The 132,715-nt window shown below is 43.3% G+C and overlaps 2 protein-coding genes across 5 annotated transcripts in view; both read right to left on the bottom strand.

The window, feature by feature from the left end:
• zdhhc13 (zinc finger DHHC-type palmitoyltransferase 13) overlaps positions 1 to 7,846 on the bottom strand; it is a 13,098-nt gene extending 5,252 nt beyond the window's left edge. The window contains exons 1-11 of one of the 3 annotated variants that reach the window (XM_068571710.1): positions 7,799 to 7,846; positions 6,332 to 6,537; positions 4,407 to 4,529; positions 3,742 to 3,819; positions 3,226 to 3,370; positions 3,056 to 3,120; positions 2,614 to 2,776; positions 1,160 to 1,285; positions 939 to 1,072; positions 746 to 846; positions 39 to 163 (exon numbers count right to left, since the gene is read on the bottom strand). In XM_068571710.1, coding sequence (XP_068427811.1) covers positions 39 to 163; positions 746 to 846; positions 939 to 1,072; positions 1,160 to 1,285; positions 2,614 to 2,776; positions 3,056 to 3,120; positions 3,226 to 3,370; positions 3,742 to 3,819; positions 4,407 to 4,529; positions 6,332 to 6,537; positions 7,799 to 7,822 — 1,290 coding nt within the window. In that variant the 5' untranslated portion in view covers positions 7,823 to 7,846. Of the gene's footprint in view, positions 1 to 38; positions 164 to 745; positions 847 to 938; positions 1,073 to 1,159; positions 1,286 to 2,613; positions 2,777 to 3,055; positions 3,121 to 3,225; positions 3,371 to 3,741; positions 3,820 to 4,406; positions 4,530 to 6,258; positions 6,311 to 6,331; positions 6,538 to 7,798 lie in introns of those variants that run through there. The other 2 variants (XM_068571718.1, XM_068571723.1) reach the window with 2 other exon arrangements.
• A 27,608-nt stretch (positions 7,847 to 35,454) lies between these two features.
• On the bottom strand, positions 35,455 to 94,896 carry mpped2a (metallophosphoesterase domain containing 2a). Of its 2 annotated transcripts, none has more exons than XM_068571686.1 (7): positions 94,394 to 94,896; positions 91,713 to 91,994; positions 73,930 to 74,111; positions 69,136 to 69,361; positions 39,007 to 39,122; positions 37,351 to 37,464; positions 35,455 to 37,219 (listed from the first exon to the last, which is right to left on the bottom strand). In XM_068571686.1, exons 2-7 carry the CDS (start codon positions 91,823 to 91,825, stop codon positions 37,101 to 37,103), a joined length of 870 nt encoding a protein of 289 aa, XP_068427787.1. In that variant the 5' UTR covers positions 91,826 to 91,994; positions 94,394 to 94,896; the 3' UTR covers positions 35,455 to 37,100. The 2 variants fall into 2 exon arrangements, with proteins under 2 accessions (XP_068427787.1, XP_068427798.1); XM_068571697.1 differs by lacking the exon at positions 94,394 to 94,896 and adding an exon at positions 92,864 to 94,354.
• Between the last annotated feature and the right edge of the window lie 37,819 nt (positions 94,897 to 132,715).

The raw sequence follows: 132,715 nt of genomic DNA, 5'->3' as shown, positions 1-132,715 counted from the left end.
TTTTTCAATGTCCAGCTTTTGAAGTGTCTCGCTCTCACCATTTTCTTTTCTTCTTCGGTGGCCTTGACGAAGCCGGGGTCGGTCCTGCAGGTGCGGAGGTAAAAGTAGAGCAGAGCAGTGGCATTCAGAGTGAACAGGACCTGGACTGTGGCGCTGGGCTCATGTGGGGGGTCAAAGGTTAAGAAACACTTCATCAATAACGTCTTTTCAATCACTTCTTAAAACCTATTTTATAGAATTGCTTTTAAGTGACGTCATCCTTTTATGTTTGAAGCTATTAACCACAGTCGATGTTGAGAATCTTTTTTTTTTAATATAAAGGTTATAGAATACTGTGAATATTGTTTAATTTCTGACCACGGTCACTCGTTTTGGGACGAGAGAACGAAAGAGAGAAAGTTTTTCTAAAACCTTCATGCCAATAAAACCACATTGAAATGAACTCTTTTGAATGAGATGAGCTAGAGAAAGAAGGTAAATGTTAACACTAATCCCAGTGAATGCTTCACTGCACTAGTTTAAATCCAACATGTCTTTGTTAACTTCCTGTTCTCACTACTAATACAAAGAAAGAAAAAACATGTTTACAGTGTAAAATACTATGTACTAACTTCACACTCACAGGTCTTTTCTTTGCCCTCATCTGATGCATTTGTAACCATTAAAATCCTCTCGAGGTAAGAAGAACGCCCACCCCACGACAAAACAAGTTTTAAATTTGTTGTTTTCTTCCAAGAAAGGATATCTGGCAGGAACCAGAAGAACCAGGTGAAGAGCATCCAGAACACTGAAGCCATGAGAGCTGAAGCTGGGAGGAGAGTCTGGAAGGCTGGGCTCGGGAAGTTCCTGTTTGTCGACACAAACACGTTTTATTCCATGACCAACGACGTGTGCGACATCTCCTTTCAGAGAACAGCTCAGTGGAAACGTTTCCTCACCTGGAGGCCAGATTGACCACACCTATCACACACGCCAGCAGGATCCCTTTGAGCAACCACGACTCCGACTTCAGATCGACGATGGCGCCCACGCTGCCAAACATGGCGGTGCTGAGCAAAAACTGCAGAAAGACCTGGAAAAACACAAACATGTTCAGGTTATTTTTATTATATTAATGCTATTTGAGGTGCTGTGTGTGCGGTCTTTAGTCCGTGCGTACCCTGTATCTGTTGAAGAGCCGCAGGCAGCGCGAGTTGGAGCGAATCCTCTCCTGTTTGACGTGGTTGAGCATGCGGCTGAGCAGCGGGCTGTGCACCTGGTGGGCTAAGTCGATGGGCGTGTGACCCTGAGGAGGAAGCATTACACACACACACCATGAAGACTTGAAGGCGTCGTTACCGACTCTATTGAAAATGTTAGCCGTTTACAATAGTGCTGCTTCTAAATGCACCGTTCAGGCTGCGAGTAACTAAACTGCTGCATCCAAGATGGCTCCTGTTTCAGTGCCACGCCCCTTTTCAGTGTTTTAAGTTTAAGTCCATGTCACTCATTTTAAGTTGCACTGAGACTCAAGATCAGCTCCAAACTAGTAGTGATTCCATTGGTCCCCAACCACCGGCCCGCAGAGAAAGAATGAAAAAAAAAAAAAAAAAAAAAAAATCAAGGTCAGAAAAAAGTTTTATTTTGAAAAAAGACCGGAGACATCCGTCTGCGTGTAACGTCAGCCGTAACCTCTTGACACGTTACGCAATAGTTACCCCAAAAATGTCTGTTTCAACTTGGTGTTCTGGATTAAAATCAAGGCAGAGCATCCTTGAGATCACCAAAAAAAAGCTCTGGAAACCCTGCCTCCATTTTCAACATCCTGTCTTTGTGAAGCGGGTTTAAATTAGGCAGTAGACCGAACATAAAGGTCTAATTTACGGAGTTAACGGGACATAAACACAGAGATGGAAGCGGCTCAAGGGCTCCCACTAATTCGGCGTAATGGTGAGTTGTATCTTCATGCAGTCACCGTGACATCACCCATTGGTTTGCAACCAGTGAGCAAAAGTGACCATATTTGGACTGCGGGCCATCGACATAGAGATGTGCTTATGGTACGGTAGCGACCTGTCAATCACAAGGTCGCCACGCCCTAAAGTATACCCTGCGTTATGGTGTATTTTACTCTAAACGAGGTCATAATGTTCTAAATCAACATCACAGCTCAACAAGCTGTGTGGGAGAAGACCATAAACTTATGTTCACAATGTTTACTGAGGTAATAAATCAAGTGAGAAGTGGGGTCATATTTCATAGACTTTGATATGATCAGAATGCACAGAGAATGCAAGTTCAAGGCCCTCGAGAATTGGCTTCACTTTTCAGAAACGGAGGTTGCCACCTGAGCGATACGTCTTAAACTCAAGATTTACGGGACTTGGCAGATGGGTGTGCAAACAGCCTCTGCAAAGACTTCATTCTACACAGATCATGTCAAACATCTAAGTGAAGTAAGAATAAGTCAAACGCATTGAGTGGAGAGGGTCCTTAAGTTTCTATTTTGGGTCTTTCACATCAATTGTCAAAAGGAACACAAATGCTTTTAATATCATTAGTCCAGTATTTAAAGAAAATAAAAAGACAAAGAATCCTCATAAACAGCGGACTGAAACCTGCACTGTGACTCACGTTGAGGTTTTCTGCGTCCACGCTGGCGCCGGCCTCCAGCAAGATGTGGGCAGCGTCTACGTTTCCTGCCAGCACGGCGCAGTGCAGCGGGGTGTTCCTGTTCACTTTGTCCACCGCGTTCACAGAAGCGTTATTTTTGATTAAGAAATTTGTGGGTTCAGGCCTGAGACGGAAGAACAAATTGTGAGGTTTATTGTTTAATAGATGAACCAAAACAAACAGTATATGCATCATGTGTTTCAGGCAGCTTTTCTCACACATCTTTGAATATTTTTTCCTAAGTTTAGATTTACACCACATGATGTAAACATGTGGGCAGACAACATGTGCAGGATACTTTTCAGATTTAAACCTGCAATACTGCAAAAGTGATCACAAGGCCTGACCTGCATTCACTGTGAAACCAGTTAAAGCCGATCTGGAAAAGATTAGGATCGCTCACCCAATAATCTTCTGGGCCGCTAACATCAGCGGCGTCTGTCCGTTGCAGTCTGGTCCATCGACTTCCTGCGGGAAAATGAGAGGATTATCATGAAAAATGTACTTGCAGCAAGTGATCAAGACCTCTAAAACAGTGTAGACAACAAAAACAACGTGTGCTTGGAGTCAGACCTGTTCCTTAGCCATGAGATAAGCTGCTATGGCCATGTGCTGGAAGAGGATGGCGAGATGGAGAGCGCGGTAACCTTCTCCGTCTGCGACGGAGGGATCCGCTCCGTATCTCATCAGCTGGATCACCATGGGGAGGTGGCCCTGCCTCATCATTCACAAAGCAAAACGGACAGATTTCATATAGAGGAAGCACTGAACTAACAAAAGACTCAAAACAATTCAACATGTCACCTTGAAGGAAGCACTTGTTGTACAGTTTTGTGTTTCTTTTAACTACACACTAGCAAATTAAAATGAATGAGAAGTGTGAATGCTGGGACTAAAGTAAAGTTGTGATCTGTTCAACGTGTTTAATTTACATTCTAACAAAGCAGATACAACCAGATACCGTCTCATTGATGATGTTTGGATGATGCAGCCTGAAGATGTTTTTAACATTTCTATTTCAATATTTCTTTTGACAAATAAATTCCCAAAAAATAACCAGGATTGAATAAAATCTCGTCATGCAGTCACCTTATGGCCCAGTGAAGAGGAGTTGAGTTCAGGTCTCCTCCCAGCTGGTCTACTATCGACCCTTTGGAAATATAATACCTGTCAGGGAAGACACAGAGAGAAATGTAATATCAAAACAAATATCTGTGTCAGCCGTTCAGAACATTTTGTGTTGGGAGCTTGTTGTATTTCAGCCTCTATTTATTTTCTGGTACGTTTCTTATTGCTTCAAAGCTCCGTGCTTCATGTCGGATGTTTCCAACTATGAGAAACAAAACACGTAAAGTCCCTGAGGAAGGACCGACTGACGGCCCTGAAGCTGTTTAATATGATGTTCAACAGACAACACCAATCCATTCACTTTACTGTGTGAACAAAGTCATTCTAATGGAAACGTTATGATAATTAGATTTTGATATTGATGTGAAAACCAATATCACACTAAATACATCATTTCAATGCATTTTTAATCAAATGGCTCTGTATGTCTCAACAAAAAGCATCTTATTTAACGGAGTATGCTGTATAGAGTTTTGTGCCTTTACAGCATTTCACTCAAACTAAACTGGCTACTACTCCACAGATCAGCCTGTGTGTTAGAAGAACTGTGGTGAGTGACCTGCAGTGGAAAGCTTCTATGTTTACACGATATCAATGATGATTTTAATGTTATCTGCAGGTCTTACTTGGCCACCTCTAAGCGGTTGTTGATGGCCGCCCAGTGGAGCAGAGTGACGTTCTCTTTGTCCGGATGCCTGACGTCGTATCCGGCTTCCACCAGCTCCTTGCAGCGCTCAAGGATACCAAACCTGAGAGGATCACAGAGAGAAAACCCTGAATAACCACAATGCAGTTACGACAAGTTCATACTGATATCTCTATGTGACTCGCATAAGAAAACAAGACCACGAGCAGAAAGTTGTCTTATTTTTGACCCCAAAACATGCGGGCCAGAAGAGCTAATGTTTACGTTTTTTAAGACGTATATTATGATTGTGGCTTGAACTGAGGCAGGATCAGCAAAGAGAATAAGAAAATAATTGAGCGAAGACCAAAAATAAGCCAAAATGGACGAACAGACAGATCGACAGAGCGTGAGGCGAAAACAAAAGTCAACTTTGGTCGCCGGTCATTCAACAGATCTTGAATTCTCTTTCTTCCGCAACACTGTTCTGTAATTAGTGAAATATGTCTATTTCATTCATGAAATATAAATTGCGAGCTATGGTGTTACATCAATATATGAATGTTCGCCACGTTGGTGGCAAAAACATGTATTTTGCTTTAACATCGCCATGTTACAGTTATTAATAATACAGAGCAACATTATCACATTGCCACGCAAAGCTGCAAACAGCTGTAATTTTATTGAATTATTAGAAATAACTTTGCTTCTACAAGGTCTTTGAAGTTGCTTAAATCATAATAACTACAAGAATAAAGCTCATTAAAACACAGAACCCTAAAAGAAAAGAACAAAACTTCTGTTCAGACATTTTCAACTGAAAGCCACTCGATAAGAAGATTTACTTAATTTAGTCGGTTTCAGACTGTGTGAAAAGAATTTGGAGTGTGAATAACCTGACAGGCAGGGAGGTGAATAGTGCAATAGGAGTGGCTCTGCATATTTATTTCTTTTCTTCTCAAGTCTTAAAAGAAGTGTGACCTTCGTTCTGCTGCACCCCAACTCACTTATCAGTTAGCAAAAGCAGCTAACACTTCAGTTTCCTGAAAGTCCTGCTGAGTGCTAATCTCTCCACACCGAGAGCTTTGCGCTGCCTTTACTCCAACCGATTCATTTTCTCAACTGCTTTAAAACTGGACACAAGAAACTGGAATCATCATCGGTCTCACTGCTAAATAAAACACAGATCTCTGAGAGCTTGTGTGTGTTCCTTTAGTTGTGTTGCATATGCAAATACATCAATCAAATATTTGTCAGAGCCGGATATTCATCGTGAAGAAGCTAGGCGTGTTCTTTTTTCTGCGTTTCAGAGTTTGAATATATTTGAATCTTAAATCTTCCTTAAGAATGATCATAATCGTGTGTGTGTTTTCCCCATTGTGAAAACACTGTATAGGCCTCAGTTGGAAAAATACATAAAAGTAGTATTTTTCTGGACATGTACAGACAAAACAGCAATGAACACAGGGACTAACATATGAGAAGTTAGGTTCAACTCCAAATGATATCTTGTGTTTTGAGTAATAATATCAACACTAAATGTTTGAGGCCAAATAAACAAGTTGATCCTGAACATTGACTCAGAATATTACCTCACAACCTTTGAGAGAAAGGAAGTGCATGCTTGATGCAACAACCATCAAGTCATTGGTTGAACAACAAATATAAATACAAGGATATTAGAAAAAGTCCCTTTTTTATTGTTATCATATAAATCAAAAACTAAAATCGGGAAAGTCTAGTTTGGGCAATCATTTCCAATAAAATATCTAAAAAGAGATCTGATGAATGAAGAAACAAGCAAACAGGCGAGCTGTCCAAAACTAAATTATTTTAAATCTGTGCTTATATACCTTCTTTTGCAAATCTGGCATCGCATCATTTGAAGTCCACGTTAAATTGTCCACTATCTGTCCCTCCACTTACTGTGTTGCCTTCACTATGTCCCAACTGCTGCTGTCATCCATGTGCGACCGTCTCTTCGGCTGCTGACTGATGTCCATCCCCGGTTCCGCGCCTTTGGCGAACTGTCCGTGAGAAGCTGACGCGAAGGGCGGCGCCGCTCTCGGCCCGTGACTGTGGGAGTGACCAGCGTGTCCGTGTTGACAGCCGTCGTGCATGTGGCCGTGACCCTGCAACACGTGTGCACAATGAGAACACACCGATTTAGTCAAAAAAGTGGTCTCAAACAATGAAATGGCGGAGGACCACGGCTTCCTCGATTCAGGCCGATGACACAATCGGACTCATGAGGCCTCAAAGGCAGGTTGAAGTTTCTATTTGTTAAGGGTTGCTGTGTACAATTGGTTAAATCAAGTTAAATATTGAACATCTACAGACTAAACATAATCAATAAATCATAAATATAACGTTTGTTACCATCTGTAGATAACTAAATATACTGCGATAGACAATGTAATCTATTTTGCTCACCTCCCAAAGAGCTGACCGGAATAAACATTTATATTATTTTGGGAGCTTCAAATAGAGCATGAGACGAACATGGGGACTATAATGGTTGTGTTGCTCTGTCTGAACTTTTTTTTTTTTTTACAGCCCCGGATGTTTTATTGGGTTAAATTAATATTGTGGGTTGGACATCTCCTTTACCACAGCCAGCAGCCTGGTTAATCATCTCCATCGAGGCTCGAGGTTATCTTTATAGTACTACAAGCGGAAATGTGTCCTGCAGCCAGGGTTCGTGCATCATCTGGGACGCATATACCCGGAAGTTAAGTCCGCCTGAACGTTGTGCTCATCGTCATATTGTGACAGGCTGCTGCCACGATCCTGACAGATGCTACTTCACATATGGCGGACACAAACCACTCAGTGAACATGTGGAACCAACACATGTTGTTGGTTTAAATGAGGACTATCACACACACACACACACACACACACACACACACACACACACACACAAAAAGCCCAGAGCTAAGCGGGTTGAGAGAGGATTACAATTTCGTGATGATAAGATAAGCAACGTCGCAAAGAAATGGGGAAAAGCGTCGTGTCACCTAGACGTCTCCTCACGTGGACGTCTGTGCATCAATAACTCGGATGAAATGAGCTAAATCCGGCCGTTGGGGTTGAGGAGAGATGTGGCAGCTCGCTGCTGCTCGACGTCAGGTGACCTAGCTGCTGACGGACTGACTGACAGTATCTGTGCGCGCGGACAGGTTATTCGGCGTCACGGCAACTTACCGACCGAGAGAGCTACGTTTCGCGGTCCAACGGAAAAGCTAGCTAGAAATACGAACAACCTGCGGAGACACCGGCGACGTTATTTGACAAATTGCACGAGTCGGGTGTCCGCCAGGTGAGCGTGGGGGGAAATAACGCAGGTGACGTTACGAGACAGCAGGTAAAAAAGACGTGAAGACGACTCACATTCTCGTCTTCGTTCCAGTCCATCTTGTGAAGAAGGAACGAAGCGAAAGTTCCTGGCGCCGCCGGACGGGACAGAATCAACGCACAACTTCCGGAGGTTTTCTTTTTTCAAAATAAAAGTCGTGAGGATACTGATACGGGGAAATAGCTGATAGTGAAAAATGCAGAAAGGCAAATTAATGCATTTTTTTAGAAGCTTATTCAAACGCAATATAAATGACAACGTATCTGTTAACTGGGATTATGTTCAATATGGCTTTTGTGCCCCTTCATCCTTCATGTGTATATAATATTACAGACGAGGGCTACCACTACTAATTATATTATATAGTTCTCTGGTTTACACTGTTTATATACACTACACCCCGAAATCGTTATCTAATGTTTAATTAAACCATAATCCAGTTCACGCACCGTAAACAATGAGCTTTCGAGCTCCTGGAGTTGTAAATTACTTGACATTTTATTTTGAAGGCAAGGGCGTTGAACGGGAAAACTTTTTTCTGGTCATTTTTATTTACTTGATGCATTTTTCTTTCACTCTTTCGCCTTCTTCCTGGAAGTGCAATAATCATTTTTATTGCGCTATTGTTTTTCCCGCGCCTACAGGCTTTTTCGGTTTCGGTCTGCATTATTCAACAGTGAAAATCATTATTTAATGCTTTGGTGTCCCAATTGGAGTGAACAGAACAACAAAACAATCAAAGTTTTATTAGAATAAACACAACATGATAAATGAGGAAAACGAGGCATTATATTATAAAAGCACCAGAGACATGTTGGATTTAAAACAAACCAGTCTACGAATAAATGCTCTCTCAAAATATATGTCCTTTGGGAAAATATGTTTTGGTATCTTAAGTGAAAATCAATTTCACTTTTTGTTTAGAAGATACCCATGTCCCCCTTTTTTTTTAATGCAAGAGTATATCCTCTGTTGAACTTAAAACTCAGACATTAGGGTTGTAACACAATATTCCCCAATATTGTATATCTGTTGTGTTTTTATTGTGTGCAGCTGACTCATGGCTTATACTTAGACTCTCGGGTTTGTTGTGAGGCAATACATTACTTCATGAGCAGACGTTTAATCCAAACCTTCTACTTCAGCATGCTAACATGAGCCTAAAACAAAAAGATGAATAGAAAAACATGAAAACAATTGTAGTTTTCATGTTATTGTTTCATTATCAATAATTCAAATGTTGCAACAAATGAATGCCCACCCATCTTGGCTATTTCATCATATATGCCAAATACTCTCTTTTATGAGGCTGAGATATATAGTGCCACTGTTCAAACTTAAAACACAACCTTTTGTGTGTGTGTGTGTGTGTGTGTGTGTGTGTGTGTGTGTGTGTGTGTGTGTGTGTGTGTGTGTGTGTGTGTGTGTGTGTCTGTGATACAGTTTACTTCCCAAATAACCAAACTAATATGGTATAAAAATAAACAAACTTCAATCAGGCCTTGCACTACCAGATGAACACCAGCAGATGGCGACGTCGTCCAGCTTCATAACTTCATAATGTTCTGGTGTCAATGCACAGAATGTTCTCTGGTCTGTCTTCTACACAGACCCGATCTTTGGCTTTATTCATCCTTCTGCGGTGCAACAAATAAATAATGCCTTCAGACCTGCTTGAGATATATAATCCATCCTAGTGAATTGCCCTCACTGTCGCATGGCGATGAAAATTTGGTCTGCATTGGGTTTGACAACCGGTTTTAAGACAATTGCTATGCTTGTGCCTTGAAATCAAACAATAAACTTTAAAAAAAAAAAAAAAATTGTAAGCTTTGTCGTTGAACATGTAAAAAAAACAAAAATTGTCTCAAAGATAGATGTGCGAACAGGAACATGTGAAACACCTCCAGTTCCTTTTCCGAGGAGATGTTCACAGTGTGACAGCCCTGGTTTAATGATGAATAAGGAATGTGAATAGATATATTCATGAAATTGAACGTACTGTACCTTCTTATTTGATCATCCACTTGACAAGTTCAGATTCATCCTGAGGGATCAAACTGCCGACCTTTCGTTCACAAGTTTGAACAGTTTGAAATCCCAAATTACAGAAGTTGGAAGAGACGAACCAAGTAATCCTGATTGATATTGAAAAATCAATCACGTGTACAAAGTACACACTGAACACGTATTTGTAATGTGAGTAATAACCCCGATAAGATTTCTTTGGGAGTGATTCCTTGTGAGATTGTGCTCGTTGTTACCTGATAACGTCCATTTTGGCTTTTTGAAAGGGACTTAATGAGTTAGTGATTGATTGTTAGGTCAATACAACTCTTTTTAAGTCTCCTGAGTACTGATCTTGATAAAACAAAAAACTACTTTATTTTTAATTACAGTGATGCCAACACATTAATGTGTTATTTTCATTGGGTTTTGTTTCACTCTAATGGAAAAAAAAACCATCAAATTTTGACACTTAAATTCTATTTTCCTGCTGATCTGTGCTACTCTGATTATATTTGTGCTTCCTTCATTTGTGAGTAATTACAGGAAAGTTGATTTAAAATGAATTTAATTTGATTTTAAACATGAAACCTACGAGTCACCAGCTTGAGTGCATGTGCCAAGCAGAAGTAATTGAGCTGTCAAGAAGGAAGTCATAACAGTGAAGAGGACTAAGGGTCAAGATAACTACCGTTTGCACGAGGAGATGGAAAACTAGAAAAAAGGAATTGCAGTATTTCGATGAAAGGAAAATGAAGAATCGCAGCTTGTCAGCAACGCATACATGGCCTTCGTCTCTGGTAGGAGTCCATATACTCTTCAACGAGCCGCTGTGGTCGTTAAACACAGAGTGATTAAGGAAGCGGGGCGTCCAATGAAAACACGTAGAGGATGTGTGTTTCAGGCCTGATAGAGCAGCAGAGGGGAGCCGTAAGAGTGGACTTTGCTCCCATTAAAGCCTTTGAGGAATCTAATAATGCGTTGGTATTTGTGCTGTTTTGGGCCTTTTTAAATAATCGTCTGAAACCCTTTCAGAGTCCCCTTGAGAAAACCTCTTATTTCTCCTGCAGCAGGGCCCGACAGGCCCCCCTCCGCCGTCCTCCTTCTGGTTCTCCTGTGAGCCTCCAGCCGCGAGGTGTCGGTGTTCCTGAGCAATTCTCAAACAGTCTCTGGGACTCGCACCTCTTCACACTGAGCAGACGGGTCTCTACATCTAATAATGTCAGCGTAACCATCACAAGTCACTGATAAAAGACAAATCCCCGTATTACAAACTGTTCCACAACTTGTCACAGGAAAGGAGACATGTTGAATTCCTCATTTAAGTTCGTTGAAGACCAAAACGCTTCCGGTTTAAAGCGCCATTCATTGGTATATTTCAATTTGTGTCAAATCCCATGAAACTATTATACGATTCGTTGTGTTTCTTCTCATCTACAGAGGAAGCGGGTCCTCTTGGTGGAGCCCGTGTTTCTACGGTAGCCCAGAATGGACAAACCAAACACGAGCCTTTCATATTTCGAGGTTACCCGAAGGCCGCCAAATAGTTTTTCAGACACGCTTGTTAAACTACGCGAAGCGACAAGACGCCGTCTGACTTTGGTTTGCCCCTAAACGATGTCATTGTGGTAAAGATTGAAGCGAACGGCGTCTTCCCAGTTTTGCACTCGGCGGCTCACATTACCACAGTCTTTTAGAGGCGGGGTTAGAGGTGGGATTCAGTTGTTTGTGATCTGTAACCTCAGATGCCACCACATCCTATACTCTGGCTCTTTGAGCGATAGTCCTTCTGGGTCACCACTTCTACTCTTTCCATACCAGCAAAGTTCAGAAAAAGAAGAGACGCAAGCTGAAAACACAACACATGGTCAACTAACAACTCCGCAGCAAACGCAACGAAGCATTAGCAATAGAAACAATGAGCTAAAAGGGGCTAAAGCGCCGCGTAGAGCCGAGGAACAGCACAGTGTGGTTTCCCCTTTCAAGACGAAAATTAAAGCCGTTTGTCATTTTTTCCAGAAGGATCAGCGTTACTCGAGAACACATCTCATCCTGAACCCGACGCCAAACTGTTTCGTCGTAATGAGAATAAATAAGCCATTAATATGCGGAGCCACCTGCGGCGTGTTCACGCCGAGCGCTGCTCAGGCTCTCCGGAGATACGCACAGATATGAAAGTGAGAAGACCCCAGCCGATGGAAGTTAATTATACTGCAGCGTGCGGTGGCCGGTGGGACCGAACAATGGACTCTCTGCTGGTCGCTTCATAAAACAAAAGGAGAAAAATGTGAGACATTATTTAGTCGTTTGAGAATACGAGATGACGGAAGAGGATTAGAACTCAGAGTTTTATCGGGATGAGTCGCTGAAGTTGATCCCATCTTATCTTTAAGGGGAAAATACATCTATTAGTTGTTGATGAAATGAAGAGAAATAGAGAAACAAGTCAGCTCCACCAGATTGTTTATGTTCACGACTGGAGAGTATGTACACACTTATTTTATTTTTTATTCCATCTGTATATTTAACATTCTTCTTACTATTTAATTTGTTTAATTTCGCTTTATTACTGTTCTACTGTTTATTTTATATTACTTCATCTTTATTTACTATGAGCAAGACCGCTGTAATCCGGTAATTTCCCCCACTGAGGGACTAATAAAGGATTATCTTATATCATCTTATCTTATAGAAAAGACTTTTGATGAGCGTCTTTCAGTTTTATAGAAAGTGGCAATTTAAGTGGAAGACTGGTCGTACTGAGGAAGTCCTCACTTCACACACACACACACACACATCTTCAAATACACCTTCTAAATACTTTACACATCCGCCAACTAACACTAACACACAATTACGACCATTGCATCCGTCCAACATCTCCCACGTAATCAGACTAACACGGCATAAGCAGATGGAGTCAGCCTCAACACGAGCAGTAAGATACTGTAGATGTTTGTCTCTCACCCGTCTCCCCCTCCCCTCTTCTGGGAGTTCAACGGCTGGGTCACGGTTTGCATTTGAACCCGAGAGGACCAGTGGTATTCAGGGGTCAAAGGTCGGCCCCCGATCACTGCCGCCAATAAGAGCGAGGGTCGCAAACCCCCGGAAAAAAAAACCCTCTCCCCCTCCTGCTTGACCTCTTTAGCACCCCTGCATGGCAATACCGACAGAGGGTTTGAAATGAGTCTGTCTTAGAAGACAGTTAAGAGGCACACGCAGAAGTAAATCAGTGTGAATATGGGACAGTTATGTCTGTGTGGAGTGGAATATGTACAAGGCGGGAGTCAATAGATGAAGCCAGGAAAACGGGACACTTAAGAGTGACACTGGGTGGAAAGACATTCAGAGGGTGTCGGTCAGAGTTCAGGGCACACAAGAGCTTCGTTTCGCTGTTTCGCTCTGGGAGTTCAGGGACGGAGTCAAGCAGGAACATTACACCAAGGGCACGATGAGATGGGGCGTTTATAAGAGAGGTCCATGCACTCACCTCCGACACACAACCAGCAGACGTGCATGTGAAATACTGTCGCTGTGTATCAGAGGTTCAAAGTTCCCCTCTTGGCTCTGAAAGTTTGGAAAAACAAACTCACCACAAGTTCAATTTGAATCATATCTCTTGAAGCGAGAAGGAGATTGATCACTTGGAATTGTCGATGTTCAAATGTCTTTTTTTTCTTCTTCTTCTCCTCCTCGTCCACATTGGATTCATCAAACTCCATCTGCTGATGAAGCTCATGTGATATAATCAGAGCAGCTGCTAAATAGACCCGACGCTGAGATTATTTCTCAACCAACGACTGTGTTTAGCCGCTTCCCCTCCAAAAAAATATTTGCATTCTGAAAGATATTTGGTGATCGTCGTGCCATCTGTGAGAGAAACAAACAAACAAAAGGAAAACATAATAAATGTGTGAACTCATCGAGGATTTCTTTACTCTCCCCCTCCGCTAATGAGGTTATTTTTGAGAAACCTTTTTTCGTCGGTTTGTCTCTCTGGCAGCAGGATACGCTTCAAACATCTGAAATTTCCAGGAATTTTTTTTTTTTGGCAGGCAGATCGGACTCCTGCCAGCAAACAAGTGATTTGATATTTGGACGTGTGATTTCTTCCGTGATTACGAAAAGTAACACGATAGAGACTTGATTGCAACTCCCGGGAGGAAGCCGGCAGATTTTGAGCAATTCATTTAATCTTAAAATTAAAGTGAGAGGCTTGACGCCTGCGTGTGTGCGTGTGTGTGTGTGTGTGTGTGTGTGTGTGTGTGTGCGCGTGTGTGTGTGTGTCGCAGGAAGCCGAAGTGGGTGGATGGTTTATCCTCATCAAGGTCTTTCTTTCAATGACGTTTGCGATACATATTTAAATACTGTGAATGAAAAGACCTTCAGAAGCAAATCTTTTACTCTCAAACTTCTGACTTTTCGGGGGAACGAGGGAACCGATCTACTATCTAAACAGGAAGTCGTCCCGCGCTGAAAGGTTTTTCACAAACACTCGTCTGAGAGCTTCAAAAACTCCTCCCTGCCTCGCTTTATGAACATCTCACCTCTGTGATTACATTTTTTCGATTTAGTCGGGGAAATCAATGAGCGTTAATGGCTTTAACCTGGATCCACCTCATCATGTCCTTCATTAAAGAGAGAAAGCGCCCCCATTACTTCTCACAGCCAGAGTGTGTCTCCGTGCGCTCGGTTTGATTCGCGTGAGAGTGTGTTTGCATGTGGCTGTGAAAGCGGTTGCTTCTGAGGGGAGGGGTTTTTTTTTTGTGTTGGTTTCAGCTTTGCCAGTGGACGGCCTCTCTGTAGCAGTGCCAGGGCCGGACCGAAGAAAGGGAGGGGGGCGGGGATGGTGGAGGAGGGGAAGGGGGCGAGTTGGCGAGGGACGGACATCAAAAACAACAAAGGGCAGCAGGGGCGATAATCCCACCTAATGCCCCCTGTCTGCCCCGTGTCTGCTGTGGCTCTCTGGAGGGTGGCAGATTGAGTGCGCTCATGCGAAAGGTCACTTGGCCGATCAAGTGCTCCTCTCGGGGTCGGGGGGGTCAGGACGGGCCGCTCTGGGACTCCGCGTTGGCTCAGAGCGGCAGCAGCGGCGGCGGCGGCGGCAGCGGCGGCGGCGGCAGCGGCGGCGGCAGCGGGCATGCATTATGTAACAGGCCCCGGTGCTGTCTGGACGGTAAGCGTTCGCAAGACTGGGACGCTCTCCGAGACGGGTGAGTCACGGGTGAAGCTGTAGTCCAGTTCGCGGAACGATTGACCCCCTAAGCTTGCGGCGTTCTGTGTCTCCACACATGTCTCCCTTTACCTGCAGCCATCTTACTCTCACGTGAGTGCCACGGGGCCATCCCCCTGACGGTCTTTATGGGGTCCTGGAGAAGCCGAATGCACATTATTTGTCACAGGGGTGAGTGCACGGCAGCAAGGGATACAGGACCCCAATGCAGACAGGAACGTGGATTTAGTAATGACAGAAAGTGAGGGACACAAGCTTTCTGGCATTGGTAGAAAAGCTACATGAAAGTAGCAGAGGTCACGAATAAAATGGGAATGGGGCCAAGGAAAAAAGGAGCAGATGGACAGAAACAGATTCTGGTTGGGTTCAGGTACAAGTTCAGGGTTCAGGATTTAGGAACAGATGACTCTGAAGCAAAGGCACGAAACAGACATAAGAAACGACATGTAAGATGACGTGATGCACAATTATTTGTCTATGAATAGCCTTTGTGGCAAACAAAAGGAATATACATTTGTTCAAGGCAAAGCCCATATTATGTAAAACACAAGACATGTGCTTTTTCTTCACGGTTCCTCCAGCGGGCCCAGAACCACGGCTTGGGCCTCCAGCAGCGAGGCGACGCTCCCACTGCAGGACGAGGGGGAAACCTGCATGATTTCATCTGATTCGACCCGTCGGTATCAATAGCAATTAGAGAGAAATAGATAATCTCCTCGCTAATGGTCTCCTTTCCTTATGTGGGTCATGTAGAGGGATCAGTTTTACATTGAGACGCTTTCATAACCAAACATAAGCTCCTTATTATGACTTCTGAAACAATTCGACAAACCAAACTTCTAGGAAAGAAAAAATATTTTCGGAAAATATAGTCAAATTGCATTGTAAAAAATGCCCATGAAATTTGCTGTGTTTGTGAGCAGTAACCTACCGTAATTTTCCAATAAAATACTGTGTATTCATTCAAATATATATTACAGTAGTCAAAGCTTTACTGTAAAAAATATATATATATATATATATATATATATATATATATATATATATATATATATATATATATATATAAACACACAGTGGTGCTGTGGGAAAATCACAGTAACCAAAAATCTACTGTAAAAAATCATCGCACCCAAAAAAGTACTGTAGAAAATGACAGTAACTAATAATCTACTGTTATATACTGTGTTTTTTTTGTTTTTTTACAGTAAGTTACTTGGTTACTTGTCAATGGTTTCCAGTTAATAACTGTCAATTTCACAGTGCGTTTTTTACAGTGTGGATAAAAAAAAAAAGACAATCAAACAACAACAGCACGGCTCTTTAAAAAGAAAAAAACACACCAAAAAACAGACAGATTTCTAACAGCGTCAGGATATGTGAAAGGAAACTTGACGGTTTGCAGCAACACGACCATTGACACATTAATGTGTTGATGAATAGCTCATATCGAGCCCAGAAGACATGAACCCACTCAGCAAAGTAATGATGCCCCATTATCTCGTGATGCAGCCACAGATACTGCGTCTTCCACGCAAAACTGTTATCACGTCCTCGTCTACACCACTGCATTTACATATATATATATTTTAAAAAACAAAACCTTTTTACGGGGTGTGTAAACTCAGCTGCAGCACGGCCGACGTACGAAGCGAGCTTCGAGGGGCTTTGAACGCCTTCTGCGAGATAAAGGAATTTTTAGCTGAGGGATCTGACTGAAGGGTTGGCAACTGTCTTCACTGGACGCCGTTCAAGTTGTGTTTAATCTGCTCGTGTGAACTCCGTGTCCGCGGCCATCTGCTGCTCACAGACACAAAAGCCGGCGCGCCATCGCAGTTCAGTGAATTATTCACAATTCTCACATCAATACCGGTTATTTCATGGAATGCGTGCGTATTCCCTCGCCGACGACAAACATGGAAGCGTTCTTTTGGGAACTAAAGGGGGGAAAAGGGGGGAAGAAAAGTGGGCCAACACTTTCCGTTGGAGTCGCAATGCAGAGAAAACACACGCTTTCATGAACGAGAGCCTTTAACCTCCTTCTGTTGATCACAGTTGTGTTCACATGACGTGGTAGGTGTGTTTGATATCATTTAGATTGAGGCACAGTTGAGGCACCTGTTCGGTTAAGGTGGAACTTTAAAGCAGTTTACAGGTAAACATGAGGACTTGAAATACTTTTATGAATGTCATGAGGCTTTCGTGTACTCTACATGTACAAAATAATCCATCAGTTTTATCATATGAGTCTCTAATTGCGATGTCTCTTGTGTGCACTTTAACTCCCCCACTGCTGGATTTATGAAGGAATATCTAATCTACTCTAATAGTCCGATTCCATCTCACAATCGAAAGGGAAGTCATGGACCAGCGTGATAACGAAGCACACATGAAAGTCTGTTGATAAACTGTTATTAAAGCCACTGTGAGGAACTTTCATGTTGGTTTTTAGCGCCCCCTGTGGATGAAAGTGGAAGTCGGTTCTGGGTCTAACCGTTCTGAAGGCGGAGCTTAATAAGGAGTTTCACCAGAATCGGACCCGGTGACAGGCATTAAGAATAACTATATAGGAATAATCTCGCAGAAGATCTCACATAAAGGCTTCAGTATTACGTTGAGACTGTTAATCCCAGTTAAATGCTCCTTGTAGGAACTTTAATTTGTGTTTTATTCATGCTGCTGCTAATGTGACAGGACAAAAATGAACAGGCTGCTTTCCTCCCTCTGCTAACTCTTGCTAATGAGAATGTATGTCGTTGTTTTTTTTTGTACGTTAACTTAATGAAATGCTAAAAAAATAAGCAGTTTAGTCCTGTTAACTCCTCATTAAATATTCATATATTCTGCATAAGGTATCAAACACAGCTCTGGTGTGGTGGTGCGGGAGGGGGAGGTGGGGGCTGCAGGAGAAGTGAGTGACCTTGTGTGATGAGGTGAGGCGGCGGCGAGTCGGGGGAGCTGTAGATTCTCACTCTGGCCCGCGACTCTGTGACTTTGGGTCGTAACTCCGGAAAAAACAGGAGAGAACACATCGAGCGCCGCGTGTCCTTGATCGGTTTAGCTCATCCCCACAGCGAGGCGCGGCGACCGGCACGCCGCCGCCGTTTCGCGGCACTTTATGGCGGATCGAAGCTGCTCAAGTTTAATGTGTTTGTGGCTGTCGCGGCTCTGATAAAGGGTGCGATACATAACACGGGAGTAATAGAAGGGGACAAGCCAATCAATAGCGGGGAGAGGCCGCTTGACCCGCGTTTTAAAAAACGACACAATTTTCAGCCGAGTGTCTCTGGCCCTGACGGGACGTGTGCAAAAATAACCGGCGTGGGGAAGAGGGCCTCCATGGATTTTAAGGGTCCTTTATACTCGGGTTTTACTCAGAGACGCAAGCACGCAAGACCCACAAGGGCCCCCTTGCGTCGTCCCGTCGGCCATCTTGACTATCCGACAAAGCTACGCGAGCCGTTCGCAGCCCGCAAGACTGTGATTGGTCTGCTCACCGCGTCCTTTCTGAGTCTCGGATTTCACGGCTTCATAGCATATTACCGCCATTTTTAAAAGTCGTAGCAGAAACACGAACAATGGATCCCGTTGAAGGACGTTTGGCTGAAGAGGTCCTGCAAATATGAGCGTTTATAAAACCCGTCTGACGGAGTATAAGGACACGCAGGTGGACTCTAAACGCTCGTTGCGCCGCCTACTGTTCTGGCGGAAGGAAAGGGCGGGAACCATAAACCAACACGAGTCCGCGGCTAGCCGCAGATGCAGTTGCAAGAGTGTATATCGCACTTTATGTGTGTGTGTGTGTGTGTGTGTGTGTGTGTGTGTGTGTGTGTGTGTGAAATCTCCATTTCAGGTTCAACCTCGAAAAGGCCAAACTGGCAGTAAAAGTCTTGTAAGTAAAGACTGGGGCTTCACCTGTGAAAAGAGCCTTTTGTGGAGGCAGCCTCCTGTTTCCTGGCAGATAAAGCACGTCTTGCTTTACCGGGGAGATAACACCGTGCATACGCTCTCACACGGCTCCTTTCACTCACACCTTCGCTTTCCTCTTTACCTTTCTCTGCCTCCCCGCCTCTCCTCTTCATTCCTAGATCTATTTCTGTAATTCCCTCTCGCTAAAAAGCGCTCCCCTGCGTCCTGGTTGCATATTTTTTTCTTCGCTGTGTTTGCTCGGGTTTTCTTTTCTCTCTCATCTCCAGTATTTTCTCACCAGCTGCTCCACACCGGCGTTGTCGGTTATAATGTGTGTGTGTGTGTGTGTTGTCTCTCCTGAAGTGGCCTGTCCTGGAGATTACTCTGCCCTCTGTCAGGGTGCAGCCTCTAGGATTAGACCGCTAACCCCATGGGTCGAGTGTGTGTGTGTGTGTGTGTGTGTGTGTGTGTGTGTGTGTGTGTGGGTGTGTTTGCCTGTGTGCGTCCAGATAAATGCCACAGATGAAGTTGCCTGCTGTTGTTCAACTCGCTGAGTGAAATATGATTATTTCTAGAAGTTTCTTTTTGCCGTCGACATCTAAAAAAACACTACCGGACTTGATAAATGAAAAGCAGATTGAAACTAAGAATAGTTTGAAGAAACACAGGATTCCTACTTATGTTTTTACACAGTAACATCTGGCCGTGTTTAGTGGGAAAGGTCACAGTCGCCATTCATTCCCAGGATTCATGACATTTATCAGCTGCAGCTCCGATCGGTGATGGAAACGCGACACCCGGGTTGATGCTATGAGACTTGAGTTGAAGTTAATTTATAATAAAAACAATCAACAGGGATTTGCAAAGTTTTTGTTTACGAATAAAACCTTAATTCACCGAATTAGATGTTAAGAAACACTTTGATTATCTGCTCAAAGCTCCAGACACATTGTGATTCGACCTCGCTAAGACACTTCAATACAACTCCACAGAAGCAAAAACCCTCTATTTTCATCTCTCCATACTCTTCCAACGATCAACTGGCTCTGGTCGGAGCGTTTACAGGAAAGACTGAATGCAAACATACATTTTTAAAAGTACACTAATCTCGCGCGTCAGGGATGTTGAAGGTGACTCACCAGAAAGAAAATAGAGGAAGAAAACACAGGGTACGATCGTCTGCGGACCGTTTCTAGCGTGGTTCCTCGCCTGTGTGTGTGTGTGTTTTAGTATTGCTGGAAGAAAAGTATGTGACCAGCGAGCTAAACTGAGAATAACGTGAGCTGAACAAACCCTTTTGTCATTAAACTGTGTTTCTTTTCATCCGTATAACTCTCAACAGGAACAGCAGCTTAAGACGTGAACTGAGAAGCTAACTGATGCTACTTAGACGTGGATACAGTGGTTGCCCTTGCGCATATATATAGTTTTTTTCGTGTCTTGTTGAAAAAAAAACATCGTCAAATCCATCCAATTACAGAATAATGGCAGCAGAAAAAAACAATGTGTCCTTGAGACATTTGTGCAACCTCATGTCATTTTACGCTTGCAGGGTGAAGAGTCTCATAACTGAGATGATTTGTTTCATCCCTGCATCCTCCCCTCTTCCATCTTTTTTAACAATACTGCAGTGCAACAATAAATAAAAAAGACAGAACGGGGCAAAAATGCCCCCCAAAAACCATCCCTCCTGGAGAATACAAGCATGAGTTATCGCTGAGCCGTCGTGCAGCATGTGTAGAATTTTATCATCTAGTAATCAGGTAAACCATATTGGTCTCTGGTCTCCTTCTAATTCAAGAGAGGCAGAGACAACAAGCGCGACATGGCAGCCATAATAAATCCTCCTGAGCCGCAGCCACATTTACTATCGAGAGCGTTTGCTAAGAAATATCCTGAAGTGTCACAGACTTCCTCCTGATATGTGAAGCAGCAGCTCTTCCCTTTTTTTTGCATAATCATCCAGAAGGATCCCTCTGATCCTGCTCTTCCTCCTGCTTTGTGTTCAGTACAGATTAAAAAGGGGAAATCAATATGCTTTTTACCTGGATTCACCTCATGCTACACCGTCTGGTGTTTTAAACATGGACTTTGGAAAACTTCTCCATTTTGAGAATATTTTCCGCTCCGATAATTTAGGAAAGAGGAATAAAAAGCTAATCATTGCATCATCAAGATTATATATGATATGATTTGAGCCATTTTGACCCTCTAAAGGATTCAAAGATGGTTCCTTTCTTTCCTTTTCAGGCAGTTCGTCTGTTACACGACAAACAGAATGAAGATCTGTTTTCTTAAGCGTTCGACCTTTTCTGCTCGTGACGTAACGTCAGTATTTTCCATATTTCCCTCCAAGAGTATGAATATTCTCTGCTTGCAAGTGAACCCGGGTTTCTGGGTCATTGATGAAATCATCTTAGGGCATTTATTCACGTACCGCAGAATTATTTATGTTTTTCCTTTTTTTTTGGAAACACCGCCAAAACAAACGCAAGATATTTCTCAAATGTGAAAACGTGCTTCGTCTGAGGAGAAAAGTACAGGAGGACGCAGGGGGACATGTCCGATAAAAATAAAAGCAGCATCAGAGCACAACATTGATTGGACAAACAAGAGGCATTGATTAGAAAATCCACTATTAATGACTTTGCTCAGCACAGTACACAATGTTATTGCTGCAGAATTACAAGAGGAATCAGATCAGGCAAAAGCAAACAGCTTGCTTTGAGTGACTTTCAATGTCAATAAATAAATATATATATATATGTGATGAAATATATAGGGGACCAATCCTTCGGTCACAGCATCGCTTACGTGTTTGTGCATATAAGATAGGCGCTGAGGAGAATCACAGGCCTGTATGTAAATACATTTTAGTGTCCATGCAGATACTGCCCGCTTCCTGGTGTGTGATGTTGTGATGGGGGAGGGAGAGAGGGCGAAGTGTGAAGGTGGTATTGGTGGTAGCGGAGGTGGAGGGGGGCGGTTGGAGAAGCTCATTCATCAAGTCATTACGGGAGGTGGCTCCTGTGGTATTTCAACCTGTCCATCAGTGGAGGAGGAGGAGGCGGATGGGGAGGAGGAGGAGGAGGATGGGGAGAGATTCCCAGAGGAGGACCAGAGCTCGGTCGTCCTTCCTCCATCTTTCTCCCCCCCCCCTCACTTACTTTGCTCCCACTCCTTTCCCTCCTCCCCCCCTCTGGACGTCCCTGCCCTTCTTCTCCTCTGACAGCTCACCTTCTGACTGCTATTACTCCCCCTTCTTCCTCTCCTCCATCACAATGTCTTCCACTTTATCTGCCCCCTCTTCTCTCTCTCTCTCTCTCTCTCTCTCTCTCTCTCTCTCTCTCTCTCTCTCTCTCCATCCTCCCTCCACATTCTCAGTACTTCCCTCGCTCTCTTCCTCTTTTTTTTTTTACATTTCTCTCGGGAGGCCGCCCTTGACTCTCAGATGTCCCTCGCATGCCAAAAATTACTATTGACATTTCAATTCAGTGGTTTTTTTCTCCCCCTCTCTCGCTGCTCTCGGCTGATGCCTTATAGCAGGAGGACATTTACATGTCAATGGGCCAGACAAAAGAGAGGCAGAGTGTGCCGACTCCCGTGTCCTTAACACAGTGGCTGTAAAACTGAATTTGTGGCTTCTGTGGTGACGGAGAAGCTTTGTGAGCCGCACATTTTGATTACTGAAAGGATTATTAACATATAAAAGCGTTAAACTGTCCAACAATGCCACAGCACTTTACCAATGATGAAGGTCCATCAATATTTTCTAATGAATATTCACTGTGGCGATGCAAAATGGGCTATAATGCCAGTTAGCCACAATTAGCGAAAACCTCAATGGTGTTTATAAGCCAGTGGCCGGCTGCGTAGGTGAGAATGTAAGCAGGGTTTGAACCCTCCAGCCATGAGTCACATCCAGGAGCCATTTACAAGCTCTGGGATCATTTTCATGTTTTAGACTTTGAACAGAAGTGAGTGAAGCGTCCGCGTGCGTCTGTTAGCGCATTAGCAGTGGCGCTAGCAGCAACGGTTCTTTGCGCGCGTCTCCGCTACGACGCGCGATTTCTGCACGTCACCACCTCAATGTGCAGGCTCGCCCCAAAAGACCGGTCGGTGCTGAATGAACACTGGTACACTGCGGTAGTCCAACATGTTATATATTGCCAACAATGGTCGATTGCCTTCAGTGTCTAGTTGAGTCTCTCGGGCAGGTTGTGCACTTTGTGTTGACGGGTGGGAAGTCAGTGAGGGATCGTGATCATCGGTGTCGCCACACCGGTGATTTCTACGAGGTTGGTTGGGGCATCGCGGGTTACTGCCACGTCCTCCTGGTCAAACTCACAGCTGGAGACATCTTTTATGTTAGTCTGCGGCCCGCCACAAGACCACAGACTGCAGCAACGAGGATCACAGTGGAGAGGGATTCAACTATTCCAAATTGGAGATAAAATAAATGACATTCAGTTACATTTACAGCATGTATAATGAAAGAAAAAACAACATGGAGCTGAATGAAATCCACCCTACCGGAGGGGACGCAGCATATGGGTGATGTGGGGCAAGACGGGAGATTAAAGCTATTGATTGCTGGATGAAGAATGAAGATGAGGCGGGGGTGGCGAGCTGTGTTCCTGCAGCTTAAACACGAGAGGGGTTGTTGTGCTTCTGGCCTCATGATGTGTGACCTCAATTGGTTGCATATAGCGTCTTTCTTTACCATATAACCCGAAATGGGCGGTGTTGAAGCATGCAATATAGCGTGTGTTTGCCTGTCGTAAATTTCCTTCGCGAGAGGGTTTTTCAGACATGCATCTTCATTTCTGAAGCCCTGTAACGTACCGCCACCTGACTCCGAAGGCGGCGGGGGCTCTTGCCTTCCCGAGATTATCATAAAGGAGACGCATTGCATATGTAAATGTGCTGTTTGGGAGAGAGCTGGCTGCTGCTCAAGTGAGAGAAAAAATAAATAAAAAAAACACCCCTCAGCATTGATCTGCCCTTCTGCATTTAGTCTGGGTTAAGTGTTCAGCTTCCATTTGGACCAAATTCATGCAGGGGTTTGTATAATTATGCCATAGTCAATCCCCATTACTCCTTAGCACTATCGAGCAGCTGCTTACTTTAATAAAAGCACATGTCCAATTCAGGGAGAGGAGCTGCTGCGTATATATATTTTGTGTTTGCCAGTGTGCGTGCATATTCTTGCGTTTGCGCATCATTTTAATCAATACACACAGGAAGGAGGCATTAAAGCAACTAACCAGTTGCAGGCGGTAGAAACAGCAAGCAGGCCTCATGCACCAAATGTTCTGTCAACTCCACAATCCTTTCAATCAGTGCAACAAACAACTCTTTCAACATTTGTCTCTTTCTCCCCCAGGACACGAATCCTCTTCTCTGTCTGCTTACTGGAGACCATCAATCTGTAGCCTCTCCCTGTTGCCCTTCTTTCATCATTTCAGGTTTTTTTTTTCCCTAGCAATGAGAGCTTTCAAGCCTGACCTTTGTGCCCTTGGAAAGGACCGCTGCGGGTAACAAAGACTGCCAACCAATCAGAGATCGAGCTGAGTGGCCTTGGGTATGTGAGCCACATTCTTAATGACATAGAAAAGCCTGAAATGGATTTTTTTTTTGGGTAGCTTGTGATCAGAGGAGGCTGGTCAATAGAGGCGGAGGAGGTCGCCCTTCTATCTTTGAGAGGCAAGAGGGGGATCAAAATGTAAAAACAACGACTGGTTGAAATAAGCCAATACAACATTTGAATTATTCACAACATTAAAAAAAAACTGTTTTCTCTCTTCTTTGTAAATAAATGTATTACTGAATCTTGGATTAAAGTGCATCAACAGCTACACCTGTAGGACAGGCGACAACAAATGGTGGTGTGGGGCAAAGGAGGACGCGCTCCTGTGGTCCTCCTTCAGGGCGAAAGACCTCTTCTAGCAAGTCGATGTTAATGTTAACACCAACAATCAAATTATCACAAAAAATTACATTTTATTTAAGCCTTTCCAACAGTCTCTTTTTAGATTTACGTTATTATTATTACAATTTTTTTTATAATCAAGCATTAGCTAGGCAGATGCGTTAGCCAAAGCAACAGTTAGCTTATTGTAGCACCACTGAAGCTAACAGTGGGAATGGGTTCGTATTGAAGGCAGGACGCTCTGCTGCAGCCTCCTCATGTGTACTCACATGCAAGTATCCCTCATAACTGAGTGTGAAAATTCATTTTACATCGTAAACAACAACGTCTTCAGCTTCTGGTAGATGTTACGAACGGCTACTTATGTTTGGACTTGCTGTTTTTTTTGCTCTGGGTAGCTTGCTAACCATTCTCGTTTGACCATACCAGTAAAATACATGTTCAAATCAAAGCCTTTGCGCATGGTATCTATCATTTATTTAAGTCTACAGCAAGCGTGAGTAGGCTGGCTGCTTCTAGCTTTGTGCTAAGCTAAGCTAACTTATTATCGTGGTGTCAAGAAAGTGAATAAACTGGATGGTTGTAAGGCAGCAGGTTGAAGGAGCCACATTCAGAGAGTCCAGGCAGACGGGGACAGGTATATATAACAGTTTATAGAACAAATGAAGACACAGGTTTAGATACAAATTGCTAGCAAGCCATGCACAATACAACAATGACAATCTGGCAGGGAGTAAGTGGCAATAGGCTGGTTTTATATCGCAGGATGAGGGAAAGTGGAAACAGGTGAGCAGTGAGGAGTCAGGTGACTGAGAAAGGTGGGAAAGAGTATGGACAAAATAAATACAATTAAAACAACGGAGACATACATTTCAACACACTATAAATGTAGCCATCTAGTGATGTAATATCCCTGGTTTAGATTCAGTGTGTGGATGAAGTTTTAAACACCTTATGCTGATGAGAAAAGTGAGAGAATTTGAATGTTTCATACGTGGGAATAGGCCGGGACGTCCTTCCTCCCCATCTGCCACTGGAGACAAAACCTCAACCGATGGCATCACTTTGGAGGAAAAGTGCAGCGCCGCTTGTCCCGGGCCTCCATCCTGCTGCTCCTCCCCTTATCTCCCACGACGCGCTCATTCATCAGAGGTCCGCTGTCGCCCACAGAGGTTTAAACTGCATATTAGGCAAGATGAAGATAAATAGGAGCCCATGTCTCCCAGGTGAACAGTATTTGTCATTATGAAGTCGACATAATAAATCAATACCATCCGTCATCTGTGTGATGTTATCGTGTTATCACGTTAGCTCGGAGGAGTTTATCGTTTCCTCATCAGGAGAGGGAACTTTACCTCCCCTAAAGTCAGATTATTGCCACCGGAACCAGACAAATTATCTGTTGTGCACAGAAATATGAAGGCTGTAGTCGTGTTGGAAGTATTGATTTGAATGTGAAAGGTATATAGGCCGAGTAGAAAGAGCAATTATCTCAGGGATGTGTGAACTCTTGTGTCGGAAGAGCAGGAATCTGAGAGAAAAACGGAGGAAACACAACTCAAAATCACATTTTTTTTAGCACGTGGTCAACTTGAAAATCCCACCAATCACATTTGATTGGTTCTTCGGGGTCAGCAGGAGCTTCTCAACCTCTGAATCAGGAGCAAGTAGAGCAAATACTTCACCTCCTCGTATCCATTTTTTTTATTCTTAACCCGATCCCCTTTGTTTCACAGCTAATTAGTGAGTCGCGTAGCAACAAGAACAATGACGAACGCTTCTTCAACCCTTCAAGCTCGCGCTCTCTCTGCTGCCCGTGAACCTAACGTTGAGCTTGGTGAACGAGGCTCATTCTCCTCATCGCACCCCTTCGGCTTCATGAAATATGTGATAAATGTTGCCCGCATTCGTACAGATCAACTCGGCTCCTGAATCTCTCCTCATCTATTTTATTCCTGACATCCTCTGCGGCGCCATAATTACTAGAGATTTAATTAGTCAGAGAACAAAGACAACTTGACCTTCTCTGCCGGTTCAGGAGAGTTGTGTACATCACACAGACAGTAAGCAGATGCTTAATATTTCCCCCCTCAGCTTGGTGTTTTTCCCCCCAAATAAACTAACAAGCTTAAAGCTTCAGTGTGTGATTTAGTGGCATCTAGTGGTGAGGGTGCAGATTGCAACCGACTGAATACCCCTCCGCTAACTCCTCCCTTTCGTGTCCTTTCCGAGAACTATAGTGGCCTTCAGGTGACGTAAAAAAGGTATATATATGTATATATAGATTCTTCAAAATGAAACACACTGGGCCTTCAAGTGCCGGTTCATTATTACTTCCCAGTGGTGTTCCTTATGGTGTCAAATCTGAACAATTAAACATAAAGGAGTAATGGCATGGGACCAATATGTACATGGAGTCTGGTGGTTGACAAAAGAGCAGACGGCATCAGATCCCCATCAAAAAGGGTCGTCTGGCGGCAAGGACAGCGGTGGAAATATTCTATAGCGTACGTGGTGGTTGAAAATATATTTTTTCTGCTGCTCTGGATCATCTTATTTTTTGTCACTGGGTGCGTTTTCTAACGCTCCCTCTGCCCTTTAATAATTCTAATAATAAAACTTAACGTTGGAGTTAGTTGCCACGTTCGCGGCAGCAAAAGTTTGTTGCGCACCTACGTTTTCAATGAGACAGGGATACCCTTGTCATCTCTCTGGCGCTCACAAAGACAGTAATTACACAGAAGGTCATTCAATTACAGGAGGCCGTGCACCTACACGCCTCGTCACAACAACAAAAAAAGAATCGTGGATAATTAAATGATTTCAAACTCGAGGCCACAGCACCGAGACACAGAGGTGGCTCCAGGTGGGAGCCAACCTTCAGCTGGATACTCTGATCAGCACCTAAGAGACACAACACACACACACACACACACACGAAAAAAGCAATTAGTAGACTTTTCAAACTTTCAGAAAAAAATGTGCCGTTCATTTTATACCAGCGACATCATCTAGAAAGCTGTTGGCGCTGCAGTTGGATGAATACGATCACGCTCATCGTAGATTACACAACTACTCAAACAGGAATTTAAAACAGTCCTAAAAAACTTGATTGTCCAGTCAAATGTCTGAGCGGACTACTTGTTCTGGGTCCTTTTTGGTTGTTCATGTGCTTTTATTTTGACATGCGCTATGAAACAGGGACAGGAAGTTAGCAACATGTGCTAGTTTTAAAGAGATGGTCTCTGAAAATCATCCGCTGCCATCCATCGTGCGTTTACGCCTCTGAAAGTGTAGTCTGTAAGTATTTGTTTAAGCATAGACTACAGAATAGTATTTTAGTGATATCGAAGTATATTTGTAAGGGTAATTGTGTATCTGTAGCTAGTTGTCGTTATGCTATAAATTTGACTGCTACAGAAGCGTAAGAGCTAAATAAAGTTCAATCTGTACGGTCTAATTCATAAACATCTTGCTCATTGTGTTCTTCTGTTTGTTTTTATTCTCATTTGAAGCGTGTGCGTCGGTGCTGCACAATAAAGCAGCTCGGAGGCTACTTCCTGACTCCCGTATTCATTTAAATGGAGTTTGGCTTCCTGCTGAATTGTGTACCAAGTTACACACACAAGGAGAGCAGCACACAACTCTACAGGTCTTTCAGGTGCTTGTAAAACATTTTCTTTACTCGTAGATATTATTTTGTATGCTAAGTCCGGCCGCTACTCTTGTCGAGGAGCCCACACTGTCACTAACTGCACTTCCTGAACAAATATTAGCTCATTAAAAAAAAGAAGCGATTCCAGAGAAAAAGCAGACAGAAAGTGTCTAGACGTGTGTGCGTTTGAAAGATGTTTCCAGGATGTCAAACATCACCTGGTGATCGAGACAATGAACAGAAGGATCAACACATTTCCTGTGAAGCCGGGTCGGCCTTCATTCACTGTTGCAACCATTGAAAAACAAAAGCAACGCGCGTGTTCACTCATTTATCCATTCTCACTCGGCACTTAGCTCAGAAGGCCATGTTGTTATGAAAATACTTGAGAAATGAAAAATGTAACTCATTTGTCAAAGTCAAAGTCGGTTTTATTGTCAATTTTTCATCTGTGCAAACATACAGAAGATTGAAAGTATGTTTATCTTTTGTCCAACATGAAGTGAATAATAATAAAGTGCAAAATTCACTACGTTTAAGTAGTACTTTCATACAAATTATTTATTCCATCTGTATATTTAATATTCTTTTTTTTATTGTTAATATTCTTTTCTTATTTACTTGTGAGCAGTGCTGCTGTAATCCTGTAATTTCCCCACTGGTGGACTAATAAAGGATTATCTTTAGCAGTGGGAATCACCAGAGGTCCCACTAAACGATATTGTCACAATACTTAACTCCCGATACGATATTATCACGATACTGCGATACATTGAGTATCGCGATTTATTAACTTTTTTTCAACCGCAATTTGTCCCCAAAGGAAAACTTTGTCAACAAAAAATAAATTCATTTTATTATTCTCGGACCAAAAACTTTTTCGAATTGATTAAATAAAAGATCAATACTTGGCTTCAATGTATCGATACAATATCGGCACGCAAAATATCGCGATACTATACTGTATTGATTTTTTCCTGCACCCCTTATTATCTTATCTTAAAACAGTTTAAAAGTAAAAAAAAATACATATAAACAACATAAATTAGGAAACTATGAAAGACTTTGCTTGCTTACTTCTGGCTTTCACTCCGCCACGGGCTGCAGGGCCGAGGACGCTCGCCGCCCGCCGTCCGGCGGTCTTTGATTACACTCGAGTTAAGTTGCAGGTTTTGACATCGTCACACTTTGACCTCAAAGCTCACACGAAGAGATAGATGATTTAATCCTCGCTCTGTCTCCAATCTCAAAGACGCGAGCATAAACATCGACTGATGCACTCGCACACGTCAAAATCTCACATATACCACTTCTTCGCGCGCGCGGGACAAGGTTAAGTCCGTTAGCATTGTCGCGCGCATCTTTTCGAGTCCTGCTTCGCATTGACGCCGCGAAGCGAAGCGCTACCCAAGAGAAACCTCCTCCTTCACCCTTGTGGAGATTTCACATGCTTTCACTGGTCAGAGGTATTCAAATCCTCTCCGCGTGGTGGAAAATGGGAGAGCGGCTGGGTAAACAACTGTGACACCGAGGTTATCAGACTCAATTAAGCCTCCGCCGGCGAGAGAGAAGCAGATCTTTTGTCATGCGAAGGCAGAGGGGCCGAGGGCGAGGCGGCGTCTCCTGTCGAGTGGCTGCTGTTAACTCCCAGGGCAAACACAATTGACACCGTGTGCCAGCTATAACAGCTGTAGTGCGTCGGAGTGAGCCTGAGAGCACATATATGTGTGTGTGTGTGTGTGTGTGTGTGTGTGCCAGGGGTTTGCGTCATCGGGGTATAAGAAGAAACACTGGCGCCAACTGACTGTTTCACAGGATTAAAGGAAAAATCCTCCTCTTACGCTGCTGGCTCTCATCAATTTTTCATTTTATTTGCAGCAAAGAAATGCCGCGTGGGGCCCAGGAATTAAGTTGTGTTTACTTTGCTTTTATGTGATGGCTGCGTTGCGCCACAATTTAATAATAAGTGTTTTTTTTTTCCTTGATTTAAACTCACAATGATGGAGGAAGTACAATACTCCATAACAAGTAAGCTCTGCGTTTAAAATGCAGCGCAGACAAAGAGCAGACTAACAAAACATTAAGTACACATAGAGGAATAAGAAGTATTACATGGAAATATGTTAAATACCTCATAATTGTAGTTAAATACAGTAGTTTACTAAACTGCTTTTCACCCAGATGGAATAAAGAACGTGTATAAAAGTACTTAAATGTAGTGGATATTGCACCAGTATAAAAGTATTTAAACATACTTAACTATAACAAAACAGATTAAAAATTAGCAGTAAAAAAGAATATTAATATCCAGATGTAATAAAGAATGTGTATAAAAGTTCCTAAACATACTTAAACGTAGTTTATTCATTTATTGCCATAACATTGTCGCAAAAACACATCGGGCCTCATGAAAGAGCATTTTTGTATTCGTATCTTAACTTTAAAGTACTTTTCGTGTGTACCAGGTCAGATTCAGCAAACGCTCCTGACTTCCTGTAACCAGCGTAAACATGATGGCACCTGTGTGAAAATGAGCATAAGCATAATGAATCCCCCCTCATGATACCATATAAGGGCAACGCTTCCTGCCCCACATGTCCTCTCCTGCATTTGGGAATCCTTAACGGGAAATCTGTAGTTTTTAGCATCAGCAGCAGAATTCAGTCATTTGGCCGTGTGAGATGTTCATAATGATATTGCAGTTTTATTCAATACCAAGAGCCATTTTAAATGAATGGTGACATTGTTAGGCTTCATCAATACATTCAGAATGAAATTAGCATCACTTTGCAGGGTTTTCAAACCCAAAAAAATCACCTCAAAGTTATGAAACACATTCCATAAGTGAGAAAGTCATTTGGTGTACGTGAATGCAGATTTGCTGCGTGGTGCCGCGGTCGGCCTCCTCGGGCTCCTCCTGCTGCACCCATGCAGACATGATGCTCCCCCATATGGCAGACAGCGTCTCCTGCTGAGCGACTCCTTCGCTCCTATTAACACACACCGTGTAATAAAGGGCTGGATTGAATTAATCAGCTTGAAGACATTAATCAGACATTAATGAAGTATTGACCTCTGCACCGCGCGGCTGTTCGCTGCCTGTTTAGGTTTAGACTCGCATCGACCCGCCGCTTAGTGATCCCGGAAGGGTTTCCTCGTCGTCTTTACCCGCTTTTCACTAAATCTGAAGCTGCTGCGTTTCATCTAAAACGAACGTTTTCTGTCGGTGGGGGCTGAACCTCCGGGTGATTGGCAGGTGGCAGTCAGGTGACTCGGAACAGGTGTACAAGTCCGATAGCGTCCGGTGGACACGGGGAGACGAACGGCAACGACCAGGGGAAGTGGAAACCGTGGCAAAAGAGGAGGGGCTGGAAAGGAAGCGTGTGGAAAAAGACGATTAATTCAGTATTTCGCTTCCGACATTAATGATTTATTAGCGATTAGCTGTCACAAAATGTCTTTGCATCCATGTTAATGACATCAGCTACTATTTAAGTCCTTCACATGTAAAACAAATTCTGTAGAATCTGGAAGAATAAAAGGCAAACCCCGCCCTAATTATCTTGTAAATAAACATATTAATGGCGGCCAGTATTTAAAAACCGTCGGAGGAAAAGCTACACCGACGTCTTCGATTGTCCAGCTCTTGATTAGTGAATAATGGGACGACGCTGCCCCAACACCTGTAATTACGTTAATTTTACTCAACTCCACACAAACTAATCAATGAGCGGCGGCAAGAAAAGAAGGGAGACGCCAGAGTGAAGATCAGGAAGGAGGTAAATTATACACCATTAGACAAATGTGGCTTTTGTCTCTGCGGCGATGTGAAAAGGCAGCGCAGGGTACTAATCATCTCCCGTCATTCAGCCGATCCACTCGTGATAATCACGTATTGTTAGCGGTGTCGGAGGGTCAGCTCTCCTCCACTTCAATCAGCTCTCGGAGATTCCTTAAAAGCGCAGGACGTAAAGAGGAACGACGGCGTCGGGTCCGCTCCGCTGGGGAAATAATCAGGAAAAGTTCTTCAATCCGCTCAATGAACTTTTCATTGAATTGGATTAAGTTTGACTTTATAGGGTCGGGCTACATGACGAGTTGTGTGTTCACATTTCTAAAGAGAAAAACACTAAACACCAAAGTGTCCATGTGGATTTCATGAAAGCTCTGAGGCCCGTAAATTAACTCCCGAATGATGTAAACTGTCACTATGCAATATTTACTATAAAAAGATGTTAAGTAAGGCCACACGGGAGAGATGAGCGCATGGAAATCATGAGCCTGCATGACTCCGATTTAGAGTATTATTTCATACCAACTGCACTCGGGCCAAATGAGCTCCAGATTACAATAATACCACTGGCGAGCAATTAGGTCCATATAAACACTGCATGCAGAGGGGCTGGCATCAGAGTGAGACACACACACACACACACACACACACACACAGAGGTTGATATGGTGCTGAGGCAGCCTTCACCGTGTCCTGCCCCGTATCCATCAGCAGCAGATGAAGGCTAACCTGACAAACACCCAACAACACCGGCAGCAGCAGCAGCAGCTGCCCGGGCAAGGATAATTAATACAGCCAGCAATTTGGCAGAGCTATAAACGTCCCGACGCTGAGACATGAAAGGCTGACGGGTGGAGAGAGACTACCACCAACAGAGAGGGACTTTTACAAATGATATTGTTTTGTCCTCACAAAAGAAGCCCGCGACAACATAAACACCTTTTACTGCGTCGCCGGGAGGAAATGTGATGGAGGAAGAGTTGATCTCCTGCATTGCTTCTATAGTTTACATTAAATGATGGTAATATCACCTAAATACAGGTAAAAACATATTAATCAACACATAATAAGCGTCAATACGGTATATACTTAAAGTAAAAGTACTCACTGGGCAGAACATTTAATATTCCTGGATTCTAAATACTGACACGTTAGGTAAACGCATTTAAAATAAAAAGTTTTCATACTCTGCCTCGTAATAATACATCATATTTCATCATTATATTCAAATTTTGCAATAATAATCATAAACGGCAAATGAAGTAATGCCTTAAAATATCCATAGAGGCTCTGGAATATAAGTACAGAGTAGCATGAAATAGAAGTACTCAAGTGAAGTACACATAATGTATTTACTTTAGCACAGTACTTGAGTAAATAGCTCCTTCCCACTGTAACTAGCACGCTAATACGAATCAATTAGTATCAATCAATTAGCATGTTGACATGCAGTGCGCTTGTTAGCATGTTAGCACTCCAGTGGTGAGCATGTGCCGTTGCTAACGTAGCGTGTTAGCGCGTGAGTGGGTCTAAATTCATAATTGATATTCAAAGGAGCGCCGCGGCGGCACGGAGACGTAGCGCGCGCGGCATTAAAGAACCCGTATGCGTCCGCACCGAGAGGCTGGTCCAGATCTCCTCCCGCTCATCTGTGGCCTATGTTAATATGATTAGACTGGATTATGGTAATGTGCAGAGAGGGGATGGGAGGGAGAGGGGGAGGGGTGGAGGGGGGTCTGGTGGGTGCGGGTCGACGCTTAGCTGCTCTCGTTTCGGGGAATAGTTAATTGGTTGGGTTGCTTTGATGTTGTAGCGAGGGAGGGAGGGGGGGGGGGGTTGGTGGGAGAGCCCCCCCCCCCCCCCCCCCCCCCTCCCGCGACTCAAGCCCATTTTATTTTTGGCCTACGAAGGATCTGATGTGCTGGTGTTGGGAGGAGGAATGAAACCCGATGAGACCGGCGAGAAAGGATGCAGACCAGGAGCCAAAGATGTTGTGAATATACAGATATATATATATATATATATATAGATGAGGATATAGATGAGGATGAATGAGGAGAAGCACAAGGCACGTTTCCTTTCATTTTCTCCCGCTGAGTGAAGCATGTCGAGTCATCTCTTGATCTGCTTAAGGTCCTTTTAAATGTCGTAGCTACAGTAAAATGTAAGTTATAATTGATCGGCACTGGAGCGCATCGTCTCTGCTCTTCAGACATATGAACCCCGTCAGGTGTGTTCTTGTTTTGGGCAGTGAGAAGAAGACCTCCAGCTCATCCCCTGCAGGTAAGCTAACAGCGTGGAGCAGGTGATGTAAACAGCAGCCTTCCACAACCGAACCACCGTCTGAGCTGCCGTTCTTACGCCGTCATTTTCAAATCGTTTGGGATAAACAGCTCACAGCTGGAGAGGTCAACTGTGTGCGAAAAGTTTTACATCTAACGGTTTTGATTTACGGGGTCGCAGCGGGGGAAGAGCTGCCGCTGCCGCCGCCTTTATATTCATCCGTGGGTCAAGACTTTTAAGCATGTTGCTCTCGTGGCCTCGGCACAATGAGGACCAGCAGGTGTTCTGCCTGTAGAGGTGCAGCACCTGCAGCGGTCGCGGCCCGCGCACACGAGAATACATTTATATACTTTTTGTAGACATATGGCTCTCATAAGTAGGCCGTGTCTGCGCGCAGCAGCTGCGTCCGCCCCAAACTACGACCGCCGTCATCAATATTTACACGGCGTGCAAAAATGTTGCTGATTTCAAAGAAGCAACACGGTCACGATAACTTTATATTACGCTTTGCAGTTTGCAGAGAAAAGCTGGAACGCACGTTTGTGTGTTGGAGTTGGACTTGGAAGACATTTGAAATAATTAAAAAACATATCTGGAAGTGGGAATGAACTTTTTTGACTTGATTGACAAAATGTTGCATGGTTGTTTTGGTTTATTATTATTATTATTATTATTATTATTATTATTATTATATCTTTTCTTTATCTTGCTTTATTTTGTGTGTGTTTTCTTTTTCTGTGGCCCTTTTGGCCAGATGCATGGTTTGTTTTTTTGTATTTTTCTTACCATTTGAGTGATGTATTTTGTCTGTAGGAGAAATAACTAAATAAAACATCAAGTGTAAAAAAAAAAGAAGAATTAAAAACCAAGACCGATAAGTAAAAATCTTGCAATTTTATTTGCATATAAAGGCAGCTAAATATATCACAATGAACTGAAAAGAGAGAACTAACATTTCCATGAAGAGGGATACAATCAGAGAAAGAGCGAGAGAGGAACAGAGCACGGAAAGAGCATTTACAGCGGCGAAGTTGAGACAACTATTGGCAACGTTTTTTTTTTTTGTGCTAGCAAGATTGCATTTACACACAGTGCAAAATTAGAAAAAAAAGCAATAAAACACAAATACTATCAGAGTTACACTTTTAAAGGACAACTTTACCAGGTTGAGGCAGCGCTGGGTGCAACCAGCTCCTGTTGGATTGTGACAAGTTTTTCCTCTCTCATCCGATACAAAAAAACATGAAAGAAACGTATGAGGAGCTTCTGATGGGAGCGTTAATAAAGAAACATGTCAATCATACAGGCGCATACAGGAAAAAGAAAATGCACCAGATTCTTTTTTTTTTTGTCTTCGTCAAACACGACTTTTAGTACAGATGTTTTACAACATGAATATATAATATATATATATTTTTTTATACATACATTTTCCAAATTAGGTCGTAAATCCGTAGGGGATGTTAAAAAGTTAATTTTTCGGGCTGTAATTTGATAGCTTTCTGTCCCGGCGTTAGTCAGGTGTTGTTTTGCGGGGTAATAAATAAGGACTTTTTTCTCTGAGCTCGCAGAGAGAGGGGCTCTAGCTGAGAACATTAAAGCTAGTTTAAGGCAGCGTCCCAGTCAGCCGTTAAGAAAAGAGGAACTGACGAGAAAGAAAAAGAGACCTAAACACAAAATATCAGATGGTACAACATAAAACAATGGCATCCATTGTCCGGCCAATGCAAACCAAACACAAAGAAATTGTACAAATTCACAAAGCATCATTTATCTTACAGTTCTGACCAATATTTATCAAGAGCAAGATTGTTTAACCACAAAATCCCTCTGAAAAAGGAGAATACCGGCGTCACAACGGGGTTTTTGAAGCAAACGTGACGTTCTGAAGTACGGAAGGTCGGACGAGACGAGAGCGTAAATATTCCTCATGTTTTCATTTATTGCGATCACGAAATTGCAATTTTTAATTTAAAAAACGAATGAACAGGTTACGTCATGTTACATTTTCCTGAAACCGAACTAACAGATTGATTTGTGATAAAAGAAAAATAATTAAAAAAACCTGCATTATGGAAACTTATTTTGGAGGGGATTACTTCCTGGTTGAGGTTTCCATTTCTTCCCGTAGACATCGAGTTGACTGGATGTAAAAATGCTGAAAATTGGACAAACTTTTCTTTATGGAAGATACTGCTTCGGAGTGAACGAGACTGTGTCGAGGAAAACTAAAATTTGAGCGGGAAACGCAGCGTTGTGAGCACAACTAGAACCAAATTCAATAAAAAACACCGGTATTCTCCTTTCACCCTCCCCCCCCACCCCTTCGTCTCCAAATCTTCCCAATCTCAACGACAGCTCAGAGAAGACCAAAAGTTTGCAAAGAAACACTTAGAACTTTTATTTTTTTTGTCCTTTTTTTTCCTTTTTTTACTCGACATATTTATAGAAAAGAAAAAGTAGTTTTTTATGGTTCCTCCCCTCCTCCTCCCCTCCCTCCCTCCCCCCTCCCCTGGCCTCTGGTCTCAGGAGCTGGAGGGGTTGGGCAGGTCGAACACGATGGGGGGGTTGGTGGGCTGGAAGCTGACGGTGCAGGTCGACGCGTTGATGAACGACGTGTAGCCGTCCGTCATGATCCCGTAGCCTGAGGAAGAGGAGGAGCAAACGTCAGCGACAGGGAAACTATTCGTTCACTTCAAACTTTCTAGGTGTGGAGCTCAGACCCTTCTGACCTCTGACCCCCCCCCCCCTGCCCCCTTTCCCCGCCCTCAGTACCTTCGTGAATGCCTCCGAAGGCGTGGAGTTTGGGCCGCACCCTCTTCTGCACCGTGTTGAGCAGCTCCACGCAGCCGACCCGCTGCAGCTCCTTCGGTACCCAGTCTCTGAAACCTACACAGACGAACACATGGCTCGTTTAAAAAAAAGAAAGAAATAAAGCCCAGACCACCCAGACCCGCTGCGGTTTGTACATTTCATGAAGTTCCTCCATCACGCCTGAGCAACAGCGGCGATGGATGAACAGAACTGCAATGAATGAGCGTCAGAATGAAGCGGCGGCAGTGAGCGGCAGCACCTGCAATAAAAGGTGTCTGAAATGCACTTTTGACGCCTTCGTCGGCAATTCAGATTCAAAATTCCTGTTTGAAAGTATTCATCTTGAAGTCAAGGTTTTGATTCCTGTCATTTGGTTTTTCGTTCATGCTGCCATACATTAGTCCAAGATGCTGAAGTAGTTTTCCTGATCCGACCACTTCCACACAGGGTTAGTCCTGTAAAGTGGCAACAATAATTAAATATACACGTTTATACACACGAGTTAGTGTTCGACCGAACGACTGAGAAGATCTTTTGTCCCGGCAGCAGTTAGATTTTGTAATGAACACCTTTAGTTGTGGTTTTTAGATTTAAATTCAGCATCTTTCTACGTCGGTTATGTGTCTTGTTTCATGGCATTTTTTGGCGTTTGTTCTCGTAATGTGTTTGTTGTCTGTCATGCACTGTGGACCTTGTCTGTTGTCGTCTGTATGAGTCTGTTGTTGTCTATGGTGACATATGAGTTTCACCACTGGGGATTAATAAAGTTTTCTTTCTATTCATCCATCCATCCATCAAGGACCAGCATTCCCTCTCCATCACACAAGATCAGGGATAACAATTGGTTAAAAAAAAAAAAAGTCTCCAAAACGTGTAGTTCTTACATGTTAGCACCTTTTTCTAGATAAAAACCAGCTCACTTTCATAATGTGAAAACCTCACAGTCTTCTCTTCAGAAGTGAACAGCAATCTAAACATATTCTGGGTGATGAACATTTCTTCCACAGTTGTTTAACCCTACTTTCCATTTTTTGAGAGCCACCCTACAGTTTCAACCTCCTCTCCTCTCCTCTCCTCTCTTCTCTTCTCCTCTCCTCTCCTCTCTTCTCCTCTCTCTACAATCGTTTGCAGCGTCTGTCACACTGGTGCAAAATCGAGTTTCCATGCAATCAACTGGCCTCAGCGGCGGCAGCAGCAGCAGCGGTAGCAGCAGCGGCGGCAGTGGCAGCAGCAACAGCAGCGCTCCGTAGGCGAGAGGAAAGGAAATCACTCAATAAAACCAGATGGAGGGCGCAAAAGGGAAAAAAAAACAACTGGGGGAAAAAAACAACTCGAAGGAAAACTGAATCACTCCGTAGTGAAAACCAAACAATATGTATTTTATTTTTTCAGGCAGTCAAACACAAATATTGAATCAGACTGTGTTGGAGGGGAGTTTCTCTACAGATACTGGTGGAGTTACACACACACTCGCACACACACACACACACACACACACACACACACCGCCTGCTGCGCCGCCTCCTGTGACTCGCTAACAGATTCCCGCATAACGAGGGACAACCTCATTAGATATGGTGATGAGGGCCCGGGCTGTGATTGGTTAATTGGACTCACCGAGCGGCGGTCCGTGGGTCATCAGGATGTCGATGCCTTCGGGGACGAGGTTCCATTTATCCAGCAGAGACTGACCCCGAGGCAGGTTGAACCCCCAGCCGTTAAACCACGGGGTCCTGCGGAGACGAGAGAGGGAGAGAGGGCGAGAGAGGGAGAGAGAGAGAGAGAGAGAGAGAGAGAGAGAGAGAGGCCGCATTAATGTCGTGATTACGTCGTGAAGCTAAATTGATTTTCTGGAAGCAAAATGCATCACTGAGTTCATGCAGCTTTTCTTCAGCAGGACATTTCTTATGAAAAAAGCTGCAGAGATGCTTTTACTGCTTTTTTTTTATCCGGCTTCTGTTTGCTGTAAAAACTGTTCATTAAGAGAATTTAAATATTTAGATGATGATGCGTGTTCAGGAAGCAACAAGGCTGCTGCTCTGCCAGGTGTTTGTGTCCCAAACCCACACAGAGGGAAAAACAGAATTACAGGTTATATTTATGCTTTATTACCTCAAATGAGAGGTAACACAAACGTTAACAATTCAAACTTTGCTGTTGAACGTTTGAGGTTTATGTTGCGAGGCCGCTGCAGGAAGTCGGCTTGTGTAGCCGTGACGGATCACAGGAGAAAAAAACAGATCAGAATATATAAATACTTTTGGATTGATCCGGTTTATTGATCCCAGCATGCTCGTGTGTAAAGTCCCGCTCACTGCCTATAATTTGTGGCCATTTTGTGTGTGACATTTGAGTCCGTAGATGTGTGTTTCCATGTGGGTCTCTCTCTCTCTCTCTCGCTCCAGCTTTTATTTGACAGTCATTTTGCATATGGTTGTTTTTCTTAAAGCAATACCGTCAGTAGGAGGATGTCAATACTGTGTTTCTGTAATTGATCGTGCAGCACAGAGAGCTGGATGCTGAAATGACAATCACAAACAAACATTCTGTTCTTGAGCAATAGGATGTAATCAACACAATTTTATATCCATGGAACCTAAAAACACTGATAATGCATGCAGGATGCATGTAAAGAAAATGTATAAAAGCACATGCATTTGCAGTCCGCCGCTGTACTCTTGCAGGTTACCCGCAGCATGTGGTGAACACGAACGAAACGAGCACCTGCGATTGGTCGGACCGCTGACCCGTGAACAGGAAGGCCGCTTCGAAATCAAAAGAGTCACCATCGAGTCTAACGACTGCCTTCCAGAGGCCTTCGAAAACTAATTAAAATAAGTAAATTTCCAAGCAGCGGGGAGCCAACATCACGTTGTCCCCCCCCCCCCCCCTCAGCCCCTCTGCTACACGGGCTGCAGATTGATTGACAGCAGCCGGTGCCACCTCCGGCAGCCTGGATGGGAGTCTGCAGCTTCAGGGTGACAGGCAGCATCTCAGCCTTCCCCCGGCAGACACAAAGAAAAAGCAGGGAGAAGGGATGGATGGATGGATGAAGGGAAGGGGGGGGAAACAGATGAAGAAATAAAGCGAACCGTGCAGAGAGGTTAGCCGTGGCAGCGCGGGCGGGGGGGAAAAACCCGAGAGGAGAAAAAAGAAATGGAGTCGAGGCCGGTTGATAAATTGAGCCTTCATTTATCACAATAGTTGTAATGGCAGAAGAAGGCTGACAACAGAGGGAAAGGAAGACAGATCATCGCACATAATACTTCAGTATACAAGATGACTTACTGCGAAAAAGGAACATCTTTTTAAAAACTTTCATTTGGACTTTTTTTTGGCGGCACAGAGCAGCAGAAGAGTCGCTGATGAAAAGGTGATTTTGGGCCGGGTTCGCTCTCTCGTTACTTTGAGACGGCAAGAGTCCAGTTAAGCGCACGGTGCCGCGTATTGTATTTGACCGAGGGGGGAAATCAGGTTTCCTCGAACATCAATAGGCTTCGTTACAGTGAGGGATGGAAGCTCCAGCGCTAATCAATACTTAGTGTTGCACAGGAGGGCCGAGAGCCGATTAAGAACACCCTACCAAGCGCAAAAAAGAAACGGCGTGCTGAGAGTAATGAGCATTACAATGCTGGTCCGGTTTGGGAGCGCTGCGGCGTGTTTGTGCACTCCGTCAAAGCGGCGGCGGCGGCGGCCGAACGCCGAGGCTCTCTTTGATCCGCTCCGCTCGGTCGCCGCCTCGTTCGCTCGCTCGGTGGAGAGCTGAGAAATGAGGTTAAAAATGAAATGTGAGGAGCGCGCGGAGGGGAGTGAAGGCCACAGACTCCGCTGATTAATTAGAACTAATCACACAAATCGGAGCTAATGGAAGTCTAATGGATTTACTGGGGAGACTCGCCACTTCACGGATAGAAAATGCGGCGGCGGCGGCGGTCGAGAAACTTAAGAAAGCGGTGAATCAGAGCAGGCTCGACCGGGTCGGTCGGCTGCACACAGAAAGCGCCGGGCAGGGGGAGGGAGGGGGGGAGGATTCGTCTGCTTCTGGTTTTTGACTAATGGCAACGAGGCAAAACTTTGAAAAATGGCCAAACGCATTTATTTCCCCCAACGATTCAGAAAAATAAATCGTGGTTTCAGGCAGCGAAAAAACAAATAAATAGCCGGGGTTGGCTGATTATCGCTCCGTGTTTCACACGTTTTCTCCCGCATAAACACATTCATCTGGAGGATGAAACGCCCCCACCTCTCGACATGAGCCGTGGATCCGCAGCCAACCAAAAGGTCCTGACTGAATGCAGAGCGAGGCGCTGCGGCTCGACGCCACAATGGCCCCATTGTCGGCTGTCTGCCCGTGAAATATACCTTCCATGCAAGTGCATTTGTTAACCTCCGCCAAGATTAATGACGATCCCGGTCACATAAAGGAGACACTGTTTCCTGTGTGGCACAGGTTTTATTATACTGTACCGCTGTGTGCGTGTCTGTGTGTGCGTGTCTGTGTGTGTGTGTGTGTGTGTGTGTGTCTAAAGTGCACGTCCACCAGCATCTGAGTAGGATGAGTGTTGATCAGTCTGTTCTCAGAGTATGTATGAATGCATGTATGTATAGAAACCAGCGTGTGTGTGTGTGTGTGTGTGTGTGTGTGTGTGTGTGTGCCTACAGTGCACGTCCACCAGCATCTGAGTAGGATGTGAGTGTTGATCAGTCTGTTCTCAGAGTATGAATGTATGTATGTATGTAAACCAGCGTGTGTGTGTGTGTGTGTGTGTATGTGTGTGTGTGTGTGTGTTTGTGTGTTGTAATCAGACTACATTCGGAGCACAGTCTCGCCTTGACACTCGCCATCTGGAGAGCGTCGTCGTGGCAACAAAGGAGAAGCGTCTGGAGGCGGGCGCAGCGGGAAGTAAAACACCGTCGGGGGAAAACAGAAGTAAGAGAAACGGAGAGCAGACAGAAAGGACGAAGGAGGCGACGGCCGGAGAGAGCGAAAATAGAAAATAGAAAGGTTGAAAAGTAAAAAAACAAGGCGAGACGAGGAACGACGAGGGCGTCGCGCGGTCGCGGTGCGATTGGGGCGATGGCATCGACGTTTAAAAACACGTCGTCGAAAACCTGAACGAAACACGAGAAACACTCAAAATCCAGCGGCGAGGCCCAAAACTAGACGAAGCCGGGCATCAAAAGGACAAACAGACGGGTCCATTTAACAACCCGCCCCTCCTCTTCCTCCCCTCATACACAAAACAAAGAAAGGAATTAAACTGTGGAAACAGGTTAAACAAATCTGCAGCGCGGGCCGCCCCGCCGAGGTGAAGCAGACTGAAGCCTTTTAGCCCTCGTGTGCAGAACGTCGATATTCAATTAGGCCGGCTGACATCATTAGGACGCCGGCGTCTCTCTGGGCGTGACACCGCTTCTTAACCCCTCTCCCCCCCAAGAACTACCCTCTCTGGGTCCCTAGACACGCAGCTATGATACCCCCCTAATACCACACACACACACACACACACACACACACACACACACGCACACAAACACACACACACACACACACACACGCAGGATCATTTGAACGATCGTCTTCCGGCCGACTGCATCAGCGGTTTCTCTGACGTTTGTGTGTCACGGACCCTGAAATCCTCTTGGAGCCTCCTGGAAAGGGGCAGCGGGGTAATTAAATATATGTGTTGTTGTCGTGTTGAGCATTGTAATTGCACCGATATGACGATAAACACGTTATTGCTTTACCAGGTGAAGCCCACTTTATGGAGCAAACCGATGAATCAATGAAACCATAAAATAATCTGCAGGTTCATCGATTACTTATTGGCTGACTTACTGTTGATTCTCTTCATATTGATCATACACACATAAGCAGAAAGTTTTTTAATGATTTAAACTGTTTACAGGAGCGCAAAGTCCTTCACAGACCCTGCCTTTGAATTGGACTCCAGATTGATGCATTTAACCTTAAAAAAAAGGAAAACATTTCTCATTTATCTTTGTCATTGTCTGGCGGAGACGTCTTTATTCATAATGCACGAAAAGAATTATCGCATTGTCATTTTTTTTTGCCTATTTCGTGACTAAACAAGTGATGTTCATGTCATATTTTGTCATATATGTCACGTTTTGGGGCAAGTCTAGACTGCCATTCATGAGCTGCTCGCCTCAGTTTCATCTCCTCTTGGATATTTCCTGATAAATTAAACAACAGTAGTGATCATTGGTTTTTGTTTGAGGCCTCTCGGGGCTCCAGACTTCTGTTCTCTCCTCCTAACCCGCCGTTTGTTCACCGACTTGTATTCCTCTCTTTTTGCTCAACAAGCTCAGGTCAACACCTCTCCTTTACCTTGTTTCTGCACCTGAACACACAAACACAGACACACACACACACACACACAGGTACCTTCATTTACCCCGCGCAGAGCACACTGTTTACCAAACAGACTCTCGGCCTCCTCCGGTTGCGCCTCACTCAACGGACACCTGATGCCCCCGCAGTGCAGACGACAAACACTCAAGCTGGACAGATGAGGCGCGTACTGTCCGTGTGTGTAACGTCATCACCTGTTGAAGACCCCGACTGGATTACGTGGGAGGAAGAGTTCCCCGTCACGCGTCGTCACAAGCTTTAAAGTCTAATAACGTCCTCCAAAAAACGTCCCGACATGTCCGACTGCACCCGCTGCCCGTGTTAAAGACTGAATATGTTGAAGATCAAGTTACTTCATGTTCACCAAGGTCAAGATCAACAGCCTTTAAAGTCTTTCCAGTTGGTGCTGAGGATATGAGATACGATCATCTGCCCACTGGATCCAACAATTTCCTGTGTACAAGTAAAAATAAATAAAAAAAATGAAGGATTCGTCTTGTAGGAAGTTAATAACGAGAGATTTCAAGGGAATCCTTCAGCTTCTTCTGAACTTTCCAAATGTCATCGAATCAAACTCATCAAGTGTTCATGGTGAATCCAGATCTTTTTTTTTTTCTCCATTGGATCCGGCAACATTTTTGGCCGCTCGTCTAAAAAAATAAATCTCAAGAGTGCATCATCGTTATCCTTCTTCGTGTTTTGCATTCAGAGGCTTTGGATCTTTTTCTGAGCTAATACACCAAATTCTCCAAAATTCATGAGGAGGAAAAAAAAAAAAAAAAAGGCTTTGATCGTCTGAGCGCTCGTGGTCCTGCTCTGCTGGACGAAGATCTGAGCGATGAAGACGCCGAACGAATTGTTATTATCGAGTGGAACGATGTCCAGATCCACAACATCTATTTGGTTTGGCTTTAATTATAAAATAAATAAGTGAAAGATGGCTACTCCTCACACAAGAGGAATCCACTTGTTCCTATGAGCTCATTCGGTCTGCAGGAGAATAGTACAATAACACACACGCACGCACGCACGCACGCACGCACGCACGCACGCACGCACGCACGCACGCACGCACGCACGCACGCACGCACGCACGCACGCACGCACGCACGCACGCACGCACGCACGCACGCACGCACGCACGCACGCACGCACGCACGCACGCACGCACGCACGCACGCACGCACGCACGCACGCACACCTGCAGGGCGAGACAGAGCATCGTGTATGTGTTCTTGGTCGTGTTAAGAGTTGAGATTCGATCGAAACATGTCTCAGGTAAAGTATGAGCCTCCACCTATATCCTGCTGCATTCTGGGATATCGGCTGCGGTGCTGGACACACGGGCGGGGCGAACAAGCTGCACCGTGACCAGCACAGAGATAACAGGAGAGAGAGAGAGAGAGAGATGAAAGAGTGTGTGTGTGTGTGTGTGTGTGTGCAGGTCCAGCGATCCATCGTGTCTGACCTCTGAGTCAGAGCGGCCCCAGGGTCAGCGGGGGGAGGGGCCTAATTGATCAACCTGTCAGAACCAATGAGGAGGGCCATGTTAATGGGACTTTTATAAGCCCCGCGGGACGCACCACCTGACACTCAGCGCTGTATGAGTATGTGCAAAGCAGAAAGTACGCCCCGTGTGTGAGTGTGTGTGTGTGTGTGTGTGTGTGTGTGTGTGTGTGTGTGTGTGTAATCCCAGAGCCCAGGTAGCCTTATTAAAAGGAGCCAAGTGGAGACTCTGGGCTGGGTTTTGACAAATGGCCTCTCAACACCAAGGCCACCTTTGCAAACTTTGGGGACGAGGTAGAAGGCGAAGTCGCAAAGGGTGAAGGAGCCGTGTACGCACGGGTGTGTGTGTTTGTGTGCTCCGCTCGGCCCCGGCACTAATAACCTGTGCCTAGTGACTGATGGAGTGTGGAATGGATTAATCTTGCTGCAGTCATGCTGCCAAACTCAGAGGCGCTGAGGGTTAGCCACCAGACTTAGCCCGCTTAGGAAAGGCTACAACCATGGGGACGGGTTGGTTCACACACACACAAACACACACACACACACACACACACACACACCCCTAGGGTTTGTGTCCACACTGAGATGCAGCCAGCTGCAGTTTGACCTGCAGGCCGCTAATGTAAAACAACCGCTGCATCAGCCAGCAGACGCTTCGCGGCAAACACAGCTGCTCCGGACGACCCGGCGGCTTCCAGCGATCCACCACATGCAGGTCTGAGTGCACGGGAAGACGGAGAGAGAGATAGGAGAGGAAGAAAGGGGGGGAAAATATATATTATAGCTGGAAGAGGGAAGGGCAAGTGGCCAACATTGTAGTAGGAAATCAAATGAGAGCGGGGATGTTCAGAGTGTATCCTCTGCCATCATTATATCTAAGAGACTTCCTTTTTTTCAACAACCCCCACCCCTTCTTCTTCTTCTTCTCCCTTCAACACACTCCCTCCCTCTCTCTCTCTCTCTCTCTGGCTCTGGACGCCGGATTAGCACCGACATCAAAGTCGTCTCGAGCTACAGTAACCCAAACTGCCCGTCTGGAAGTGTTACTCGGCGTTGCATGCATCGGCCCCGCGTCCCGCCACGCACCGAGGCCGATTCATATTGACCGAGTGTAAAAACATATTCAACCACAAGATGCTGACATTGTGAGTGTCTGCAGCCCAGTGAGGGAGTTCACCGTGTGGAGGAATAGGAATAATTTGAAAATCCACCGTTTGTTGTGGAGAACAGCTTTTAGCACCTGAAGCTAGGGCAGGTTTTTTAAAATATTTTTTTTGATATGCCAGATAGACTCCGGTGCCACGACAGCAACTACTTCACACTGACATTCAAGACATGCGGGTGCAAAGCTGCAGGTGTGGTTCGGGAGGTGCTTATGGGAACACGGATGTGTCTACATGCCAACATGGAATCCAAACACTTTGAAATATGGATATGGATCGTCTTGGAGGCCAGGCGGGCCTTAAGAAACTGGAGACCAGACTAATAGCGAGAGAGGGGGTCCTATTCAGAGAAGCCTGTATGGGGGCAGGGGGCCGAGACCCATTCAACCTGCCCCGAGACGTAGGGGACAAGGGTCCCATTACCCTCCTCCAGCCTCGACCTCCGTGAACTTGATCCCGGGGAACAATGTAAGAGGGGGGAGGGGTGGTAGTGGGGGAGTGAATGGAGGCAGGTGGGGGGATAATATCTCTGGGAAATGAGCAAGCTTTCCTCGGTGACAATAACGGACAGGAACTGTTTCGTTTTTCCCAGCTCCGCTCCCAAAGACCGGGGCTGAAACACAGGACGAGGTGATCTGAAAGAGTGAACGCACTCCATTACACAGGTGCGTCTCTTCAGGCTGTTTTGTTACAAAGAGGTCCCCTCTTACCGCTTTTGTTCCTCGGCACAAAGACTAAAAGCTGCAGGTCTGCAAGTTAATTGAAAAAAAATAAAATATAACCTTTACTTTTTTTTCTTTCTTTTTTTTTTTACACATCTCAAAACTTTCATTTATGACACAAAACCGAGAGCAGAAAAGATGGGAAATGATTTTTTTTTTAAAAAGGACTATTGTGTGTTTTGGCCTCTGCTAGTCAGACTGAAGGTCTGCTGCTCTTCAGGCTGGAAGGACAACACAAATACAAAATGCTTTGACATTAACTCAAGAGGCGACGTTAGAAGCTGGTGCGTTCAGAGAATCTTTGTTACTTGTTTTTTGTTGTTGTCACCATGTCGCCTTTGTCACGTTAGCCTTCCTTCCCTGATATTAATAGACCACTTTAACGAAAATTCAATATATTCATTTCCACACAGTCTTCTTCCTTGTTAACACATTGCGCCTACATTACCCACAATTCATCGCCGTCACCAACAGTTCAGTCAGAGATCCGCTGTGGAATTGGCGGAAATTGGTTGTGCCCCTAAACTTCGATTTGGATTCGGAGGACAACGTTTTGGCGGTGCGACAGGTGATCGGGACCTTTGGGGGCCGATCACGAGGGGCCCCCATTTGAAGCCATTTCTCCGCTCCTGTCAATAACAAATTCTGCTCATCTCCTCTTTGTTTGCACATCAAAACAGATTTCAATGTCCCTGAGAAATTGCAGACAAATATCTGTTCGAGGGAGCTTTAAAAGAAACGCTCAATATTTTTGGCATCAGTGATCTCTGTGACTTCAGGCTGTATCTCACGCTCGCCTGCTTGGTTTCTACCGAGTAGTTTAGAGATTCATTAGCAGCGAGATTCTGCAATACTGCTGGACAAAAGATCCCGCAAGCCGGCTTTTGCTTTTTTCACACTGAACCAAACAGCGGCGGTATGATGCTGCACCGGCGTGTGATTTTGGATTAAAGAGCTGGCGAGAAAGCAGGCAAAGGACTTCTACTAAAAACGTTTAAATTCAGAATGGATGTGTCACCTGATCAGCTTTTCAAGTCCACCTTTAAAGGACCACTGACCAAACTATTTAGCACGCATAGCGACTGATAACAATCGATCTGAGCAGCTTTACTAAGAAGGAAGAAATCCAAACTCAAGTTTGACTTCATCATGAACGCAGTCAAGAGGAGAGAGGGTCAAGCGTAGCATCTTGTGGGAAGAATTATTAAACCATACACAGTATAGTAGACTTAATGTATCCCACAATGTGATATTAAAGTATTGAACAGATATTGGTCAATAACGAGCCCAATGCGACAATCCTCCTCCAAGAGACGACGTGAAAACGAGCAATCCAACAATCATCGCGCCACCTAAATGTTAACTCTGAACACAGTGCTGGCTGCTAATTTAAGATTTCATATGAATAAAAAACACATTCATTTTAAAAGTTTCCATGCTATTAAAGATTAAAAAGTTACAAAGACACTTAATGCCTCCGACATCGGCCTGAGCCGGCACTCAACGCGCAATTACGTTCCATTAGTTACAAGAATGGTCTTATTACATGAATACTTTATAACATGAAGGTGCTCTGGTTTGTTTCTCCTCACAGCTTGTCTACTAGTTTTTTCCTCCCTGTGTCACATTAAGATGCACAGGAAACTAACATCATTAACAAAGCCTGTTAACTGACAACGCTGCTTTGATTATATTGGTATTTGTCAGTGTGGAATAACTCTCCTCCTGAGGATTAAGAGAAAGAGAGCAGCGGGTTTCTCACAGATTACTGTCGAAAGAGCCGGGAGCACACCCTCGCCTTGTCCCGACATGACGGGGCCAACCAGTTATTGCTGGAGAGGTCAAAGGTCAAGGGAAGAAGACGAGGAGGGAGTGTTAAAAGGCAACAGGAAGGGCCAAAAGGGTCAAGCCAGCGCCGATACGTGGCACTGTGATCGCGGGTCATTGTCTCGACCTTACAACGAGTGGATGCTGGAGCCGGGGCACGGAGACGCAGCGGCAACAATAGGCACAGGAAAGCACACAAGCTGGCATTGTTAAGTCTCACGGGTTTGTATACAAAGAGCCGGAACATGGACGAAACGAAAGCACACGAGGCTGATTGGTGCAGCCTGTACAAAGTGGATCAGGAGTTGTACGAATGCACCCGTAGAGCTCAACATTGAGGTCCAGGGAGGTTAAAAATGAGCTGGATTATTAGCTGTAAACTTAATTAAGGTTTGAGATTGGGGATTGATGATGTATGCTCCAGTAGAAGCCTCGTTTCAAGAAAAACATGTTTTGTTGATCATGGAGAAGGTCTACACTACAATTATATTACAATGCATTATATATTACACTACATTATGTTACAATACATTATATTAAAGCGTAATAGTGATGTTGCTGATTGAGCTCGTCATTACCAAACAGCAGTGGCTTTTTTATTTTACAAAAATAATTGACAAAAACATTCGAGACAAGAAATAAAAGCTCGCATTTTTCTGAATCCGTCTTAATTTTTTTCTCCATCTATTAGTTTGGACATTTTTTGGGAGATTCCAGAGGCGCCGATCGCGATTCGCAATCATAATTATCAGGATCAATAGTTACTTCACTCCTAAAATAATTAATCTTTTAGTCTTGTGCCTTCAACTTTTATATTTTTCACAAACTTTTGGCTCAGAATAAAATGTCTTATCGTAACAGTTCATCAGGGATTTTTAGGAAACGGTCAGTGGATCGACTGAACGCAAAGTTCACTTCTGGAAGCGGTCAAAAAATGGACGGAATATAAAAACACAACCTAAAAATACAAGTTTAATTTGAAATACCTTTTTTTCTGGGGAACACGGTTGGCGGTTTATCGCTAAAACCCAAGAAGATGTAAGACTTGTTGGTTGCATCTCCACAGCTATCAAACCAACCAATAAGTGCTTCCACCGAGCCATAAATTTGCTTCATTCCTTTAAATACATCCCCTAAATATAACTTCCCATTGTTGGTTGCTTGCCTGACACTGATCACCGAGTGGAGGTCACAGATTGCCCACCTTCTTAACTCCTGACCCTCCATCGCTGCAGACACCTCGGTGTTCCCGCCACCCGCATCGGGTGTCTAAACTCAGCCGGTGGAGATAAGCAGAGTCTCGTCCTTTTGCCACTGAAGCTTTCGCAGAGGTCAGCAGGAAGGAAAGGGAAGTGCTGCAGGACAACGCGAACGCTATCACCGCCGAGCAGATACGAGTAGGTAGGCGGCCCTTCTTCTGTTTACGGAGCTGTCGTTCCCACCGTGATTGATGGCTCGCTGCAGACAATCCACATCTCCCTCACGGGGGCCACATAGTGCGGTGGGAGACGACGTGGGAGAAGCAGGTGTGCCAGAGTGTGTTGGGTTGGGGAAAAACAGTTCCAGCTGTGCAAATGTTAAGTCCATTTTCAGTAGACGGATGTCCTCCGCTGGGAAAACTCACGTTACCCGTCGAACCAAATCAACCTTCAGGACGTCGCCGGATCATTTTGCCAGAACTTTTAATTGTCCCGTCGTCCTGACTTCAACATTTTGAATTCTGCAACAGTTTTTTTTGCCAATGTATTATTAATTTCTTGATGACATCCCCTCAAGTGTCTTGCCCAAAACGACATTTTACAAGATTACATTTAAATGCATCATGATAAGGTTAGAATTTACCATCGGCCCAATAAATATTTTTACTGAATGGAGCTTGAATGCACCACAGTGAAACTCAACGAATCCTCCGTTAGCGTGACTGCCCACTGGCTGCTAAAAGCTAACGTTACTAGCGCTCCTCCTAACATGCTATTTTCAACATTTTTGGGAACATTGTCACGCAGAAACAGGAAAGGAGCCTTTCCCAAAGATGCAAGAACCTTAGTATCTCAATATAATTGGATAAATCAACTCCCTCAACTGGAATTAAACGGCACAAACCACAAAATAACAGTACACATACATGGTTTGATTACCTTCAGTGAGTTTAAACCAGTATATTCCTCGCTATAATTAGTGCTGTTGTGTAAACAGAAAGCTGCGTCCTGCTTTTAGAGGAAACATAACACCTTGAACAGTCTGAGTGAGTCTTTCTTTCCCCATTCCACTCAATCCTAAATCAATGTAGCCTTCCTTTTTAAAACATACACGGTAAAACTCAGTGGAGCTTTGCGCTTCTTTTCTCTCCATCGAAAACCTTCAAGCACTTAGCATCGGTACCGTTACATCCGAGCTTGTTGTCATTGAAGGTATTACTTATTCATCTGAGCTTCAGCTGTGCCAGCACTTAGGTTGGTGACCTTTCACACCAAACTCTGCAGAGAATAAAAGGGGCCGGGACAGAAAGGTACTCTTTGAGCTGGAATCTATGTTTAGGTAAAAGGTAAATAAAAAAATAAAAAAGTGAAGCTAATGCAGGGCTGCCACAGCAGCAGCTGGGGACACAGGCCTTCATCTGCTTCTCAAATATTTATCTCCTCATAGCGTGAGACACAGCACGGGACAGAAAACAAGAGGAGTCCCGCTGGGTCCAGGATCCGCCGGTGCAGACACATATAGGACCAAGACAACAAAAAACAACAACGAGAGAGACGTACGTGCACCCCCTTTTGCACAGAAACCCACGACACCGACCGTACTGCTGTGTGTGTCTGCTGAAAGAGCAGCATCTTCTCTGTTGAATGAGCAGGTAGCCTGAGGTCGGGTTCATGGGGCGGGGGGGGGAGCAGGGAACCGGCTGCTGACGGGATCGCCTTTACTCCCCGGCTGGCTGCGGCGCCATCTTGGGCACCCTTCCAAGGGGATCGTGATTGCATTTTATAGCCTCGAGCAGCCACCTCATGTCATGCATCCCTCCTCGCGTCGCAGACATCTGGTTAGCTCTGGGCTCTTCTCGACTACCCGCTGTGCGGGATCGTTTGATTAAGCCTGCATCGCTCGCAATCATGCTCAGAGAGAGCTGGTACCTGCAGACCCCGCACCTCTTAATGCCTCCAAGTCCCCCGACAACTGCATATCGAGTACTGCTACTCTGATGTGACACATCAGTTCAAAACTGAAAGTTTGGGGTGAGATGTGAGGCAATAAAGTATAGAAAAAGGAACAACCATGTGGTGACGGAAAAAGGTAAGAAGGTTTTTTTCAAGATGAGACATTGCAATTAATAGAATTTCAATAACTATTTTGGCTACGAGATAATCAACATGAATCGATTATCATGCCGCATTTTGCATTATGAATCCAGTGCATTTCTTTCTGTTGATTAAACTGTTTACTATAGCACAAAGTTCTACATAGAGCCCGCCTTTCAATATTGATTCAACATGTAGGCTACAACATTTACCGTGATAATGTTAAATAACCCCAATACGGACCATAATATTCGGGATTAGGATTTTTTGCCATAATAGAGCAGATCTAGAATACATACTTTAAGTAAAAAGGTGATGAATCAACCCTGCTGGAGCTTTGTTTCCCTCTCCCTGCACCTTATTTCTAAAGGCCTTTGTCTTACTTTAACATGTACAAATATATTTTGGTGTAAAACACATTGTCGAATCAATTGACAACGCAGGAGGAACTCTGCTTTCCATCCGACACTTGGCTTTGCCCTTTTTAAATTTTGAGCAGTGCGCAGCCTCTATTCATCACCGCTCGCTCACCTCGCTGAGCTTTTCCTTATCAAGGTGACCAACCGGCCATTAGCTGCGATGCTATTCATTTCCTGTGCGCGCGGGTATGCCGTTAGCGGGGTCGACGTGGCATCCATTCTGCAGGTACAAAAAAAAAAAAAAAGGAAAAATAAAAAAAGTGACCCCGTTTTCAGAGAGCTTCACCACCGACGCTCTGCTGCCGTGTGTTTAACGGGCCTCACCGAGGGGGAAAGAGACTTTCAGTGTGTTTACACAGTGGCATCTCTGAGCCCGTATTAATAATAGAGCCACTTAGCATTCAGAGGCACTGGTCTCGGCCACGCTGTTTGTTTCACAGGTCATTAAATTTATGCCGCAGCCCTAATGTTCATTACAGCAGCAAACTGGCCAGGGGTCTGTAACACTCGCTCACTGTCTTTAATCCCCCGCTGTATTCCCAACACCGGCTTTCTTTTCATCCCTCGCTCGCTCTCGTCTCTCTCACATCTCAGTCCGTTCGCTCGACGGCAAATCTTTTGCCGGTTTAATTAAAAGGATGGTGCCAGTGTTTCCAGGTTTCTTGTGTTGATTCCTCCCCACCCCTCTGCGTTTTTAAAACGCGACCAGGTGGAGAGAGAAAAAAAAAGCTTAATCCCACAAAAAAAATGCCTGGACAAATAGATTTTAGTGCAGAAGTATTAATGTTTCTGAAGACACATCCTTCACAGGTGTAGTTCTCACACCTGCGAAAGGTGTAGCACAAATCTTTTCACCTTCGTACGCGAGGCGAGAGGAAGCTGCGTCCTGCTCCGACTCAACGGCGGATAAGCCAGAGGCTGGAGGTCAGAATGATGCACAAAAAACTAATTTAGGGCAATTACAGAGACCGGAAAATAGCGGGGATTGATATTAGCGATGCGGCGATTTATAGGCCAAACATCGCTGTCTGTTGGCTGACATCTTTTTGTCGGTAATCAAGAAGGACATTTGGCTGCGGCCGCTGTTTATCCGCCGTTTTCACATTGATTTTTGCGGCGGCTAAATGTTGTGTTGGTCATTTGCGGTCGGACAATAGCAACCGGCCGCTGATTCGGACTTGAAGAGGCGCCGCGCAGCCACTCGTTAATCGATGGCAGATGGCGTTATTACCTCGGCTCGGTTAAAAAAAAATTAAATAAACTGCGGTAAAATGGGTCATAAAACTTGGACGGTCGTTAATAAACGTGGGTGGCCCCCCCAAGTAGAGTATATGTGTAGATATGTCCATGTGTAGGAAACACTGGTGATGCTTTTAATTGAACTTACATCAGACACTTCAAGGGCCACTGTTTACAGTTGTTTTTTTTGTTTTCTTTAATGTCTTTTTTCTATTCATCTTTGCTTATTGTAAACAAGCAAGAAGCGCAGAAACCGGGGTTAAATTGTAGGGATGTGAAAATGTACATTTCCATTAAAGCTAATTCTGATTAAATGCATGTTTTTGGATTTGTAAATCCTGAAATATTCTTCTTATTGAGTCGGTAACTGGATGGCGGCTGTAAAGGCCTTTTGCCACATTTGAAAGAAGTTTATAATAAAGGTTGTTTTGAAAATTTGTGCGATTGATTGTTTGCTCATTCAAATACTAATGAAATAGTAAATTATTAATTTTGATAATGATGCATTTGTTTTCCTAACAAAAACATCGGTAGCGGCCCAAAATGTTCACAACTTGTGCGTCACTAATTATAGAAGCGCACAAAGAAATGTGAGTCCTTTCTTTTCCCCTTCGTCGTTACTTTCTTTAAAAATCCCTCACCTTTGCTGTCGTGCACCTCTATATAAACGACACTCTGCTATCCTTCGCCGCTAATCAGTTGCTTCAGCAGAAAAACATCAATCTCAGCCATCGCACACCTCCGAAACATGAACATGCTGCCGTCGGGCAAACGCAGTAAAACAACAGTCTTGACTGGGAGGTTGGGGGGGGGACATTTAGTGTGCGGACCAGGTGGGGGTAGTCGGGGGAAGGGGGTCACGTTTAACACGCACACACACTGTAAATCAACACTGCGTAAAATCCCGTTGCAGCCAACAAACAGCAGCCTGGTCCCAAAGGCTCCAACCGCCCACCAATCCCCGACATTATTCCTTAATGCGACTGATTATTCTCTTTAGAAAAAAAAACACACAACCACACACACACACACACACAGCCACACAGTCCTGCAGGAGAAAACACAAACACTTTAAGGAGCGAGCAAACACTCTGTTTAATCAAATTAATCCTCTTGGAAATGTAGCGCACTTTTAAGGCCGACCGTTCAGCCGCTGGAGGAAACCAGACTGCCGCTGAACCGCAGAGGAAAACAAACGATTCCTTATAGGAAGAACTTTTGTGGGTCAGATGCCGACTGTTAATGCCGACACTTCTCTTAGACTTAAAGGAAGTACAGTCCCAGAGTACCTTCGCATCAAGGATCCAGGGATGAAATAGATGAACATTAAAGCTCAGGCTCCTTTATTTCAGAAATACACGCAGGGACTAAAATACCTTCTTATCGGGTCAGCATATCCTCATATCCGCATCCTTTCCGAAGCAATATTTCAACATTCATTCGACGCAAAAGATCTGAAAGCACTGGATTTCCTACGACGAGCAACCTTCTTGTAACCATATGTGGCTGAACTGCAATGGATGGTTTGTGTTGGAAGCACAGCTGATAAAACCTTTGGCAAAAACCCAAACCGAACCCGACCCAAAGCCTGAAGCTGAAGGCTCTTATCTGCAGAGCGAGACTGGACGCAGCCTGAAATGCACCGAGTGAAGCACTTAAATGAATACATGGGTCGGCTCTACTTGATCATGATGGATGAGACGCTGCAGTAAAGAGTGAATGAAGCGTCTGCAAATCAACAGCGTTAATGTCAAAGCTCTCACTGAGTCTCGTTAAATAGATTTTGAGTCGCCGGACAAAAAAAACCTTTTGTTTTGTTAGAGCTCCTCCAGTAAAAGTCCTCAAGTTTGAAGATCGAGAAGAAAAAAAACAACCTCCATCCTCTTATCATTTTAAAGATGCACTCTCTGATTTGTTCACGAATCCCAAGCTTTTTCCAATTTTTCAAAATCACCCCAATAATCGAAGATTCCCACCTCGAATGATCGGCGTCGGTTAGCATGGACTAGCACATGTGAGGCGTCCCGGTATCGTACCACTTTTGTCTTAAAATTAGTTACTTCTTTCATCTTTATTGCCGGATCACTTGTGGCACACGACAGGATGAACTCATCGACCACCCAGCCGGACCGAGCGCCACTGAAAGCCGAGCCGAGAGAGGGAGAGAGGCGCCCAGATGGAAGCTAAGCTAACCTAGCTGGGACCTCAGGCTCCTCCAAACCCCCTCCAGTCTGCTCCTGCCTGGCTCACGTCCGGTCACAGGAATGTTCAGGCGAACCCAGCAGCGGGAGCTCGGCGACTGTTGCGCCCACAGCTTTACACGTGTTGCATAATGACAATGCATTGTTCTTGTACCCTTGAATTTTAATCTCGAGAACCCCGGCTGGACGTCAGCCCCATTTCTCTCCACCGGTTCATGTCCGAGTCCCTTGTTTTTGCAGTCAATAAAGATTAAAAAAAAATCACAAAAAGATAAGAAAAAGTAAAAAGGTACGTAGATCAAAAGGTATCACGCATACCTTATATTTTATGAAAAGTTAGGTTTTTTGTGCATTTCTTTATTTTACTTCTCTTTGCAACTAGATTATCTCACCCTGTGTGTGTGTGTGTGTGCGCGTGCGTGTGTGTGTGTGTGTCTTCACATCCATTATCCCCTCTGCACAGTCGGTCCTGAATCGGGAGCGTTTGCAGCGGAGGATCAGAGGCTCTGCAGAGCTTCAAGTCGTGCGACCCTCTAATTAATGCTGACGCTGTCATAGAAGCCCGCCGGCCTTCTGGGTCAAAGGTCACCGCGCAACCACCGACACACGCAGGTATAGCCAGCCATTGTGAAACGCTCTAAAAAGGCAAGCCAAAGCTGTCGCAGCCACCACCACCACCAGCCTCCCCTCCCCCACCTCCTTAACCTGTCCTCCCCCACTCGTCCCCGCTTCCCCTTTTTTTTCTTCCTCCTATCCCAATTCCTCTCAGAGAAGAAGAAAAAAAAACAGCCGCCTCCACACATTTATCCACTCAATGACATGGGAGCAAAAGAATAGAGACGGAATAGAAAAGGAGGAAAGAGGGAGGGGAGGAAGAGGAAAGGCTTTTCAGCAGAACATCTATAGGAAACTGGCACTTCAGAGCCCTTTCAGCGCGATGAAAGAGCGGGGGACGCCGCTTCGAGGGCGCGAGGCCATCATCCGAGGGCCAAACATGTCACTGGAAAAATAAATACTGTAGGGTGGCGAGGTGAACTTCCTCCAGTGAACCTCTCTCGTATGAATGATCATATCGCTTCACCAGAACAAAGGCATGCTGTTGACCTTTGCGTGTCCATTCTTTTAAAGCAGGTATTCCAGGATGTTGGCGTTGAGGTAGTGAGACCAAGTGCGCTGAAGAAAAGCCATTCATCATGCTCGGAGGGGAGGGGGGAGGGAAAAAAAAAAAAAAGAGGGGAAAAGGAAAAAGAAAAAGGTGTCAACCACAGTGTAAAAAGAGTCCCTTGTTGTATTTGATCAAGTACAAGTGAGCCGGGGCTTGTAAACAGAAGTCACATGGACTCAGAGGTCTCTTGTTAGAGCAGCATGTCGACCCCAGAGGTCAGACACGGCGGGCTGCAGAGGAGGCGGGTCAACGGCGTCACATAGTCGAAGCAGCTTCGGCTACAGCGGTTTTTTGATTTCGTGCTGCTTGGATTTCCGAACACGAGGAACTATTGGCTGTCAAATGTCAATTTCCTCCTCCTGCTGCTGCTGCTGCTGCTGCTGCTGCTGCTGCTGCTGCACAGAAACCTTCTTTGAGGTCGTTTCCAGGACTTGATTGGGTTTAGATGCTCATACATGCATTTTTTCTCGTGGTTTATTTGACATGGACAAAGACGAGCAGACACCGGCAGACCGAGTACACAATTACGAGGCATTGTGTCAGACGAGACGCTTATGCGGATTTAAAACTCCCACGTGGAAAATACACTCAAATTTAAGTAGTGGAGATGAGAGAAAAGGATTAAAAAAATCGGCGTATTCTTGCATCATTTATGATACCGGTGCCGTACTCTCCAAAATCAAATATCATATCAATATCAAGTAGTATATATATGAAATAATATTAGGTAAAAACAAGATTTTTACCATAACATTATTATTTTTTGGGATTTAAATCAGGAATTCTGTGAAAAATAAGCATATAAAGGGCACGAATATGACCAGATATTCAATGAAGTCAGTGTAAAAATATAAAAAAGAAAATCTGAATGTTGTCCTTTCACTTTGCTGTAGTCCTCTATAGTGGTTAATTGCATAAAAACATACAATATATTATTATGATGAACAAAAACTGAATGAAGCATGAATGCATCATAACACAAGTCAATGGAAACTCCTCACGTTAGCGGTTAGCTCCCGTGGTGCTAACGACAATGAAGGCGGCAAGAAAGCATTAATGCCAATGTGTGATTACAGATCAACTCTGACCCGCTACAGCCAGTCGGCACCAAAAAAAGAAAGGCGGTACCAAACGCCAGAATTTAGCAGATTATCTTATTTCTCTGGAAGATTACTGAATAGACTCAGAAGCTTACGAAATGAAAAAGGCAGGAAACACTTGGACACGTCTCGCTGAAGATGCATTTCCTTTTAAGTGTCTCGCCGCCACAGACGGATGTTTGCTCCTCGCACTTCCAGATAAAAGATGGAAACCATAATAAGTGAAAAGAGCCAGGAGACGTGTGTTGCGAAATAATATTCAATAGAAGAAACTTTCCGTATTTCAAGATGTTTTTGGTGGTTTTCTTTTTTTTCTTCTATTCATTACTTTCCATAAGTTTGGACAGTCTGTCTCCTCATCAAAGGGAGGAAGGCGTCGACACCTCAGACAGCGTCAACCGAGCTCTCGCACTATCTGAAACACACACACACACACACACACACATGCACACACGCAAACCGACAGGACCGATTACCTTCCAGCCGGAGGCTCTGTGTGTGTCTATGTGTGTGTATTGTAACCATAGTCTGTCCACACACCGTCAGGGACAAACAGAGATCTGACCTCAGAGCAGCGCCAACAGTCTGCTCGACAACTCGAGAGCAGAAACACACCAGCGGCTGAAACACAGCTGTCTCTCTCCATTATTCACACAGTGCTCAGTTTTTGGGCCTAAACCCCGTTAAAAAAAAGGTGATAAAACCTCACAAGAGGCCATAATACTGAAAAATGAGCCAAAGGTCAAATTAACTACATTGATTGAGACTTTTCACTATTTATTATCTTTTTTTTAATGTTTTAAACAACACTCCAAAGAAAAAATGAAGAAATGTCTACAACGGAAGATATACTGCACACTTCCTCTCCAAAAAAACCCCCCCAATCAATATAGTCCAACATCCTGACGTCTGGAGATGTTTCCAGATCAATACCGAACTAAATGACTAATCATTCTTTTATTGGATCCAACCGCAAGTGTCAAGAAAATGTCAACACAATTCTCAAAGTGCCTTGATCTAGAATGGAGAAAAAGAGGATTTGAAATAGAGCGGAGAAAAAAGCAAAGGAGGATTTTTCAATGCTGGAAGTATATTTTTCTTTTTTTGGGTCAGAAAAACATGTTGGGACACGATTTATAAAACATGAGATGTAAAGGACGACGTCTTGCTTCTTTAAAATCTGTCTTAAGTTCATGTAAAAGTCATTTTCACACCTTTCCTGAACAAATTGGCATTGCGCTGCATTCAAAGCTATTTATTTAAATGTTTCTACCCCCCAAAAAACAACGACAACTTGTCAAGAGGCAACACCGGCGTGAAGCCTCCTTCCCACCGCACAAAACCCCCACTAACATCTGGCTTTTGTCTTCAGTGGGAAAGGTTTCCAATCAGTATTCATTCCCAGGACAAATGACTCTGCAGCCGTCACAGGTATTTACAGGCTCCCTCTCTCCAGTACGACGCCACGCGACACGCAAAGTTTATACAAGAAAAATGGACTTTTACGGCCGTTATATTTGTCAACATATACACATAATAATCACTCTGATCATGGAAACGCTTCAATCGACCTCGACAGAAATGACACAAAACCGTCTGAACGGCTTTCCACTGTTTCAACACTCCTGAACTCTGGTTTGGTCAAAATAAACCAAGGAAAATATATATATATATATATATATATATATATATATATATATATATATATATATATATATATATATATATATATATATATAAAAAAGAAGTAACCACTGTAACTCTTTCACCTTAAACGTGGCGCACCAGAAAACACCCCCAGGAAGATATACTTGTGGTTTTCCCGTGTTTCAAATATCTCACACTACGCATACATTTTGGTAGAAAAGGGGTGTTTGCGACTCTTTTTGTTTTGTTTGGCATTGCCTCCCCGTGTTGTGGCCTGGATCCAGAGCGGCGTTTCAACTGCGTCAGCTCCTTTCCAGACGCGACAGTGTTTGATGGAGCTGCAGGCCGTCGTGTGGCAGGACCTCTGGCTGCCCGGCCGGTGACTGATGCACACAAGGCCGCGGAGGAGAGCTTTATTAAACGACGGCGAGGAGCCATCGCTCTCCCTCTGACATATTGGGGGCTCACCTTGGGGGTGGTGGGAGGGGAGGAGGGGCTGCGGGGGTGAGGGAGATTTACTCAGTCTTTATTAACACCAATGTGACGGCGTACAGCGTGTTTGTTGGTTTCCAGTATGTTGCATGTAACGGGTGTGCGGCCATTTAGCAGGAAGCGCCGTGCAAAGCGTGCTGTCATGAATCCATCACTTAACCCGCTCATTCACTCCTTTAACACACACACACACACACACACACACACACACACACACACACACACACACACACACACACACACACACACGTGTGAACAAACACACACCTCCATAGCCTTCCTAGAACAAACACACTCCTCCTCCTCCTCACCAGCTGCAGGAGGCTCTATACTGTCCGTAACCTGACGACTGCTAGCACCCATGGGTGCATCAAGCAGTGCAACAGCAGTAGACACGCACACACAATTTTACGCTCCATTAAGTAAAGGTGTCACATTTTAACATCAATAAATCATTATCTCATTAATTCCGAAACATTACTGAAATTAATGTGACGTGGCGGTCGACTGAAACCTCTAATTTCCAAATAGTTTTTATTTTTGAAATTAACTGAAAAAGAAAAACTGCAGCTTTCGTTGCAGCTTATTTAGAAAAGTTGTTTATTTATTTACTTCTATTGCTTTAGACGCCGTGCTTGGCTAACTGCTAATGAACTACCAGAACGTATACAGCCGAGTGCACCGCCGGTAGAGGGTCGTATTCAATCACACCATTCAGCAGTATGCGACTCTCTCTCACTCACACACACTCACACGCACACACACTCACACACACACTTAATGTATTCAGATTACTTCTCTTAATAGCCATTCAGTTTATTTGAGAGGGGAATATTTGGCAGTTTTAAAATGGAAAAATTGGTAAAAAATAAAAAAGGTATTAATTTTCTGTTGATTAAATGATTAACTTGGGATTTTAGTCATTTGTTTCAGTCACATTTCATCATTTTCTGGACCAAACTTTACATTGGACTATTCTAAAACAACTGAGAACTTTCTATAAAAGAGTCAGACAGACATTACACTGGCTCTGACTGTCGACGCCGACTTGGTTTAAACATTTTTAATAAATAAAACAAATAACCCTGCAGTCGGTGTTTAATTTGCTCCCAGAAATCCGTCAAAATATTAATACAGAGTGGCGAGTGCGTAGTTATCAATGAAGAAGAACTTTTTGACCATAATATGACGTTTCTAGAAGTTGAGAAAGTTTCTCCGCAGCGTGAAAAGAAGCGAGGGCAGAGCGACCACGAAGCCTTTGACTTCATGGTGACGGACATTTGTCAGGGCCCGTTGCCTCATCGGAGGCAACGCTGCCATGTGCTCACACTCCGACTGAGAAAACAGTCTGTGTGTGTGTGTGTGTGTGTGTGTGTGTGTGTGTGTGTGTGTGTGCGTGCGGGCAGACTGCCAACACAAACTGACAGAGGCTGGCGCCGGCGAAGAGGTGACTTAGGGGTGATTAAGCTAAAAGCAGCCGACACAAATGTCAGATCTCAACGACACGGACAAATGAAAACAACACAGTTAGAAATGTTTGTGTTCATATCCACCCGAGTGTTATGGGGTCTAAACTCTGTCCAAATACACTTAGGTTTTAAATAGAAACACATAAGTCGTCTCGTAAACTTTTTGCCGCGTAATTTAAAGACCGCATTTTAACATAAATGGAGGATTTCATCTATTCAAGATAAAAGTTTCATTCGTAACCTTGTTAACAAATAAACTTTCGTCACATTACAAGAAAAGGTTATCGTTTGATTTCAAACTTTCCTTTGCGATTGGAAGGTTACAATACACTGTGGATCACATCAAAAGGGTCCAAATAAAGTTAATCTTGTGTTTGTTTCTTCTTGGTTTTAGCTTATTTAGTTTCAGTCCAATTTATTCTGCAGTCTTGTTGTTTAGTTTATAATGAGGACGCGTCTTGTTACGGTCAGACGAGAGAGCGTGTTTATACATCTATAGCAAAATATTAAAATAAACCCTTAATTAAAAGAGTGTTTTTCAAAGTGCATTTTCCCAGAAGGAGAGCAAACCTGCATGTTAGAGAGAGAGAGAGAGAGAGAGAGAGAGAGAGAGAGAGAGAGAGAGAGAGAGAGAGAGAGAGAGAGAGAGAGAGAGAGAGAGACATTTGCATTAGTGAGGATTCAACACTGCTGTTGGGCGAAAAGGTCCGGCTTGTTAAGGTTCATCCCCACGGTGTTTGGGTCGAGTTGAGGTCGAGCCGTGTGCAGACCCCGGACACTCTTTGTCACCACTGGCGGGGGGGGAATTATCTCGCTGAAGCTGGAAACATTCCCCAAAATGAAGCATGGCATTGTCTAAAATGTCATCGTACACTTTATGATTAGGATTTTGTCTGGACGAGAATGAAGCCTTGGACCAAAAGTAAAAGTCTGCAAACCGGGGTGTCCGCATACTTTTGGCCACATAATGTAGCCGGAGAGATGGACAGATAGACGAGGAAGAGGAGGAAGAGGAGGAGGGAAAACAAACCTCACAGCTCGCTGCCCTCCTCATAATGAAAACAACTGAGGCTAAACATGACGCTGATATTCAAACACCACCACTGTGCACCACTCTCCCTCTTCCTCTCTCTGTCACACACACACACACACACACACACACACACACACACACACACACACACACACACACACCTGACCTTTACAGAGAGAAATGAATAAAACCAAAATCTGCAAATGACAAATTTGCATTTGGCCCTGCAGGTTTCCCCCCCGAGGTGGAATCCAGAGAGTCAAATGAGGGCAGTCGGATTTAATCTGCTGCCTCTGGGAGGGAGGGAGGCACACACACACACACACACACACACACACACACACACACACACACACACACACACACACACACACACACACACACACACACACACACGCACACACTTTTGAATAAACCAAGCAAACACTGCTTGCCATTTCATTTGTTAACAGGAACCACACTAAGTACTGTAAAGAAAAGGGGAAGAATTAACAGGAAATGAGAAGTGAGGTGTTGCATCCATGTGACCAGAGAAGAAAGAAGAAATGAAAAGGAGGCAGAAGAGGAAAAGAAAAAAGGACCCGAGAGGAAGCGAGAAGAAGGGTGGAGACTCCCTCAGTGTCTGAGACAGGAGGAGGGAGGGAGCAGGGCAGCAGCAGCAACAGTTTGACCTTCGACCCGGGAGTTAAGTTGCGGTCAAGTCTAGAATCACAAAACAGGTAAATCCCTCCGGTCCGCCTTCCCTCCCTGCTCGGCTTCTCTGTTCTGAATCAGTCGGCAGAGCTTATCGGAGTCCGCCAAAGCAGCGGGATTCCTCACATATCTGTGACTGGACCGACAGGTCACTCCTTCTATTCTTGATGTCTAAGCCGAGTCTGCGTGGGAGAGATTATTTGTTCTTAGCCCGTTCAATTTAAACTAGCCGAGAAAATGTACAAACTCAGGAAAACGGTCAACACATTGAGCGCAATTTAATCTATAAACGTGAAATATTGACAGAAGAAATGTTGCGTGTGTCATATTTTAAATAAGGGAAGTGAGTTCGGAGCGGATGATGACGGCTGAGACGGCTTACGCCAAGATGTGACTCAGGTGATGTCATCATGACTGCATATTAAAAAGGGATTCAGGTTACAAACCAAAACCAAAAGCAGCAAATAGTCACATCGGAGAAGCTGGGTAAAGTAAATGATGGGGACAATACTTAGGGGCAGATAATCGGTTCCTCTGCATTAGTGTGTATTATGTCTGAAGACACCGGCATTTACAACGGCTCGCTATTTTGCGAGTGAGAGAATTAAATGATACACAGTCCTAAAAAAATAAAATTGCTGGCAGAAAGTAAAAATGAAATGTTTTTATACAATTGTCTCACCTGCATATTTGTAAGAAGCACAAACTCTTCATGTTTCAGAAGAATATATTCAAGACTTTAGTTGATAAATGACTCAAAAGGTTTGCAGATCACAAAATATGAAGTAATTTAGGTGATTAACCCAAACGGCGTCGGGCTGGAAGGCCACTCAACTTTCTACCATTTGCAAAAAGGGCAAGAAACATAATTTCATATGCTGCTTTAAAGCGGTACATTAAAAAGACAGCAGATTAATAATTATATTAAATTGGTTTAAAGTTCAGAGAAAAAGGACTCACGGTTTTACTTCGCCACTAAAATGTTGTTGCCTGGAGCAGAGCGAGTTAACGATGTGAATAAAATCGTCAAACTGTGCAGCTCTGAGAGACCTTCAGCTCCTCCTAAAGGAGGCTTGATTGACACGGTGCAGAAACCTGCACTGTGTGTGTGTGTGTGTGTGTGTGTGTGTGTGTGTGTGTGTGAGAGCATGAGAAGAGGAGGTTTAGGTATTCGGTCTGTTGAGCATCTGTCATTAAACGGCGTGAGTTGTGTGTCTTTCATGCTACACTGCTTTCACTCCAAGCAGGAGTGAAAAGGGTCAGAAGAGAGTTTTACTCCGGATGTTTAGAACCCAGTACCGCGTTATTATCATAAAAATGTCCTGTAAAAAAGGTACTGCTACTATCTAAAACACGTCTGCATGAATACTAACGCCCGAGCAGAGTGTTTTAAATAGTACGGTTCAGGAAAAGATTGATTGATGGATCGATAGATGAGACTTGTTAAAAGGCCGTAATTTACTTTTATTCATCAATACTTCTGTTTGCTCTGTTCACCGTGGAGGCATGCAAAAAGAAAACAAAAGTTTTCTTCACATATTTAAATAAAGACAGAATGAGTAACCAACTAGAAAGAGCATTTCCTGCTGAAAATGTGTTAGAATGCAAAAAGCTTAAAGATGAAATATTTGAAAAAAAATAGCTAAATATAGTGGAATATAGTTGAATATATCTTAAAAAAGCTGAATATAGCTTAAAATAGCTGAATATATATGAAAATAGCTGGATATATATGAAATAGTTGAATATAGCTGAAAATAATTGAACATACCAGCTTAAAATAGCTAAATGAAAGCTGAATATAGCGTAATAAATCTTAACATAGCTTAAAAAAGCTTGATTGACATTTCCTGCTTAAAATATTGGAATATAGAAAACTAACTCATGAAAAGTGTTGAAGCTCAAAAGCATTTAACTGAACTGCTGAAAAGCCGTGTTGTTGAAGCATTCCAACTAATTAACGCGGAAAGTATTTCCATAATAATGAAAGTAATCTGCAGTCGGAGAAAAATGTCTGCTGATCATTCAGGTCACTCGTTTAATCTGATGATAAAAACTCAAGGATATTCTCCAAGTATTTTATGTACTCAAGACATTTGCGTTTTTTTTTAGTAGTAGTAGATTTTTTGTTTACTGAATGAGAGCAGACCAAGTTGCACCGGTTCATCTGGGGAAGTGAAAATAGTTAATAATTAGAAAAATGACAGAAATTGAGGGCATTCCACGCATGAAAGCAATCTGTCGCTAATTAGTTTCACAGTTCGGTTTTGTGAGGAAATGAGAAGTACATCCTCGACTAATGCGGCGTCATGAGGACTTCACTGAAATGGTTTCACGAAAAGGAAGCAAAACTGTAGTTTACAACCCACCATTGACATTAGCTTGATAACAACCAAGTAATAAAAGGAGTTCTAATTCTCATCGCCGGCTTTAATCACGCAGTTTTTTTTAATGAATTTCATCTCTGAATACATTTATTTCCGGCAATAAACCAACAGCCAGAGGAGCCCTCCGGTTTACAACATCTGTGGCAATTTTCCCCTAAACTCGGAAGATTTCTTTTTTTTTTTTTATAGATACTCTAGTGAGATTAATTAACTGAGGCAACATGTTGGACACATATTTGAGGAACCCAAAAGCTCTGCGTGTGTGTGTGTGTGTTTGAAATCCACCTCGTTCCCCGAAGAGTGAGTTCAGAACCGGCTTTACTTCTAAGTTTTAGAAGATAAAAAGGTGAGACAATCTGCGTGGGAAAGCGGCGATTTCTTCTGGTGATGTGCATGTTTTTTTGTTGCGGGTGCTACTTCAGGACGGACGCGAGTACGGCGGACATGAACGTGTCCAAAACACTTTTTTAGGAAACCTTGCATTGTATTGACTGAACTGGTCCTTGGTGGTTAAACCAAATATTAAAACTGACACGCTGCTGCAGATGATTTTAAAATGGCTTTGTGGCATTTGAGGTCAAAAAAAGCAAATGGCTTCTGGTTAATAAACCGAATATTATTAATTTACTTTTTGTCATTAAACTAAAAAAGACCCTAAAACTTCAGACGAGCGTTGGAAGATTTACATCTCTCGGATGAAGAGTCAAATGATTTTTTCATTTACGTAAGGAAATCAGCATCAGACAGAATAAAACACAGTTGCAGAAGAAAAAATAAGTTTTCTTTGTTTTTGTTGCGATAACAAAAAAGGCTTCAGATAAACTCCAGGTTATCAATTTCTCTTTTAAAAACAGATGTGAGACTATCAGATATCTCGTTGACAAGCGGGTTATTGTATCGGCTGAAAATAAAATCCATATATTCCATCCATACGTCAGACCGCTGGAAGCTACCGCGTGATTGGATGAACCGGCCGGCGAGATTGGAACCCTAAACACACGAGTCGATTGCGTCTGCGCCCGCTGCGGCGTCTACCAGGCGGCGGTTTACGCCGCCGCATTTCCCGAAGGAATGCCGTCGCGTCTCGGTCGCGCGGCGGCCTCGACGGAGCTCGGCCCACCCAGGCGGCGAGCTGGTGAGCCGCTGATGAAGTGAGGGGTCAACGCCGGGCTAAGTGAGACCTCACACCGGACACGAGCAGGCCAGACCCCGGGACCACGGTGGCATATGGGTGCGAAGGAGGTGAGGAAGTTGGAAGACGAGGAGGGGCCGGGTGGCCCGAGCTGTCCACTCCGCCTCTCACGAGACCCCCCAGCTGTCACAACAGACACTTACCAGCCCTCACACTAAACACCCACCAGGGAGAGTAGCGTGGGTGAGGGGGGGGGGGCATCCTTCCTCTTACAAACTGTAGATGGAGGAGAAAAAGGATGGAGGGGGAGGGGAAGCAGCTAATCTCTTCTTCCTGCTGCTGTGATGTCGGAGGAACGCTGGGATCTACCCGCCGCTGTCCCCTCTCGCCACTTCTGAAAGCCAGCCAGCCAACCTGCTAATTATAGCCAACCAAAAAAGGATGAAGGTGTGACCTAAATAGTTATTTTAGGTCTGGAGCAGACTTGTGAGAACCATTGCGCACAGAGAGAGCGAGACAGAGAGAGAGAGACTCAGCCGGACAGAGCACGCTTCAGCCGCATAACTAAACACAACAGATACAGTAAGACTACTGTGTTAAAACAACTCTGAAGTATTACTCATGCCATGGATTAGTCAGATAATCATAGAAGAAATCCATTTAAAAATGCATCATTGATTTTTTCCCCCCAGAAAAATATGCAAATTTTAGCTGCTTCTTGTTTCTCTTATATCATCGTAATATTGGATTTAAGAGTAATTGAGATATTTGAAGGCAATATTGTATAGTGTTGGGGCAATACTTTGACAATTTAAATGTTAAATAATTAGAAATCTAAATAAAAATCGGTGGATGGAAGTAACTGTAATTCAAATTGTAAACGACATCTCCAGGTTCGTCTCTTCCTCTCAAACCAGGACGCTGCTTTCTCTAAAGCCTGAAAGTGAATTAGCCAAAGCATCCTCGCCAGTCTTAAGATAATTATCTTATTGTTAAATAGACATTTGTAAAACATCAACAGCTGCTGCACGAGAAAAAAAAAAGCAATTCTTTTGTGATTTTTAGGTGTAAAAATACTGGATATTTGTGTTGCTTTTAGAAGAAATACATGATCATATCTCTGGAAAACACTTTCTACCAAACCGTTCTTTAACCCCCTCCACACACACACACACAAACACACACAAACACACACACACACACGCACAACCCATTGTTATCTGCCTCATGCTCCAGAACGCACAGTAAGATTTTTAAAACACCACCAATTCAAGAACAGAAGAAGTCATCTTTTGGGTTAATGAGCAGTTCCACAGCCATGAATGCAGCGCGGCTCTCAGGAGGGATTTTCCTCCATCGTGACTAGAAGTACTTTCACTGCACAAACACCTCTTGCTCCCACCTGCCTCTGTTTGTTGAACACAAGCTGCTTACACCGTTCCCCGACCAAACACCCACCCGACCCCATACTCTCTGTTCTTTCCACACACCGAGAGCCTATTGACAAGAGTGTCCCCGGTACCACGCGTATCACTTAACCCCGTGTCAAAACACAGGTGTAACGTAAGCTCGGGGAGCAGGCGAGGTCCTGAGCTCATAAAGGAATGTGTGCGAGCTGGGAATAGCACCCTGCATGTGTGAGAGAGAGAGAGAGAGAGAGAGAGCACCTCGCCGAGAGTGCAGAGTTACTGCAGGGGAGGTCCGCTGGAAAGCAGCCAAACCCAGACAGATAGACAGAGAGAGAAGGGGGGAAGGCACACCTTCACCTCAGGAGATCCGCCGCACAACGAGACAGACGTCGGACTCGGCGCTTATGAAAGACAGGAAGTGATGAGAGCAGTTTTGCGACGGAGGACAGAAGGGAAAAGGTGGGTGATCCTACCATGGCGCCCCGTATATCCGGAATCCCTTTATGGTGGTGTCCGAGTCCTGCAGGTACACACAGTTTGTGAGGAGCGTCTGGACGCTGTCAAAGTCCTCGGGTTTGAGTTTGGACACTGAGGGGAATCGGTAGTAATCCTGCTTGACCAGCTCGGCCATAAAGTCCTTATCGAAGGTCAGCTCGTGGTTGCCGGCGATCACCACCTTAAACTCGTACGGGAGGCCACCTGGAAGAGAGAGGAGAGGGGAGAGGAGGGTGAGCTGAGGGTCCCGTATACACATAAGCGTCCACATGTTAAGCTCTAGTCTAAAACACTTTCTTTTCCGACTTTTGTTCGGCAGGAATTTCCTCCTCGCTGACTTTTTCTAAAGCCCCTGACCTGAAAGAAACCCTTCGCTGAACGTGCGACTGCAAAGCACATCAGGAACATGTCGCTGACGAGGACGTTTTCTTTGAACCCGACCGACTGAAGTGATGAACAGAACTGAGGACGTTGCAGTTACATAGCGGGAGTCTGGACTTCCAGGACGACCAGCAAATTCATTTACAAATACTGCTTGTCGGCTAGTTTTGCATAAATATTGTCCACTAGTATACTGAATATCCAGCGTCCTTCACTTCCATTACAGCTCAATGTATTGACCTTTTATTATGGCAAATTTAAAATGTATATGACATGATTGGACAATCAAGATCTTACATACTGAGTAAAGTTAGTACTTTTCATTAAAAAAAAGCCCAAAAGATAAAATTAAGATTCAGACCAACCCACTTCCTTCCAAATTTTTTTCGGATTCTATCGTTTTTCTGCAAACGAGTCAAATATCTTATTGTGTGAACGCTGCATTAGCAGAATATTAGGAAGAATATTTAAATGAACATTCTTCTAATTGTATTAAACTGCTAATACTCCTTTAGAACTAACACCTGTTTCCCCACAAGCCATATTTTGTCCACGTCGTGCAGCTTTGCGGAAGATTATTTCATAAAAATCAAACCTGCCGTTTCACAGAAACAGTGATATGTTCGACTGGCTGCATATAAACTCTCCTCAGCGGCTCCCTGAATGCTTCACCCGGAGCACAGATCAGGGCCGGAAAAGAAAACCCAGATTAGTGGAGGGGAAAAACACCCTCGATTCAGACAGTCGGAGAGGTTACAACCGCGGCTGACGGCTCTGCTTGACCCCCCCAAGCGGACCGCCGTCCGTCTCTGCAGACGGCGGGCGGCTGGAAAAAGCATGAACCTGAACTAAATAGAGAAGAACATCTATTACTATTCTCATCCGCTCATCTTTCAACTTCTGCTGTGCCCTTTTCGCTCCTCTCCGCCAGGTGATTTGTCCCGGCTCCCCCTTCGCCATCGAGAGAGTGACTTCCTACTTTATTCCAGCAGATTGAGCACTCAACGAAAGGCTCTGGCCTTCATCACCCCTCTGCTGCTTCTCTATGTGTCTCCTCTATTCTGGGTTTTAGGCTTCCTGTTGACTTTATTCCTTCTGCTTGCACTTATCCGCAGACTAATTTATGACTAGAGATAACCAGCAGACACTACTCCCCAAGCAATATCATCTAATATAATCTATAATGCTGTTTGTAGCATCACATCATCGAAATAACACATCATTATGTCATGACTACGCACATTTCCACTTTATGATTTAGTTATAAGCTGCTGCATTTGGTAATAAACTGTCTGAACGACTCGTTATAAATGTCCCCACATTTTGTAATATATTATATATTTCAGTGTTTTTTACAAAATGGGGGACTAACATTATTATTATGATGTAATACCTGACCAAAATGTCTTGATTCATATATTTAAAAAAAGAAGAAAAAATGCATTAAAGCATGAATCAGATGAACTCAAAATTAATTAAAAAAAATGAAATTAGAGTAGATTATCTTACACTGGCTGAAACCACATCAAGTGTTGTTTGGAGCTCAGTCAGCTGGTTTTGTGCTTTGCAGGTTTAAAGTCATCTGGGAAGCCGATTGAACAGAGCTGAATTGAGTTTAATTTAAACAAATTATAGGTTTAGACTACACATATCTTTTGCAACTGCATTTTAGCAGCTATATTTAACATTCAGTGGATTTTAACGGTTCTTCGACACATTTTCATTGACAAAAACAGATTGACTGAAAGGAAAAGTATTCTGCGCATCAACATTCGGCTCTGGACCGCAGAAGGTTACGCCGCGTGCCAAAACGGCAAATTGAATGAAGAATTTAAAATACCTTTACCTCGTAAAAGTGAGTGAAAGAAAAGATTTAAATGCGATGCTCAATTTTGCAGCGGTCAAGTACACAATTGGAAATAAAGACAATAGAAACCAAACAGAATAAAAATCAGGATACGCCGGTTCAATGCAAATAGTTAAAATTATTCCACCGCATCCCTCTAAAGAGAGCGAGAGACCTTGTATGTGTGTGTATGTGTGTGTGTGCGCGCTGTAATGCTGAAAATGAAAGAATCATGGTTCCCCGGTCCACAGGTTTCATTCCCGCTACTTTAAATTAGCTCTTGTCGCGTCTCAGGATCATAAATTCCAGTCTAACCTTATATGAGAGCACCGTCTCTCAGTTCCCTCAGCACTCTAACCGGATCACACATCCATTCTCACACACACACACACACACACACACACACACACACAACCCGAAGCGAATCATCCTCTCCACCACCACCACGCAGGGAAAAGATGGGGAAAACATAATTACCATCAAACAACTCCATCTCCATTACTCTACTGGGAATTTCGGCTGCTTTTTTTATTGCTGCCGTGAAACATCTTCCAGGGGGCTGGTGGAGTGATACAGCGAGATTTATTTTCTCGCCCACCGAAAGGATACGAAAAGACAAAATCAAAGCAGAGCTCTGCAGAAGTACGTGCTCGTCGAGATGTTTTGTCACGCCTCTCAAGAAGACATATTTACATTTGTGTAAAGATTTAAAGGAGGCAAAAACACAGATGAGCTTCTCCATTGAAAGTGTTTTTCACAGTGCAATGATCAAAATGCACTCTTTTTCAACAAGAAAGGTGCACAACGCTGCATTCAGAGCATATCTCAACATCATCCAAACAACGGCGAGACAGAGTTGATGCATTTTGCACCACTGAAAACGCCTGAAGACGAGATTCAACCATGTCTCTCCATCAATCCCTAAAACACGGATGTGAAGCGTGGTTGTCGTACAAATGGAGTATTATGTGTCTGGTTTCACAAAGATCGAGATTGCAAGCCGTATTTTAGTTGAATTCGGCTGAAAATGTGACTGTTTGAACACGGCGAGCATGCAGACGGGCAGCGGAGAAGTGGATTAAGCTTCACGAGCGGTTGGAGAGGTCTCTGCAGACTTCTGGATGTCTGAGTTTTGCTGTGAAAACTGGGTCAATGTTGGGATCCACTGTAACCGCTGCGAAGCCAGACTGACTTGCAGCCGCTGTCGTCTTTGGAGAGGCCAAACTTTGACAGATACCTTTTAACTCTGCAGGGGGGTGGAGGGGTGTCTGATGCTCCAAACACGGCTCGAAGAGGCATTGCTCTCAAAATCTAAGGGGGTTCACTTAAAAAAAAAGATACATCTAAAAGTTCTTACGAATGAAAAATACATCAAAATCTGTTTTCTTTGACACGTTCTGACATTCTTGGAATCATTCATCGTCTAGTCCATGGGTGGGCAACTCATTTGCCCAAAGGGCCACATGAGGAATTGGGACCGTTGTGGAGGGCCGAACCAAGAGGCTGGACTTAATTTAAATTACTCAGTATTAATGTTATTACTTTATTTTGGCAGGAGGTGTCAACTCCTGTGGCTGTGGATAGAAGTCTGATATTATAGAAGTCTATATGAGAAAATTAGCATTTCATTGTTCAGCAAGCGGTTGTACAAAAAGACACCCTTAAGGAGTCTCCTGTTTTTCGCTATCATGGATAACTTTACGAATGTACCATGCTAACCAAGCTAGCTAATGCCCGCAGCACATCCGTCTCCCCCAGCGGCATCCTTTCATCCAACGACATGGTCCTCTCTGGTTCTAAAAGCCAAGATGGCGACAGCGAAAATGTCGAACTTGAGGCTCAAAACACAAACCAATGAGCGACGTCACCGTGACTCCACTTAAACGCCTCACAGGGCGAGTTTGTCCACTTCTATCTTTAAATTTTCTTCATCTGAAACCGCGATGCCTCTAAAATTTGCTTTGCGTTCAGTCTTTCAGACGTTGCGCTCTTACCTCTACAACTCCAAGGTGTTTCGTTTCACCTGCTGAGAGCTGATCAACCGGCAAAAAACACAAACAGCTGAAGCATAGCCAAGGATTTAAAATGTGTTAAAAAAAAAAAAAAAACTTTACAGGCCAGTGCGATTGAGTGGCACTTATTGATTTATTCCCTTTGGCGAGAGCGAGCGTCAGACAGCTCGTGTGCAGTTTCTTTATGTGCGTGAAACATGACAAAATGCTTCGGCTCTCCCCCTGGAGGGTCTGGAGATGAAACACTTGCTGCTGGGACGGAAAAACACACACAGACTCCCACCCACAGCACGGAGCCAGAGGGAGAGGTCAAGGGTTAACTGAGCCAGGGTGTTAGGTCAGAAGGGTTAAACCGGACACTTTAGCGCAGCAGTTTTGGGTCAACACTGAGACTAGGAGGGGGGTGGGGGGTAGTGTGATTGTGTGGTCCGGCTCCTGGTTATGCATCGCGCCTCATGCCTTTGCTGTTGACGCGAGAGCCGACAGCTTGGTGAGAGTGTGAAAAGCATGCGCGTGGTAAGCAGATTCGATACCTAGCCAGTCGTTGAACTTCTTGACCTCGGAGGGCAGGCCCAGCTCGGTGAAGTCGCCCGTGTGCAGCAGCACGTCGCCGTAGGGCATCTGGATGCCGTCTGTACGCGAGTGTGTGTCCGACACACACACAAACCTGGTGTGTCCTGTTGGCTTGGGAGTGTCATAAGGAATGGGGTCCACCCTGGAAAAAAATAAAAGACAATGAGACAATAAGTCATGAGATAAAAGGTCACATTTACATCCATAATAATGCAGCAATATTCTGAAATTCATCAGCGGTGGCTTCTCCGCTCTGATATTATTCTTTTCTTGAATTGTATTTTGAGTTCAGATGAGGAACTTTGCTGCATGGCATCGCCCTCCGTTGCTTTAAAATAAAAAAAATAAAAAGGTTACATAACACAGACTGGGAAAAAAAGAAAACTGTAATAAAACAGTGAATTATGCATTGATGGGTTGACATTTATAATGTCAGCAACTGTTTCACTGAACCCAATTTGGGTTGGTTTTTTTTCTTGCTCCCTCCCTACAACAAGAAGAGTCTCTTTTCACAACACGCACAAAAAATAGACTTTAACACGTCGCTTTTGCACTTTAAACCATTAATGCCTGTGTTTTATGTTTGATCTATTTTTTAAATGTCTCATTTTAAATGAGCATGTCCTGTTTTTATACATGTTATACATGTTTTTCTCTGTTACTGCTGTTCTAACCTTTTGTTGCCAACTTAATTTCGTTGTATGTCATTTTACAATGACAATAAATATATTCTTATCCTTATCCAGCCTAATACCAACTTCAGTGAATTCCCAGTTATGTTTGCGTAACTGTAGCATCCGAATAATGTGAAAAAAAAACTGTGAACATGTTTACAAGAACTAAATTGAACGAACTGCGAACAATTGTGTTCTCCTTTTTAAATTACTCGTGAAAACGATTTTGTCTACTCAATCTACAAACAAAGCTGCGTGTGAATTATGATAACGGTTTGTACAATTCATGCTCGACATCGTGCGTTGTCGACACAGTTTGTGAATGACCTTGGCGTCTTCAGCCGTGGCGCGCTCACAATGCGTTCAACCTGAAAAGGCGCTTTGCAAAATTTGAAAGAAACGATGTCAACAGTCAAGTATGTTTGATTCCATGTTATCAACGATGAAAAAGAAAGAAAAAAAAACTCAAATCAATTTAGCAAGTAATGAAATGTTCCACTTATTTATGAGACATCTGCCTTTGGTTGCTTTTTGAACATTATTTTTTGTAGAAAAAAATTAAAAAAAGAACTGCAATTCAAAGACTGTGCCCTTTTTCCTCTTTGTGATATAAAAAAAGAAGAGAAAAAAAGGTTTTCTTGATCCCAAAGCATATTTCTTTTAGGAAATGTATGCTAATTTCATACCAGATAACAGAAGGGGCACAGCTGAAAACTGGAACCTTAAAAAAAGATCATTTGTTGGGGAAAAAATAAATTACACGCTCTACAGAATAATGCATGCAGCAGAGCAAAATGCATCTGGAAGAAAGGAAGAGACATTACAACGGTGAAAAATGTGGTCGTCTGGGCTGGAAAACAAGCGGTGCTCTGGTTGATTTGTGCTCACAAGGAGGGCAATGGCTGTTTTGTGGAATCAGATTGGCTAAAGAGACGGTGAATTAAGGCATGCCATGTTCTTTCTATCCATTATCTAAAGAAAAAAAAAACACTTAGACCCCAAGTCTGGCTGGAAAGAAAGCCTTTTATTCAGCCTTTTTGTTCCATGCAAGTATGTCTGTTAAAAAAGGAAGAAAAACCTGTACTTTTTTCAGACTGAAAGGAAGGGGGTGTGGAAGAGGAGGGGGGGGGGAATCATCTTGTCTGTAATTGAAGTCTACAATGTGCAATCCTCCAGCACTCTGCCACCAGGCCATTATTTCATTAGAAGGGATGTCACTCTGTCGAAAACATCAGACACATAATCAACGCCGCAATCTCCAATCTGACATGCACACACACACGCACTTACTTAACTCGCATCTGTGCACAAACATGGCATGAAGGCAGCCACAGAAGCAGATGAAATCAAAAAGGTTTCAGACTGTAGCAGTCGTCATTAACAGATGGAGGAAATGGGCACCTTGGCACAAAAGAAAATCTTACTGAAGGGGAGGCGACTGCATTTGAGGAGGGAAGCAATCTTCTTGTTTCCCTCATCTCTGTCACATGTTTAGCAGAACATCAGACATGGAAAAAGGTTCACAAACAGCTTGGAGTCTGTTGTTGTTGTTCTGCTTTTGACATAAACACTCATCTGCAAGGTTGTTTTAATAACGGTGGACAAACCGGTCAACGTCTGTAACGTGTCACCATAAAATGTCGTTTGGCTTAAGTCTTCGTTTAATATCTAGTTACGTGTCACTTATCTCACACATTATGTATACTGTGATTCAGTCAAGTTATTTTTTATATATTTGGTAATTGTGTATAACATTTATATCACCATATGAAACAATCCTTGCCTGCAGTCTAACCACCATTTGTTGCACCATCTGTGACCAGTGGCCGGTGTCTGAGGCAGCAGCTGCAAACTTGCTGCATCGAGAGTCCCCCACCCGTGTGTCGCTCCAGCCTCTGCAGGACTGGATGAATTAGAAGCTAAGGGGAGGGGAAGGCTGCTCAAAACCTTTTCTCTGACATGCTGACAGATAACAGCAGTGCCATGCAATGTCCTACGTATGCAAAAAAAATAATCTCGGTATTCCTACATTTGATTTTTGCTTGCAACAATTGCAAGGTAAAGTCATTGTTGGTGGGATAACATTCCAGAAAATATGATGTTTTAATAAGCCTTCAAACTGGATCTGTAACTCAAATTGCACATTGTGGATCTATTTAGTTCCAGCAGAAAGTCGTATTTAGTCTGCGTCCTCTACTTTCTCGTTTGCAGTGAGCAGTCGGTATTCGGCGGTCTCTGTCCCTCCTTTAAACCTCCGTAGCTTCGGTTTGAACATCTCAGCTTTGCCGCGAGACACTGGCGCGTTCTCGGTCACCCGAGCAGACGTGGACTTCACATCAAAACACATTGGACCAAATGAAAAACCAGCTTGAGATAATGGTATTTACTATCAACTGTGTGTGCAGTAAATAACGCTCCCGTACGCACACAAACGCATTAACCGGAGCCAGCGGAGCGGCGCTTTGCATCGCAGCGGAGCTGGTGATTAGATTTGGTGCTGTGTGGTGCAGCTTTACAGGATTCGACAGTTCTTCGTCATGGAGGAAAGGATGAACGCGGAACCACATGGGATGAGAAAACACACACATATGTACATGTGTGCATATATGCGCACACAAATGCACACATACGCATATTAAAAGACAAAGCCGGGAGAAAAACAACCGCCGTCTCCTCCCCTTTTCTTTGAGATTTAATCCACCCTGAGAATGTAAGTAAATACCAGCAGCCCCTATCAATTAAGAGCAGCCCGGGCCAAGAAACCTTCATGATAGTGCTGCATAAGTCTCTCTCTCTCACACACACACACACACAAAATGAGAGAGGGCCCCTGTCTTTCCTGTTAACATATGACTGTATAACAATCCAGAGGTTCATTAGTAATGTATACAAGAGTTCAGGAGTTCAGCAGTGCAGCAAAGGCCTCTGATCTATTGTAAACGGAGACAGTGAAAATGAAAAAGTCTTGTTGCGCTCCGGCAGCAGGTAAAAGAATATTCTCCAGTGACAGACTGAACTGTGTTAGCATGAAGGTTCGTGTTAACATGTCTGAGCTTAGGCGTGACATCAGAGGGAAGACTGCGGAGGAGGAGGAGGAAGGAAGAAGAAAAAAAAGAAGAGTGGGGGAGCGGCAGAAATGCTAATGTGCTGGAGGAGGGCAGGAGCACACTCTCAAATCCGCCATGACATCGGAGCTGACACAAAACCGAGGTCTGCGGCTGCAGAAATAGCTGCTCGATGAAGAAACGTCTGCGAGAGAGAACCCCTCGCCCGCATTAACGTCTTCTCACCTGCCGCCGCAGCATTTAGTGCCTCGAAAATTGCACTTCTGCGACTTAACGTTCATTTTCACTCGGTGCTTCCTGAGCAAACAGCCGCCAGACACACTGGTTTTGTTCCAGCCGTCATGTTTGTGTTGTGTTCTTGATTGCGAAAATGTACAGATGACAGAATGTGTTCCAGATTTAGGGAGAAAAAAAAAGCATATTTCCCCACAAGTTATGTTTCTCAGCTGTTTCACATCTGAAGGTCTCGTTTATTCACATCAAATGCTGCTCTAGCGAGAAAAAAATCCCTCGCAGGATTAAGAAAGTAACTAATAAAGTAAACTAAAGTACGTATTTGTCTATGTATTTATAATGTATCTATGTATCTATTATGTATCTATGTATCGATCTCTGTGTCTTTGTATCTATAATGCATCAAATTTAACATGTATTCATATAAATTGGGAATTATACACAATTTAACAATTACATTAAACATGATAAAAACCATGTGCCTCCGTAAACATGCTTACAGATTAGAAAACTGAACGAGGAAAATGTGAAACAACTAAATTGGAGAAACTGTATTGATTCTCTCCCCTAAATATCGCTTCTAGGTGTCATGTTTTGAAGAGACTTAGAGGTGAGAGAAGTGTAAACCACAGTGGGAGAGACAGACGGAGGGAGGGAGTGCTCTCGGATGTCTGGAGGAGGATATTCAATTTGACTGAGCACACTCGGCTCCGCGGCCTTTAAAAAAAAACACACACACACACACACACACACACACACACACACACACACACACACACACACGCAAACAGGGTCGAAGTTCAGACCGAGCTTGCTTCTTCAAACGTGACACTTAACTCGCAGCAGATAAGAAGGTCGCGGTCTGTGTCACTCTCCGGCTCGTCCGGCTCTTTAAGCGCGCCACATAATCACCGTGATTGATCGCAACGCTTCGCCTCTCGAGTCCTCGCGCCGTCCAAAACAGGCCGAGGTTGTTTGCTGCGGCGGGCCAAAAAACTGTCAAAGCTCTTATCATATGTTTTAGAATTAGTTCAATTTAAACCCCGCTATCCATCACGGCGAGAGATAACTTCACGCGTACGCGCTTTTGTGTGAAATACAGACCTGACCAGAAGAAGGAAGCATTGCATGAATGTAATCTTTCAATGATTTCAACTGTGAAATCCACCATTTTATATAATACAAAAAAAAAGGAAGTAGAAGACAGACTGAGACGTTCGACAGATGACGCCACTGCTGTCCATCTTCTCTTTCTCGATCATCTACATCGACTCACCGAGCTCTTCCGGGTAAAACGTTTAAAGCTACCGGGTCAACTGCTGTGGCGAGGAAGAAGAAGAAGAAGAAGAAGAAGAAGAAGAAGAAGAAGAAGAAGACCCTCAGCTTTCAGAATCTGTAAACCAACTGTTTGTCGTCCAAACTCTGTCCCATCACGAAGTATTAAGACAACAAAGTCGTACAAATATAACTTTCGTAAAGATGAGAGCGAGTTGGCCATGGCCGAAACACAGAGAGCGCCTGGAATTGGATCCTAAATGCTTTATTGGAGCGCATTTTCACCAAATGTACAGTCCAAGTTGTAGTGACGGCTCGTGGAAGACATTCACGTTTCATCATGATCTTGGTTATAATGCTGATAACGCCTAGAAGAGGATAAAAATCATAGTTGTATCTCCATTTACTATGAAATGGAGATACAAAAAAAAAAAAAAACTATGATTACCTCCAACTTGGTGAAAGCTGCTGGTGTACTCTGCTTCTGGAGGGTCTTGATTAAGTTGGTTACGTTATATCTTCGGTGCCAAACCTTGAAACGTCAGCTTTGCAGATAACGCAAGTAGCCGTGGAACTTGTTGGCGCGGCAAGCGTGAAATACCTCCAAACAGCTGGCACGTTTGTTGTTATCTCCCTCAGCTATGCAGTCCGGCGCAAACAAGTATGAGGACTTTTTACTTGTAGAGAAACATAGAATATTAAGGCCAGATTGATTATTCTAATGCCCCCCTCCAGCTCGGGCAGGGTTAATGGGGTCAACGACCTCTGAGCTGCCCACTTGTCTCAGACTGAAACACATGTCGATCACAGCTCTTGGTCCGAGTCTCTTTCTATTTCATACTTGCTACAGAAGGATTAGCCTCCGGACCCTCCTCTCTCTCTCTCTCGCTCTCTCTCCTCCTGTCATTGTTAAATGGAGTCGTCCTGCTAATGATTTCTCATCAATGAAGTCCACCAGTGGGGACCGAGTCACATAAAAACCTCCAGGGTTCAAAGGGGGACGGTGGAAATAGACTTATGATCACATAAAGCTGACCTGCTCATTCGAGACAAACAGGATCAAGACTCATACACCCGCTGGTTCAAAGGCCATCACACAGACGAAGCTCCAATTAACCCGACTCGACGGCCTTTTCTTTACGGTGTGTGTGCGACTGCAACACATACAAGTGACTCACTGTACATACGTACGTACACACCACACGCAGCGGGGTTAATCATCCTTTTTAAAATACCATCATGCATTCCTGTTCATTTTGCAAGAAATGTCAGCTGATCACATATAATGTTGAGGTTTTATCTCTGCACAGGTTTGCTGCAGGTCATGAAGATTTAAAATCACGAGCAAACTTAAATTCAGGAAGCAAGTTGAAGGAGAGGGAAATTCAAATACTTCCAAAATGAAACAAAGAGAGAAAATAAAGAGTTTTTGGAGTAAACAATTGAGATGCTCTCGAGAAGATTGCGCGGTGAAAATGACTGTCTGGGAACTGAATGATGTTACCACTAAAGTCACTTTAACTCAAGCATATTTCACTATTCATGACATTAAACACAATCTGTATTTAAGGTTAGTTTTATTGACTTAAGTAAATCCTCATTAAAAGGCAGCAGAGTGTGTGTGGGGCGAAACAAAAGACAATTTCGACTCTCAAAGCAGACAGTGAAAGGACCTCTGCTCATCACCGCTTCCTGCGTCGAACTTCACAACAAAGACCGCCGGAGAACGTTTGATGTTGGTGTGTGTCCACTACGAGACAGTAATAGGAAATAAAAAAATAAAAAAAAGATAAATCACAGCTGAACTGGAGACCGAATGGTCCGCCGTTCCTCCACTGAGCTCACACCGTCTTTATCGCTCGTTCAGGAGGAACATCAAAACACAACGCTCACCATTTCTTCTGTCTATAACCTCTGCATCAGTTCCCCTCCCCCTATTGCAGACTCTCTCACACTCTCTCTCTCTCACACACACACAGCTCACTCATCCACGGTGAAATACCATTTCTCTGAGAGGAGCAGAGAGAGAGAGAGAGAGAGAGAGAGAGAGAGAGAGAGAGAGAGAGAGAGAGAGAGAGAGAGAGAGAGAGAGAGAGAGAGAGAGAGAGCCTCTCTTATCTTCTGCATTTCAGCTGTCTGCGCTAATTCAATAAACTTCAGAGGAACAAAATGAACACAGGAATAACGGAATAAGGGAAGAGGTGGTGGTGGTGGGTGGAGGGGGTGGTGGGTGGTGGTGGTGGTGGTGGTGGGTGGAGGGTGGTGGTGGTGGTGGGTGGTGGTGGTGGGTGGAGGGGGTGCTCGAGGGAGCAGAGAAAGAAGCAAAGGTGGGAGAGAGAAAACAAGCAAACAACAAAAACCAAAAAGGAAGGAGAGACAGAAGCACTAGCAGATTGGAGATGCAGCATGATGGGAATTCACAGGAAAAATAAGCAGGATATAAAAAAAAAAAATGTTCAAATGATAATTGATTTTAAGGAATGATGAATAATGGCCTCCTGCCTTAATGCTCTCTCTCTCTCCCCCCTTTACTCCATTTGTTTAGGCAGCCCCCCCCCCCCCTCCCTTCCACACACACACACACAAACATAATGACCAAGTACGGCACACAAAGCCTGCATTGGAATATCAGCACCGGAAAAACCTTCCGGCGCTGCGCTGGGAAATAAATTGCTTCTGCTAATGCCCCTTTCATTACGACACAGCCTTTAATTGTGCTGCTGACAGTCCGCCGGCTGCAGGGGCGACGGGAGGAGGGCTGCGGAGACGGGTACGACACCCCCCCCCCCCCCCAGGGGGGAGGAGGAGGGAGGACACCAACCGGGCTTGTGGAGCAGTTTGGACAGACGCAGCTCTCAGCAGAAAAGTACAGATAACACAAAAAATGTACCAACATGTTTTGAAAGGAAGCCTTCAAACGGTTCATGGGGCTCTTTTCATCCTCCAGGATACTCGGCTGGATCTTTACATAAGCCGAGGACTCAAACAGCAAACATAAATCATACTTTTAGAAGATGTTTACGCGTTAAGATTGGCTGTTGAATCCTAATGCTGTTTTGGTATTTATCAAAAATAACTGAAAACTGTTTGTAGGTAGGGACGAATCTGAATGAAAACTTTCTTACAGACTCAAGGTCCAGATAATACAAAAGACATAAAATAGAATAAATACATAAAGGCACAATTAAAATACATATGATTTATGAATAGATAACTGTACCAATGTCTCCACAGATGAGACTGATAGCGGGTAGTACTTTACTTTATGTTTGATAAAAGCAAGATGAGTCATTAACTCGATAGACAATTTCTTAAAACTGACTAATGTTCAGATTCATAATCTTTATAATTTATTCTATAGGCTTCTATGGACAACTTTATTTAACCAAAGTTCTTGTTCAAAACAACATTTGACGTTTCTTTTGTTGAATGAAAGCAAGAATTTGTAAAAAAGAAAAAGAAAGCATGTTTATACATTTCCACGCAGCTCTAACAGTACAACGCTCATGAGAAATGAATGTTTGTGCAACACAACGCATAAATACCTGCATCATAACACTCGTGTTAACGCTAGTAGCGAGTCTCTGACCTCGAACAAACAAACACAAACAAATGATTCAGTGCGAGCGTTAACGCCTACCAATAAAACCATTAAGTTGCCGTTTCTGTTCAAACAGAAGCTCGACAACAACCGTCTCTCTTCTCACTGACTCACAGGACGAATCTAACGACTCGTCTCCGTTTCTGAAGGTAGAGTGGGATGCACCCAACGCCTCGCAGGAAAGGTATCGTGAGTGATTACCGGTGAAGGCATGAATGGATGGACTTGTCACGTTGAGAAGTAGCAGGCCTTGAGGGGCGGCTTCGCCTCCATTTTATGTCAAGTGGGAAGTGACATCATCAGGAGATCGTGCCCCGCGATGCCAGGCTCCGTAGGCTGAGAGCCCAAAAAGACATCAAAAGAGCTTCAATCTCCAAAAAAACAAGACCTGTCCTATGTCAACTGTCACTTAAACGCCCGCCCCGCCCGCCCTCCAGCAACTCCACCACCAGCACCGTCCTGCCGGGGCTCCAGCAGCAGGTCAGGGGTGGAGAGGGAACTTAATCAAGGGTTCTCCAGTTACAAAAAGCCCCTCCACTCCTGCCGGCGAGCAGCGGCAGGCTGAGAGAAATAAAAATAAAAAAAAGGCCACAAAATGGGACTGGCTCTTTGTTCTCGGGAGACCTGAAGCCCGACGGCTGCTGCTGCTCAAACGGTTCGGGATGAAATATAGAACAAAAGTTAAAAAAGGAGGCTGCGACTCTGGTCTTTTGATTAATAAATCAGAGATTCGCGGACCACAGAGGCGGTTTTTCAAGTCCCAAAAATGTTGCATTGTGGTACAGTGCGGTCTGATAGTCACGCCGGAGCAGAAAAATGTACTTCTGTGAAAGGATATCTTAATCATTTGGATGCGTATATATGTATTAGGGGTGGGAATAAAAAAAAACGATACAGCATAGTATCGCGATATTTTGCGTGGCGATATTGTATCGATACACGGAAGCCAAGTATCGATCTTTTATGTAATCACTTCTAAACGTATTTGGTGCCAATTTTGTTGACAAAGTTTTCCTTTGGGGACAATTTGCGGTTGAAAATGTTTTAATAAAAATCGCATCATATCGCAATAATCAATGTATCGCGATAATATCGTATCGGGACTTAAGTATCGTGATGATATTGTATCGTGGGGCCTCTGGTAATTTCTCTAAGTGGACCCACAGTTCATCTATCTCACACACTGGTTGTGTCGTGTTTTGTTTTTTTAAATAAATGGAAATAAAAGCGGTCGGAAACAAGGCTGGAAGAACAAGTGTTTCCATTACGAGTGACCGATCAGAACCGTGGAGCCAACACGAACCTCACACAGAGTATCTGTGGAAAATCAGAGCCACAACCAACACAGAAGAAGAAGAAAGCAATCTCCATCATCTGGAGACACTTTTTACCAGACGACCACAAACAAGAACACTGGATGGAGTTTAGCTTCAGGTTGTAGCCGCAACCACAAACTAATAAAACAACTGCATTGAAACAAACTAGAACTAACAAACATTTGCAGCTCAATAGTTGTGTTTCTGCAAAACAAGACAAAATGTGCTTCTTACAGGTCTGACGACAATATTTAAGCAGTAAAAAAAAAGGATGGGAAACACCTCATAGAACTGCTTCACTCCAAAACAAAATGAGATGCAAAATCAAACAACAAAACATGAAGCAAATCTTTAAAAAGGGAGGAGCATTTAGTGTTTATTTGTTTTTGTTTCCATCTGAGATCTATAAACGCTTGAAGAGAGAGAGAGAAACCGAGACGCTTGTGATGTGTTCAGCGGTGAGAATCAGACAACACGGGGGGTTTTGAAAAGCCCACGTATCTGTGTGAAAGTCACACATTTCTCCACAGTTAAATTGGCCAGTATTTCCATCTTCAAAGCGCACCCCGCTGTTGAAGTAAACAAGGTCGGACCTCCAGAAGGCGCTACGTGCCGGCACAGGGTCCCTTGCTTCCCTTTTGACGGTCCACTTTAGCGTCGCGTCAGATGAGCGGTGAAGCTAATAACGCCGACGCAGAAGAAGAGGAAATGTTTAATTATCAGCCGTCAGGAGACTCAACGCGCCGAGCGTCCTCCTTTCGACCCGCACACTCATAAGTGGAGATGGCGAAAGATTAAAAAAAATGTTAATAACAGCGTCAGCTGTGCAACCTGGGGCGGCTCCTCTCATCAAGTATACACGTCAGGTCTAAACAATTTCCTCAACTGCATTCGCAGCGTTGTTCCTCGATGCCGAGAACATCCTCGAGGAGTTCATTAATAAAAACTAGGACGGTGTCAAAGGGAGTGTGTGAAGGCCGTGATCTTCTGGAGCCGTTTCCTCGCCAGCTTGAGTCAGAATAAATATCCGCGTGTATGGATGCGGGCGGCGGCGGCGGCATTAAATGATTCATACTTACGAGCTCCTCAATTATTCAGAGGGCGGGAATAATTAACAAGGCATCTGGAGGAGAAGGAGTTTGTTAAACGTGGATTTTTTTTTTCTTCTTTTCTTCCCAACATTTGTGGAGCCGAGAGAGGCTGGGAGGGGGGTTTAGAGAATTTCCATTTCCCAGCATTAAACTGAACTCATGGAGCTCAGGTGTCTTGGGTGAGTTATGTTTTATAGAGTGTAAAGAGCTGCCTAAAAAACAGAGACTGCGGCATCTTGTCCGTGTTTACTGCTTCTTCTGAGCCTTAGGAAATCTAGTCAACAGCTTTAAGCCGCTGTAAATCGGGAAGCTTTGTGCAACTTGACCAGTTAACGCCCAAAACAAAAAATGGGTTAAACTGACTAAAAGTCTGAGGGGTCCTAATGGAGAAAGAAAGGAGAGAGCAGGCGCTAAACTTAAAAAAACATTGGGTCAATGAAGCAAATTCTTTCTTGAATTATTCTCCTTTTACCACTTTCCCTTCAGCACTTTAGCCCCGACCTGCACATTACCCGCCAGGAGCTGTGTGTGCGAGAACGCAAACTGTCCGAATCCTTCGGACCGGACGCTGAAGGGACTTCACGGAGACGCAGCAGAACGTATAGATCACCTCATCAAAAAGGAACATATGCAGCTTTTTATAGTCGAACTGAAGACGGCTCCAGGTCACATGCAGCCCGGGAAACCTAAGAGACACACGAGTGAGTCCAAGACGCTCCGACAGCTCTTAACTCAGCAGAGTCCTGCCTTAAGTGCTATTTGGAAAAGCTCCAAGCGGAGGAATGGACAACAGCTCGGCGGCCCGGGTTGCTCTCTCTCTCTCTTCGGCGCTCGCTGGTCCCAACATGTTTTTCTTGGTGATTTCAGCGTTTTACCGGTTACTAAAAAAACGACAATACGATACAAATAATCTCCGACACCGGCCGCACCGGAGGGAGTTTTTTTTGTTGGCTTTCATGGTGCGCGCGCCCGGTGGGAATCAAATAAATTCACACTCTAAAAAGGCGTTAATGGTGTAATGCAGTTAAGCCACCGAGTGAGAAATGCCAACACATCTGCGATCAAGATCAACCACGAAGAACAACACCACCGTCCTCATCATCATCGATGCACAATCTAACGTGGTGCAAATGATTACCTCCATGTTATCGCGGTTGTTTTCCAGCCTCCCTGCAGCTGTTTTTCTTTCGTTTAACTGCTGTGTTTTTGTTTTTTTTAACTTTCACGGTACATCCAAGTTCTTCCACTTTAAACAATATTTAATCTTGGCAGTTGTCTGAATGGCTAAAATGCTGAATAACTTCAGCAATGAGTGAATTAATAATAGAATGCAGTCTATTTTGAGAATTGATTTATTTGCATTTAAATCAAGAAAAAATTTGAGTTTTCCAGCTTCTCAAAAGTTTGCTGTCGTCCCATTGGGCTGTGAGAAATGATGACGAGCGCATCATAAAGAGTACTGATAATGCAAACCTGACTAGGATTTCATTCTCAGGGGGAAAGATTTTTCTGATGCTTTGACAAAATGGGCCCGAGGAAAATAAACGTAAAGCGGTTTAAGGTCGGCTGTGATTTGAGTCCAATAACAGGAGACGCTTCGAGACTTCTTTGGTCCTTGAATTCAAGACTTTTCCAGACTATTACGGGGCTCACGATACATTTCAAATCGCCAGATCTCCACTTCAGCGTCCTGTTAGCTTCTCCTCTCCGTCAGTCTGCGTCCTGCAGTCTGGCCCAGATCCTGCTCCAAATTGGATTTGAAACCATTAGTGTCCCAACTCGAAGCATATGTTTCAAGTTGCCGAGCATTTCATTTCACGAGACGATGAAGAGGGGGCTGAGAAAAAAAAGAAGAAGAAGAAGAAGAAAAAGAAAAAAAACGACGGCGTAGAAAAATAAACCAGACACAAACACGGCTGCGCTTACTTACAGACAGAGAGGGAGAGACGTCCAGTGCGCCGAAGAAAAGCCCACTTTGACTTCAGGGTCACGTTCCTGAGCATTAGTTTGTGACCGAGAAAGAGGGTGTGTGTGTGTGTGTGTGTGTGTGTGTGTGTGTGTGTGTGTGTGTGTGTGCGCGTGTGTTTTCATACGCGGTTCAGAGAGCGCTACCTTCCTCGCCACACAAAAGGTGCTGCTGTACTCCATCACGGAAATCTAAATATTCGGACTCGGAAAGGGGGGGTGGGGGGGGAGCATTAGCGCAGGGATTGTATTTCAAAAAGGCGGGCAACCCCCTCACTCAAGCTTGTATTTCTCTCTCTCTTCGCCGACAAGAGAAGCAACAACTTTATTTATGTCCAAATACTGTGGAAGCAGCGAGCGAGATCCCCCAAGTAAGTCGGATCATTATCTCCCGAATCTAAACAAGCCTTTACTTTCCCAGAACAGAGCGCGTATTCTATAAGCACGCAAACATAGCGGCGGGCGGCGGCGGCGGGGGGGGGTGGGCTTATAGGAGTGTGTGCAAGCATGTGTGTGTGTGTGTGATCCCGGGGTTCCCAGTCTGAGTTTAAGAATGGCTGAGTAAAACAGTGCGAGCTCTGTGGAGGCCAGGAAACAGCCTAATGTATTTATCCAAACACATATCTGCTGAGAGGCCCCACGGCTTCAACACATCCCCTTCCTACCGAGGCTTCACCTCCTGAAAGACCGGCAGGAACAGCAGAGCTGCACAACACCAACACAAATAAAACAGACTCAAAACAGAAATAATCAAAACCGTGATCTAACTCATCAGTATAATCGGAGTTTCAGGAATTCAAACCGTCACTTTGGCGTTTCCCATCGCCGTGCTTCACAGATATTACGCTGGAAGATCTTGTTTTCTGCTGTCTGACTGTACTTCATAAACAGCTGTTGCTTTTACAGTAGACTGTCGTCTTCGGTTGGCCGATAAAAACCGCGTGAGGATTTTTGCTCTGAAACTTTTCTTTTTTTTTCACCCCAACTCTGCTTGTTTCTTTATTTTCCTACAAAATAGTTGTTTTTTTTTAATGCAAGGTTCCTCTGCTGCTCGTCAAACTGAAGTGTGCTTAAGGTCAAACAACGCAACACTGCAGAATAAAAAAGGCTGAGAGGAACTACACACCGAGTCTTTCAACACGAGCTGTCAATCCTCAATAACAAATCCAAAAATAAGCAGTGGAATTTCAGCAAAAATGGAACCTTGCATTCATGTTTTAGAGCTGCGAAAACATCGTTTGTATTATTTATTATTTGCCTTTTTTGAAAAGAAAAGAAAAAAAAGAAACTGAGGGAGCCTCTTCAAACATCCAACTAGAATTTATTCAGGTGAATCCTCTGCCGTCTGCCGCGTGTTAACCTTGATTCATATTGAAGCGTTTGGCCTGATTTACTGTCGCCTTTGTCCGCCGTTAAAATGGACTGACGTAACGCAAACTGCTGCGCGACCTCGTCTCCTTCAGCACATTTCGAGCTCCCTCCCCTCCCCTCCTTCCCCGACGCTCGCTGCGCTGGCACCGCGGCTCACCGCCGAGGAATCCCACAAAAAAAACAAAAAAACAACACAATGGCACAATAATGTGAACTCTGCCAACACCGGCGGGAGGAAGGTAAGACTCCCATTCAGCTGTTTACGCCGTTACATAACTCGACCTTCTCCCAGCCCAAAAATAATCCCATTTACATAAACATGATCGTTCAGACAGAACTGTGGGAATCGGAGAGTTTCAGGTAAACAAATCAAAAATAAACTTATTTGCCAGATGTCGTGGCGCCCCGACGTGAGGGGAGAGCGGCTGGTTGGCTTTTCAGCTCTTCGGTTTTTCACAGATTTGACACCGCTGCACAAATCTTCCTCTGGCTCCAATCTACCTGACGTTTGTCTCAAAATGTCTCCTTTATGATGTTTATATCTATGCATATGCATGAGTGTCGTGTCATGTGACATTAACTTATGTACCAACCGACCGCCGTTGTTGTAACTGGATGCAGACGGCACTTCACTTCCACCTCAACGCAAACATGATGACGAGCACGCGTGCAACCCCGGACCAGGATGAAGAGCAGATTAAGTGAAAGGAGGACTTTACGGCGTCTCTTATCTGAGGGCCTTTAATGGCAATTACCACGAGACCTCCATTGCTTTCATTTTAGTCCGACCAGAGATTCTCGTGACGATGCAAAACAAGAGATGCAGGAGCTAAACGCACATTATTCCTCTTAGATTTTGATTCCAGGAACAGTGTTTCAGGATCTCCAATGCAACTCAAAACAAGTTTTAAACTTGTGGTAAAGAAATGGTGCTTAAAAAAAATCAAAGTAAATAATGAGTCGCAGCTTTTGTGGCCGGGTTTTTTTTCCTTCATAGACAATTACGAAGCGGCCCGCCTTCGTCACGTTTCATCCCGCCTCAAGCGCTCGACTAACGTCTCACAGGCGTCTTCATGGAGGCTTTTAACAAGCGTTGCACTTCGTGGATTTGTGTTATTTTAAAGTCAGCGGCGGCGTTACGGCGATGTGGAGCATTGGTTATCGCGCTTTGTAAAAGACGAGGCAACCACCAATGTTTCCGATCATAACGTCTTTGTCAGTGAAGAAAAAATAACAGTCCATGATCAGTAATGAACATGAGAAGCCGACCTGCGTTCATGAACAGGTGTGCTTTCAACGCCAGCGTGCGTTTACTACCGGTGAAATGTAAGGGAATAAAATGTATCGTTTCATTATTTCATCAACTATTTTTTTCACTGTGTCTAATACAAACGTTCAAACAGACATCTGCAGAACATGATCAATGCAAATGAATTAAATTAGAAAGAAAAATGGTATAAAAATATATCTATACGGCAATTGTTTTGCCAATAGAAGGAGACTGTTTCACAAGATAATTAGTATTCGTAGTCACATGGTCTCAAACGTCACCATAGCACGAGATATTCTACTTCATTACACTTGAGAGAGACACATTATTGGGACCAACAGAAAACTGCTGATGAAGAATATCCAAGGACTCCCATTCGTAATAAGATACACATGATATGTGAATTCCTGAAATACGCTGCATGTGCAAAGTGTTTGCTTGAGCCAGTTGAAGCATGCGACATGATCAAGATGCAGCCAGGGAAGAAAAAAAAAAACCTGGTGGCATTTCACCTTTAAGGACAGAAGTGAAAATAAGTTTTGTGTTTTTACCTTCAACAATATGATTATATATGTCAGGAGCTGGTCGTTGTGTTTTATCATATTTACACAATAGTGAAATATGACTACAACAAAGACGTTAGTGCATGGTGTCAGCATGGGCTCGATTTCCTCACATTGAAGCTTGTTCGGTGTGGGACTTCCTAAAAAAGAAATCACCACGAACATGCTTCACGTTGACAGTATTTTGCCAAAGCAAATTGCATCTATATGATATAGAAAATGCCAAAGAGAAACAGGATTCTGTGTCTGCTTTTCTCTCAATTTTCTTCTCCAATCGTACATCTAAAAAACAGCCAAATCACGCCAAAGTTACCCAACAAAGATTGAAGTTCAAAAAAAGAGCAAAATAAAATGAAACACACTTTTCAGTGAAGATCCAATATCTCAAGCACAATGTGCATGAAACCACAACCAAGAATCTCTCACGAATCTCGTTTAAAGGCTTAACCGTACTGTAACGGAGAGGACACAAAGCCTGCAAACATGCAGCTGTGTGTGTGTGTGAGACTAATATCTGTCCACAGATTTTAAAAAAACACTCTGCGCTGTGGCGAGTGTGTGTGTGTGTGGCGAGGGCTGACGGGTCACAGCAGTCTGACCCACTAATGAGAGGCAGAGTGTAACCACACCAGACAAGAGCCATGCTAAGCAACTGGTCTGATAAATAAAATTAAAACAGCGCCCTAATGCGGACAAAGCTTTCATGCACCACAATGACAACATGGCACAAGTAATCACACTCTCACAGGGAACAGAGGCGAGCTGTCTGCGAGCGTACAACCGGGAGGAAAAGTTGGGAAAAGCTTTCACTCCAATCTGCGTGAACCACGGAAAGCGTTTAGTTTTCAGTGTCACATGTTCTTAGAATGTAACTTCTGTGTTCACCTGCCACACTCCTGGGGCCAGTGACATGTAATGTCCTCAAAAGTTACACAAAGACACGTTTTGTCAGTCTCAAAGTTTGTCCTCCATGGCCACCGTACGCCCTCTGAGCGTGGACCAATTAAATGAGAGGATAAACAAAGACTCTGCATCAAACAGGCGCCTGATTGGCTTCCTGTCGCCTCTCGAGAATATCAAAATTTCTGCAGTCTGGATTATTCTGAAATTTATTGAACACGTCAAACAAAACCAGCCTTTTACCACCAAAACATAAAAAGGGAAATTTAGTAAATGAATTAAAATAAGAGGAAATACCCCGATTAAAAGGTATATTTGTCCATTAAAGATTGTAAACAGGCAGGATGAAAAGTATAAATGATTCATTCGGATTTCAGCTCCCACGGCAGGTGATCCACAGTGTGTGTGAGACACTTACATGTGGACATGTGGAGGTTGGAAGCGGCTCTGGTTGATGTTGTAGTGTGTGAAGGCCTGCGTGGGGTTGGAGCTGTACTCGTCCACCGCGATGGTCACTTTGCCATGAGCCATCCTTCCGCCGTTTGGACATGAGACGCCGTTCGTTCACCGGGATTCAGCAGCGAGCCGTGTAGCGGTCATCCTTCAGAGCCGCTCGAGAAGCCCAGGAAGTCTCCCAGCAGCAGCGGCGGCAGCAGAGGCAGCGACCCGGCCGACCGACTCGACCGCGACACACTGCAGTCTGAACCGACAAGAGAGACACACACACACACACACAGCTGCTTAAAACTGGAGCATAAGGCACGCACACACACTTCTGAATACACTGGTGGAAAAGTCTTTCACATAAAGTATAAAACCACCAGCAAAAAAAAACAAAAACAGGTGGCTCGAGGAGCTGAATCGACTGAGCACACATGAAGTAAGGAGATGATTGTTTTCTAATGGTTTACATTTTTTGCTGTCACAATTTGATTTAGGAAAAAAATAAACATTACTCATAAAATCGTAATTAGAAAAAAAAGGAAAATGTACTGAGGCAAACAAATAAATATAATAAGCAGACGTATTCTACCGTTTCAAACAATACGGCATTTTGTTAAGTGAATAGAAATTCTTTCAAAAGCGAAACACTGGACCGTTAAGGGAGACAATTTACAATCTGGAAGACACGCTTTTAATTGCTGCTCTTCTGCACATAACACAGCTGCTTTTTAATGCAAACTAATATAATCAAGTCTGAAAACATGACTGCAGGCATGGCCTCTAAGGCATTAGCCTATTGAAATTAAACCAAGCAAATGATCAAATATGCCTCCAGTAAAACAAGGATTTTTCCCCCCACAATGCACGACGCAGACACAAAACAGATTTGTTAACAAACTCCGAAAAACATGTAAAAAATGAGACAAACTTTTCTTATTTTAGGCCCAATTTTGATAAGACATTCATCTGCAATCTGAACGGCTCCAATAGCTTTGCAAAAACCACTAAAACAAAAGACTAAAACTAGGTTAAAACACTTAATTTCCAGAGGGAAAAGCAGCTAAAAATGCTACACAACAAGTGTGTCGTCGTTGTTTTGTGTTTGCATCTTCAGAGCTCACTCACCGGGCTTCTCTGTGTGTGCGTCTCCTTGCAAACCCCTGAGCTTCCCTCCTGCCTGACCTCCCTGACTGATAGTGAAGTGGCCACTGTGGGCTTTTTATACCAGACCTCCTGATGCAGCCACGAGCATTTGAAGAAGAAGAAGGAAGAAAAAATATATATTGAACTTGTCTTTTTTTGTGTGTGTGTGAGGGTAACCAGCAGCTCCGGAGTTCATTTGATGATTAAATCCTGTGGCGAGTAAAAAAAAAAAAAAAGAAATAAAAGAACTCCAGTTGTGGAATATCTTAAGAAAAAAAAAACCTGTCCTATTTTCACTGAAGCATTGATTTATGTTTTCTGGGTCAGCTGGATGCTACTTTCTATGATATATGGTGTGCATTTAAGTCAGAAAGATTCATGCAAGAAGAGAAAACAAAAAAGGAGGGGAAACTCAATTCCTGCAGATAGCATCAAAAAAAAAAAGAAAAGAAAAGAAGTCTTGTTGTAATGACATTATTCCAACTCCAATTTAATCCTTGCTGCTGTAAGTACAGTACACGAGTTGGCAGATCTTCTTGGGACTTTTCAAAAATATATATTTTAAATCACTTCAATTAAAAGCTGCCCTGTCAGATGCCTTGAACACTTCCTTCCCCTCAGCAATCACTTCTCTCGAGACAAAACCTAAAACCTTAAGTACTCCTGCTGCTCGGAAAATGTGCTCTCTTTGTGTGTGTGTGTGTGTGTGTGTGTGTGTGTGTGTGTGTGTGTGTGTGTGTGTTCAAATGCAGGCCGATTTGTGTGCAGCATGCTCCACGGTCTCCTCACGCGTGCGTGTATGCATGCATGTATGCGTGTGTCTCTACCTTGTGGCTACAGTAGCAGCAACTAGCTCTGTAGCTTAGCTTGCTAAACCTGCACTGACACTAGATTTTTAAAAAAAAAACCTAAATAAATAATGTATTTTGCAGGTTGTAGCTTTGCATTGATCTGCTTTTCTATAACAGCGGTGCACACACACGCACACACACACACCACACACACACAGTCAGTCCTGTGCCTTTGAATATACAGAGCACCCCCCTCCAGCTACTACACACCAAATAGCTAACTTCACGGGTAGAAAGCAGAGCGGGTAAAAGGCGAATAAATTGACCCTTACTGATACCATGCATGTGTATATACATACATCTAACTATATATGCATGTATACAAATACACACACACACACGAGGTGAGCTATGCGCCTCTTGTTGTTGCACAAATGTACACAAAAAGAACAGGAGGTCCGTGCAACGCTGAACTCTGCTCCTGGAATAATGAAAACCACCCAAAGGTTGTCAGTGTCACGGCACCGCCGCGCTAACCTCTTGCTCGTCCTCGTAAATGACAAGCCACCTTTCAACCGACGGCTTTGTGTCAGGAATTTCTTTCTCTTTTCCTCCCCGTCTACCCCTCTCTCTCTCTCTCTCTCTTTCTCTCTCTCTCTCTCTTTCCTCTCCCCTTCCCTCCCTCTTCGGTTCTCAAAGCAAAGCGGAAAGGTTGCTCTACCTTCGTCGTGGAGTCTTTTTTTTTTGGCGTTTTTTTTTTTTTTTTTTTTTTTTTTTTTTTGCTGGCCGGAGAAAGAGTGTCGGGTCGGGGTCGCCCTCTACGCGGCAGCGGCGGCGGTGACGGCGGCGGCGGCGGCGGATGGACGCGGGTCCATGCGGCAGGCAGGCAGCAGCAGCAGGAGAGCGGGTCGGCTCGTACGCGGCCGTCCGGGGGGTGCGGCAGTCTGGGCGGATAGGGCAGAACCTTCGACCCGACGAGACCTCGGCTGGCTCCTGTGGAAAGAAACCAGACAAGAAAGCGAAGGGGGAGAGATAGAGCCGGGGAGGAGGGCGAGAGACACTGACAGACAACAGAGAGAGCGAGAGAGAAAGAGAGAGAGAGAGAGAGAGAGAGAGAGAGAGAGAGAGAGAGAGAGAGCGAGAGAGAGAGAGAGCAGCCTCGGTGTGACGGAGGGGGAGCCGGAGTGCAGTGAGTCGGAGCTGCCACTGGGGTCAGAGAGCAGAGAGAGCAGGAGCGAGCACAACCCCCCGCCACCTCCCGTGCGCGCGCCCTCGCCGGCGGGCTCGCGCGCGGCGAGGCGCGAGAGGGGAGGGAGCGCGCGGAGGAGGAGGAGGAGGAGGGGAGGCGGGCTGCCGGGCGGACGCGCAGTCCCGCGCTACCTCCGTGCTGCATTCACTTGCTGTCGGAAATTATACAGCTACTCAGTTGCACTTAACAGGCAGCAGCGACTAAAGCGGATTTTTTTTTTCAATTAAGCCAAAATTTACACATAGAACAAAAATGTATGTACCCTACTTTATTTTATACAATTTCATAAAGGATATTATCAGAAATTAGGGGAAATTTTAGATAGATAGATAGACAGATGTGTACTTCATTGATCCGCAAGGAGAAATTTGTTAATTTAATTAACTAATAACGTTTTTAATTGAAAGTTTATGAATAAATAACATAATGTAATGCTTTAGTATTAATTGTTTGGTGTTGTTATTATCGTTGTCCTAACCTGAATGACATGTTTGTTTAAAAACAAAAGTTTTCTGGCTTAAATCCACTTTTGAAGGTGACACCCATCACTCAAAATACATGCTTGGTAATAAAGCCAAAACAACTATCGACTTTTAACATATTTACTCTTTCAATTAATGAATGGTTTACTTACTAATTAATAACAGACAAGTTATGCCTTTATAAAAGCTAATTAACCAATGACTAATGATAATAATCTTTTGCTACAGGAGGATGAGAACCAGCATAGGTTTTTTTTCTACAACCTGGTAATCACAGTCAAGGCTCTTTTATTAGTGGCTTGTAAAGCATTAGTAAGTGATTTATTAGCCATTGTCTATGGGAGTCACAATGTACAAACCAGTTTTAAAGAGTGTCATATAAAAAAAAGTGATGACAAATGCGTTAAAACATCAAATCAATTAAACATCTTTAACAACTCTTATTTGCACCGTCTCTTTGTATCAAAATTTGGTGCATTTTATATAAAGTCAGGTTACAACCCCCAAACAAGCCCTTCAACATCAACACCCCTGATTACTTTAATCATGCTGGAAACACCGATAACAGAAAAATTGACTGTTTACCTTCTGTTTCTTTCATCTTTGTGTATCTTCTATATGGTATGTTTACTTCAGGCCGTGAGGCTTCATGACATGGCATAATAAGAAGGTTATTGATCTTCTCCCATGAAATCTTATGCAGTATTCAATATTGTGGTTGCTGCACCTTGAACTCGGCATACGCAGCCTCGTTTATAAACCAGCGCACATGCTGAAACTAATCGATTGCCTTGGTCATGATGGACACTAATGGCGAGATCCGGATACAATAGATGCATTTTTAAATTGGACTTATTGAAATCATCGGGGCATCTGAACGCCACAGACTTCCTCTTTGTTTGAGCGTGAACTAACAGACAGCTTTCCATAAGGAAAACGCTGTACATTAATTCTGTGCAATTGTTGACCTGAAATATTTCTTCATAAGATCGCAGTCACGTGGGAAAACGTTGCCAGAGTGTAGAAGGTGTTGTGAAACCTCTGATTAGAAGACAACACGGCCCCTTTGGGTTCACGAGTAAACAATACTAATGAGTACCTGTGGGAGTCCTTCACGCAACCTGAAATGGGGCAGCGCGCTTTTTCCAAACTGGGAAAAAGCTGCAACTAGGTTGTAAAAACAGCCTCCTGATCATAACTCCTTAATTGTCAATTCACTAAATTATACAGGAAGTCTGGGAGAAAGTTGGTCTTGATTGTGTCTCACACGTGTTGAAATGTAGTGTGTTTTCTGAAAGATCAAACCAAACCTCGATAACAACAGCGGTTCAATGCAAAATGAGGTTTGTTGCCTTCAAAAGGACAAAGGAATTTCTTCTACTAAGCTAAAAGGGTAGCGCGCTAGCTTTCTGACCTTTTGACCTTATTGACGACATTTGTTGTGGTGGCAACCTCACTGTACTATAGAGGTTGTATTTAACCAAAGTCAGCCTTTTTTATACATTAATTGGGATGATCATATCAGTCTGTTTGGGTTCACACACTGAAATATCTTAACAGAAACTTAGATGGATAGATATGTACTTTATCAATCCATAAGGGGAAATTTGTTGTTGTAGTAGCAGCGCCACACACTTTACAGACACCAAATGGAATAAACTAAACACAGAATAAAATAAAAATATATATATACACACAATGGAATACAAATAACTTTAGTGTATTAAGGAAATTAAATTAAATGTAAACAGTGTGCAAAACGTGCAAAATATGTAAAATAGGATACAAATGACTGTGCATAAATACACAATAGGATAGAAATAACTGTATATACGAAGTATAAATCAACATAAATGTAAATATAGATGTAAATGTGTAAAGATGAAGATGAAAAAAGAAGAAAAAACTTGATGGTTGTCGGGACCTGTTGTACAGAAAGTCATTGTCCCCGGAGGATGAAGCCAACAGTGTTTAAAGGTTCATTTCTCTCTAACTCCATTGACATTTGGGGTTTAGTTAAATGGCTTCAATGCTATGAAATTTCTCAGATGATGAATCGTAACGACTTTGGTGAATTGCTGACTTTTCATTTTCACGCATCGAGTGAAATATCTCAAAATGTACTCGATGGATTGGCACAAAAATTAAATACGGACATTCATGTTTCCCAAAGGATGAATCACAGTGACTTCATTGATCCTCTGACTTTCCCTGCGTGAGGTTTCACAAAGTGAAAATATCTCGCCAACTTCTGGATGAATAAACATGCAATTTGGTCCAGATGCTCACTGTCTTTGTGAACTTTGGTGACGCCCTGACTCACCCAAAATGTGTCCTTTTGGTTAACGCTGTCTCATTTCAACTGTGAAGCAACTTTTAAGCCATCACACCCATCTACGAGAGAAAACCCGGAGAGACTTAGCGAGAATCGGTCATGTTTCATGACAGGCATTCGCACATTACGGGTACAACCGAGACTGCCGACGACTCGTCACGTGAGTTTAATGTTCGCAGTCATAATTTATGTGGCAAAGGCGTTAACGTATCTCATTTAGCGCATTAACTCTTTTTTCATCTCGAGTGAGCATAAAAACTTTGCTGCACAGTTCAGGAAGTTTTATTGAATTCTTTTGCCATATATATATATATATATATATATATATATATATATATATATATATATATATATATAACTGGAATAAAGTAATAACGCTGGTGCTTTGCATTGGAGCTTTGTTCAAAAGACTTAACATCCAAAGTTTGATAAAACAGTGTTTTCCAATCTCATCATAACACTATTATTGTTAATATCAAAGATTTAGAAAGGACAATTTTATTCCAATAAATCACTTTCAGTTTATTTCTCTCTGAATCTTCCTGCTGAAGGAAGATGAATGATAATATTGAATTGCTGCCCATCACTGACTTCAGCAACCATTCAAATCAGTCAAGGAGGGGGTCAAAAAGAATTAATTTGTCAGTGCCAAGGCTATACCTTTTTTAATATACTGATGGGATTTCTGATGAGAAAAGGCTGCGTGGGACGGTCCATAATGGACTCATCTGAGCGGCTCTGCCACATTTACATGTCTGCCAATTGAGGCAGAGATGGCTTTTTTTCTAATTTTACTGACATGCTTCAATTTCCCAGGGCCATCAGCGCGCTCCTCACTGCCACAACAGCCCTGCGAGTCATTTCCATTTGACTTTTCTCTTATCTTCCCACACACACACACACACACACACACACACACACAAAAAGCATTTTCCATATACTAGCCAGCGGGTGTTAATGTGAAAGCAGGGTTTGAATTTTATGTGGAGAGGCCACATACATTTGACCAGCGTTTGTTCTCCTGGCTGCATATAGAAAACTGATGATAGATAGGAGACCAAATGTCACAGAAGAAATGGCTTTTGCCATTAATGTTTTATTCAGCCCCCGTGTCGCGGCGATCACATTTATACAATAGAGAATGTAAATGTTATGCAGAGTGTAAGAAAAAAAAAAAGGAAAAAGAAACACTATATATTTTATGACCTTCTATAAAAGAGGGTAACATTACTTTCCATCCAAATAAGGCAGAAATGAAACACATATTTAATGGGAGTGGGAAATAGGAGTGAGCTTTTTTCAGGAGGCAGAGGGTGATATTCACTTAACCTGCCGGCTGAGGAGGTTCAACGGCTCTAACCTGCACAGATTTATGCCCGTCTGTGGCCCGTCTTCCCTGCTCGCCATGTGGATAAATAAAATGGAGGCCTGTCTGTCTGGGAGGCCTATGCACACACCGACTTTTCTTTTTTTTTTTAAATGTTAATGTCATTCAGATTTATGGGAGGCAGATAGATGGCTGCTGAGGGAATAGCAGGCTGGATACAGTTTATTTATATATTTTTTTTGTGTCATTGAAATGCACACAGACAAAAATATTTGCCCCTGAGCCTCAGCAGCACTCTGAAGACCGAGCTGCCGCCGGCACCACTCGGGCGCGTGTTTACAAATGAACCGAAAATTGAAAACAATCTCAAGATTCAAGGATTTTTCTGCTTCTTTTTACTTTTTTTTTTACTTTTTTTTTTTTTTTAGCCTGGTTGTTATCGGCGAGCGCAACAAAAAAAAAAAAAAACACACACACCAACTAAAAGCAATATACAAGTTAATTTTATTAGCACACAAAGTGCTTTTGCCCAGTGGAGCTTGAAGAGAAGAGCCGGAGCAGGAGAGGAGAAAGGCGAAGAGAGAGCACGCTGGCATGAAAGCCAAGTGTATTAATTCTCCTCCCCATTCTCCTGCTGTGTTGTGATAGACTGAGTAATATGCAGGCTCACTTTCTATGCCAAAGGGTAGGAGAAGACTCACAGGAGAGGACTCTCTGAGTCTGTCTTTGCCCTGCTTTCTTTACAGCCGCAATGTGAAACTGAAAAAAAAATAAAACAATCATTGCATTTTTGCCTTTGCAATCCAGATTTACCCACAATCACTCAACAGTTCTTCTTCTTCTTCTTCTTCTTCTTCTTCTTCTTCTTCTACTTCTCTCTGTCGCTCTCTGTCTCCGCATGTGTGTGCAGCGGTCGATACAGTATAAATTAGGAGAACACTGAGCCATGCCGGTGTCCACGTGGAGCGACTGTGTATTAAATCACGTTAATTGATTAGCTGAAGTTCAGAAGAGGACAACGCTGTGTTGCACTCGGTCCTCCTGGCGAGGTGCTTCCCCGCTCGTTTCAGGTGACGACCTGAACACCCACACTCGCAATTAATCCACCCATCGCTGTGGTTCCTTTCTCCATCCTCTGCTGAACCCCTCCACCCCCCCTCCCTCTCCCCATGTGCAATAACACAACCTAAATGTATGCAGTGCATATGCTGTATCCTGTGTGTTACTACACACATGGTTTTTAAGAGTTGCTGAGTGAATTCACTGCATTATTTGTGAGTTTTGATTGCCACTGGTTTCCAATAGTGCAATGCAAAAAATACAATAAAAAGAAGAATTCGCGAAACCATTTTCCAAAGCAAAGAAAATGAAAAATCCGAAGAAAAAAATTGAAAATTATTAGTATGAGAAAGAAGAAACAAATTTGTCTTTATTTGTTGTTGATTGTTCGTCGGCACACGTCTGGATTAAAGGAGCAGTGTGTTGGATTTAGTGACCTCTAGTGGTGAGATTGCAACCACCTGAACACCGCTCCACTCCCCCCTCCTTTTCCAAGCTTGCCTCTTCTGGACCGACAGTGGCTTTTGTGTAACGTAAAAGAAAAAGAGGCAAAACCTGTGTTTGGTTTGTAACACGGCGGTGCAACATGGCGGCCTCCGGAGAAGAGGGCCGGCTCCCTTGTGTAGATGTGAAGGGCTCATTCTAACTGAACGAAGACACACCGATTATCATATCTCGTCAAGAATATATCAAGTATTAAAGGTCGTATGTCTCAGCAGGTTTTATCTGCGTTTGTCTTCCGTCGGCTTCACTGCTGTAACGGTGTGTTCACAAACAGCTGCAGCTGGCTGAGAACGCAACAGGAGGAGGAACCCATCGCTCCATCTGAGGTCTATACATCAGCTTCTATACATTAGCTTCTATACATCAGCTTCTATACATTAGCTTCTATACATTAGCTTCCTGTCTGTCAAAGACTGTATTTTAAGTCAGCGGTCCACGACCCTTTTTTGAGCCACGGACCGGTTTGGTGTCAGACGATATTTTCAAGGACCGGCCTTCGCGGTGTGGGCAATAAATACGACGTAATAAAATGATAAGACCGGCATAAAGCAATTATAAAGTGCATAAAGATACAACTCAATATTACGCCGAATTAGTGGGAGCCCTGAGTTGGTCCCATCTCGGTGTGATGGGAGAAAACGTCATCCGACGTGTGTTTATGTCCCGTTAACTCCGTAAATTAGACCTTTATGTCCGGTCTACTGCTTAATTTAAACCCGCTTCACAAAGACAGGATGTTGAAAACGGAGGCAGAGTTTCCAAAGCTTTTTTTGGTGATCTCAAGGATGCTCTGCCTTGATTTTAATCCAAAACACCAAGTTGAAACAGACTTTTAAGTTTCATTTTTGGGGTAACTATCGTGTAACATGTGTCAAGATGTTACGTCTGAGGTTATGCGCAGGCGGATGTTTCCGGTCTTTTTTCAAAATAAAACTTTTTTTATTTATTTTTTCTTTGCCGCTGACTTTATCAAAGCGAATATATATTCATTTCTTTCACTGCACTGTAGCTTGTATTGCTGTCCTACTCTATTTTAGTGAGTACTATGGAATTGGGACACAGCTACGTATTTAATTAAGCTTTGCACAGTTTAGAGGAACTTGTTAAATTCATATTATATTGTTAACTTAACTGGGGTGATAGTGCAGAAAATTCAACAACTTGCCTCAACTGAAGTTACAAATTTCCCTAATATTCATAGTGCTATATGCCAACAGTCACTCAGTGTGCACACAGTTTTCTTTCTCCTTGTTTTAAAATACCGATAAAGTTTATTCAGGTTCTTGATTGCAAATATAAAAAAACAACAGGAACTGGTTACACTTGGACACATTTACTCACAAAAAAAGACTGTATCATGGTAAAAGGTGTTTCCAATGTCTAAATGACGAAAACAAAATGTAAAAAATGCCTTTAAATAAAATACTGTCTTTCAAACTACATCTGTGTTTGTGTGTGTTTGTGTGTGTGTGTGTGTGTGTGTGTGTGTGTGTGTGTGTGTGTGTGTGTGCTTGGTTTGCCATCGCGCTTCTTTCTGAAAGCCGGGCTGGCAGGAAGAGAAGTAAGAGAAGAGGAAAATGACAGGATCAAAGCGTGTCAGCAGGTCAGCCGGTCAGACATTAAAGGTTGAACTTCTAAACACCGAGACTCCACCAGAAACCGGAGCGACGGGATGAGAGCAAAGGTGTCGGATAAAAGACAACGAACCCAACAAGAGCAGAGAGACTGAGGAGACGCTCAAAAGAGAAGAGGAAAACAAAAAAATGGGACAAACCCAGAATCGTCAACCGTCAAATCAAAGTGTCGGCATGCACTTGTTCTGTTTCATCGGCCTCCATTTTGCTGTTTTTTCCCTCCAGAGTTGAATGTAAGGCTGCCCTGAGATCGCTTAAAGACCGTTGTTTTGTCTTGAGCGTGGACGTATTATGAGAGCTGCGCTGTGTCTGAAATCACTCCCATGGTTACTTTTTTACTACTTCCTATGTATGAAACACTCTATACTTTTCTTTACAGTTTTGCACACTTATAAATCAACACAAAGGAATGCAGCGATAAAGAACTGTAATTTTCACATCCAACAAAGAGGAAGCGATGCAGGAACTTTGAGCGGGAAGTAACGGGCGTGCTATGAAGACTGCTTTTTTAATTTCAGTGTGGGAACATCTGAAGGTTATGTACACTATGTCACACAAATAACTAAATCTAGTGCACTATGGCGCATATAAAGTGATTTCATCCGCTCCAACATTCACCCAAAGCCTACACACACACACACACACACACACATACACACACGCACACTTTGTCACGACATCCTGATAACTTCATCAGTGGTCCTTCTGAAAAAAAAATGGTGCTCAAAAGCGAAATTTCTTCAGAAAAGTTATTCCAATTATCACATTCAACAGGATACAAAGAAACTATTTAAAGAATGTGGTTAAACTGAAGATGCATACAAGTACATAATATGTACTTATAAGTACATTAAATTTGACCTCGAGCTCTTCATTTAACCCATTGTAAGCATGTAGGAGCAGTGAGCACCTCTGGGTTCAGTGTCTCACTCGGACACTTTGACATGTGGGCAGCAGAGCAGACCTAGTGTGAGGACACAGTTTAAATATTTTAAACACTTTAGACGATGTAGGCTGAGAAGATTGATGGATGTGAGCTCACGCTTCTACTTAGTCTAAACAGTCGCTCCGAGAAAAACTGCTCAGAAGCAACATTTCCTCCGAAAAAAGCAGCTCAAACTAACACCACACGTTCATGTGTGGCTTCTACCGGATACAAAGCCACGATCTGAATTTAATCCCCACGTGAGAGAGACAGCAGCATGTAGAGAGGGAAGCCAAGTGTCCATCCAGGATCTGCTGTCAGAGGAAATCTCAATGAAATGTTATCAGGATACAATTAGGAATGCAACTGGAAAGGTTTGGTGTATTTATAAGAAAACAGCAGGGGGAACTAATAAATGTCACCACACAACTTCCCCCATTGATTACTTACATTATGAGGACAATTCATGATTGTATTTCGTGGGCCATATATGAATTACAATGCATTATTTTATGTATAAGTATCAAGACCCCGTCCTGTGTGCCGTGCATCAGTGTGGCCACCATGTTGGACTAACCTCCTACCTCTCTGAGTAAATGTGTCCGTGTGTGTGTGTGTGTGTGTGTGTGAGGCAGGTTTGACAGTCTGCGATGCGTTTCATTGCTCTGTTACCTGCTGTGAAAGTTGATGGGGTTCCCCACCGAGGACGTGCAAAATGATCCCGGCAAGTGATTTGTGTGTGTGTGAGGGAGAAATAGAGACGGAGACTTCACTGTGTAATCTCACATTCTGTGTGTGTTTCTGTGTGAGTGTGTGCGTGTGTGTGTGTGTGTGTGTGTGGTACAATTATACTTGAACAGGTGAGATAGGAAGCGAGTCTGATTGAAAAGCAGAGCGTCGCGGTCTCACGCTGCGGCTCTCATTTCACCTCAAAACTGCCTCGAAACCCATTCGATTGTTGCTGTGCGACTCATTTCAATGTCTATTATCTAAACTCTACTTCCTCAGAGTCCCGCGCATCCCCTCACTGCAACCTAAGCGAGCATGCATATGGTAAAACAAAAAAAAAAGACAAGTAAAATAGAGGAAAAAACGAAGGAATATGAATAACATTTTGTGGGAGGCACTAAAAACCAACACACATAGAGACGCTGATGATGGAAATTGAGTGAACATTGTTCATTGTAATTCAAAATTGCTTTCAAATCTTGTGACTCCAATGTTTGTAGATATATTACCTGCTGATATTAAGTTAATTGCAGATATATACATGGTGTATAGTGACGGCATGTGTGTCTGTTGAAGCAGAGGAAGGAGGCTGATTGCAGTACAGAAATGTCAAGTTTGACATCATTTACATAAATTGACATCATTTACATATTTTCTTCAGCAGAGAGAACTGTCAATACGACCATCTATTGTCGTAAAATCTTTAACAGACACATTTTGGATTTATTTTCTGTTTGTGTTTCACATTTACATTGAAAAACAAAGATATGAGATTATAAAGTACATTAAAATATATCACGATCACATCTTTTAACTTTAACGGTCGTGGTCTCTCATCTGACGTTCTCTTCTCAAATGAATTATAATAGATTTTTAGATCTGAGTGTGACCCAAAGACATTTAAAACACTGGTCCAAAACCGCCTGCAGGACACTGGCAACAGCACGTTGTGCCAACAGAAAGACTTTGTTTTTGTCTCTGGAGGAAGAGCACAGATGTGAGGTAAAAAAACATGGCTGACTTCCATTTCGGTTCAGTTTCAAGGTTCTGGTGTTGCTCATGTTGGCTCACTGTCAGACTGTCATGGCTTACTGGGACACTTGTTAATGTTGTTAGTAACACCTGAGCTTTACTTACTACTACAGCGAGGCAGAACGTCAGCTTTGAAGAAGGCATTTCAACATAAAGCGGAGGTCAAAAGAAGCAGCAGCTCGTCATTTTCCAGCCCGATCTCACAGAAATATATGAAACGACCGCTGTCTCATAACAGCGCATTAAGCGGCGGAGGCACATAATATGATAAAATGTGCGTTTTATCAGTTTCTAACAAAGGCAGACACATTGTATGTCATGCTTTGGTCAATTTAGAAATATCAAGCGGAAAGAAAACCTCCAAAATACACATTTATGTGTTTATTTTTACTACTTTTTTTCTATTTGTGTCTGTAGATTAGCATTAGATAATGCCTCATTTGCATATTTAATCATTTTAACACTTTCATGGTGATATGAATGAGTACATTCTTTATTCTAAGATATTTTATCCCAAAAAAAACATGAAAATAGATTTCGTACGGCTGTTCTTTTACTTTTCAGATTCATGGGAGGATAAAAAAGATGCCCTTTGTAAAATACTTTGACTCTGAAGTCAAAACAATAAAACAATAACTGTGAACTTGGCTTTTTGTTCTGCAAACAATCCCACGCTCATCAACTCAATGCCACGTGGGAGCAAACATCTTAAAACAGAAGCATGTGGACAGAAGAAAAGAGTTAATGTACAATAAATGACCTTCTCATAGAGATCTCCCCCATGGGAACTTATTTTAGAATAAATGTGGTTAACAGACGAGCCGCTCTCCCCCTGCGCCTTTGCTATCAGACATATTTAACACACATACTTAAAGCCTGCTTCATCAAAACAATGGGACCACGATAAGTCAATGGTATGGAAGCCAATTTCTGCCACAAAAAATGAATAAATTAGGACCCCCAAAAAAAAAAAAAAAAGAAAAAAAATTTACCAAAAAAAATAATAATTTGTACCCCCTCCCTCTCCTAAAAAAATTAGGACAAAAAAAAAAGACTAAAAAAAATAAATAAAAAAATAAGGTCAATTTTTAGTTTTAGTTTTTTTTGTTATAATTATTATTATTATTATTATTATTATTATTATTATTATTTGTCCTATTTTTTATTTTTTTCTTTGTGGCAGAAACGGGCTTCCATACAATGGCGAGAATTTATACATAATAAATAAATATTCCCATTTGAATTGGGCCTTGAAAATCAAACAATACTCCTCTTAACCATTGGCTACTGTACACATGTGTTTCTAAAATAAGGGCCCACGGGGAAGACTCTGCAGGGGAGCAGTATATTTTCTTCCAGGTCATTTATCGTACATAAACCTTTTCTTCTGTCCGCATGCTTCTGTTTTAAGATGTTTGCTCGGGGTGATTAATGTGCGCATGAACCTGTCTGCTCCCTGTGTGAGTCTCTGGATGGAGTGGATGGTGTTTCCAGGAGTCTACACGCTGTCACAGTGTCTTCTGGAGCAGAGGGAGAGCTGGACGGAGGTGTGCAGGGCTCAGTGCCGAGAAGAGTCCGCCTGCTGCTGCCGCCGCTGTTGCTGCTGCCACTGCCACTGCTGTATGTTTTATCTTCCGTCACTGAGCTTTCGGCGCCGCGCTCCGCCTCTCAGTGATTTACTGTCCTACAGAAGCCTCGTCACTGCACTGAGGAAATGTGTGTGTGTGTGTGCGTGTGCGTGTGCGTGTGTGTGTGTGAATCACAACCTAAACAGAAATTGATAGCATGAGCTATGTATGAGAGTATATGATTTACAGAATATCAGTTTCGAAGCAAATAATATATGCCCCGAGAAGTGAAAGACTCGGCCTACATGTATATATTGACTATCTTAGACTTTAAGCCAAGTAAAGTCAGCTACCGCTCTTGACACGGTCTTACAATCTGCTTTGATTTCATGCTATCAAAGCATAATATAGGACGAGTCAGTTGTTGTATGACAAATGAATTACGGACTGATCTGCCACTAAGCTGAAGGACAGAGGGACAGACTGGAGCGATGATGTCACCCAGACACCAAAAAATCCCGGAGCCCCTTCATGGACGATGCATAATGGAACAACTGCAAGGACAGCGTGACAGCAGACATAGTGGTTTTACTGGGAATAAGCCCTCCATTCAAATAAAACTCACTTGGATGGAACAGAGGAGATCAATTTGCGGGGAGGGTTATATCGGCCAGCCGGAGTTCGGGAAGGAACACATTACTTTCCCCCAAAAAGACATTTAAGATGAGCATGAATCAAAAGTACAAACTGTTATAAATGGGGTTCAACAGAAGAAGAAATATGGAAGCTACGATGTGTCGTCACTTGAGGGACAGCGCTTTCTTCTGGAGGGTTTGAGAGCGTAGAAGCAATTGGTTAAGTTTAAGCAACAAAACTACTTAGTTAAGGTGTTTAAATAATAACGTAACGTAGCTGTAGCAACGTATCTGCTGTGAATAGATCACAACCGCTTCCAGATTTCCATACAAGCAAGACATCAACACAAACTTCAAAGTCTTGTGTCAGTTTGACCCGCCATTCGCCCTTAGTGGACTCGCTCGCATGTTACACTCATTATTCTCTCGCTTCACTTCCAATAACAGTCACTCGGCATACAGTACTGTTCCTACGTCATCTAATCAAATGCAAAAACGTGCTATTGAAACATAAACCCTGTCAAAATGTGTTCATGGAGACTCGGCTGATTATTCAGTTGCCGCATACATTATTTTGTTTCTGTAAATTCATTTGAAAAACAGATTATCTCATCTCTTTTTTGCTGGAGGTTTGTCATTTCTTTTAGCAAAGACTGAGAACTGGACTCTGACGGGCGTTGCCATGTTTGAGCAACAGCGTTATCGTGATTACAGGATGAAAACATCCACGTGTAGGCAAAAATTCAGTGACATTAAGAACGATACACACTCTTGCAACTACAAATACAACTGGCCACACAGTTGCATCGCCGGACTCGTGTTGGTTTATGGTTCCCGCCTTTTCCATACTCCAGAACAGTAGGCGGCGCAACGAGCGTTATTGTCGACCTGCACACCGTCGTTCACCGATATCTCCCTCCAGGAATTCACCTCCATCTGCGTGTCCTTATACTCCGTCAGACGGGTTATATAAATGCTCATATTTGCAGGACCTCTTCGGCCAAACGTTCTTCAACGGGATCCTTTGTTCATGTTTCTGCTGCGGCTTTTAAAAATGGCGGTATTATGCTATAAAACCGTGAAATACGAGACTCAGAAAGGACGTGGTGAGCAGACCAATCACAGTCTTGCGGGCTGCGAACAGCTTGCGTAGCTTGGTCCGATAGTCCGAAATTTTGGGCGACGGACACAAGATGGCTGACGGGACGACGCAACTTGCCCTTGAGGGTCTTGCGTGCTTGCGTCTCTGAGTAAAACCCGAGTACAAAGCAGCCTATAGAGCCAGTCAGAGTCAGTTATGTTCCCTACCACACACTGCGTTTCCTGTATTTCAATGGATGGTGTAGTGCGTGACTGCGCGTCCTCCCACATGTTGCGCGTATAACGCACGCAAATCTGTAACTAACTGTGTTCAGGTTTGGGTTTCCACACACTCCGCCTGCCTGGCACACACATTGGACATGAACTCCTCTTCCTCTGGCTCGCAGTGAATCAGATAGGCTGCCCAGCCCCCATGAAGGAGATTACACAAATTTATGCAAAGCCTGTAAATGATTTATACTGCAGAGCACAACAAAGGGCTTTTTTTTCTCCTTCTTCTTCTTTTTTTTACAACACCACGGACATGACGAGCAGAGCGAGAGAGGGAGCGAGAGACACTGACACCTGCAGTAATCCTCCCATTCAGTGCCACACACATCTTTATTGCGCCATCGGAAGTGGCGCAATAAAGCATGATGGAATTTATGAATTCTTACTAATAAAACTAAGAGGTTGCATTCAAGGCATATTCATCCATTAGCGTTATCTCAAAGGAAGTGCATAAGACCCCTTTTTTCCTCTGCACACAGAACAGCTATTGTGGCTTATTCCTCTGCCATGCAGGCGGCAGAGTGCAGTGGCGGCGGAGCGCCATTCAGGACCGCAGCACTCACTGTTGGCCTTGGGTCTATGTTTAGACAGAGCTTTTAAGCACTCTCATGTCTTGTGTTCACCGCGGTGCATGTGTACGTGTGTGTTTGTCTGCCGCACTGCATGTTTGTATAAGTGGGAGAGCTTTATCAGGGAGGATAAAAGGCTGAAATGTGTTTGAGCTCCCCCCCCTCCCATCTTCCATGCTAGTGTCACCCACCCCCAAGGATTCCGCGCGTGGACGGGTTTATACACTATTCATCAAGATCCCTGTGTGGGAGAAAAATGGGCCCATTATTTCCAAGCAGTAATGGGATATATTTGTTTCGTGGCCCTGAGTGTAGAGGAGCAGCAGTGAGTTTGTATGCATGAGTGTGCGTGTGCGTGCGTGTGCGTGTGTGTGTGTGTGTCACATAACATGTTTGCATGTGGAGACCTTTGTGCCGTTCCATCAATTGAAGGCCGTGTAGAAGGTAGAAGGTTTGAACTGCTTCATAAAATAATCGATATTGTCGTCAGAATCGTCTGATTTACATGAAAAGACGCCTTGAAGAGACTACAAATTACATTTTTGTGATAACACTGTAAGATGATCATATGAGAACAATGTGAAAAGCGACTCTCGTACAGATGAACCGGGTGTCGGCTGTATCTGCAGCTTCTTTCTGCTCTACGGAGAGCTCTCAGCTCTTTGGCTCACTCTCTCCCGCTCTCAGAGTAGCATTTTTTTTTAGCCAAAAGCTCTAAAAACAGACATGCACTGGCATGACACTGACATTTAGCAACTGAAGAGACATTCATCCCTCAAAGGACCCAAAATCAGAGCAAAAAGAGAGCTCAAAATCATCAGGTGGCCAGAAAAAAAAACCCACACTGGGATCCTGATTCCCAAAACACAACTGTACGGCGGACTGAAGGGAACAAACGGGGCTCTGAATGGGTTAGTCCCTCCTGATTTCCTTTAAACACACCTACTGTGGCTCTAGCTACCCCTAGACCCCTGCCGGCTCTCGGACCCCTGCCGGCTCTCGGACCGCAGCTTGCCTCAGGTCAGTGGTCCAGCTCGACATCAGTGCTGCATGTTCGCCTCGCAGGCTAAACACTTCCATTGCCGACCGATGGACTGTGACCACCCGACACCCCCCCCTCCGCTCCACTTCCACCTCCCATACATCCGCTGTTACCAGGTGCTGCCCTCCCCCCCCCCATCCCCACTGTCCCCTCGGCCCCGTCACCCCTCCCCTCCGCCCCTTTAACCCTGTCCTTCAGACAGCATTGTCTGGACGAACAATGGAGTCATTGTTACCTCAAGGTGGCGTATTGTGAGAGGGGTTTTCACAAGGGGCTGCAGAGGTGACCCTGACAGTGTAACTCAGCACCCATCTCACCTCCCCTCTCACACACACACACACACAGACTCACACACACACACACAGACTCACACGTGGTCTATGGTTCCCAAACTTTGCCGCCCTATTAAGGCTTCAGGTCACAGGGGACATCCAAGGCGGGGAGCAGCGTGCTTGTCTTGTGCCCAAGTATGTGTGTGTGTGAAGGTGTGTGTGTGCGTGTGCGTGAAGGTTTGTGTGTGTGTGTGTATGTGTGTGTGCTTTCAAACAGGAACGCTGCTTTCACACTAGTATGATATCTTTTGCAGAAACATTTAAATACATTTTCTCACCACCAAAAATGCTTCTTTAATAATAAAAAAAAAAGCTCACTGGAAGGAATATTCCAGAAAAAAATGTCATGTCGTCTCAACCAACGCTGCACCCTCTTCTGACAACACTTGAAGCCAAAAGCTCAGACCACAGTGACGGCCCAGAATCACCATTGCCACTGAAGGCATCAGTCGCTTTTAAGCCGAGGCGACCCCCCCCCCCCCCCCTCCCCGCGTTTCTCCTCATCACGTGTCCTGCGCTCTGATTGGCTGTTGCCCCCCGAACATGTTCAGATATTTTAGCACGCTAGATCGTAGGAATGTGTCTGCGATGCACCGGCGAGCCTCTCGGCTCGCGTCTTTGAATAGTTTACACATGTGGGAGCGCCGATTCATCGCAGATTTGCCTTTGATCTGAAGTGTGTTAACGGAGGAGCTTCACTCACTGGTGACTTCCCAGACAGAAGACCCAGAAAGCCACTGAAACATTCATAATTATTGAATAACTACCGACTAGCAACTGACTGAACGTATTGATCTGAAGTCAAGTCAAAACCAGGGCTGAACATCGAGCCGTGTGAACAGTCATGCATTCTTTTATAGTTTGCGTGTAGTGAAAGGCATGTGAATGGTGATAAATATATATATATATATATATATATATATATATATATATATATATATAAAGTGAAAGAACAAGGTCTTCATACAGAACTGAACAAAGTGATTTGAATGAATGAAAGTTATTTGTGATTTCCACAAATGTTAGAAATTGGAGGAAGAAAATATTGGGACTTTGTGAAAAAAGGGGAAATCGGATGAGACTTTTAATGAGACTGTTGATGCTTCTTCTTTATCAGGACAGTTCAGACCAAAATATGGGCAGCAAAGTAGCACACACTGTGGCTGGCTACTGCAATGTCACTTAATGCCGCTGTCTTGCTTATAATATCTCATAAAAACTTGCGGTCATTAGTCTCTTTCTGTCCACCAGCACCTTAAACACAACATCTGAATACAATGTATGAATTCCACTTGACAAAAAGTCCATATGCGATGTGTAGGAAATCATTTCCTCCAATCAAGAGCCCACTTGTGTTTTGTTGTGCTGAATCTGTGTGTGAACAGTTTTAGTGGGAACTATATATATATATATATATATATATATATATATATATATATATATATATATATATATATATATACCAAAGAACAAGTGCCCTTGTTCCTGCTTATGTTTCCAGCATGAAAGATTTTGGGCATCCATGAGCTGCTGAGACTCTTTTCCGCCGTGGAGTCGCTCAGTCGTATAACCTTGAATACAGATCTGAATAATCAAGGAGCTCTCATAAACATGGTAGGAGCATCAAGTTCTCCAGGGGCTTCTTCAGGCATTCACATGCCAGATAGGATATTTAGTCCCCCCAAGGTGCTGGTCTGCCCAGAATAACTGCTGCATGAATCCTGATCAAGAGCCCGAACCTGGAAACTTGCTCATTTTAAAGACAGTGGCCGATGCAGCCAGGTGTGGGGGAAGATTTAAAAGAAATTACAGGATTACAGCAGCCGTGATCACAGCAAATAAAGATCTAGGAATATGAATTAACAGTAGAACTATTAAAATTAAATTAAACAGTAAGAAGAATATTAAATATACAGATAGAAAAAAAATGTATAAGTAAAAATGTTTTTAAAGTATTGCACAATAAGTAAAAATGTATCTAAAAGTATTACACAATAAGTAAAAATATGTACAAACGTATGGCACAATAAGTAAAAATGTGTATAAAAGTATGATGATGGTTTTTCCAAAAGGTTGACATTGTTATGCTCGTGATGCAATGTCATGTAAGAAAGTCTTCTAATGGCACTTCTGGTTATTACAGTTGTTGGATTGGTTTTCACATTATTATTTTAACACAAACCATAATCTCTTTTTGAACCTTCACCAAGTAGTTTTGTCACCCAAATCAAATATGATTTACTAAGATTCACCGATATGAAAAATATTTATAAAATGTATTTCGCTTTCAGAAATGTCAAAAATAATTCAACGTCTCAAATCTACTATTTTACTGTCTCATGTAATTACTTCTCTTTCACATGCAATATGTCTGGCAAAATAAACAAGCCTCCGAGTTAAAGTCCAATTATAAAACAATAAAAAACTAATTATTAGTGTTACCAGAATAATAACCTTGGATCACTGAGGAGAGCAAAGACCAAAAAACAAATACAGAAATCTTTCATACAAGATAATCAGGAAAATATGACGCTGACTGGATTCAGAAACTCTCAAATTATACTACTACATCATTTAAACTACTTTATCCACCTTGTTAGGTTGACTTTATTACCTCACACTGCATCCAAGGCCATAAAAACTCTTGACGGAGAACTTGTATTTCATGAAATGCAGTTATTGGCTCTGAAGGCAACGTTTCCCCTCTGACGGTGTCTCAGCGTAATGTCAGCGTGTGGATGGATGACCCATCTGTCCATCTCCTCTCACTGAATACCAGACTATCAACTTACATACACTCCGCTCATTGTCAGCCTCCATCTTTCTGTCTGATAGCGTATGAAGCTGGAAACAGACTCGCCTTTGTTGAGTTGTATCTTGCTGGCCGGCGGGTGGCGGTGGGTTTCACTTCCTTTGCCCGGACTCTTGGAAAACAAATGTTCGTCACTCGCCAGTGATGGCGCAGTACGCGCTGGCATTGGGCTCGTGAAAAAGGTTGTTATGCTGCGTTCAGCTGCGTGGTTGGAGGATGTTTTAACCTGAGAAAACGGATGAACTGAAACATCGGAATACAAGTCACCTGTGAGAAAGAGTCACGGCCGCGAGAGGGAAGGGCTTCTTTTAGCAAGAGCCACAAAAAAATACTTTTCTTTAAAGTTTGAAGTAATGGCATAAGCAAGAGGATTTCCTTTCTCTGTCCTCTTCTTCTCGTTAGGGATGGTTCAAAGTTTTAACTTCTTTCCCAAATTATACCAGTCCCCAAATACCAACGCTGATGTTTATAGTTTTAAAAGTTTGCCGTCTGCCCCGTGAGGGAAAATCCTTGTATCCTTAAGATTTACATGACATTAAATTCCATTTTTGGGACTAATTACGATCAGCCTTTTTTCTCAATGGCAATAGGGATTCAGTGTATTTACACTCAGTGGTTACATCTTCACTGTGACTCCGTGATCTTTCAATCAGAGGGTCGGTGGTTCGAGCCCCGCCTTTGCTAATCCATGTCGATGTGTCCTTGAGCAAGACACTTAACCCCGAATTGCTCCGAGTTGCTGTGTCTACGGTGTATAGAGCAAAAGATGTATAAGTCGCTTTGAATGAAAGCATCAGCTAAAGTAAGTGTAAATAAAAAAATGTACATAGTCGTCTGTCAGGGTTCAAGCTCCCTCACTTATCCGCCTCACTGTTAACGTTACAGTTTCTTTACACTGTGGCCTTGGCCTCTTAACGCATGGTGCAAAGGGTTAAGACTGAATAAAATGCATATCTAAATGTATTTGGCATTGTGGGAACAGGACATGTAAAGTGTATCTATGCACTTAGCTTTTATATATACTAATATGTGAAGGTTGACCCCATGACATCCTGTGAATGACAGCCCCCCTCCCCCTCCTACCCTCGCTTACATAATGAAGAAGAAATGCATAAAGAAACGTATAAACAAAATAATACAGAAATAAATAAGTTAAGGAAAATAAATGCAAAGCCCAAAATAATATAGACCCAAATAAATGCATACATACAAAAAATGGGAAAATTAAATAGGAATGTATATAAATAAGGGAATTTATGCAAGCAAATTAACAGAACAACCAATTTATGCCACATTTTAATCAATAGTACATTGCATATTCATGAATATGTTTTCTTTTGGCAGCTTCTGTCCTCCATACTGTTCTCTGTACACTGTGGAAATGTTACCAGGAAGTAACATGGTTGTACTTAAAGCCTCCGTGTATTCAGGACACACTGCATTGTAACAGGTCCTGCCGTAAAACCAATTGATTGCCTTCCGGTGACAAATTACAGGTCAAAGTCCTGTCGTCTTCTCTGGATTCATGATCGTTAGATTAAGGGGAAACCCTTAAATACTGTACCGATGACGTCCACCAATCACAGACATGCAAAAGAGCGAAGGAGAGAAGAGTGACGATCACTGATGTCAACAGGCAGGTGACCTCATCACCGGGGTCGGCGAGGTCGTGCTGGGTGTAAGGGCCGACGTGGGAGGAGACGAGGTCAATGGCTAATTAGAGCTCTAAAACAGTGAGCGGGTCAGCGGGTCGGATGACATCACCAGAACGCATCAGTGTAATGTAAAGAGACGACTATTGAAGTGAGCTCCACTGGAATCCCTCTGACCTTTGACCCGGGACAAAACAGGTGATTAGTTAGTCTAGATCATGAACGTCTCACTACATAAAGCTGCTTGGTTTTTGATCCGCATTTGTGCAGAGAAACCTCACTATTGTGGTGATTTTACTGTTATTATTTCAGCTTTAATCCTTCTTATTGTCCACTTAATTGTAGACATGTATTATCATGCACATGCATTTTCTTTATTTTAGATTCTTTTATGTGAAGCCATTTAAAATGGTCTTACAGTTCATTAAAATAAGTTATTGTGTGATGTTTGAAGTTTGCATTACTTCAAATCTCTTGTATATTTTAATGGTATCAGATTTTTAACGTTTGTTTGCAGAAACACGTCACTACAGTACAGCTGCTTAAAAAGAAAAAGGCCCTTTGTAACTGCCGCTTGACTGATGATGTATGCATAAACGAGTTGACAGAGAAAGCACCCCGATGTAACGGTGTAAAAGTAATAACTTTTCTCCAAAAATTTACTCAGAAAAGAACAAAAAGCAACATATTGTAGGAATCATAACATCTCACTATCTCTTCTCCGAACAAGACGGGAAGACATCTCCGTTGTAGTCAGCTGTTCTGGACGTTATTTGCTAAGCGATAGTTATATATACATAAACAGATACTGTATATGCAAACATACTGTACTGTGTTGTCGTCGTGCAAATCAAGAGGAGAACAATTTGTAATCTGTAGGAGGAACAACAGTCCAAACTGAAGCAGTTGTCGGCAACCACCTGCATGGTAGGACTCAGCAGTCAATGACGGTATGAAAATATATGTATTACAAATCTGTGAATCATTGCTACATGAGAGATCTTGGAGCGTATGGTCATAAATGAGCACAAAAATAATTACGCTGATGGTTCCAGCAGTATGCACGATCAACCGTGGTCAGACAGACACAAAGATGCACACACACACACAAACACACTCACTCATGCATTCACATACATGACCGGAAACTTAATCTCCTGCTGGAGATAATAAAAAATAATGTTGTACGGTCAGTTTTTACTCTGTCCTTTCTTTGATGCTCTCCCTCTTCCTCTGTGTCTCCAGATGATGACCTCATGGATGTCAGAGTCTGACTATTAAACAGCCTCTCGCCTCGTTTACAAGACCAGCCAGCCCTCAGCTTTGCCTTTTAACTCCACTCTTCTGCTCCAAATATATCTTAGTTTCCTTCAGTCTGGTATGGAAAGACACAACGATCCATTCAGCGGCAGGTCAAGTGTTTTTAAACAAAATGAACCTGCAAAAGGAATAATTTGTCTGTATTTCTATGAAGTTCAGCGTTAAGAACAAAAACATACAACAGTTATATTACCAGCAGACAATATGATGACTTTGAGGCTGATCCTAGCCTTTATTTAATGACAAGTACCAGTCTGATAAGTGATAATAAACACGTTTCAATTTAAAATATTGCTTGAAAAGACCCTTTTGAATACTTATCTATGAATAAATCTATGATGTTTTAGTGTGATCCAGACGTTATTCATAGTAAAAGTGCTTCCCACACCTTTGAGCTGGAGAAAACTCCCCGAAAAAGCTTCTAATCTGACAACAGAGTTAAAGGGGAACTCTCTCTTAAAACCTGTCTTCCAGTCTCATAACTGGCAAGTCTATTTTTATTTTTTTTACCCATGAGACACTCGGTTTTGGTGCTTGTTCCGGCATCTCTCGACTATGAAGTGAAAATGTCACTCGGCTGTCACACTATCAAAGAAAATAAATGGTCCACTGTAATCCTTGTTGCGGTGATAAAATGTCAATGTACTGCGGAGCGCTGTGCCTGGGTGCAGCTGCTGAGCTCCTGACAGCTCTGTCAGCAGAGGTGGAGATCACACCGGCCAGCACCAGTCATTTTCATCCGTGCTTTGGGATCTGAATAGCTGAACTTGCAAACCCTCTGCGGCAGAGGAAGTGTTTTTTTTTAAAAATTTTATTCCAGGAAAGCACAGGTTAGACGGTTAGACACTTTAACATCCAATGTCATGGTTGCGTCACAGTGTTTGCTGGAGGAGACACAAAGGAAAGACTGGAGGCAACAACGAACAGCTCAGAGTAGCAGGCTAAAGGTACACGTACAAAATGTCCTCTTTCTGTGCTGCTGGTTGCCAAGATCAGAATTGCGTACATCTGAGAGGATGAACTGTGAGCGGGCTGCAATGTCGGCAAAGCGTGCCGGAAATTAAGCGAAAATGGTGCTAATAGTTTAGCTCAGCTTTCTTCTAACGTTTCTACACCGTAGCCGGCAAAAGTATTCGAGAAATGTTCAGCGTGCGTGTCTTTGATGGCCCTGCTGCTGGGCTTATTGTCTGTAAAAAGTGAAGCATGAAAGTATATAGTTAGCGAGCTAACTGGAGGCCGGTTGGCTTCTTAGCCCGCTTGCTAATTCCTCCATCCTTGACAGTGTGTGGAAAAACAGCATGAAGTTGTTAGCTATAGCTAATTCCACCATGCGTTTCATGCTACGCTGGTTACAGAAAATGAACCCAACTGCTATCTGGTGGTCTGGATCCAACGGCCTCATACCTCCCAACGAAGAGACTTCTTCACAGGAGCAGAGCAGGTGGGCGGACTCTGGGGGTCGACCCTCCTCGTCAAGTAGCCCAATAGCTCCTCAGCAGTGTTGCCAGGTAAAAAATGTCAAAGCTATTTCCTGGATTAAAACAAAAAAAGGATTGGGAAAAGTAACCACGGATGTCGCCAACTTGACCAGCGCACCAGAGTCATTCATTTTAATAGAGGTTGCAATTGGACGACGAGTTTGTTTTTGTGCAATATGATTTCGATGCCAAAGTTTTGTTGGAAGGGACACGTGACCACGACTTTTGTCTTTCAATCTTGTCAATCTTCTTTTTTTTTTGTCCGTTTCCTGTTAATCAGAAATGAAACATTGATTGCTTCTGCTAACTGTTTTAACTTTAGTTTCTACAGATAGTTTGCAGCCGTGTTACATTGTGTGTATTTTATGATAATAACGTGCACATTTTGAGATGTATGCCTTTTTTCTTCTTTTTTTTTAATCTCAGGCAAGTGTTTGTTCGTGTTCCTTTCTTTTGTATTTTATTACATCTGGTCTTATTGCAGAAATTTCCCGATTCTCCAAAATGATTTTCTCCCATTTGAAACAATAAGCAACCTTTGACCTTCAATGTGCTCTAAAATGTAGATGATTCCTAAAAATCTTCACATTCACTAACATGTATTGTCTGTTATGCTGGTAGAAACCACAGGAATTATTTGGTATAGTGCATATCAGCTCCAAGGACCAACTACGGTTCTCTCTCCCTATCACACTCTCTCTCTCTCTCTCTCACACACACACACACACACACACACACACACAACAAAGAGAGCTGCAGTGATTGGTATTGCAGTAAATGGTATTTGAGCAGCGGGGCTGTTGGACATAGCAGCCGTGTGTAGGCTGTGGCCTTCGTACAATAGCCTCGCCCCCCTGGGGAACGCGGATCCCATCTTTAGTCCGGAGCTCATTAAGCCGATTATTCCCATAATCTCTCTGATGGCAGGCAGAATAAAGAAACGCACACTAATAATTGCCCGCTTACATTTCGGTCTCTTTGGCGCTGTTGACTGAAAGATACACTCTTGTTTTCTCTGTGTGTGTGTGTGTGATTATATCTCTACCATGAACAGATAAACTGTGTGTGGATGAGGCGATTGAGACAAAACACATGAGGAATATAATGAAAAGAATCCAACATGACGGCGCTTTATGTACATCTTTCATCACATTGTTGGTTTCACTTGTAGCTCTATTCTGTACACGCCATTTCCTTTTCTTTCCCTTTTTCTACAAATCAATCCACCCCCCCTCACAACACACACACACACACTTCTTTGTCTGTCTCTTGTCAATGGGTTTGTGACATGACTGACAGGTCTGACACCACCAATCAGCTGCAGCTCAGCAAGGTCACCGACTCTTGCTCGGCTCTGATTGGCTGCTGTGCTTCTACCTGTCGACCTGTCTGCTTCGATCACGGCACGTTAGTGGCCATCTGTGTGTAGGTGTGTGTGTAGGTGTTTTGGACAAGTTAAGTTTGTGTGTGTGCATATAGGTAGATATACCTTGTATGTCCCTAGCTCTTCCCTAGGTAGGTTTCCTGGTGTGTGTGTGTGTGTTTGTGTGTGTGGGCGTACTGGTGTGTTTTCAAGTGGGAAATATAATGGGGTTAAGTTGGGATGGGAAGGTGGGCGGTGTAAATTCAAACTGAGACAGGTTGTTACCGAAGGTAATTAAATCACAGCAAAGTCAATTAAAAGTGTGTGTGTGAGTGTGTGGGTGTGTGTGTGTGTGTGAGAGAGAGAGGTAGTATAGATTTGGTGAGGCTAAGCGGTTGAACAGGCGGAATCATTTTTAGCTTTACACTGTTTACGCGGCCGAAGGCTGATGCCTCCAAATGAAAATGTCAATTAATATTTCAGCAAATGTAATTACTTATTGCCTCATCAAGCAATGTTGTGCTGTAGCTTAACGGAGACCTAAGACGTCAGCACATGGGGAATTAAATGTGCTGCAACATGGTTTAGAAAACCCCTGTTTTGGGCCACAAGCACTGCAGAGCGCGCTTCCAGTCCTGCAGCAAGATGTTTTACCATCCGACAGTTTGCTTTTAAAAATGGACGTCTTGGCATCAAATTGACCTGTTCTTTTTACTGTTTTAACATTTGATAGATGGACCGATTGTGTCACCATGATGAATCCAATTCAACTTAATCCACGGATAAATATTATAGCAAAGCATTTGGTCAGTTTGTTTTTCTTGTGGGCCATCGAACTGTACTTTTTTAAAAATCTTAAAACAACATAACTTCACTATTAAGAAACATACGACCTGACTGAGCACCGATACACGCGTACACACACACACACACACACACACACACAAAATGACTCATTCCTGACGAGCTGAAAGCAGCTGGTCAGGTTTAATACACAGAAACCTTGTAATGATGGCACACACCTTTATGTAATGTTATGACTGAACTACATGCAGTAGAAATTAAGAAAATTAAGAAAAGCTCTTAAGACTTAAAAAGGCGATAATGCAGATACACTTACTTTTAACGATATCAATTAATGTACGTATTCCTTGCTATGAGGGATGTAGTAACTTCTAATAATATTGTAACAATGTATTGCAGTCACTTGTGACTTCCCGTTTTCTGCTTTTTCACACCGATAATGTTATTTTATCGCCCTTTATTCTATTCTTGGTACTAATATTTCATACATTAAACATCAATATTATTGTCATCAAAACACTGGTTTGAAAACAACCGCTGTTCCGATGTATTAATGTGATTTTTCATGATATATATAGTGAACTATACATTTTACAAAGCATTATTAAGTGAAAACGCTCAGAGAGACGTGATCTGTGCTGTACAACAGCATGCCAGAGAAAATACAAAATAAGCTTTTTCTTTCATAATGTCTCCGGTCACTCCTTCTAAGTTTCCTTTTCTCAAGAGATACACCCACCACCTGCCCCTGTATTACCCATAAGGCCTTGCAGTGCTGCCCACAGACAGCGATCAACTCCCCGATGGACGCCACTAATCACGTCTGGTTAGTAAGCTGCAGGATCAACCGCCAGATTCTCCCTTTGCCCAACTACTGCCTTGACCTCTGCGACCCGGCGGGCTGACCTTTGACCTCTCGCCACATGATAAGTGTCTCTGACCTTTGGCCTGTTTGGATAATTAAAGAGGCGTGACCTCGGGGAGATTGCATTGGAAATCTGTCGTTGATGATTAGTGAGTTGGTATGAGGTAAGAGGGCACGGATGAAGGCATCGCCTATTTTAGGAACGTTGATGTACTGCAGAGTGAATGTGTGTTTTTAGAAATGTGCGTTTCCTTCTTAAATCTAGTCAATGGACCCGATTTCACAAACAGTGGATGATGATTGTGAATCTCAGCAGCCTTTTTTGTCTTCTTTTAAATTCTTGTTTTACTCTGCTGTTTTAGTTTGCTCATATGAAAATGACGCATTGTCAAATCACTTTTCAATCATTTCTAAAAAAGATTTTCATATGTATTTGTGGCGTAAAACCTGATGTGAATTGAGATCATTGTTTTTGGGACCCAGAAACAGAAAATATCTCATCATCTATCAACTCATCTGGCTTGGGAACGCCCTCAGGAGGAGCTGGAAAGCGTTGCAGGGGAGAGCGACGTCTGGACCGGTCTGCTCAGTCTGCCGGCACTGGAACCGACGGGTTGGATTTTGAGGCCAATAACGATATTGATTGAAGAATTGCAACTCAAGATATGTACTTACCAAGGCATTTTACAATGGAAAAATCAACATGTCAGTGCGCTTTGTTGGACAAACTGTTTGAAAAATTATCAAACCGCCTATTTAGACAACTATTTACTGCCACTTTGCAACGGCCAACATATGATTTGTCCGATTGAAACAGTCATGTCCATCAAGTGAGCTCGAAACATTTTCTTTCACTAAAACGAATCAGAGGATTCTTCACCAGATGTTTCTGCTCTGAGTGCTCTTTGTGTAAGTAAAACCGTCACATTGTCATGTAAACGTGGAGCCATTTGGGCGCCGTCTGTCCCATTGCTCTTTTATCTCTTTACCAATGATTTCTGATTGATTCCAGCAGGATTCTGAAACACAAGGAAGACACCGCAACTGTATGACTGTTAGAAAGACAATGAAGACGCCGGAAGGCTGGAGGTACAAAGACACCGATCCTCATTGACGGCCAACCAATCACAGTAACAGAATGCTTTAAGTTCCTTGGGTGATAACCTGAAATGGGACGGCAACGCCAAACATCACGTGCAAAAAGCCCAACAGAGACTTCATTTCTTGTGGCAACTCCGCCCCCCAAAAAAAGAGTTGGTAGGGATTAGCTAGTTTTCTTACACAGCGGTAAACCATTACATCCTTTCAATTCTTTTAAGCATTTCCCCTCTGGCAGAAGGTTCAGGTCACTACGAGGCAATGGGAAGTTGTATACTTAATTGTTTTTGTTAGTTAAAAGCAGTGGCCCCCGGGGAAAAAAACAATCGGAAAGATGTTTTATTTTGAAAAATAACCAGATATTTTCCGTCCATTATGTGCGTCTGAGCCTCTTGACTCATGTCAAGAAGTCAAGTGATACATTACCCCAAAAAGGAAATTTAAAAATAGTTTTCTGGATTAAAATCACAGCAGAATATCCCGAGATCGCCAAAAAGCAGTGAAAACTTGCTTCCATTTCCAACATCCTGTCTTTGTGAAGTGGATTTTAAGTAAGGAAGTAGTCTGGACATAGAGAACTCAAGTCAGGTGTCATTGTCTCTCATCACCCCCCGAGATGTGACCGGCTCACAGCAGAGAAACAAGCTCAGGACTCCCACTAATTTGGCATAATGGTGAGTTTATATCTGCCTTTATGCCAGTCCTGTCATTTTATTATGTCATATTCATCACCCACACCATGAAGGCCGGTCCTTTAAAGATATTGTCTTAGAGGAAACCGGTCCGTGGCGCAAAAAAAGGTTGGGGATCGCTGCTTTAAAGCACCGGTGATGTATGAAGCGACTCACTGAGATGAATTCCACCGGGCCAGCCGTGTGGTCGGAGACTAGACTTGACTTAAAAGGCGGCGTTGGCTGATATGAACGTAGCCGATGGAGCAACGACCGACAGCGGCGAGTCTCTCCGGCAGACTGAATTGGCATTCCCCACTTCCTTCCGATCCACTTGGTTACTACTGTTGCTAAGGCTGGAAAACTTTCTCCGGCACTAACAGAGAGGATTGCCAATGTTCACAAGGTTTTTCCATCACAGCTTCTGTCCATGTGGAGTGTCTGGAGTCCCATCACTCAGGACAACAAAAGGTTTTCAGTCCCTCAAACGCTCGTGTTCTGGTTCCTTTATGTTCCGCAAGTCTTTTGTAGCACTTCAATTAAAAAGACCCAAAAAAACAAGACACGTTGTGTCACTTACCTCTTGTGGTATCTGTCAATGTAGGTAGTTTGAGGGATTATCTGTCCATGCTTTGCCATAATTTTTTTTTTTTGCCCCCATGCCATGTTGTGTGAATTATCCACAGACAATGTGTGGATGTTTTTGTTGTTGTTCTACAATCCTGTCTGCTCCCGTCTGTCAAAAAAACAAAACAAATTACCTTCACAGACAACTCCTGCATTCTCAATTATGTTTCGAGGGAAACATTTTTCCTCCCAGATTACAGTTGCAGTTTTGAACATGTGGTTAGCGTTGTGAATTTAAACATAACAAAAGAATAACACAACAAAACTATGTGTAGCAATCTCAAACTTTCCATTTTCGTACCCATCTATATTTTGAAGGTGTTGTTCAGAGGGGATTGTTTATAGATCATAGCTTTAGAGAACAATGGTTTAGAGAACAATGTATCCCTAAAAGCATGCAGGAAAAGGCTAAACAAATAACATGTTTTTCTGATTTATGGGATGATAAAGAGAAAAGAAAAATGTATTTGACTAATATTTAAAAAAATAGTGACCCTGACTTTATCCAAAATTCTGCTTCTTGTTCTGAATGTAGTTGCAAATTAAAATATCTTCATAATTTGCATAAACGTATTAAAAAAAAACCCTGTAATATACAAAAATGAATTGACTTAATGAAACGCAGTCTGGTATGTTTCTGCATCCTTTTGTCGATTGTTGAGAACAAAAAGTTTCTTCCTCTGGACCTGTAGACTTCCCCTCCTCAGGTACGACGTGGTCGGGGGAAGGGAAAAAGGGGAGGATGGAAATGTGCGATGGTGACCGCGTGTCACCAGGTTCCCCTCGCTGAGCTGTAATTCACCTGACATTTTCATGCGCTTAATTGCCATTCATTCTATAATAGAGCACATTGTGCTCATAATGGCAGGAAATGTCAAGTCAGCTTTTAAAGGGGAGGATCCCCACAAATTGCTTTCCTTTTAGATGAAAATATACACCTCCGTCCCCCGACGAGGCTCGGAGCGGCGCGATGGCTCTGTTGACATGAGTGATTTTCTACCTGATTCATCACACCAAAGGTTGTGCTACTGTAGCTTTATTCGTGGCATTTCACTTGAACCCCCGTCGGCTCAAAACACATAATTTACCACGCGCTCTTATTTAAAGGTGAGGGGCTGTTGACACACCGAGTTAGATCAACAGATTTTTTATTATTTTTCACGATGTTATTTTGTGTCTCGTGCTCCCGCGGCGCTTCGTGTCACCTTTTGAGGTATTTTTCAAACTTTTTGACACTTTGATTAACAGGAGGGATGATGCTGAAGAAGGGAAAGGACAAAGAAATTACAATAATGAACACTTGGAGAACTCAAGCTCAAGTGCTTTAGAAGATGTAATTAAAGAGTGTCACGTTTAGCCTGTGTTTTGAGCGACTCCCGTCTGTGATAAAAGGTTCAAGTTGCTAAAGTTTATTGTGGTTTTCTTCATCTGCAAAAAATTGCTGCTTATTTAATTTTCACAGCCTCAGTGTAAATGCTTTTATTACATCTTAAGGTTATCTTACCGACGCCTTATCCGTCTTCACGAATGTAAAGAATACAATATGCCTGTGAGTAAATTGACCATTTACGGCCCTTGATGCAATCTCTTGTATTCATCAGAAATCCTTCGCAAACAGACAGAAAGTCTTCAAAGTCATTTTAAGATAACCTTGACTGTTGAGAAGCCACAAAACGTGAGAAACACAAAAGGCATCATGAAGAAGGCGGGGAGGTAGGAAGGAGGGCGAGGGGGGGGGGGGGGGGGGGGGAGTGATGAAGGAGGAGGAAGAGGAGGAGGGAGAATAAATGACATTCGACTCTGAGGTCCACCTTGGCCACCTGATTGTTCCAAAATGAGAGCAATGCCCGACCCAAGAACGAAAAGAAAAAGAGAGGGAAAAATCAATACGGCGCAATTAAACACAAAGCATGGCTCTGTGGAGCTGAGGGGGATTTGTTATTTATTAAATTCACTCCTCCACCTTCTTCGCCCCCAAACCCCATAACTCCTCAGTCTTTAATGCATGAGCCGCCCCTCTCGCTCCCGTCCTCTCTTCAGGTAATCTGACCTTTGTGGTTCGGACAGGACTGAAACGATTGCGAGAGAAGACCGGGGGAAGTCAGGAGTGTTCTCGAGTATTGATCCGAGCCCCCGTCAGCTTTGCAGCAGAAGACGAGTTTTGCTTTGGTTTTTTCGAAGAGAGGAAGCGAGTCGCTCTGGAATATTTCTTACACCGCTTTGGTCATGCCGCAGGGCATAAAGGGCGTGTCTGATTTTTAATTCCCCCCCCCATCTTTGGTCCTTTGGTCCAAGATCACTGTCTCGTTTTTTGTTAAAAGATGCACTATTGGACAATTTGCTGCGTATTTATTTTTTATCATTGTTGCTGGGAAACCACAGTATGAATGCTAACGTTAGCTCAACACAAACCATAAACTGTAATACACCGTATAACTATTGGTACAGTTTGAATGAATAAAAACCACCGAAGCAAAATCTCAAAATGCCGCACTAAATTGCCTCCTGCTGTTTAGCATTCAGATCATGGCGACTCCCATTGGTGGAGTAGCTTCGAGTATCCAGCAAAATGGACCTCGATGAGAAAAAATGATGTCGGGCGCTCATCTGCTCTGAGCTAATTTTTTTTTTTAATTGATATGTTCAGGGCGCTCCTGGAGCAGAAAGCCACGCAAACGCAGAAGCAGCAGCAAAACGCTTCACTCTCACTTAAATCAATTACAAAAAACTGCCCCGGGCTGCTAAAACACGCGCTGTCTAATCATGGCCTAAAAGGTCACCATTTAGCAAAGTCCATATATTACAAACTCGTAAAAAAAATATATTATTTACATTTTACTCTGGGAGGGAGTTTTCGAAAAAATAAGCCATAAGACGACGCTCCAGACAGAAATCTAACTATTACTCTTTGCAGATAAACACGTGTTTTGTGTCGTATTGATGTGTATATATACCTAAATATATAGATTACTACATCTATATTATTTATACGTATATATACAGAGTCTACACATCATACAAAGGCAACAGCTGCCTTTTAAAGACACAGAACAAGACTGGATCATTTAGCGTTGGCCTCCTGAGGGAAATATCAGACTCTTTAGCAGCCAAATGCTCCACTGTGTCCATCAGCTAGCTCACTGTTTGTTTGTAATTTGGAGCTGGTTAAGTAGCGAACAGTTGGTTTATCAGAGCTGAACCAGAACAGAAAATGAGCCAACATGAAATCAATTTCGAGGTTGATAAGTTGAGTGAAAATTCTTTGTGGAGTTGTCACTATGACCAACACGTTTTCTCATTACACATATATTTGACCCATTGCTAATATACGGATATAAAAATACCGACTTGAGAGAAAATGTAAGAGAACGAGACGTGAACTCACCTCAACCGCTGCCCCGGCGAGCTCCCGTCATCTTTGAGGCCGGCTTCATCTTGTTAGAGCTGGATTCAGCCTTTAAGAGCGGGTTAATCTGACAGAATAAACTGCTGATGCCACGATGACCCCTTCCTCAGTGATAATCAATGCCGACCGCACGGCAGCTCCATGTGTATCAAACCGTCTGGAGCAGTAAACAAAGTCAGAGTTCTGCAGAGAGCCGGCCGCCCGGCTGACGCTGACTTTTCCATCCGTTTGACGACAAGTCTTTATCGCACTAAGCACGGATTTTTTATTCACACTCGCACACCCTCGCTGAACCTTCGTGCAAGGAGAAAAACATTTGGACAAACCTTGATTTTAGCATGTTGGACCAATATAATCCTAACCGGTAAATATATAATGTCGCCATCATTCTGCGTAATAATAAGCCATGTGCTTCTGTCTGTTGCAGAAGACAAACACTGTTTGTCGTTGGAGAGTTTGTATTTTCAGCCTACAAAACAATGGACGTTTGGTAACGGACTGTTGCGGCTTTTTTCAGTCCAATGTCAAATTTTTCCCATTTTTTTTCCTCAGTGCAACGGTTCCCTCAACAACACAATGAAGGAAAATATGTAGCTCGTGTCGCTCAGCAGCAGGAATACAATGAAGATGTAATGTTGTTGAGATGAACTAGCTAACGGTATTGTAACGTCCACGGCAGGAAGACTCGCTACAGTATGTTGGCCCTGAAATAGGGCTGAAACAGCTAAAACGTTAGCATCAAATTTGGGTTCTGTTGAGTTTATGTTTTGTGTTGTTGTGGTTAGTTTAGACATTCTTTGTCCAGGTGTTTTTTGTTGTGTGGAGTGGACAAGAGTAATAGTTTGGAGGAATGTCAATGGGCCACATTGAAGAACATGAAATGCGGATATTCCCGCACAGTATTTTAGCATCCCACTAAGGTTTTTTTTCTCTTCGACTATAAAAAAACAGAAGTGGAAACGTACACATAACTTTTTCCAAGGTTTGAAATACCATCATGTGAGAAGGTCTTTTAACCCTTTTAAGTCCTAACTGTTCACTCAATCTAGAAAAAGAAATTGCCTTCCATGCACAAGGACAAAAGTTATTTTAGTCTTTCATTTCTTATATATTCTTTTCTCTGATGACCGTGTGTGATTGACGACCTTGTGTGAGCATCTCTATATATTAATGCGCGCACACACACACGCACACACACACACACACCTGACCTCCACAAGCACCATCTCCCGAGTCTCTCTCCCTTCCCTCCCTCCCTCCTCATACCAAAACCCAGAGGAAATTAGAGGCCTTGTGTCGTTGTTTTCAATGGACCTTGTTTCTTTTCTTTTCTTCTTCCTTCCTCCGCTCTCTCTCTCTCTCTTTCTCCCTCCCTCTGTTGGTGAATTTGATCCAGGCCCGGGATGCTGAAGCGGGGTGAGTAAATGAAATATTGATCCGCCGCTCCGTGGCCTTGCCTTCACCTTGTCCTGCGTGCTGAGTTACCGACTCTTCCGTTCTGCTTGTAATAGGAATTATTACAGGAGGCCGGGGCGAGTAATTACTTGGCACGGCGGAGAGGGCGCAGAGGAGGGGCTGCTGTATATTTCCTCTAAAGAAGTTATTTACCGCACTTGCTACCTTCAACCCAGCGCTGCTCCCCTCTGACCGCCCCTCCTGCCGCAGCCATGTCTTTCTTAACCTTAATTCAATTATTTTAAACATCATTAATCATACGCGGCGTCAAGGGAAGTTTATCAAACGCTGGCTGGACTAAAAGGCTGCGAGGCTAACTGAAGCAACACAAGGAGTGTGTCTGCAGAAATGTGTGCGCGTGGGTGAGATATCGCGCTTCATTTCCTTAACAGTACCTGTGTCGCTTATCTGTTGCCCACCGCTCTACGCACCATTTTCTGGAGTGTGAAGTAGCAAACGACAAAATTGGGTACATTTGAGAACTGCCAGCATGGAGGCTGAAGTATCTCGGCCAAGACCACCGCTTGTGTCCTGTTTGAAGCTGGAAGCTAAAGTTGACTCATTTTAGTTTACGTCTGTAGCTTCTGAGTCGTTTATGCACAATTATTGGCTGCTGTCTGAACATGAGTGGCACCTGAGTGTGACTCAAAGGTGAGAGGTGATTAGGGCTAATGAGAGACAGCTGTGCAAGCAAGTATTGATGAGGTCAGCTCACATGATCATCTCCTAAAGTTAATATGAAAAACAGTTGTACATCAGTCACAGAACATTCTCATTAATTTGAAGCGTGTGTCTGGCTTTCTGATGAATGAGTCATGTATTCACATTATTTTTATTATTCATTATTGTCATTTAAAATTGAATTGCAGTGAAGTTGACTAATTCAAACCTTTAAATTTAAATGAAATAATCCCGCTTCTGTTCATGCCAACGCCGTAATCACCATATTTAAGCGATAGCTGACAAAAGCATTTGTGTGCAGAGAGAAAGCACATTAACAAAACGGTTGAAAATGTAAAACCTTTTACATTATTGAGACTAAATTATCCTGAACAAGGAATAAAGTACCGAGATTTAGGAGAAAAATAAATTTCCCTCAAATCGTAGCTGAGAAAGCAGTTTGAAAGGGAACGTAATTATGAAGGAGACAGGGTTTGATGTAAAACCCAACAATTATAAAATGACACTTTTAGTTGTGCGGTTTTAAACAATATATGTTTAAGGCTGGATTATAGTTCTCGCTTCAGAATCATTTTTCTGGCAAAGATTAAGTTATTTTACAGTACACTGTAAAAAAACACTTGTGTGTTTCTGTAGTTTTCACAGTAATATTACTGTACACTATGCTGGCCATATTTCTACTGTAGAACTCCTAAACAACACGTCGCTGTAGATCTGCAAAGCATCATGGTCAAAATTCATTCCCCCAAAATACAGATACAGATCACAATACAGTAATTTTGACCAGTTTCTCTCTTTTTTTTGCAATACACCATAATCCGTTTTAGCAGTATTTTCAACACAGATGTTACATTTAGCTATTATGCAGAGAGAGGGGAAAACAACATTGTATACCCTTTGTTGTGTTACACAAAAGATGACAGTAGATTATAACATTGTGTGCCGATGGACACTTGCTTCTGTGATTATTGTAAGCATAATGTGAAATATACTACAGCTACTTACTTGCTAATTGCTGCCATCAAGTTACTGTAAACTCTACATTAATCTTGTTACAGTGTAAGAGAGGCAGCACACGAGTACTGGCAGACTGGACACTGGACTACAACCCATATAATGTAGTTGTGAAGGTTTCTAGACCTTTAACGACACTCTTCAGGATTTCACAATCGAAAGCAAGGACACAAACACAACTATAGTACCGAACATTCAAGCTTGGATGTGTCTTATAGATTTAAGCGATCCATCTTTGTTTTGTTTTGCATTGATAATGGTCAAATTGAAGAAGGTAAAGGTTGTGTTCTTCAGTTTTAGGTTCAGGGAAGTCTTGTCTTTGGTTAAAAATCAACTACGTCATAAGTTGGACATTTTGAATCGCCAAGCTTCTGCTTCTGTGTGAGGAGAGAGAGAGAGAGAGAGAGTTGGCGGGCTGGACACCTGCAGCAGTGACCTGCTGCCGCGTTGGTGTTTGATGTATTCCTGCGTCGCTCCACGAGGAAGTGGCCGTTTGTTTGGGTGATAGATCCACGCCGGTTGCGTCCTTGCCTGAGCGGTGGCCTGTCTGGTTCTGCCAAACCGGGGTGACATCCCACTGCATCAGAGTCCCGCTGAAGGTCACCACTGATGGGGGGAGAGGAACTAGCGGCGATCCATCCTGGGACGGGACACTGGTTTAACAAGGCTACAGGGCTGAGGAGAGAGAGTGGGGGGAGTAACGTAAAGCTTTATGTTGTCGACGCTGTTGAACCGTCTGACGGCATCTTTGTAGTCTGAACACGTTGGTTTAATCGAAAACCTTGAGAACTTTTTCATGAATTCCTTTCAGGGACAAGAATTCCTTTCGCTAAATATACAGTTTTTCTCCATTCAGCCATTGTGATGGATGAAAGATATTGACAGATGTCCTCCGAACTGGTAGATTTCAAAGACATTAAGGCTCCAAAGAAAAGTCCCATGTCGTTTAAGTTTATATTCGTAAATTAAATTAATATTCTGAGAATGAATACAATAATTGGATTTTTACATATTGCATATTTGATGTGAGTAGTGTATTGTAAGTGAGCAAATAAAAGGTATGCTTAGAGTTAGACACGCAACACAATGAAGATGTGAAGTGTACTTAATGAAAGCATCGTTGAGGAAATCCGGGTCAGCAGACATTTTCTAAACAATATGATGGACTTAGAAAAGAAAGAGAAGGAGCTGACAAATTCAGATGTTACAAATATATTCAGGATTAAAGGCTGAATTTAAATAGTTATTCCAGTGTGAATAGGTTAAATGTGATGAGAGTAATGAAGAGCTAAAGCAGGTTGCAGAAGTAGAGTCCAAAATCAGTCATTACTATATTGTCAACCATGTTTTTGTGCTGTCCACGTGGATAGTGAGAAATATTATACCGTATGTAGTGGACTCAAAGTATCCCACAATGCATCATGAGAAGTAGCGGACAGCTGTTGGTAACTAACAGAGAAATAAATACCATCATCCAATGCGCTAAAGGAAAAATAGCAGAAGAGAGAGCAATGTGACTGAGACAAATCCATGAGTTGTATTTAACATAATAATAATATATTTAATGTTAGCAGAACAGGGCATTACAACCCAATCGGCCACAGAGAATTTAATAATTTTGGATAGAGGCTGATTACGGCCACATTGACAACGGCAACACATACCGCTTTGTCCTTTCGTTTGGAACCTTTCACAATAAAAGTCCGGGACATCGCTGCTTACCAGGGAGACCTTTAATTCGGAGTGTTTTCGCCACGATCTGGCATGTTTTAATTACACGGAAGCGGTGTTTTAATTAGCGTTGTAGACCTCTGCATAGATGTCCCTGGGTTGTTAGTAGGGGGTTGCAAATGAGTGAATGATTTTGCACACAAACTTCATTGAAAAACAACGTTTGCGACGGGAAGCAGGCAGACAGAACGATGGCCTGACAACGAAGGCCATGAAGCACATTGGACGATCTGCCACATGAGCGTCACTAGAAGGTGAGCTCATAAAGGGAGCAGCTGATTGGGGGGAATGAGAGCAGGTGTGCAGGCAGGTTTATGAGGCGCCTGAGGACCAGTGGAGAGAGAGTTGTTGTGCTCTGCTTCCGAAAAAGACAATATTTCTACGAAGCTGTTAACGTGGGTAATGAAAATGAGTATTACTTTAATTTTCCCGTTTACATGCGGCCGTGCACGCTCCAATTAGCTGTTTTGGTTTCCATCAACTCCTGAGGAAGATGTTTGTTCATCCAAACCTTTTTCTGAGTAGATTTAAAATATTATTGATATGCTTAGCATGTGTTTTTCTTATTTTAACTTCTTATTGTTTGCAAATACGATTTGCGATACGAAAACATTTGTCATTGTCATATGTGTTATACAAAATGTAACGTTGTAATTTCAAATCTTGTTGTAGTGGTTTTTAATACAATATCTATGTGTGATCATAATACAACTTTATAGAAATAAGCACAACCTCTTAACAGCACATTAAGTGGTAGAGAAACACAATGTGTTCAAATTCTTTGCCAAAACCACATAAATGAAGCCAATGGAAAGTCAATTATAGTCCCTTTTAATTGTGGACACACATTACCCGAACTTTTATTCCCTAAACCTAGGTAAGTAGTAGTCTCAAGGCCTTTACACAACAATGTGTACAGCAATTGATCTGCACATCTATACAGTTCTTTTCATTATACAAACTTTAAAAAAAAACACAGACGGATGGGGGTTGAGTTGCGTCAAAATGTATAAAACAACTTGGAGGGTCTGTAGTCTGAACCAAGATGGCAGACTTTATTAATCCTTTTGACCTTGACAAAGGCAGCACATCCACTCCTGACATTCTTACCTTTCACAATAAAAGCCATAGACATATAATATTTGAAGACTAGTATTGTGTAAATCACTTGAACCTAACTTGAAATGGTTTCTGTGATGTCGGCGCGCAGGAACACACTCCTTCCTCCGCCGCGTGTTGCTCTGTTGAGAGGTTGTGATCGTTTTATGAATTT

This window comes from Clinocottus analis, unplaced genomic scaffold (assembly GCF_023055335.1).
Source record: "Clinocottus analis isolate CAN_PGR_092001 unplaced genomic scaffold, fCliAna1.0.p SCAF_1, whole genome shotgun sequence".
In the NCBI taxonomy this organism is placed as follows: domain Eukaryota; kingdom Metazoa; phylum Chordata; class Actinopteri; order Perciformes; family Cottidae; genus Clinocottus; species Clinocottus analis.
Note: the sequence above shows the minus strand (reverse complement) of the source record. Positions and strands in the feature narration are given on the sequence as shown.

What these genes read in the sequence shown, in the direction of transcription:
- mpped2a (XM_068571686.1), bottom strand. Translation starts at nt 91,825, where the DNA reads ATGGCTCATGGCAAAGTGACCATCGCGGTGGACGAGTACAGCTCCAAC. An exon ending in GAAGTTCAACGACTGGCTAG is followed by an intron (nt 69,362 to 73,929) that starts GTATCGAATCTG and finishes TCTCTCTTCCAG; the next exon opens with GTGGCCTCCCGTACGAGTTT. An exon ending in CTTCGGAGGCATTCACGAAG is followed by an intron (nt 37,220 to 37,350) that starts GTACTGAGGGCG and finishes CCTCTTCCTCAG; the next exon opens with GCTACGGGATCATGACGGAC.